This window comes from Argentina anserina, chromosome 6 (genome assembly GCF_933775445.1).
Source record: "Argentina anserina chromosome 6, drPotAnse1.1, whole genome shotgun sequence".
In the NCBI taxonomy this organism is placed as follows: domain Eukaryota; kingdom Viridiplantae; phylum Streptophyta; class Magnoliopsida; order Rosales; family Rosaceae; genus Argentina; species Argentina anserina.
Genome location: NC_065877.1, coordinates 14,392,183 through 14,514,872, shown reverse-complemented (window position 1 = coordinate 14,514,872; position 122,690 = coordinate 14,392,183). Strand labels below are relative to the sequence as shown.

Genomic DNA, 122,690 nt, shown 5'->3' with positions numbered 1-122,690 from the left:
CTTTTCGTAATTGTTTGAGAGTGATAGTGGAGAACGAAAGTTGAAATCAGAAGAGAAAGGGAATAGAGAGTGATTTTTGGCGGTTTTATTCGGAATAGTGTGAAAAAACCGACATTTGTAACCACTGAAGTCAACTACAACTCCAATTCCAACCACCAGAGGTATGCACTCGATCTAAATTTTGTTTGTCTCGTGTTTGGGGTGTTGAGCTAATTTGTATTGATCTGGGGGTTGTAGCAAATGAGGAAGTCGGTCGGAGTGATTTGGAGTGGGAATGATGTTTTATCAAGTGTTCCCGTTTCAAACATGTCGAAGCGCACTGTGAGTTGAGGAGAGGGCCACAGAGTTTTTCGTTTGTAAGCGATGTGGGGTCGTCAAGTAACTCGCTCGGTCTTTTGTTGCAGGTAATCGAAAATGGCAAAAAAAAGAGATAATGAAGAGGTGAGTACGAGCAGTGACGACATGAGGTTTTGGTTCGGCGACTAGAAGGTGGATCCGCCCAGTCAAAGCGCAACGGTGAAAGAGTTGGCTGGTATTCGAAAGATGTACTAAATCCCAGAGAACATAAGTTTGAGGCCGCTGACCTAGAGGGAGTTATTCCACATTCTGCCGGAGGGGGCGTGCTGCATCTCAGAGCATGCTTTGGCCTATGGGTTGGCATTCCCGCTTATGTTCAGTGTGCAGTACATTCTGACATGATTTAATGTCGCGCCATGGCAAGTCACCCCAAACATTTGGATGCAGTTGCTCGACACCATAACCATGTTACGGGCGTTGCGGCAAGGGAAACCATGCTGACAGGAGTTCATGTCCAGCTAGTTGCTGCAGTACTCTTTGAAGAGGGGGAGCCATGGGTGTATGAGAATGGTGCCCTGGGGGAGGAAGTTCGTCCCATTAATCATTGAGCCCCCGAGTAGCACCCCGACTAACTGGCGGGAGCGAGTGTTCATGGTGGAAGACACAATCTTTCAAGTCCCGGGGTCTTTTCAGCCTTTTGGTATGTTGTATCCATGTGTGTGTACTTTTAAGTGAGTATTGTGATTTGATGAATTTTCAGTTGGTAGTACCCGTCAAGACCAGGTTGACTCCATTAATGGAGAATCGCCTGATGAGGTGTATATTTGCTTTCAAGCAGTCGGCGGACATGTCAATTTTCTGGTGGTGTCGGATGGCCGTTTACGAGGCGTACACCATCGTGAAAACGCCTGGTAAATAGGTGAACCTTATTGTATACCTAAATTTGAAATATGGTGTCATTCTGACATGTTTTTTTTTTTTTTTTGCAGCGGTTGCAGTGGAAGCAAAGAAGTTGTAGAGAAAATTTCTCGGGCCGCACAACAAATGTCGGATGAGGACGTGATCTAGGGGATCAAGGAGTGCGTTCGAGTGTGGGGCGCGAAAGACGTGGACGTGGCGCGCCTAAAGGGTTTTACAACCATGCCAGGGAAGTTGGATGAGGAGGGCTTCTTCAGGATATCGCTGCCTGTCACTGAGTACATACTTCTCTTGGCGGAGGTGGGAGCATACTGAGGCGTGAAGCGAAACGTGGGCGATGAGGTCGAGCGACCTGTTACGAGTGCTAAATCTGGAAGACCTAACCTCTCGTAGTCTCGATGTGTCAGCTCAGTGGGACCTACACACAACATGTGTCAAGTCAAAGGGCCAGCGGTGCACCGGCCTTTGACCCTCCGAAACTTAAGTTAGTATCCGGAACATAATTTAAGTTCGAGAGTTAAAGATTTAGGAATACGTTACCTTTTTTAAGTGATCTACGTGAGCCTTTTATAGGTACATTGGGAGAAGTGTTGGGCTCTCCCTTCAATGTGAGTATGTGAACCATTACAAGATGCATTTATTGTTCAGGTGAGCCACCTTGAGCGGCGTCAATGGCGAGATTCAGATTAGAGATGTAGCTACCTTGCTATCTGTCATGACATCCGGCGTTATCAGATTGCTGGTCACCGGTCCGGTAACCAGAATTAAAGGAGATTTGACCGGTAATTATCTTGTTCAGGGGGAGGTGTTAACAATTATGAACAGGGAAGATGAGTCGAAGGATGCATGGACCATCGACAGCCTTCGTCCTGTGGAGCTTAATCCTATACCAGTTGACCCTGTAGGGCAGCCAACCGTATACGAATTCAACGAAGTTACATGGTGTGACGTACCAAACCGTCCGTTATTTGATATTGCTCGAGTAATGTTTCTAGTTCATTTTCCATCGTTTTAAGATGAGCTTAAAATTTTTTAGCTTTCTAATGTTTTGTCAAAAGTCTGTATGGGGAGGTGTACTTAATTTTTTTTTTTGAGAGTAAGATGCAGGAATTATCACACTATCAGGGAAACTATATTTCCATGAACAGAAGCACATTTTTTAGAAAATTCACAAGAAGTAAATGTTTGAATGGTGCAAAGAGTATGCATGCATGTGAGGTAAAAAAAAAAATTCAAATTTGGTGGTTCCACTATAAGTACGTGTGTTTTCAAATATAAGTGTTAATTAATTAATGTTTCTAATAATCTCTTACCATACTCTTTATCTTATCAGATCGATGTTGAACTAAAACAACAACTCAGACGAGGGTTGGCCCCCTTTGGACTCTGATAAAAATCCGGAAGCCAATGCATTCTGGCAATCCAAATATGGAAATACGGGTAGTTATGCTGCTTAGACGTATGCCAACTCCTCTATAATATATAACGAAAACAGTGGAGTTGTGGCAGCAATTGAAGTCTCACGAATTGATGGGTTTGGAAGGTGAATTTAAGCCAAATGAGTATTATCCAACCAATGACATAGAAATCGCCATTCATAAGTACAATGTCAATGCGATATTGAGTTGCGGATCTTATAAGCAGCCCGGTAAATTGCCAGACACGCTACATAAGGTTTGGTTTTGTTTTACAAAACAACATGAACTAGAATTTTTTTTTTGGACAAAGAACATGAACTACAATCTTGCCCGCCCGTCCAGAATATGTGCGACGATAAGATTTATTTTACGAGAATAAGCCTAGAGGAACCCCAATATTAAGGCAACTATTTGCGTATTCGGCCTCAGGGGATAATTGCATCCATATTTACGATGGAAAGAATAAATCCATGCAGTGGCCTAACTAGGTTTAATTTTGAGCAATTATAGAATATAGATTGCCAAGAATGGTGGATAACTCAATGTATTACTACGAATGAATGGCCCCCTATTTTATATCAATGTTTGGTTTATTTTCCACCAAAATTCTATATGCAGCCCAAGCTTGTAAACTTATCATGCATTAAAACAATTAGGGGTGTAAATGAGCCGAGTCGAGCTGATTTTTGATTTTAATCCTTCATGTTCAAGCTCGGGTTGGCTTAACAAAGCTCGAGCTGGACTCGGGTCGGCTCATTTTATTAGACGAGCTTGAACACAAATCGAGGTAGCTTAAATTATAAAAAATTAAAATTTTAAAATTAAGAAATTAAAAGGATAATTCATTATCTGATGTCATAGCATCACACAAAATCCTTTTTATTTATAATAAATTAAAAATAATAAATCAAACTCGTTATTAAACTTAAGTCTTTAATTGATTATTCTATAGAGAAGTCTTTTAGCTTTTTCTAACAAATATTATATTTTAAAAATTATTTCTCATATAAAAATTATTTCTCATATATTATAAAAGTTAATAAGTTAAGCTTAATTAATAAACGAGCCAAGATTTTAGCGAGTTCGAACTAGCTCGTCAGTTAAACGAGTCGAACGAGTCGAACGAGTCGAACGAGTCGAACGAGCCGAATACTTGTTGTTAAAGCTCATCTCATTTTCAAGATCGAACTTAATATTGAGCTCAAACTCGGCTTATTTAATTTTACGAGTCGAGCCGAACGGGCTAAAAACGAGCCGAATACGAGTCGAAAATACGAGCGGCTCGAGCCTACTTACAGCCCTAAAAAAAACAATGCTGAAATGCCATGCATACTAGGTACTCAAGTGATGATAATAAGTACTCACTGGAAACGCCATAACAAGTATAGATCGAGATTGTTAAACCTTTTTTTTTCAGTGAAAGGTTTCAGGGTCTTTCATGAGTTTTCAGTGAATGGTGAACTTATATATCCCCCTTGGAAGGGCTGTTCATGAACACTGACAATAGAGAGATTGTTACGTGACAAAAACTATGAACTTTCCGGATCTGTTGTTCATTTTGAAGCCTTACAAAGTTGTACAATATCACAATTTATTTATATTCAATACATCGATCAGCTGGTAACACCTGATGGATTATTACACACATGCATAGCTTTCCTTCTAGATAGCAAATCAAGTCAATCGCCCTGAGAAACTAGATGCTCACAACTGAAAGATGTTGAAGGGATAAAAGGGTATGTCTATCTATCATCACCTCATCCTCATCAACTTGTTTCATAAAGTGAAGAATGCAAGTTATCCAAGCAGCAGCAGGGTATACAGTTAGAAATTCGAAGATCGATCTATCAATGTGCCACTAATTTACAGAAATCCTATCACTTATTGTAAGGTGCTCCCAGCTGGTGTGGCTAAATTGTGTATTCTAATTGATTAAGTAAACAAATTTGGTTTCAGTTCTCATTCGAATTCAGAGATTCCTCCTAATATTCTCTGAGTAGCATCCGACTCAAAGGAGAATAGTCACTTAAAATTCACGGTGAAAATTAAAGCACCTACCAAACACCAATATTTTTCCTAAGCAATGTGCAAGTGATGACAATAATCTAGCTATGATCCTTCTGTATTAGTAATACCAAACCTGAATATATACCTGATTAAAGTTTGATAATTAAAAAGAAACATATACAACCTTGTCTGAGTATTAATTTCTTTTTTAAAGTTAAATAACACAAAATAAATGAACTATAGTAGAAGAGTTGTAAAATTTGATTGCTGGTTAACCCTGGTTTTTTACAGATCGATCGAAGACCGATCAAATCTCGTCCAATTTTAATATTGAAGAAGTAATGTTTCTGTTTTCCCTAGTTCTTTTTTGTGTTTCTTTATCAAGTTCTTATTTTGATTTTGGTTTCGATTTATTTGTTTTGAAGGTTTCTATCCTTTTAGGAGAGCGAAATTAAAATGTTTTGTTTCTTGAAAAGTCTGGATGTAGTTGTTTTTTTAAGGGTAGGGATTTGAGAGTAGATAGTGTGATATAGAAGCTATATTTGCATGAATTGAAGCTCTGTGATCAAATAAGGTGATTTCAGAAATTCACGAGGAGAGTACATATCTGTATTTTTGAAACCAAAAAAGAGGTGCAAAGAGTGTGAGAGGTCTAATAAAAATGTTATTTCAAATATAAATGTAAATGTTTCTATTAATGTTTTACCGTTTTTATCTTATCAGATAAGTGCTGCCACAACAAGACCATGGCTCCCTTCGGACCCTGATGAACACCCGGATGCCTGTGAGGTTGAAGTCTTGAAAATTGCGACATTATGATCTCCATATATTGGCCTGACCAGAATTTTAAGCACCTAGATTGCCACAATTGAAAAAAATGTCGGATAGGCAGGAATCGCAGGATAGCTCTGTATGCTACGATCGAGTGGAATGCTTGATATATTTTGAACCAAAATTTTATATCAAGGAGTTTCATCCATTTGGCACTATATTTTTATATCCAACTCAATGATATATTACATGCCTGTTACTGGTCTCAGAACTGCAAGCCTGATAGTCTCTCCAAAGTCCAAACTTATGACAACAGGCAATAGGAAGTGACTCAAGTGAGTTAATTCTGACAAATCCGTAGGGTGGAGGCGCGGAGCATACAATAAAGAAAGATGAAGGCAACAAGCATACTTGTTATTTTAAATTTCCCCAGAATAATCACATATTTCCGAATAAACAGAGATTAAAAAAAAAAGAAAAAAAGATGAAGGCACGAAACACATGTAGAAAAAGCAAATGCACAAGATTTCTGGGATAATAGTAGAAGATCAGCATATCAGCAGAAAATATATTAATATTACCAGAAACAATACGAGTGTACGTGCATCCATAGAAAGAACTAAAAGCACAGGGTAAAATTATTTGAAACACAGTAATAAGTGATACAACGGAAAGTATTATTTCCTGCTTAACAAATAAAAAGACAAAGAATTGAAGCAGAAGCGACTGCATATCTTGTTTCATGAAGTGGAGAATGCAATTTTTATAAGCAGCAGGGTACACTTAAGAAGCTCTATCAATGTGATACTTACAAAAATCCTTCCACTTATTGTAGGGTGCTCCCAGCCTGGGAATCCCAGGTGTAATATATAGTTTTTTTCTGGGTTACAGGTGTAATATATAGTTGGGGAAGCTGAATAGCTGATGTGGCTGTGTATTCTAGTTAACTAAGCAAAGTTGGTTTCAGTTCTCATTCGAATCCAAAGATTCCTCCTAATATTCTCTGAGTAGCATCTCCTCAATAATTTGTCAGCCTATGAACATTGCATTAAGCATTTCTGACCTAAGTAACCAACCAGTGCACCCACCTCATCACTGGAGCATATTCATTAGCTTAAGGACATGTAAAGGTGATCTGACTCAAACGAGAATAGTCGATAAAAATGGAGAATTCATGGTGAAAAGCACCTGCCAAACACCAATTCTTCCCTTGCACCAGAGAACATTGCTTGCTCCAAGGTGAATTTGATATGTATAAAAACTTAATGTCAAAGGTGGCTAAAGAGATACCAGAATATAGACGGATAGTGACTTTATATGCCTTTCATTCTTATTTTTGAAGAATAGAGGTAAGAGGAATGGATCAACATTATCTCCCTGTTTTAATGGTAGCATCATGAGCACTTATTGTGTTACTTTGTTGTCCCTAGAGCTGTGGTCCTGTGGATCTCTTCCTGCCTTAGACAAGAAATCATCATGGAGTCCTGCTGCTCGGCCACTTGGCAATTCTCCGAAACTATTATCTGATATTTGATGCAGAAAAACACAGGAGTAAGAGGAAGCTAGTAGCAAAACCAATAAAGGAACTTTTGCAAAGAAACATACTGTAGCAACTACTCAAAATGCAGGAGAGGCAAGTCAGGATACTAGAGGACTATAAAGTTTCGAATTTCAAATACTAAATGATGACAAATGGAGTTTTGGACTAAAATAGCTACCAACCAATACAATGCCACTTACAGAGAAGTGAACACTTGAAAATATATGGAATAAGTTTACTTCTCTGACCTGCAGTGTAGAAATAGTTTTGGTTGTGATAGGAGCACTTTGTGCGACGTTCTTATCATGTTTTTACCTCTATTTTGTACTTTTCTTAGCCCTTATTGTTGTAATATCGAGTCATTGAGTCGTAGTAGGAGTATGAGTTTTTGGCAGCATTGGTTGCATTTTTTTATGTTAAAACAAGTTGAAAACACAAAAATTGTCAAGAGTCCTATTTAGAGTAGGATTCCCCGTTGATCTAGGAAACCTAGTTGAATTAGGAGTCTTTATTATTTGACGTTTCTGTAAGATTTGTGATTTGTCGAGAATCCTATTTGCATTAGGAATCCTTTTTAGACTAGGAAACGTACCATTTGGGAAAGTCATACTTGAACTGAAATTCTTATTCCGTAACTTTCCTAATTGAACTTTCCTATTCTACTACCTTACTTGTTCTAGTAAGTTTCTTTTTTACAAATTAGAAACTTTCTTAATCTAGCTGAGCTCATATATTACATGTGTCTTTTTAAGACAACAATTTTCTAGATTAGGACATAATTTTCGAAACTAATTATCTTTTACTTATGATTTTATTTTCTTATTTTCAGATTGGATTTAAGAGATAATACTATAGGAAAACAAGGAGAAACCATGCACATGGAGTCCTATCATCAACAAGTCATGCAACAATTAAATAGAAGAGATAAAAAAGTGGAGAGAATTAAGAAATGGAGTCTTTGCCGTGGGAAGAAGAAGAGCAGAAGGAAGAAATAAATGTGAAGATTAAGTAAGTGAAAAGAAGAGAGATGGAGCCATGCATATGCAACTTAAAAGCTAGAAGATGATCATTAAAAGAATAAAACATGGCATGATTTAGGGAGATAAAACATGACATTATTATAGGAAGACAGAGGCAAGTTCAAACCGTGCCTACCCTCCCTCTTTCCTCTATATATACATGGCTTCACATCTCAAATAATATCATTTCTCCTTTGCATTCAAGAGCTAAAACTCTAGCAAAATACTACCTCAAACATTTTTCACTAAAAACAGCAAGTCGTTCTCCCCCCTATACAAATTTCATCTCCACCGAAATCACCATTGAAGACACACCTTCAAGGTTCCTACAACGTGTGATTCTCGCAACTCATCTCCGTGACTTTGTTTGTTTTTGATTTTCTACAATTCTTTGTCTATGAAGATTGTAGTATGATGTTTGTGTGTGATTATTGTTTTGTATTTAAATTCAAAATTTTCAGATTGTTTTATTAGATTTTTGGATCTTTGCCGAATTGATGGTTTCCTATCAATATTGAGTTTGTATTTCTATTGTTGTGTTCTAATCATCTTTCTCATACTTTTAGATAATTTTCAGATATGTGCATATGAATTTAGTGCTTGGATGCAGTCTCTAAGATTGTGTTTGAATGCTAGATTCATCAACCATATTAACACAAATCGAATCATGCCCTAAGTAGGTTCGGTTTGTGTTATTAAAAGTGGTAAAATTTCTGGAAATTTGCATGTGAAACCATGGTGGGTGACGCCACACATGAAACATGTCTCCAACAAAGATTTAGTACTTAAATGTAATCTTGTTTGATTTCTACTCTAAGTGTTATTGAATTCGATTGCATGCAAATTTAGATTAGGCCTTAAGTCAATCTAAATGTTAATTGAAATCTTGCATGATTAGATGATCCCATAAGGCTCTAATTGTATTTGTGTCTAAAAAATGTAATTGGTCGAATTAGAATGCATGATAGGTTCGAACTTGTAATTATGTGGTGTAATGGTAAATTTGGTTTAAGTTTGTTAAAGAGAAGTCGATCATGTAAATAATAATTTAAGATTTATTTTCAGTAGTAGTTTTATAATCCAACTTAAATCCCTCATTATTTGTTAACACCTATGAGGCACAGACACGCTAAATAGGCCACGTATCGCGTGTCCGACACGGACACGGACACGCTTGGTTACACACGGACACGCGAGTCGGCTTTCGGACACGCGAAGGACACATTCGGATACGCAATGGACACACCGGTATTCTCTATGGACACGCAATTAAGCTGGACACGTTGGGTATTTTTGTCTTTACAATAGTAAAAAGAGAAGAAAAACCTAAAATGCTAGTCACCCAACCGAACCTCTTCTCTCACAATCTCAGTCTCGTCGTGAAAGCTCTGGTGTGATCAAGAAATCTTCTCCTCTTTGTTCATGATTGATATTTGTCAGGAACCTGGAAGATTAAGTTGTAGATTCCCCATCGGGTATGTTCTCTAACTTCTTCTTCTTCTTCTTAAGATGAATTAAGAACTTACGATGTTCGTGATTTGTGAAGTTGTAAATTTAATTGAGTTATGAGTTTAATTGAGCCATGGATTTATGGGTTTAATTGACTATTCAATGAATATTGATCTAAATGGCTCATTCTTGTCTCTATGCAATCTTCTCTTTCTGGGTTCCACTATAGTTTTTTTGGGCTTACTTTGAATTTGGTAGAGTTTGAAGCTTATTGAACTGTTTTGTGTTTCTTTGGTGGAAATATCAAAACAGCGGCGAAGATGGTGGTGAAGGAGATGAGGTGTGACATTGCTTATATGCTTCAGAAAGGTGAAGACGCCACTGCTCGTATTCAGGTACTTATCTTTTACACATCTAAAATCTAAGTTTAAAGTCTCATACTTTTGTTATAATGGTTAATTGGGAATTGTGTGAATTGGTTTGCAGTTATGCATTGATGCCTCTAGGATTAGAACAATTTCCTAATTCTAGTGAATGTTTGATTGCCAATGTGGACACATTTGTGTTTGTAAATTTGGAAGTTTGAGCGAAAGAGCAAGATGAGTACTTAGTTTAGTGGTGTGAAAGAATTTACATGAGGCTCCGGAGTCCTATCCCTTGTTTAATGATAGGTAGGCTTCATCATTTAGCCCGCGGACCCGAAAAGTCCGCAGAGGCCCGCAACCCCGACGGGCTTTTACCCGGCCCAGCCCGCGAGAAAGCCCGCCAAAACCCACTTCCGTGGGTAGAGGGCCGGGCTTAAATTATAGGTGTGAAACCCGGCCCGGCCCGTGGGCCCGGCCCGCCAAAAGCCCGCAAGGCCCGGCCCGTAAAAGCCCGCCAAATAATAAAATATTATACATACATATTTTATTAGGTTTAGAATAAAACTATTACATTATGAAGCAACTATATTAAGAAAACTTCTTGGGATCGATCGACACCAGTAGATATGATCGGTATATATATTTAGTGACCCTGTAAAATTTTCATCCAATTCGGAACTCGTTTGACCGTCGGAATTTCCGGGAAACCGAAAACAACACTAATATGTCATAATGGAAGACCCATTACCAAAATGCGAACACCAAAGGTCGTTTGCATATCTGAAATCACCTAATTTTTTTCACCGATTGTGTGTGGTCGCACCAAGGAAACCAATTTGGCAAAGCCCCGGTTAAAGAGGATTTTAATATGTCAAAACGTTTTTTTCTTTGTTAACCTACGGTCAAACAATATCCAAAATGGACGAAATTTTTACGGGTTCCCTAAATATATATACCGATCACATCTACTGGTGTCGATCGACCATATTTTGAACTAGAGTTATTGATCGCCGAAGCGTCAACTAATGTATCATACCCTTTATATTAGGTTTATATTAAAACTAACGCATTATGAAGCGACTATATGAAAGAAACTTGTCGGGATCGATCGACACCAGCCAATGTGATTGGTACATATATTTAGTGACCCTGTAAAAATTTCATCCAATTCGGACTTCGTTTTACTGTCGGAATTTTTGGTAAATCGAAAGCACCACTAGTATGCCATAAGGGAGGACCTATTACAAATATGTGAATACTGAAAGCCGTTTGCATATATGAAATCACCTAATTTTTGTTACCTATCGTATGCGGTCGAACTAAAGAAATCTACTTAACAAAGCCCCGGTCAATAAGGTTTCAATATGTCAAAACGCCTCTTTTTTAGTTGACCGTTGGTATGAACGGTCAAACCATGTCCAAAACGGACGAAATTTTTACGGGTTCCCTAAATATATATACCGATCACATCTACTGGTGTCGATCGACCATATTTTGAATTTGAGTTGTCGATCGCCGAAGTGTCCACTAATGTATCCTTATATTAGGTTTATAATAAAACTATCACATTATGAAGCGACTATATGAAGGAAACTTCTCGGAATCGATCGACACCATCAGATATGATCAATATATATATTTAATGATAATTTTAAAATTTCATGCAATTCGGATCTCGTTTAATTGTCGGAATTTCCGGTAAACCAAAAACAACACTAATATGCCCTAAGGGGGGGGACCAATTACCAAGATGCGAATGTGGAAATTTGTTTACATATTTGAAATCACCTAATTTTTGTTACCTATCGTGCGTGGTCGAACTGAATAAATCTAGTTGGCAAAGCCCCGGTCAATGAGGTTTAAATATGTCAAAACGCCTCTTTTTTAGTTGACCGTTGGTACGAACGGTCAAACCATGTCCAAAACGGACGTAATTTTTACTGGTTCTCTAAATATATTTACCGATCACATCTACTGGTGTCGATCGACCATATTTTGAATTTGAGTTGTCGATCGCCGAAGTGTCCACTAATGTATTATAACCTTATATTAGGTTTATAATAAAACTATCACATTATGAAGCGACTATATGAAGGAAACTTCTCGGAATCGATCGACACCATCCGATGTGATCAATATATATATTTAATGATCAGTTTAAAATTTCATTCAATTCGGACCTCGTTTAACCGTCGGAATTTGTTTCAGTTCAATTGTGAGACCATGTGCCCTAGAGGAGTAGACATTCAGATTGTGAAGATGAGAGCATTTCCTTACTCATTGGAGGATCGTGCTCAGAAATGGTTGTTTGAGGTGCCAGCTGGTAGGATTACTTCATGGACAATAATGGTAAACGAGTTTCTATCAAAATACTTTCCATCTTCAAGGGTGACTTACATCAGGAAGCAGATAACAAGAATCAAGCAAGGACCAAATGAGTCATTCTACAATTACTATGTGAGGTTCAAATCTCTTATAGCATCATGCCCAACCCATGGGATTAGAGAAGGTATGTTGCTTCAGTATTTCTATGAAGGATTGCTACAAATGGAGAGAGAGTTTCTAGATTCAGCAGCTGGTGGATCATTTTTAGACAAGAGTAGTGTGGTAGCAAATGATCTATTGGAGAAAAGAGCCATGAACAATCAGAAATTTGGGACATCTGCTAGTTTCACTCGGTAGGTACATGAGACCAACTCGAGTTCAAGGTATGCTCTAGAGGACAAGGTTAATAAGTTGTCCAAGATGATGAGTCATTTCATGAAGACTAGTGGACCTCAAGTTTGTGGAATCTGTACGGATGGGTACCTTACTGACCAGTGTCCTCAAGTTGCTTCTAGTGGAGGGTATGAGGAAGTCAATGCCCTTGGTTATCAAGGAGGTTAGAGGTACAATCCATTTTCAACTACCTACAACCCCTGGCCTACGTGATCATCCAAACTTTCGGTGGTCCAATAATGAGAATGTACTAAGGCCACATCAGAATACTATGCAATTTAGGCCTCGTTCGGTTGGTTTGTTTAGACCACAAGCTCCACTACTCAATGTTCCACCTCCCAACGTAGCTAGCACTCTTAATTATGATGAGATGTTAAAATCTTTAGCTGATGGGCAAAGTCAATTGAATACCGTGACTCAAACTTTGGTGGTGGGTCAACAAGCGAATAGCAAGGACATTGCGGAGCTAAAAACGCATATGGGACATGTAGTAACTTCATGGGCCATTTTTCTGAGCAAGGGAAGTTGCCAAGTGGTATCATACCTAACCCAAGGAATGAGAAAGCCCAAGCTATCATGACAAGGAGTGAGCTCGAGCTAAATGAACGGCCTAGTATTGCTAGGAAGGCCCAAATGGCCCATGTTCTTGAGGAGGGTGACGAGATGACTATGATGAATGACTTGGAGAAAGATCCAGCTACCTCCAAGAGAGTGTGCCGATCCATGAAGCACACAAAGGTACAAATGCTAACTCAAATGAATTAGTTAAAACTAATCATATATCGTATGTAACTTTTCCTTCTAGGTTTGAAAAGAGCAAGAAGGATAAATCTGATGAGAATGTGTTGGAGGTCTTTAGGAAGGTGCAAGTTAACCTTTTATTGTTGGAGTGTATCAAGAAGATCCATAAATATGCGAAATTTCTTAAGGAGCTTTGCACTACAAGAAGACAAATTAGGGAAGAGAAGGTAGTGAAGATGAATGAGACAGTTTTAGCTGTCATCCAAAGGAAGCTACCCCCTAAGATGAAGGATTTGGGAAGTTTCTTTGTCCCATGTAAAATTGGTAACACATTATTTGATAATTTTATGCTTGATCTAGGTGCTTCGATAAATGTCATGTCATATAATGTTTATCAATCACTAGGAATATGACCTTTGAATAATGATAATATGATTATCCAATTAGCAGATATAACAAGTACCCTAAGGGGTATGTTGAGGATGTCCTTATGCATGTCAGTCACTTGATTTTTCCTGCAGATTTTATGTGCTAGACATGGAGGTATCACCCTTGGAGACAACTCCACTGCTTTTGGGGAGACCGTTCATGAGAACTACACAGACATGCATCGATGTTGCAAATGAGAGTTTGACGATGGAATTTGATGGAGATGTTATCAGCTTCAACATTTTTGAGGTAATGAAGTACCCAGTTTCTGACCTTAACTCGTGCTTTTATGTGGATGATTCTATTGCACAGGTTATGTCAAAGACATTGGAAGCATATCAATTAGCTATGGAGCAAGGGGCCGGATGTTACAAGAATGGGGACCGTATCCCAAGAGAGAAGTGGGTTGATTTTGAGCCCACAATTTTCGAAATATTGAATGAGCTTGAAGCTCAACCATACAAAAGGTATCCCTCTTTCTTGTCAATTCTCATTTCCACTAATAAATTGTTACCATCTGTGGTACATGCCCCAAAGTTAGATTTGAAAAAGCTTCCAGATCATTTGAAGTATGTGTAGCTTGGAAAGGATGATACTTTACCAGTTATTGTGTCATCAACATTGAGTAAACAACAAGAAGCTAGATTGATTGATGTGCTTAAGAAGAACAAGACCGCTATTGGATGGACTTTGGCGGATATCAAGGGGATCAGCCCTACAACTTGTGTTCATAGGATACTTTTGGAGAATGGCACCAAGCCTACACGTGATGCTCAGAGGTGATTGCACCCACCAATGATGAAAATCGTGAAAGATAAGGTGATCTATCCTATCTCGGACAATCAGTGGATTTCACAAGTGCAAATTGTGCCTAAGAAGAGTGAGGTGACTGTTGTGAAAAATGAGATGAATGAGTTAGTACCCGAGAGGTTGGTGACCAGTCATAGGATGTGCATTGATTATAGGAAGTTGAATGCTACAACACGCAAGGATCACATGTCTTTGCCATTCATGGACCAGATGTTGGAGAGATTAATTGGACACAAGTTCTATTGTTTTCTAGATGGGTAGAGTGGGTACAACCAGATATGCATTTATTCGAAGGATCAAGAGAATACGACACTTACATGTCCATTTGACACTTTTGCCTATCGACGCAGGCCTTTTGGGTTATGCAACGCACCAGGTACATTTCAACGATGTATGCTTGCTATTTTCTCTGACTTTATCGAAAATATCATTGAGTTCTTTATGGATGATTTTAGTGTTTATGGAAAAGACTTTGATGCATATTTAGATAACTTAGAGTTAATCTTGAGAAGGTGTGTAGAAACTAACCTTATGCTTAATTGGGAAAAATATCATTTCATGGTGAATCAAGGGATAGTTTTGGGACATATTATATCTGCTAAGGGTATTGAGGTAGACTAGGCTAAGGTTGATATTGTGCATCACTTACCCTCTCCAATAACTGTGAGAGAGGTTCGTTCTTTCCTTACTCATGCAGGATTTTATAGGAGATTCATCAAGGATTTTTCCATGGTGGCGAGACCTATGTGTACCCTATTGCAGAAGGAGGTGCCGTTCATATGAGATGATGCATGTGAGAAAACATTTGTGAAATTGAAAGAGTTGTTGACTAGTGCACCCATCATTTGTCCTCCGGATTGGAACCTGCCCTTCGAATTGATGTGCGATGCTTCAAACTATGCAGCTGAGGCAGTGTTGGGCGAAAGAAGAAAACAGAAGCCTACAATGATTTACTATGCGTCTAGGACTCTTAATGAAGCCCAGATAAATTATTCGACTACGGAAAATGAACTTTTGTCTGTAATCTTTACTTTAGAAATATTTTGATCATGTCTTTTGCATTCTAAAGTTATTGTGTATTCTGACCATGTACCCTTAAGATATTTGATGACTAAAAAAGCTGCTAAGCCCAGGTTGATCCGGTGGATACTGTTGATTCAAGAATTTGACCTTGAGATTCGAGATAAGAAGGGAAGTGAGAATGTGGTGGCTGATCATTTGAGTAGGATCGTGTGAGATGAGGAAAGAGAACCACTACGTGAGACTTTCCCAGATGAGAAACTCTTTGGGATGGAGGTAAGTGTGCCTTGGTATGCAGACATTGTCAATTATTTAGTTACTAAGACTTTTCCTAGTACACTTTCGCATGCTAATAATGCTAAATTGAAAAAAAATGGCTAGACATTATATGTGGGATGAACCGTATTTATTGAAACAATGTAGTGATCAACTCATTAGGAGATGTGTCACAGAAAATGAGCATATGTCAATTCTTAACTTTTGTCGTAATGAGTCATGTGTAGGTCATTTTGGGCCTCGTAGAACAGCTTTGAAGGTGTTGGAATATGGATTTTATTGGCCTATTATTTTCAAGGATGCATACATGTTTTGTGTTTCTTGTGATAGGTGTCAACGGACAGCTAAGATTGGTCCGAGAGATCAAATGCCCCTTACTCCTATTATTACTATCGAAATTTTTGATGTGTGGGGTATAGATTTCATGGGCCGTTTCCTTCATCTAGAGGTTTCTTGTATATCTTATTGGCTGTTGATTATGTGTCAAAGTGGGTGGAGGCAAATGCCACCAGGACTAATGATTCAAAAGTCGTTGCAGGTTTCTTGAGAACTAACATATTTTGCAGGTTTGGAGTACCACGTGTTTTGATAAGTGATGGAGGTTCTCATTTCTGCAACCAGACAATTGAGGCATTGCTCAAGAAGTATGGAGTGACCCACAAAGTTTCACCACCATATCATCCTCAGACAAGTGGCATGGCAGAAGTGTTAAACAGAGAAATCAAGGGAATTCTAGAGAAAATTGTAGGTCTAACAAGGAAGGATTGGAGTGATTAGTTGGATGATGCATTATGGGCCTACAAGACCGCGTACAAGACGCCTATTGGGATGTCACCATTCAGATTGGTGTATAAGAAGACATGTCACCTTCCAGTGGAGTTAGAACACAGAGCATGGTAGGCGGTGAAGAAGTTCAACATGAGTTTGGATGAAGCATGTCTACATCGAAAGTTACAGCTCAATGAGCTTGAGAAGATTAGGAATGAGGCTTATGACGCTTCGTGGATTTACAAGGAGAAAACCCGTGCTTACCATGAGGGGCCAGAAAGTTCTGTTATTCCATTCGAGGCTTATGTTGTTTCCAGGGAAACTTCGTTCGAGTTGGGTTGGCCTATTTGTTGTTACTAACGTGTTTGCTCATGGTGCAGTTGAGATTCAAAGTGATACAACATGGAAGGCATTCAAAGTGAATGGGCATCGACTTAAGCCATACTATGAGCCATTTGAGGAGCACACGTATGAGGAGTCAATTGTGAAAGATGCGCTTAAAGGAGAATGAACATGAGAGAGTCTAGGCTGAGAGACTATACAACTCAAGCGCTGCATGGGAGGCAACTCATTTCAACCGTATTTGAGGAGGAGTCGTCTACGGGAGTTTGAATTTTCTAATCCATTCACTCTTATGATTGAATTGTATATGTATTGATATGTGATCTTATTCTATGCTTGTGAATTACATTCTTACTATTGAGCTTACATTGAGGACAATGTAATTTTCTAAGTGTGGGGTAGAGTTGCAAGATCATTGATTGTTTGTTTTTGCTTTGATGTTTGTGTCATGATATTAAAAAAAAATCGGAAAAATGAATGAAAAAAAAATTTGTATTGCTTTATTGAGTCTTAGGATGCTCCTAAAGTCTATGATGATTATGTCTCTAAATGCATAAATGATGGTTTTGCATTTCATACGAATTAAATTGTAAGTTTCATTGATGATGTGGATTTGATATGAACATGTGAGATTTAGATTGAATGTAATATGACATACATGTTTGGTTAGTTTAAGTCCATAACAACCTGTGAGTTTTTGAGCCTATATGTACTTTCTTCATGAGATGTAATATGAAATTTCGTGGTTGTTCATGAACCTCAGTATTCTTTGCATATTCAATAGCTGTGTGCCATAGCTTTTAATGGACTCTAGAATTTACTAGAACTCACTTTTGTGATTGTTGAAACTTTTAAGTCATATAATGCTCTGATTTTGAAAATGACTTATGGATCATTTTTAGGAATACCACCACTTTAGCCAAACAACCATTTATGTGTTCTGTTTGGGACCCCTTATTTGAACCACATTTGAGCCTACATTGAGCATTTTCTTCATCACCTATGTTATTTCCATGCTTAGTATAGTTACCTCTATGTTGTCCTATAGACTTGGCATAATTCCTATTGAGATGATGTTGTAAAGATGCATAAAATAAGTGTGGGGTGGAAGACATTTGAAAAAAAAGAATCAACAAACTTTTAAGCAAGCATTGCCGAGAAAAAAAAAACAAGAAAAAAAAAACAAATGAATGATGAGGAGGTGCATGGAGGAGTCTACGAGTAAGGCTTTTGCGATCACCAACAGCTTGGAATTGAGACTTGGCGAATTTTGGGTCGGGGAGAATCAGGAAATGAAAGCTTTTGGAAACGCAGGTGAATCAGATTAAAGATTTAACATGAAGATAGCAAAGGATTAGAGGATAGATCTCTTCGGGTAGTTCCGGTAGGTTTGCTTCGTCCATTGCGCTATCGCATGCATAGAGAATTTTTGTTTTGAGAATACATGCATAGAGAATTTTGAGAAGCACTTATAAGTGCATTTCTTCATATAGTACCGAATATTGATGCTAGATACCCCAATACTCCATCAAATAGAATTGTTATCCCAATACAACTAGGATATCATGCCGGCATGTATATACTAGCTATACAGCCCTATACAACTAAGATTCTCCGCAAAGATATCCCTTGATTAATGATTACACATTTTACAAAAGAGAAAAATCCTTATTTGGTACCTGAATTATCGTCTGGTGCACTTTTTGGTATCTCAATTTTCAAAACTACCCAAATGATACCCGAACTAAAGATATGTTTTCCTGTATTGTACTTCTTCCCATTCTCCCGTTTGCTTTGCTTACGTGGTGCCACCGTGGACATAAAATGCCAAATATATTTTGGGTAAAGAGTAATTTCACCTAGAAGGTCTGATACTCAACGTGTAAACCCGAGTTGCATATTAAAGAAGTTTTGACTTTCTCTATTCTAGGTCCTATCGTGAGATTCAATTGAGAGAAAAATAGGTTAAAAGTTTAGGTTATGGTTCAATGTGAAGGCTGGCCGGAGAAGACATTCGCATTGAAAAGTTAGATCCATGATGGCAAAATCCAAAGATTAGGAAGAATTATCGGGAGAATTTAGGATTTTGGGTGAACCTAGATCTAACTATAAGGGTCTTGGGCTTTTCATTGTTGTTCTTTTCAAAGTTACTGTGATCTTCTTTTTGTTTTTTTAGATGTATATTACTGTGATCTTTCATGCACGAAATTGATTATTCTAAAAAAGATTTGTTGTTTGTATTGATGAGCTGATGCATCGATGCAGTTGGATGAGTGGGTATTATTGAATGTTGGATTTAGGAAGAATATCTTGGAAGTTTTAGGGTTTATTAATTGGGTCTTTGAAGAAATTGATGTTTATGTTGGTATATGTCTTCATCCAACACTTTTCATTTTAGTAAGAAAGAGATTGGTCTTCATGCTTTGTGTATATACAGATTGTAAGAGGTTGGGTGATAAAACATGTACGGCTAAGTATATGCAATGGTATAAATGTAAAGTGGAAATTGAAAGTTAGAGAAATTAAAGTCATTCTGACAATGGGCATCAATAGCATACGTTTTGTTTTTCGTTTTTTTTTCTTCAGAAAATTAAATTACTTGTTTTTGGCATTTGTAGCATATGTCAGACACTAACACTATATACAAATTTATATATTTAGTTATCAAAGCTTTTAGAACGCACTAAGGCTATTATTAGGTTTGCCTTGTCCTCATGCCATACATGCCATAGTATGTGCGTAGGTATTACAAAAAGAAAGCATATATGGATGCTCATGCTCATGCTCATGCGATAAATCCAGTTCTAGGAATTGAGTATTGGACAATTAGGGAGGTAAAAATTCATCCTCCTCAGTAAAAAGACAACTTGAGAGACCCAAAAAAGCAAGGAGAAAGGAAGAAGTGGAACCAGCAGCTCCATATGCAATTAAAGTTTGCGGAAATACAACGAGACTATCAAGGGGTAAGTATAACTATCACATGCGAAGCTTGTAAACAACCTAGTCACAACTCAAGATCATGCCTCGTTGTAAAAGTTAGAAAGAAAAAAGAGGCAGAAGAATCAAGGGTAAGTGATACTTTCAATAATTATATGATTAAGTAGATAATTTGATATAGATAGCTATGAATATTTTGTTAGAGAGGAGAGATCTCACATCTAAGAAGTGACAAAGAAAATAAAACTTATAAGTGGGTGGATAATAACCAATTGTACCGAGGCCTTTTGTGATTAAAACCCAACACCTGTGAGGTGGTTAAGTTGGGACAATATCGGTACAGTTGGTCCACGGGTCACGCTTGTCGCTGTTTAACATGGTATCAGAGCGGGTCCCTCTCCAGTCGCGCCTCCAATCTTTCGTGGGCCTGAGTTGGGTGTCACTTTGTCATGCCATCGGAGGATTTCCGATTGGATGGCCACTAAGTGTCGTTGGTTACTGGACCTTAGTTTCTTTCATCCCAGTATGTGGGATGTTAATCTGTCACGTGCAGACCTAAAAATTAGGTTGCACGTGAGGGGGCGTGTTAGAGAGGAGAGATCTCACATCTAAGAAGTGACAAAGAAAATAAAACTTATAAGTGGGTGGATAATAACCAATTGTACCGAGGCCTTTTGTGATTAAAACCCAACACCTGTGAGGTGGTTAAGTTGGGACAATATCGGTACAATTGGTCCACGGGTCACGCTTGTCGCTGTTTAACATATTTTCTATGATTTTGGGTGCATTTTCAGCCTCAAATGACAACAATCAAAATGGTGATTACAACAACATGAAAAATATGAATAAAGACAATATTAATGCAAAGGAAAGTAAGGGCCAACAGGTATGTGAAGATCCTTGAAAACCTTTAATTGAATGAAATGTTGTACGTTTTGTGTTTGTTTTGACTTGATATTTTTTTTTATAATCTTCTGGTTGTCAAATTAACACCAAGAAGAAGGGGTCAGACCTCTAAGCCACCTAGTCATGTCCCAAAAATAACATTGAATCATTCATCATACCAACAATCTCTTGCAACTTTCTCACAACAACCAGGATTAAGAACCAATGTTTCACAACCCATTCACTTTCGGGGAAACTCAGATTGCCAAAGCAGCCACCAAAAAAACTAGCATGGAAGAGCTAAAGGTTATCATGCCTTTAGGGAGCATATGTTTTGTGTAGAATTCATTTAAACAATAGATTCATTTCATGTAATGCTCTGTTCTTTTTTTTTTTTTGACATGAATGCTTTGTTCTATGGTTGGTTAGATTATGTTATCCTGTCAAATTATTTGATCATGAATATGAACTTCCTTACTTTGTATTTTGGGGTTGATACAACCATGTCATGAATTATATTTTCTCAATTTATATTCAAAGGTTTCAGCTATATATTCATGAGCTTCCGAATATAGAGAGCGTAACAAAAATGGTGATATGAAATAGTCAATTATACTCTTAACCTTAGTGTGTTTTTGGCGGGAAAAATAGTTTTTAGGAAGGGAATGAGTAAAAGAGCTGAATGTACGTATATGTGCTCGGTGACTTGGTCGATTGTTATGACGAGTTTGCCCCTACAATATGTGCCACATAAACAAAGTAAATGGAAGAATACATGTGTAATAACCCGATTTTTCGGGACGAGTCATTATACTTTTCCTAAGTTATAAGTTTTCGAAAATTTTAAAGTGTGTTCGTTTCTTTTATAAACGTCGGAAATCGACAACGAAAACGTAATCGGAACGTTTAATTCGAAAAACGTTACGTTTCCGAAAGTATTTATCGACTTTTATTTCTGTCGATCGGTTGCGAAAACTTCCTTCACGGAAGTTGTAGAGCTCGTCGATACGAGTTCGAGAGTATGTGACGCGTTCGAAATGGACATCGTACGTAAAAGTTATTCACTTCGGAAGTTAGTTTCCGATTTGGAAACTAGTATAAAAGGAATTTTTCTTGCTAGGGTTCCCATATTGGGAAACCCATTCTTCTCTCTTCTCTCTCACCCCGCCGCTCTCTCTTTCTCTCTCCCTCTCTCGGTTCTCTCTCGCTCTCATCGACCGTGCCCTCCCTGAATCCCTCTCCCTCTCACCAATCCCTCTCCCTCTCACCAATCGCTCTCTCCCTCTCCCTCTCACTGATCACTCTTCCCTCTCCCTCTCACTGTCACTTTCTTCCTCTCCCTCTAACCCGAAACCTCGCTATTCTCCGTCGCCCAAATGCTCCACCGGTGAGACCAAGGCTTGGGACTGCATCACCATCGTCTCTCCTCACCCCTAGTGCCTCCGGTGACAAGATCGGCGATTGAAAACCGCGATAGGCACCGCCGCTTCCCAACTGCAAGGCCGCCGGCACCTCGAGCTCTTCAACGTCGATTTGACAATCCAAAGGTTCGAATCAAGGTGAGGTTTAGCTAGGTTGGTCATTGTGATGTTGTTGATGTAATTGTGGATCGATTTGTGGTGTTTTGGTGGGGGATCGGCGGAGGAGGAGGAGAGGAGATACCGCCGCCTAGAGGCGGCGCGTGAGGAGACTAGGGGTGGCCTAGGGGTAGGCGGAGGCCGTAGGAAGATAGAGGAGGAGGAGGGGGAGGGTTTAGGCACGGCGGTGGCATAACACGCGACTTGGTTGGCGTCAGCGCGTGGGCCCCACGCGCAGCCGGCCGGAGGTGGCGCGTGTGCCACACGTGCCGCCGTGTGAGGCGGCGTGATTAGTTTTGACTGAAAGGGTATTTTGGTAATTTACTGTGTAACGGTAAATGTAAATGTAAATGTAAATTTTATTTACTACGGTAAATGTAATTAATTTTTACCTTCGGTAAATGTAATTATAAATTACTTTCAGTAAATGTAAAAAAAGTAATTTGTAAAAGGGTAATTTAGTAAATTTTATTTACGGAGTTTGTATTTACATTTAAATCGTACGTATACGTACAGAAATACGTATTAATATTTATACGTACAGAAATACGTATTAATATTTATACGTACAGAAATACGTATTATTATTTATACGTACAGAAATACGTATTTAATATTTATCCGTACAGAAATACGTATAAAATATTTATACGTACAGAAATACGTATATAGTATTTATACGTACAGAAATACGTATATAATATTTATACGTACAGAAATACGTATAAATCGTATATTTGTACAGTAACCGTGAAGAGTAACAGTGAACAGTAATTTCGTAAAACCGAAAATTGCTGAACAGTAACCGATTATTACTGTTTCGGCATTTAAAGGTTTACGAAACGATTCTAAATGCTTGTCTTATCTTTTCAAGGTGATCGCTAAATCGAGGAAAGGAAATATCATCGGGAATTGTGAATTACGCTCGAGTCGATAAGGTGAGTAAAATCTCACTGAATTACGAATCTACCCTCGTGGTGATTCAACATTTTTGCAAGTGTGTTTATCAAATGAATTACAACATGTATATAGTTTAGTGGACTACATATATACAGTATAATGGTAATAAGTACATATATATATATATAGTTCATTAAATTACGTACTGTTATTAATTCATTAACAATAGTCATTTCGGTGACGGAAAATTGTACATGAGTATGTGATTTGAATGGTACAATATGATGTGAGAATATTGTACGTAATTCTTCAGGTGTTTATGAAATATGACATGTATAGGATATAGTGGACTATGTATATATCGTATAAATGGTAATAAATACGAATATATATAGTTTGCTATATAATATACTGTTATGATGTTTATTGTGGTGATAACGTGAAAGTTTTAAAACGTAAAATACGATGAGTGATTATTGTACATGATTTTATCACGGAGAATGTTAAAAAAAATTGTGATTTGTCTTCGGACGTGATGTGTGGTACAATATGATGTGTGATTATTGTACGTGACTTTTAACATTGAGATTGTTAAAATGTGAATTGTCTTCGGACCTGATTTTTGGTACAATATGATGTGAGATTATTGTACGTGTTTGGCAAGTCGGAACCTAGCCTTTGGCCGGGCGAAAGTTACGATACAGTTAGAGCTCTAGTCTGTCTGCCTTAGTACTACATGCGAGGTAACGGGTGGTTATCTGCTCATGGGTACTCGGTGTATTTTGGATGTTGGGTAGCGGGTGGCTATCCAATATCAACGGTGTATTACGAGAGGGGTAACAGATGTGTACCAGCGTTCTTGGTACCCGTATTATAAATGCATTGGGTAACCAGAAGGGTTACTTAATTTCCTCATGAACGTTTTATTTCATATTTCTTTGGGTCAACCAGATGGGCTGACGAGTGACTCATGAGAGCATTTATATTTGTTGTTTTATGATCTTTCGTATATTTTGATACGCGAATTATATTTTGATTTTACTCATACGAGCTGTAAAGCTTACCGGGTTTGTGTTTACAATCCCGGTGCACCAATTCGATGGTGTAGTGGATGACTCCGCAGGTGTAGATTTGCGGGAATTGACGGACCGTTCAGAGGACTTGAAGTGATTTACCTCCAGCTTGTGTGAGGATTTTTTTGTGACTATTTTGTGAGAGATTGTGAGGATTATTACATTCCAACTTACGTAATGTAAATTATAAATTTGGGTTGTAATAATTGGTTTTCTGAGTTGTATTGATAACTCAGTGATGATCCGCTGTGCACTTAAATGATTTCGATTTTATTGAGATTATTGTGTTTAACGACTTTAGAATTTTGAGTTTTTAAGCTCGAAATTTTGGGGTCGTTACAACATGGACGGAAGTACTATTAAGGAAAACAAAGTTTTAGTTCGGATACTATTTGGGTAGTTTTAAAAGTTGAGGTACTAAAAATTACATAGACGATAGTTCATGTACAAAATGAGGATTTTTCTCTTTACAAAATACTAGTGGCAGGGGCCACGCGTTGCTTAAGGTTGGGATGTCATATTAGATTTTATTAATTCGTTTGATATGTGAGAAGATTGCAGATAAAATGCAACTTTGTTGCTCCCACTTCATATGGACAAAGAAGCAGATTCGCATTGCCCAGTAGAGCTTTTTATATCTTTCCGACGAAACAAGAGTTTAACATTCACCTTGAGTCAAATTTTGCTAGCTTACAATGTACATTCATATCTGATGTAATTGAGGTTTTATATATACTTCTGAAAATAAGTGTTGACCGATTTTAATTAATTGAATGATTCATACATTCTAGCAAGAAAGCAACGATACCATCCATTTACTCTATTAGCCCGATGTTAATTTGCCTTTGGTGTGGATTGTCGTTGAAGTAAGCAATCACACGTTCTTGAAATTGAGCTCGGCTCTAGAATGAGATAGCCGGATTAGAGTTTAGAGTATTGCAGTGATTCTATATTCTCAATTCCCTTCAGTCCCAATCCAAGTATCATCTTTCATATATGAATCGTATCCATTTTTCATATAAGCTACATGCATTTCTCAGTTATTTGTTATGTTGATAAAACAGTCAAGATTCGCTACTAGATCGCAAGACAGCATCAGAAGTTCTAAAGAACTTGGAAAAAGAAGGTGCCTAACTTGAAAATTTCCACCTGAACGATTGGATTGGTACGTTAAAACTAGTGCATCTTCACCGCTAGCAAATGATAGTTCACTGGAAACAGTGAAGAACCAATGGATCATGGTTGATTATCATAGTTCATTGCCCGTAGGCCATAACGATCAGTCCAGCAAGTTACGATCAGTTCCTCATTCATGAGTGGCAAGACCGTAAATGAATTGAGGATCCCAAACGACGACATGCATCGATCTTGTGATATTAACCTAGCTAGCTTTCAGGTTCTGATCGCGGGCAAAAGTTGTCGAATACATTTTCTTCCACATACATGTAATCCCTCCTGAAAGTAGTTCAGTTTATATATATATATATATATATATATATATATATATATATAGTCCTTATTCAGAGTGAAACTAAATTTCAGAGTGAAGTTCCAATTTTGGCACACTTTTCGGTCAAATATTTTCACCATAAGCGATTCAATATTTAGATATGTTATTCAAGATCATCTCTATAAAGTTTCATCCAATTTGACAATGATTTGAGCTTTCAAAATTGAGATTTACACGAACGGTTCACGTTGAACAGTTTTAATTCATTCATTGATTTAATCTAATTTTAATACCTTAACGATGTCCGAATTAGATGAAATTTTGTAGAGATGATCTTGAATAGCATACCTAAATATTGAATCGCTTATGCTGAAAAAATTTGACCGAAAAATGTGTCAAAATTGGAACTTAACTATGAAATTTCAGAGTGAAGCTTCACTCTGGATAGAGACTATATATATATATATATATATATGTTTAGAAATTTTGAGGGTAAGCGCGCAATATCTCTAAAGGAATATAGTGAGTGAACTCAAGGTATTACAACTTTATCATATAAAAAATGGGAGGGAATCGTCTTTCTCATTTCTCTCAAATTTTCTTGTGCTAAAATCAACTTTGATCTCTAGAGAAAGAACCAAAAGCACATAACGTACGAAGGAGTGAAGGAATATAATTGAATCGAAAGTTTTTTTTTGGGTACAATTTTTTTTTTTAGAGCAACTGTCCATAATTTATTGAATTCAAACTAACAAAAGAGGGGAACAAAGAAGAACATGACCTCATATGTCTGATAAACTCCAACAAAGAGGATAAACAAAAGTTTAATCCGGCATGTGTACACCTACACATGCAAAACCATAGGTATAAAAAACTCCTAATAAATAGCAAACCCTTAGCTAAGAAACCATTAATTAAATGACGAGATGAAACTGGTAACATTGGCAGACAGTTGTGAGATACCAAGAATAGAGAAAATAGACATATTGTGATGATTCTTGTAAGGATGAAAAGAATGCAAAGCAGACTCTTTGAACAATTCCAAAAGATGACGTTGGGCTTCTAACACATTAAAAATCTTACATTCGAAACAATCCAAATGAATCAAATTAGATTACAGGAGACTAGAAACCAAAGTCGACGTTTAGGTTTTGGGAACGCTGAAACACCAACACAATTAAACACTTCATCAAGGGTATTCCAAGGCGAGAATGAATAAGAAAATAGAAGGCAAACTCATTTCCATAAAGCCACAATTTCATAACAATGCAAAAGAAGCTGTGTACCCAATTCCGCATGATTTCCACAAAAGGAGCAACGAGATGGAAGTGAAAAACATCGCCGTTGTAAAACATTATCAGTTAGTAAACGCCCATGAAGAGCCTTCCAAACAACAAGAGTTTTGCGGGGTTGAATTTTTTTACTCCAGATTATTTTACCTCAATCTTTATGCTCACCATGATTTGAGAAGAAAATAAAAGCTTATTTTGCTGTCAAAATTCTTGAGGAGGAGTGCGGCCATAAAAGAGAGTCAGGTGTGTCTGCATCAGGCAGAAAAATACGCTCAATTTTTCTGCTGCTTGAGGGAATGAAGAAATAAAATCTGCTGGGGGAACCCAATGAGAATCAACAATAACATCATTCACCTTAGCATGAAGTGGAATAGAGCAACTTACTCTAACACTAGTAGCAAGAGGCTCACCCAACCAATTATCTTGCCAAAAAGATATCCTCTTACCATCACCAACACTCCAATGTAAAGAATTTAAAAACATTGGCCAAACTTTTTTGAGACCCAACTAGACTGAATATCTCTTGTAAGACTTTATAGGTTGGAAATCATCTTTAAAAAAACGAGATCTAAGCAAAATAGAGGCTGGAGAGGAAGAAGAAAGCATCTCCCAACATATCTTTATTAAAAGAGCACGATTAGCCTTAAATATATCACGTAACCCCAAGTCTCCTTCCTCTTTGGGTTTACAACAGTGACGTCAAGCAACAAGAGGCATGTCTATTTTCAAAGAGTCTCCAGTCCAAAAAAAATTCCTGATCTAAGATTAAAGGTCATGAAGTAAACCAGCTGGCCACTCATAAATCTGAAAACTATAAACCAAAATGTCTTGAATCACTGACTAAATAAGTTGTAGCCTACCCGCTTGCGACAAAAAAGAACATTTCCAAGAGGACAACTTGCATCTTACTCTATCTGCAATAGCTGAAAATACACCATCTTGGAACGTCTTTGGAAATAAAAAATTCTTTTTCAAAAAGGAAAAAAGTTAGTCATCAATTAGTGACGTATAATACAGCAATTACTTGCATAACACACACGCACGTCATCAAGCTCGATTCATATGAGATGAATGGACATAGATCGCATTGATAAGATCAAGTAGTTAATTTGATCTCTTAGTCTATTTGATATTCTCAGTCCAGAACCAAGAACAATCCGAGAGTAACACTCGACTCAAGGTATCAAAATTTTTATCAAAACGGAGAGGATTTAACAAAAAGGAACTAGCTCGTACAAATTACATAGACTAAAAGGTCTAATTATTCCCGACAAAAGAAAAAGGACAGAAGAATAATTTATTCGAAAAACTCTTCAATATATAAAACTACAGAAAAAAAGAAAGAAGCGAGCTAACCACAGCAATTAAGCGAACCATATTGTAACTGCATATAAGGATATAGAGCTTCATTATTACATTCCGGGCTGTCTATAACTATATATATATTTAGATGGTGTTGCTACGTATCACGCCTACAATCAATAGCTAGCGTTTCTCTCCATCTTTCCATCATATATGATATCATAGGAACTTGCAACTGCCCTCAGCTCCCAGTAATACAGTTGCAAGGTTAGCTCCAAACACCAGCAACAGAGAGATATTTCAATTTTTGGTCGGGCCGTTTGGTCATCAAGTATTACCAATTAAGGTATACGTCAATACGTACATGCATGATGGAACTAATTTATTTATTTAATCATTGCTGATAATTCTGCGTGCTATTCGATAGTCATTGTTGGCCTTTCTTATATTACATATTGTGTGAATTGTCCCCTTCAATTGAAGTGGTCGATCAAATAACTTTGATTAAATCTAGCCTTTATATATATAGAAAACTTTTTAGGTGCCGATGTCGTCGCACCGTGTGGATTCTAGTGACCAGCAGCGCAGAAAGTGCCGGCCGCATTCCGGTGCTCCGGTCTGTGCCGGCCGGAACTGTAGTGCTGGTCCATGACAGTTGGAATTTGAAATTTTCTAAAATCTGCCTAGAAATTTGAAATTTTTGAAAATTTCAAGATTCCGGCTGCCGTAGACCGGCACTGCAGTTGCGGTCAACACAGACAAGAGCACTGGGAAGAGGAGTGTGGCCGACACCTTCCGCACCGTTGTCTCATGGTGCCGGTCGCCAGAATTGCCAAATCCGTACGGTGCGGACATGCGCACTTGAAAACGGATTATATATATATATATATATATATTGATTATTATCCCATGCCATATGTACAAAATTATATCAATTAAGCTCTTCTGCTGGCTGCTGCTTACTTAAATTGCCTACGTACAGTATAGTAGAGTTGAGTGTGTTCTGAGTATACAGAATTAGATACAGACTGGTGCAGGTTGAAAGAAATCAGAAATGGATCAGCTTCAGCATTTCAGTCACGACCATCCATTGATGTTCAAGGAAGAGGAGCAGAAGAATAAAGATGGTGCAGCACTAGTTTGCTCTGCGTGTGGGAAGCCGGTGCATGGTCCTAGCTACAGTTGCAACCAGTGTTCTGAATCATACATTCTCCACAAGTCATGCGCGGAGCTCCCCCGTGAGATACAATACCCGATACACCCGAAACATCCACTTGTTCTTCTCCCAGATCAAAATTATCGTTGCGATGATTGTCGCGAATTCCGTTCTCACGTATTCTCTTACAGATGTGAGCAATGTGACTATGGTATTGACCTCCAATGTGCTCATTCCGATCCGAGCAACAAAACATGGTTGGAACACTTCAGTCATGAGCATACACTGATCCTTATAACACGATCAGGAGGTCTACCAGTTGTTTGTCAAGGGTGCCAGGCGAAAGTAGATACGGCTTACTCACCTGAACGACTATATCGTTGTAGCCGCATTCTTTGCCGCTACTATCTGCATAAGTCATGTGCCGAGATGCCTCCTGAGTTTCATCACCCGATGCACACCAAACACCCGCTTATTCTCAACAGAGATGAGGCAAAGCATCACCTTTGTGAAGCGTGTAACCAAGATTGCAGTGGGAAATTTACTTACAGTTGCTCTCAGTGTTTCTTCAACCTTGACCCAAAGTGTACTATCAACTGGACAGACTTTAAACATTTCAGTCACATCCATCCACTGAAATTGAAGGAAGCGGAGCAGAAATGTGAAGATGGTGCAGTAGCAGCAGCAGGTCCACCAGTTGCATGCTCTGCGTGTGGGGATCCAGTGGTTGATCCTAGCTACAGTTGCAACCAGTGTCCCCAATTCATTCTCCACAAGTCATGTGCTGAGCTCCCGCGCGAACTGCATCATCCAATACACAACAAACATCCACTGGTTCTTCTCCCAGATAGAAATTACAGATGTGATATTTGCCGCAAATCCCATTCCGGCAAGTTCTCTTACAAATGTAAGCCATGTGACTTTGACGTTGACCTCCAATGTGCTTCTGTTATAAACAATATAAAATACTTGCAACACTTCAGCCATGAGCATGCACTGATCTTTGTGGAAGATCCAGAAAACCGAGAGGGGAATTCACCAGTTGGTTGTAAAGGCTGTGGAGAGCGAGTACTTGGTCCAAGCTATTGTTGCAGCCGGTTTCTCTGCCATTACACTCTTCATAACTCATGTGTGGAGCTGCCCCTTGAGTTTCATCACCCGATGCATACCAAACACCCACTTATTCTCAACAGTGGTAGAGCAAAACACCTTTGTGATGCTTGTAACCAAGATTGCAGCGACAAATTCACTTACAGTTGCTCTCAGTGTTTTTTCAACCTCGACCCTAAGTGCACTTTCAATTGGACAGACTTTAAACATTTCAGTCACATCCATCCACTGAAATTGAAGGAAGCGGAGCAGAAATATGAAGATGGTGCAGCAGCAGTAGCAGGTCCACCGGTTGTATGCTCTGCGTGTGGGGATCTACTGCTTGGTCCTAGCTACAGTTGCAACCATTGTCCTGAATTCATTCTCCACAAGCCATGTGCCGAGCTCCCGCGCGAACTGCATCATCCAATACACAAGAAACATCCACTGGTTCTTCTCCCAGATAGATATTACAGTTGTGATATTTGCCGCAAAGCCCACTCCGGCAAATTCTCTTACAAATGCGAGCCATGTGACTTTGATGTTGACCTCCAATGTGCTCCTGTTATAAGCAATATAAAGTACTTACAACACTTCAGCCATGAGCATGCACTGATCTTTGTGGAAGATCCAGAAAAACGAGAGGGGAAATCACTGGTTGTTTGTAAAGGGTGTGGAGAGCGAGTACTCGGTCCAAGCTATTGCTGCAGCCGGTTTCTCTGCCACTACACTCTCCATAAGTCATGTGTGGAGCTGCCCAATGAGATGCACCATCCGATACACCGCAAACATCCACTTATGCTTCTCTCAGGTAGATACTACAGATGCGATATTTGTCGTCGATCTCATTCCAACTTATTCTCTTACAGATGTGAAGATTGTGACTTCGACCTTGACCTCCAATGTGCTTCCAATTTAAGCAATATAAAATGCTTGGAACACTTCAGTCACGAGCATGAACTGATCTTTATGGAAGAGCCCAAAAGAAAAGACGAGGGTTCACCAGTTGTCTGTGATGGATGCCTTGAGCAAGTGTTTGGTCCGAGTTACTGTTGCAGCCGTTATCGTTGTTACTATACTCTCCATGAGTCTTGTACAAAGCTCCCCTCTGAGTTTCGTCACTCAATGCATACCCAACATCCACTTATTTTACACAAAGATAGTGGACGAGGAAACCGGTGTGATGCATGTAACCAAGATTGCAGCGGCAAGTTCACTTACAGCTGTTTCCAGTGTGATTTCAAGCTTGACAAAAACTGTACCATGAATTGGACTGGTTTTAAACATTTTAGTCACGAGCATCCATTATTGTTGGAGAGAGAGCCAAAAGAGAGATGTACTGGTCCGCTATTCTGCGACGGCTGCCAAGACCCAATACTTGGCCCTACTTACACATGCATCAATACCTTTCGACGTCGCAGATGCGGCTTCAATCTCCATCAAAAATGTGCAGAGCTGCCCCATAAAATTGAGCACCCGATGCACAATAAACACCCACTTTTTCTTCTGAACATTCTACCGGACATCAAGGTACGCCGCATTTGTAATGTTTGCAATGAACCTTGCAGATTCCTGTATAGCTGTTCCAACTGTGACTTTAACCTTGACCTCAAGTGTGCCTCAAATTGGCAAAATATTATTGCAAATGACTCTCACGAGCATCAGTTCACAGTTCTCCGGAAGAAAATGTCTGATCTCCGCGTTAATTGTGACGTTTGTGGTGAGTTTTGGACTGGCACGGTCTACTACATGTGCTCCATTTGCCAGCTCTTGGTCCATAAGGAATGTGCTTCATTACCACACGACATCAAAAAACCTGACCACCAGCACCAATTGAAGCTGACCTGGTTCCTTGAAAATATGTACCCCAACAATCTGTCATGCAAAGTGTGCTCCATAAGCATTGATAAATGTCGCGCTGCTTATTGTTGCGGTGAATGCAGCAGTTATGTTGCTCATGTTGCATGTACAACAGCTGATTACTCTCGAGAAGAAAGTTTCTGGGACATTGCCCTGAATGATGATGAGTCTGATAATGCTCCAGAGATCAAACACTTCAGTCACCAACATTTATTAGCTGATAATGATCCTTGTAAGGAAGTTAAAGATGAGCACAAATCAATCACCTGTGAGGGATGCATCCGCCCCATAACTGCCACCAAAGAATCCTTTTACTGCTGCACCGAACAAGAAGAGTTGTGTTCCTTCTTTCTCCACAAGGTATGTGCTCAATTACCTAAAAAGATACTTCTCCCTCTACTTCACCAACACCAGTTCACACTCCTCTCAAGGGCACCTTATATTGGTGGTGTTTTCACCTGTTATATGTGTGGTACTTTGAACCAAGGCTTCACATATACTTGCGAGGAATGTGCCTTATCAAAAGGCGAAACTGTTTTCTACCTCGATCTTCAGTGCGTTGCTTACTGGGACAACAAGGCTCTCAAACATGATTCTCATCTGCACCGCCTCTTCCTCGACACAGAATGGGACAAGGATGCCCGTTGCAACAGCTGTGGGTGTAATATATATTTCTGCTTTAGTTGTAAGAGATGTGAATTTCATCTTTGTATTCCATGTGTTAGATTACCTCTAACTGGTAGGCACCGATACGACGATCATCCTCTCAAGCTCACATATGCCAGTGTCGAATGCAACCTGGGTTACTATTGTCAAATATGCGAAGGAACACGAGATCCAAAACAATGGTTCTACCGCTGCGACAATTGTGACTTTGATTGCCATACTCATTGCATTCTGGGGAGGTTTCCACGAGTGAAGTTAGGGAGCACTTGCAAGCACGATGATCATGGTCAACACCTCGTCACCCTTGTTGATAAGGCAAGGAGCCCCATTCGGTTCGATAAGAGAGAAAATATTCTTCCCTGCGAGAAATGCAGGCAACCTTGTATAGGATTGGTGTTTGAATGTGGAGAGTGCAATATAAATCTCCACCGAGAAGGATATTGCCAGTTAACAGAACTGGAGAGTTCTGCCAATTAAGTCTTTAAAGAAGAGATAAGTCCAATGATTCCAAAGTTCGTCTGTGTTTTATCACGACATCCAATTTGTGTTGCTTTTCATCTGTAATTTTTAGTATTCTTTTTAATGTTTATCACTAGTGAGTTGTGCTAGTACAAAAACTTTGTGTAATATTGTTTGGACTGAAAGCTTATGTAATAACGTAATGATATATGGCATCTACCTTCATTTGTATGTGTTGTGAAAATGATTGTTACAATTCTACTAATTTTGAACAAAGCAATGAACATGTAAAGAGAAGTGATGCAACATAGTTCAATTTAATTCAATTTCGGAATTCATATAGTCGTATATATAATTATAAAGTACCCCAGGTAAAAACTTAATCATTGATTTAATTCAGTTTTCTGGGCACGCAAAAATCACGAGTTTCTAAGTATTGATGCTATTGATATTTGGCTTATGGATCATAATCCTATAAAAATTCAAAATATTCACCATCTTAGGAAGATCTTAGCTTACACTATTTTGAGTATTTTTCATCTGTAACAGAATATAAGTGAATATCAAGAAGAGTCAAGGTACAAATATTTCATGAAAACAAAAAGGTGATTATATTCTCTTTCTCTGGGAAAAACCAAACTTCACTCTACAGAATGAAAGAGAATGAAAAAGAACAAAAGGCAGAAGAGGAGCAAATGAAAGTAATGAAAAGGAACATTACTTCTCCATCACCTAAATTTGTGTTACAGTAATAGGTAAATAACAATTACTTAGTATTGCATAACTTGCATTACAGAATATTGTTGGTCTACGGAAATTAAAAATTGTCTCAAGTCTCCACAGAAGAGGTAGGTGGGTAACTGTCTCTAAATATTAAACAACTCATTATGATACAGTACGTTTGTGATTGTGTTTCTAACCTTTTATTTTCCTTTTTATTACTATTCTATATCATTATATTTGTTACAGTTTTGTGTGTACAGTTTGGAGTAACACGTTATTAAGATATCTGTGCGTGTTATAAAGTATAAACTGATTACTTCCAGCATCAGGTTTTCATAGTTAGATGTATGTATGTATACAGATTACTAACAGTGGGGGAACCAGGAACCACCATTGGGTTTGGCGAGTTTTTAAGGCAAATATATATATATATATAGAAAAAGATTAATTAAAGAAATTGCATATGAAATTTGTTGTAACTAAAGAAGAAAAGGAAGAAAAATAAATAAACTTAGAGATAAACCCAATATTAGAGCCCATTTTTGAAATTAAACCCACACCCAAATGTTTTTTCAATCTACACCCAAATTCTTTTATAAAAGTCTATTTTACCCTTTTGATCATTTTAGTTTGCTTAATCTTAGCATCTATTTATGAATTTTCATTTTACATGTCAAATTCAAATACTCCGATAATTTTTCATTACATTATATTATTGAAAAATTTAATTTCAAATTTTCCTTGATAAAAACTGTTTTATATAGCTAATATCAAAGTTTTAGAACACAAACACTAGTCCAACTTTTGTAGATCCTATGAGAGAATTTCAAGTTAGTTTGTTGTGTATTTATATCATTTGTTCGTTTCAATTTTTGAATTTACCAATAAAGTACGTATGTTGTTATCCATACAGTATGTATGTATATGTTTTCTAAAAACAAATTCCGTATTATTGTACATGAACTTTGTATGACAATAAACCTTTGTTCTAGGTTTCAACTTTTCATTTTTTTCACTCTCTACTGATACCTAATAGATAGAAGCATGCATATCAGTATAAATTGCATATTCAACCTATGAAAGAGATCTTTGGAACGATAGATACCTAACAAATAGGTTGATATAAAAGTTCCTAGAAAATATGTAAACATCCATATAGATATATACCTAATTATTAGGTTGTAATTAAAAATAAAAAACCTACTAGATAAGGGAAAAAACTTATATATATACCTGAAACGTAGGTTGCATTGTTGTTGATATGAAATCCACCTATGAAATAAAATATTTAAATAATTCAAAAAAATGGAAAGTTTGTGAAATGATAATAATTTAGTGTATAATGAAGAAAAAAAAACTAGATGAGTTTCTTTTAAAAGAGCTTTTAAAAATTGGGTGTATTGTGAAATACCCAAAAAAAACAATAGAAAAAAATATAGATGGTCTAGTCCGTATAAGATATACTAATTGAAGATTGTGGAAAATTGTGATATAAAAAGAGAATCAAAACTAAGGAGAAAATAACTGGGTAGGACAAAGGAAAACAGAAAACAGGAAGAAAAAAGAAAGAGTTCGGACTAGAAAAAAAAAAGGTAGTTAGAAGGGTCAGATGTGTGATTCGAATCTAGGAAGTTGGCGGGGCTTTGAATTAATCAGCTTGGCCATAGCCAATTGAACAATCTCAAGTAGAGTGCAAAGATTCACATCTAGTAAAATATTAAGCTCAATTTCGTCGGGACTAAAGCCCTACCAGCCTGCAACGTGGTACCGCCCCGTATAACTTGCAGATCAGAACACATACACCTGAACTCTAAAAGAAGAAACAAACACACAGAACAACATGTTCCGAGTCTTCTGACTCATAACTGAAACACTCGGTGCATTAGTGCATGTGGGGCTGATTTAAAAAGTTGTATACATACACGCTCTCAGATATACATAATAAGGGACCATAAATCATGGCTGCAGAAATGAAACAAGAAAATGCATGTAGTCATGTACTGATTATCTACTAACCAATTTCAAACACAAATCAAAATATATATTATAGGAGATGTGGTAGAAGAATCATATGCATCAAAGAATATTTTGAATCACGTTTACCAAGAAAATTTCATTCATGATTCTAGAATCAGCACCATGATACCGAACAGTTAGCATTGAACTTAAATATGTAAACCAGATCATAACTCACCTGATTTTGTTGGGTATTTGAGGCTTTGAGTATCCTTGATTACAAACTGCAGTTACTTCCAATACCGAAACACCTCTGTTCACACGTTGGTAACACTTTATTAGTGTCTGATAATATTCAATTATAACAATTCACATATCAAGGACTGTTAAGAAAGAAAAAGCACTCAAGAGTGACATCTATAAGTGCCTGCTTCATTTTTTTCAGCAGCCCACATAAAAGCTTACAGGTGCATATTGCTGCTTGATTTTGGATAAATATGGATCCCTATTATAAATTTCTCCTACACTAATTAGAAAGTTAGTCAAGCATATGCTCACATTCATAAATATGTAATTAAGCCAAGAAAAAACATATGCCCGCTTTTGGGAAAGAAAAATCGAGTAAACAATCTAGACAAATTGAATTTCATGTAATGTTGAGCAAGTTAAGACAAAAACATGTCTGGCAACTATACACTAATACATCAAACATAATGATTCCAAAACTTATTACCGAGGAAAGGAACTCAAAAATTACTGGAAGAAAAGAGAACAGAACATATGGCAAAGGAACTTAAAGGGATGACAGGTGAACCGGAAAGGCCTATCTTATGGTTTTAAATTAGCCTCATTGATGGAAATGAACGTGGCCAAGTATGAGAATAGCTATATTGAATTCATTTGCACTGAACACCTGCTTCAGCAGCTCGGTGAGGCTTTTTTTCCGCTTACTCCCACTTTGGCGGAATCCAACAGACTTCGTAGGATCATCATGGCTTGCCTTCATTTCGATGGTTCTCTTCTTGGATGCAGTTTGTTGGCATAGGCTTATACCCGCCATAATTAACACAATTATCAGCGCATTAAGACTAATAAATAGCTCAGTCTTACAATACTAACAGCGAGTTAGCCGCACTAGCTATGCAATGGGCCTCCCCGCGGCCCAAACTGACTACGGACGCACCCTCACGCGCATCTCAAAGAATACTCCAGAGAACACCTTAATCGGATCTCGTCCCACACCGGAAGATAGGTAAATGATCAACTTCAACTCAACAATAAAAGGTCAAACCCTTGACCTCATAAGGTAAGTATACTACATCCTCTACTGTTACTCTGCATAAATTACCATCAGCCTAACTTGAGCGTCGGAGAGTTGAAGACCACGCCACCGTAGTCTCTACTTTGACGACGTGTGTCACTTATGACAGGAAAGAGTCAAGGAATACGGCGTATCTCACCTGCAAGAAATACAGCGTATCACATCAGTATTATCACTACGTTAACATTGGCGCTGTCTGTGGGAAACCGCGACAAAAAGTCACCAAAAATCACATGCAGCACTTAGTAAAGCAACTACACTTCGACATGGGTACTGTCAATCCCTCCCCCTCTACTCCGGCAGACGGTCATATCGAAGACATCACAGACCTTAGCCTCAACCACTCCTACCTTCCGCCAACGACCCTATCATCCTCACCCCTACACCCGAAACGGTCGTCAGCACTAACGCGACTCCGGATCCGGCGACCGCCGCAAGAATGGAAAACATGGCCAAAGACCTAGTCGAGTGCCAGCAGCGCGAAGCACTTGAGCGCGAGAAGACAGCAGCTCTGCAAGCCGAGCTCGACAGGATGCGAGCGCAGCTCGAGCGGGCTGAACGCAGTCATCAATACGGCGAATCACAACGCGAAGGCAGCGCGCAAACGAAAGGACGGGAACAAGTTCACTTGAGCATCAGCTTGACTCCCTCCGAATTCGCCAAGAAGCGGCCACCATCACCACGGCGTATTCGCAACCGTGAGGAAGGGAGCACGAGCGTCACCTCCCGCTCTAGACCCCACACCACTGCTCACAACACAGATCCCACCCTAGCTCTGATACTACAGTGACTAACCGCAATAGAACAACGGGATGCCAATCCACGGTGCCAACCAGTGTTCGCAGCCAGGTCGGGCCTCTTCACCACGCGAATAATGAACACCGTGCGCCCTTCTCAATCCAAGAGCCCAAAAAATTACGCCGTACACAGGCGAAAGCGATCAATTCCGGCACATTGATAACTTCAAAAAAGTTACTGCCAGTAGAGAATTTGACGACGCCACACTCTACCACCTGTTTAGCGAAACACTAGATGGGGATGCTATGAATTGGTTCTTCGAACAACCGGCAAACTCCATGGATTCTTTCGCGCAGTTGACAACGGCATTTCTCAATCGGTTCATCCTCATGGCCGGGGCCGCACACACAACTGATGGTCTATTTCAAGTAAAGCAAGAAAGTAGGGAGACGTTGGGCGCCTTTGTCATGCGATGGCAAACAGCAGCATCTAAATGTTGAAACCTAAACAAAATGCGCCTTGGCCGCATTCAAGGAATGACTGCGGTTAGAAAACTTCCTGTTCCATATCAACGTGGACCCTCGAATGCGTGACGCCACATATGATGACATCATGACTAAGACAGTACGATATACTCATGCAGAATACGTCACATACGGGAAAAAGCGAACCCCTGTACCATCAAACAAGAGCACTGTGCCGTAGGCATCTGTGCACACAAACACCATCCCCTTCCAACGCGAGCTCTTCCCTAGCACAAAAGACCATGGCAAAGGAAGGAAAAGAGAGTGGCATCAGGCCAATCACCACGATGCACGCAACCACGATTGACACAGAGGCCGGGACAAGAACAGGAGACTTGGCGGTGAGCGTCGCGACAACAGAGATGCTCGCCAAGTTAACGCGATGAGACGCCGTAGTGACCACACACCGCCTAGAGAAGAAACCCTAGAGGACTTTTCTCATAAGCAGCAGGGGACGTTGAGGAAACCAGCAAGGCCACTACGCCCTCAAACCGAAGCAGAAACTGGTAAGTGGTGCAGGTTTCATGAAAATGGAAGCCACAACACGAATGATTGCCGAACCCTCCGCACACTAAGAGCCAATGGCGACACAGGGGTTTGCCCGACGCAGGAAATGGCACAGTAGAACGTGGTTGCCGTAGTAGAGAACCTGCGCCGTATCAACGTAATAGAGGGAGGAGCCCCGATGACAAATATGTCCAACCAAGCAAAAAAACGCTTTGGCCGCAGTAACCACCCAAGGCAGGTGTACGATATCACAGGAGGAAACGCCAAGCGACAGAAGGAAGGATGGAAGCAGATCACTTTCACCGAGGAGGAGGAAATTGGCATTTCCTTACCCAATGACGACGCCTTCCTCATCGACGCATTCTTGGGTGGACAGTGGGACATAGGGAAGATGATTATTGATACGGGATCCGCAGTCAACGTCTTATTTAAGGGATGCTACGAGAAGATGGAGCGTAGTGGCAAGAAGTTAGTGCAGGACCACGAACCGTTGATCAGCTTCGCTGGCGACGTAACCCAACCTCTAGGCTCAGACTATATGACGGTACGCATTGGGACCGCACCATGCACAGTTTGCGTCGAAGCTGAGTTCATCGTCATTGACGCATACAGTTCCTACAACGGGATCATCAGTCGGCCTACACTCAACCGGATACGAACTTTCATCGCTGGATACATGATACTCATCAAATTCCCAACTCCGCACGGAACATGACAGGTCTGGGGTTCACAATCCGTAGCAAAAGATTGCCAAACACGCGCGATTAGACGCACGCGCAACCGACACGAAATCTTGGCAATACATGCCGTAGAGAATTTGACCGACAAGGTTGTCGACGCACGAGACGGTGAAACACCGAAAAGTAAGAACAAGCAAAAGGCTACGCCATACGAAGCCAAAACACTGGCGAATCCCGAATCTTCCTTGAAAATCATCACACCGTTCCTGCACCACCCGAAGCGCAAGATCAAAGTCGGCCCAACTCTTAGTCCCACAATTGAGAGGGACTTAACAAGCTTCTTGGGTGACAACATGGAAGTCTTTGCATGGTCCTATGAGGATATGCCCGGCATTTCGCCCGACATCATCATGCATGAGCCGCACATCAAACCTTCCGCACACCCAATTAAACAAAAGCGTCGAAGCTTTGACAACGAAAAAAGCATGACAATACGCCAGGAAGTTGACAAATTGAAAGGCATGAAGTTCGTTCGGGAAGTCCAGTACCCTGAGTGGATTTCAAACTGTGTCATGGTCCGTAAAGCTAATGGAAAATGGCGAATGTATGTGGATTACAAGAACGTAAACAAGGCATGTCCCAAAGACAATTTCCCCTACCTAGAATCGACCAGCTAATCGATGCAACGGCAGGTCATGAGTTGCTAAGCATGATGGACGCCTACTCTGGGTACAATCAGATACGCATGAACCCGGCGGATCAGGAAGCTACGACCTTCGTTATTGATAGAGGCTTGAACCGTTATAACGTCATGCCCTTCGGGTTAAAGAATGCAGGTGCTACGTATGTGCGTTGCGTCACACAAATGTTTAACCAGCACATTGGTCGGGAAATTGAGGTATACATCGATGACATGTTGGCCAAGAGTATAAAGGCCAAAGACCACGTAGCAAATCTCCGAACCATCTTCAATGTGCTCAAAAAATACAAGATGCGATTGAACCCGGAAAAATGTTTTTTCGGCATAACAACAAGTAAGTTCCTGGGCTACATCGTCAGTCAACGTGGCATAGAGGCAAACCCGGAAAAGATACAAGCCATCCTGGATATGGCGCAGCCGGTACTTAAGAAGGATGTCGAAGCCCTTCAAGGCAGACTCGTGGCATTATCCTGATTCATCTCGAGACTGACCGACAAGTATGAGTCATTCTTCAAACTGTTAAGACGCTCCAAGAGCAAACTGATCGAATGGACACCTGACTGCCAAGAAGCCTTTCAAGGATTAAAAGACTACCTCGCTGCAGTACCATTACTGTCGACCCCACAGCTAGGAGAACCTCTGTACCTTTACCTCGCAGTATCTACAACCGCGGTCAGTAGTGCTTTAGTTCGCCGCGATGGAACTAAAGAATTGCCAGTCTTCTACGCAGGCAGGGCCATGAACGGCCCAGAGACAAGATACCAAACATTGGAACAGTTAGCCATTGCGCTCATCGTAGCAGCTAGACGACTGCGCCACTATTTCCAAGCTCACAGCATCCACGTACTTACAAACCAACCTCTCAAACAAGTACTACAGCATCCAGAACACTTCGGGCGACTCAGCAAGTGAGCTATTGAACTGACAGAATTCGACATCGAATACAAGCCACGACCCGCCATAAAGGGACAAGTTGTAGCTGATTTTATTGTAGAAATGATCCCCCGAGATACGGCGGAAATGGCACCAGATAACATCATAAACCCCACCAGAATTTCGCCATGGAACTTGCACGTAGACGGTTCCAGCTGCGCCAAATCTAACGGAGCGGGGATCATCTTGAGCGGACCGGGGGGACTCGAGCTCAAGTATGCTCTCAAATTGAACTTTGCTGCCTCCAACAATGTAGCGGAGTACGAGGCATTAATCGCAGGACTACAGTTGGCCCTCAGCACTGGTGCCACCAGTATCAACGTATATAGCGACTCTTAGCTCGTAGTCAATCAAATCACCGGGTCCTTCACTGCCAAAGATGAGCAATTAGCAGCCTACCTGGCATACGCCACAACGCTGTTGAAACGATTTGAATTCTACCACATAACTCAAATACCGAGGGCCAGTAACGCAAGGGTGGACTCCTTAGCAAGACTCGCCACGGCGCAACCACACCAATGCCATAAAGATACCAGGGTTGAAACTCTCCACCATCCCTCCATCTACTAGACTTTACAACATATATGCCAGATAGAGCGCGACCAAGACTCATGGATGGATGAGATCATAGCATTCAAGCGTAACGGCAAGCTACCGACGACAAGGACGCGGTAAGGCAACTAAAGAGACGCGCTGTGAGATACTATTTGCGGAACAGCACGCCCTACCGCCAAGTTCTGCTGAACACCGGTCTGAGATGCGTTACAACCGAAGAAGGCAGGCAAATCTTGCATGAAATCCACAGTGGCGATTGCAGCAACCACTACGGAAGCCGCACACTAGCTGGTAAAACTCTGCGAACGGGATATTATTGGCCAACACTAGCCACCGACGCATAAGAGCTTGCCAGATCTTGCCATAAATGTCAAATTCACGGACCCATACCACGCCAACCCTCAGAACCGTTATCCTACATAGTCAGCCCGTGGATCAACTGCCTCTGGAGAATGGATCTGATAGGCCCGCTTCCCGTCAGGAAATGCCAATTCAAGTGGGTAATTGTGTGCATCGATTATCATTCCAAATGGATCGAGGCTACGCCCGTGACCGCCATTACAACCGAGAAGGTCCAAAACTTCCTGCAATGCAACATCTTCTACCACCACGGTACGTCGAAGTCTATCATCACATATAACATCACACAATTCAACAACGACCACCTCATCACATGGTGTAGAGAAAGAGGGACTAAGCTCAAATTCGCATCCGTGGCGCACCCCAAAACTAACGGGCAAATAGAAGCCGCCAACAAATTGATCAAGGGCCTCCTTAGTAAAAAACCGGATGAAGCCAAAGGGCTTTGGCCCGAAAAACTCGACGAAGTACTATAGGCAATCCGTACCCCACCAATAGAAGCCACTGGCGAGACTCCTTTCTGCCTAATGTACGGCACGGAAGCAGTCATTCCCATCGAAGTAATCCAGCTAACACAACGGGTTTCGCTGTTTGACCCCGACACCAATTCGGAAAATATGCAACTTGATAAAGATCTCTTGGAAGAGAAACGCATCGCAGCGCACCGTCACAACATTCTAAACAAACAGCGCGTGGCACGTTTCTTTAACTCCAGAGTTAAGAGCAGGACACTTCAGCTAGGTGACTGGGTCCTAAAGAAGGTCCAAACAAAGGTCACTGGGCTACGCCCGAGATGGGACGGACCATACAAAGTTATCGAAGTCGTGGCACCAAACACGTACTGCCCAGAGGACAAGTACGGAGAGAGACTAGCCCACCTTTGGAACATGGAACAGCTTAAGTACTACTACAAGTAGGGGTCCGCGCGTAGCGCAACACATATGGACTTGGACTGTTTAAGTACTTATGACACACTGCCAAAGCTATCTTTGTACAAAACGGCTACGACCAAGCTATCAATGAAATGAGGAATTTTTCAAACCATTGATCCCTACTACGCCAATACACTAGCGTACTACGGCAATTAAATTCCTTCGACAAACTATTTCATTGTGCGCACAACAAAGATAGTATTAAGCTTGTAGCCACAAGTATACAATAACAATCACATAACGTTGCTGCGGCAATAACATAGAAGAAATCACTCGACGGATTCAAAATAGCTTCTATTCATTAAAGATAGCAAGTTCGGCACAACGGCCATTACAAAAGGGAAAACTAAAAAAATACAAGGAAATGGAAAGCATATGCTAAAGCACTACGGGAACGAGGGATGCTCTTTAGTTACGATGCCTTTATACACCCCATCCTACTCCTCCCTCGCAGCTCGATACGCTGCATTCCTCAGGCCGCATCACTGGTACCCGCAGCATCTAGTTCCGCCGCTTGCCCCGATTCGCCTTGCGGCAGTTGTGCATCCTGATGCTCTGAGAATGAGGAGTAGGAGAAGGGGTCTCTGGATTAGAATTAGACATGTCATTATCACAAGATAAACCATAAGAAGAAGAGTCAAAAAATTTCTTACCATCTTCCCTCTGCACTTCGGCTTCCGCAGCAGAAGAAGGCTGTGAGAAAGGCAGTCTCACCTCGTGCGGCATCGGCGGCGCCTCTAGGCCTTTCTCCCTTAGCCGACCTTCGTAGTGCGCGGGATCCAGCATTTCCAGCTCCTAGAACTGCGTGATCATATCACCAACGACAGTGACATAGTACCCTTCCAGGTACTTGGTCATTTCCGCGGATGATTTGAACGCGGCTACTGCGTTAGCTGCAGCTTCCTCCGCTACGCGGGCCTTTTCCATCTCCACTTCCTCCTTCACCCGTCTGACAAGCTCCACGGCCTCGACAAGGGCAGACTGCGCCGCATCTCTCTCTGAGGCCATCTACTGTGCCAGCGACTAGGCCACCTCTCGACGAGCAACCTTCTGCCGAAGATCCGCCTGGAGGTTCGCCGCGTTCTCTAACTTGGCCCGGGCATTGGCCAAATCATTTTCCAAACACAAGACCCTTGCCTCGCGGTTGCTATCCCGCTCAGTCACTTCAGCGAGAAGCCGCTTAGCTTCGAGGGCATCCCGCTCTGCGTCGAGCAAGTTAAAAGCCATCTTTGCTGCCCTCGTTGCAGCAGGATCGAGCGGGCTTCACAGTTCAAGACCGGACCCTTCAGGCCGCCGCAGTCCTCCGAGCCCGGCACGCTGACTGAACAAGACCAGCTTCTCTAATTCTGGGGCTCCCAGTTGGCTCAATTGACTACGGTCCAGCGCCGACAGATCCTCGTAGACCCAAGAGTCTGTAAAAGTGATAAGCGCCATCTGCGTAGTCCTTTGTCTCTTAGGCGGCGGAGCTTCTACCATAATATCCTCCACGTCTTCGGGAGCAGCAGAGGACTTCGCTTTCCTTGAAGAGGCGCCCGCCCTCTGCACCTTCTTCCTCTTCCCGGCCTCTTGGGACTCCGTCGGATTAGCCAACTGCGGATTGGCATCGATGCGGCCTACTCCTTCCGCATCACTCCGGCGCGGCAACCCTTGCTCATTCGGCAGGCTCGTATGAGAGGGAACAAGCAGGTCCACGACCTGTGGGGAATCCTCGACCCACTTCGCGGGTGCATTCACTTTCTTAGTATACGCCGCCACTTTCTTTGACATCACGCGTCGCAACATTGTTACAGCTAGCACTTCGGTGTCCGGTGTTACGTAGGGATCTTCTTGCTGCAGAAACCTCGCGTAGCAGATACGCTCCGACTTCTCTAAGTTCCTATTCACCGAGAGCATCATAGCTATACACAGAGCAACAGATCAGTAGGTCATAAACAAAGAAAATACAGAAACTAAGAGCGTAGCGCTTTTACTTACGATGGCGACGAAGTAGTTCTTGCTCGAACAAAAGATACGGGTTCGTCAATACCTTCAAATCATGGATTAGGTCCTCACCTTGACACATCCAAAGGTATGTCACACGATTCACACGATCGACCTCTCGCTCCGACAGCACCAACCTCCTTCCCGCTGCGCAAAAAAAAAAGTCAGCAAGCAGTTATTCCGTAGCAAAAAATTTAGTAAAACGTTAAGACCTACAGTTAATGGCTTGAAACCACGAGGGAATATGCTTCTCTGGGAGATACTATACCCCGTTAATACGCCCGTATTCCCATTCCCTCTCTATTACGAAGCTATTTTTCCTCCAGTTAGCTTCCGAGGAGGGCCAGTTCTCCAAGACTTGGAACTCACTACGCTCGTCTCACCTAACGAACCGTGCAGTCCCTATGTTACCATTCCACTGGTTATAATCTATTTTGAAGAAATGGAGTACCTCTGCCGCAGTAGGTAACCAACATCCCGAGAGGTGGAAGAGCGAGCAGAGGCCGAGAATGACTCGCCACATGTTGTAGCTGACTTGACCAAAGGCCAAGCCGAACTCTACTACAAAACACTGCAGGCGCGGATCCAACGGAAACTCTACCCCGAGCCGTAGTACGGAAGGACTAACCAGCGCGTATCCATCAGGCAGCATCGAGCCAAACTCATCAAGCCCAATTGCCCGAGCAACGATCGTGGCAGGCAACTTGAACTCCTCCACGTAGCCATCCACCGTGGCGGAGTCAGCCCCATGCGGTTCCTCTACCTCTGACCTCTGCACTCCGCCGTCTAGCCAACGCCTTACAGACGCTGGACTCAGTGTTGGGCCCGAAGTACTAGTCCCCGAGGCGCTCGCAATACGCTCACGTACGCCTTGGTCTTGGCTCGGAGCGAGATTCATCTCACTTTCTCCAACCTCCTCATGTCTTGACTCCATGGTGCCTGACGATTCACTTGTTTCCCAATTCGCTAGCACCCTTGCAAAGACAAAAGCACGATCTTCACAGCGCGAGTAGTTTCCACCGCTTCGCCGCACTAAGTTCAAATAGTTGGCCTCCAATTCACTCGTCCACGACTCAGAGGATGACGACGCGAACCAACTTCCCTCTGCAGGCGCGGAATCGCTGTCAGTTAGTATATTTATCCTAGGCATTACGTCGCAGCAAGCAACACCGAAGTCAAAGACGAACAACCTAAAACTAGAAGTCAGAAAGTTAATTAGATCTATCCTACAAACCTCGCAAGAAAGAGTATGAAGAACATGAAGAACACGAAGAACATGGAGAACACGAAGAACACCAAACCCAGTTACCGGCCAAAACTCATCAACTACGCCCGCACAAACACCCCACCTAGCCGAAAAACACCCATCCAAAGATCAAACAGACCCAAAACCTACCAATTTAACGGAAAAACCCAAACCCAAAACCATTGTTTTACCCTATAACCACAAAACCACCATTAAACAACCAAAACCACAAGACATATATAGGAGATTCTGATCAGAAACATACCTCAAAAGTCGATTTACACGAAGATCCCGATAAGCTTCCGTCCAAAGCTTGAAGAACAGGAGAAGAGAGCAAAGGAGAGAACGAGAGAGTTTTCAAAATTCAAAAACTTGGAACTGTCGATAATGGCGGCCCTTCTACCCCTTTCATCCTTTTATAGTAAACCTCTTACCACATCTCGTCCGCTGATTTCTCAAAAGCACTCCTTAACTGTCAGATCCAGAAAACCGTTACTCACATCTTAGCCGTCGACCCAAGAGACATCGCTCCAGATCTCGCCACGTGGCATGAGTTACTGAGGCAACGTTTCGGTTACACACGCATTAACTGCATGCAATAACTGTCTTCTCGGATAACGTCGCCTCCCACGAAATTGAATTGTTCACGGCACGTCCGCCCAATGCATGCACGACATGTGCTGCCCACAGCGCGAATTGCGCTGCTCTCAGCCTACAACACTACGCTCAAAGATAGCGATAAAAGACGTCCTACGCATAAGAATTTACTACGCTATGACGGACGCACTACGCTCAAAGAGACATCGCTCCAGATCTCGCCACGTGGCATGAGTTACCGAGGCAACGTTTCGGTTACACACGCATTAACTGCATGTAATAACTGTCTTCTCGGATAACGTCACCTCCCACGAAATTGAATCGTTCACGGCACGTCCGCCCAATGCATGCACGACACGTGCTGCCCACGGCGCGAATTGCGCTGCTCTCAGCCTACAACACTACGCTCAAAGATAGAGATAAAAGACGTCCTACGCATAAGAATTTACTATGCTATGACGGACGCACTACGCTCAAAGATAGCGATAAAAGACGTCCTACGCGTAAGAATTTACTATGCTATGACGGACGCACTACGCTCAAAGAGAGCGATAAAAGACGTCCTATGCGTAAGAATTTACTACGCTATGACGGCCGCTCAAAAATAGCGATCAAACGTACTACGCATAAAGATTTACTCTGCTACAACGGAAACACTGAGACCAACCAACACCCAAAAAGGTTCGACACGGCCCATTACACCATCACCAACTCCGCATTCCTTAACCAGGGAGTGGGGGGACTACGAGAGGGTATGTGGGACCCACCGCTGATTATGGCAAAATGCTTAAATATTAACTCCTCAGGCAAGAAATTACCTCCCTAGACTGGGAACTTGGGGGGACTTGTTAGCATAGGCTTATGCCCGCCATAATCAGCACAACTATCAGCGCATTAAGGCTAATAAATAGCCCAGTCTTACAATACTAACAGCGAGTCAGCCGCACTAGCTATGCAATGGGCCTCCCCGCAGCCCAAACTGACTACGGACGCGCCCTCACACGCATCTCAAAAAAGACTCCAGAGAACACCTTAATCGGACCTCGTCCCACACCGGAAGATAGGTAAATGATCTACCTCAACTCAACAATAAAAGGTCAAACCCTTAACCTCATAAGGTAAGTACACTACATCCTCTACTGTTACTCTGCATAAATTACCATCAGCCTAACTTGAGCGTCGGAGAGTTGAAGACCACGCCACCGTGGTCTCTACTTTGACGACGTGTGTCACTTGTGACAGGAAAGAGTCAAGGAATACGGCGTATCTCACATGCAAGGAATACAGCGTATCACATCAGTATTATCACTACGTTAACACAGTTCGTATTTTCATTGACATGAGAAGACCTCTTCCTTTTTGTGTCATTCTCTATACTAGAGTGATTTTTAACATCATCTCGAGAAATGAGAATTTTCTCATCCTTGTCTTGAATTTTCTGAGTTTTTACTTCTCCAATATCATCCTTTAATTGCTTTTGTGGTCTTCATCTTCTCCTGTTTGGTGGAATTTTATGCCCTTCAATGCTTCCAGGCTTACGAGCAATAATTTCGTTTTGTTTCTTCCCTTCTACTCTACCTCTAACCATGGTGAACAGATGTTCTGATAGTTTTTCAAAAACCTAAAGTAACTTCTGCAAAAGAAACAAATGACTTCAGAAGTAAGAATTGATTAGCTGAATGAAAAATGAAATATTTGTGCAAAGAAATACAAAACATATATAGTAGAACTAAAAAAAACGACCAGCAAAGTTAATGATGTATAACCAATATAAGGCATATCGACAAGCACAAAGCTCTCAAAGCAAATGTACATCAGGCCAATGATGTAAGAATGAGCCAAAAGCACCAGTTTAGCAATATCTGAAAACTCTAAGGAACAGTGCAAGTCCTGGACTTTAATATGCAATACAAGAAGTCAAGAACTATAAACAAAACCAACTGAAAAAGATAAAGGCAATTACCCAAAATACAAATTCCTCACTCAAATTGATTTTTGCGGAACTCAATTGAGAAGAATTGCAAATACAGGTTCAATTCCTGGACCTCTAAAGTTTTCATTTACAAAAAAGTATGCGGCTCAAGTGCTTATCCATAGCAACAGAGTCTATTACAAAGTGGCTGTGCTGACTCAATTACCCCATGCATTGATCAAATCAGTACAAAGAATTGGAAATTTGAATCGCCAGAAACACCACAAGTCAAAGTGAAACAAATTGGTATAACTATCCCATACCAGCTGTACACAATTTTCCAACTAATGATCTGAAGAATAAGAAAGACGAACCCTTTGGCAACTACAAATCCAAAGAAAAACCATTATGGCTTCACTTTCACAATCCAAATCTATATTACCAAGTTTAGCTGATCAAAGCATGAAAGATTGAAATTTAACAACCAAAAGGATAAATGTCAATCTTAAGATCATTGATATTTTCATTGATGAGCTAATTCAACCAAACTCTCATTGAAGTAAGCACTTCGATTTTTCAGGTCTCAGACAGTAAGAGATGCAACCACACAAGTACTTTAAAATATCCTCCAACCATTTAGTTTCAGTGTTTCACAAAACATAAAGGCATCAATATGAGAAAACAAAGCGTTACAAAGAATATGTGCAATGTAAGGAAGAGAGCAGCAAAACGAAACTGAAGCTGACCTTGAAGCAAATATGCACTTTCTGCATCTCATTGACAAATCCCATTTCTCACCATCTGATTAGACCAATCAATAAACCAACAGAAACCCAAGGAACCAACTGTGACTGTTTCTGTAAAACTGGTTTCCAACAGTGTGAAGTAACAGAGGTCAAAGAAAACAAATTGAAAAGTGAAAACTATGATCTGATAAGAAAGGATAAAGAAGAAGATCAGGAAATGATGGGATTAAAGAGAAACGTTAGCACAAAGATTGGGACCTCTAGAGCTTCAACAAAACAAAGACCTCTGAAGTCTTTGAGATCTTTAGCTGAAAGAGAGAAACCACTTGGAGGAAAGGGAGGAAAACTGGAAAGGAACTGTGGGTCGGAAATAAAAGTGTTTATATGAAACAGTAGATTAAATTCGAGATAACGGTAATTTTATTGATAAATATATGATTTTATATATATACATTACATCAAATATCCTGATGAATCAGAGATAAGATAATAATCTTTAACTAGTTAAGTTAAACTAATTAGGACAAGATATACCAAGAATGCATAAGAGATGATTCTCTTACAACACTCCTATTTGTATAGGGATCCTAATTAATGTGACATAGTTCAATACTATTGTCTGGATAAAAACTTTGTCAAATAAAACAAAAATCTCTTGGGTAAAATTAAAAACTATGGTCGAATGAGAAAAAAAAAAGATAACGCACTAACTACAAAATGGTCAACGCATGTGACGTAGACTCCCCTTAATGTCTACAAAACTGCTCTCTCTAATCTTTAACTCAATAGCCAATGTGTCTTACATGCTTCACAAATGTAAATTAGAGGTGGCAAATGGGCCCAAAAACCCAAGCCCAACCCGAACCCGGCCCGTTAAAAATCAGCCAGACATGGCATAACCCGTTATTGTAATGGGTCGAGCTGGGCCAAGACATTTTACTTCGATCCCAGGCCAAGGCATAACTGTAGTAGAACTTAATCCACTAGCATTTCCAAAGCGGACAATATCGTGTTACGGTGGAGCTGGTCCCGGGATGTGATAGTTTTTGCTTCGATTTAGTTTTGCTTCAATTCTCTGTTTCTACTTTGATCATTGTTATATATATGAATTCGTGAAGTTTAGATTTGATATGATCATGATTTTGCTTTTGTTGTGTGTTTTTTTGCTTCGATTTTACCAATTAGGTGCTCATTTTTGCTTTGATTTACTTTGACTCTGTATTTTAATTTGATTAGTGTGATTTTTGTGAAATAGATGCCAAATTTCTTGTTTTTGGTTGTTTAATTTTTTTTGTATTGATGTTCAGTAACTTTGGAGACTAAATATACAAGTTTGCTTAGTTTTATATAGTTAAAGGCATTGTTATTGAGGTTCAATATCTCTAGAGTGCAGTGGCACGTTGCCGTAGCGGTGCAGCGGCCCGCTGCATATTTATTAAAAGCATATACATATACATATAGAGCCATTTTTAGATGCGGAGGTCTGTACCACTGTTTTGGTACGGATTTCCATTTTTGCACTAATTTTCGGTCGAATTACCTCATCTCTACCGTCTAATATCTATATAATATTGTGTATATCATCTCTGCAAAATTTCAACCAATTTGGTGATCGCTAAGGCTCTCAAAATTTCGTTTTTCTGTTTAAAATATGAACAGTTCATGTGTGACAGAATTTAGTCCGTCCATTTGTGTTTCGATTTTGAGGACCTTAACGATCACCCAATTGACTAAAAATTTGCAGAGATGATCTACACAACATTATCTAGATACTAGACAGTGGAGATGTAGAAATTTTACTAAAAAGTGGTTCAAAATGGAAATCCGCACCAAAACCATTGGTGCGGACCTCCTTATTTGAGAAAATCTGTATATATATATACACACACAAGTGAGCGTAACGTTAACCTATGGTATCTTTACATGTAAAATCCTACAAATAAGCAACTGAAAATCTTTTCCAACATTAGTGGTATTCAATTGCATAGCATCTGTTTTATTGTTGTTGAATATCATTTTGGTCACTTGTGTATAGTGTTTCTGATGTTCAGTATCTCTGTCTGCAATGTATATGTGCTAGGTTTTTGGGATGAGATAGACTTTATGGGGGATTTTAGGCCAGATGAGCCTAAAATTAGTAAAATGTGTATGTCTAGGCAGTGGAGAGACTACATCAAGAGTGTGGATAAAAAATTCATCGTCGTCGCAGATGAATTTTGAAGAAAGAAATGTCTTTATGCAATTGAAGTGGGGTTCATGTTTATGTCTCACTGCTGCTATTTGATCGTACTTCAAATGTGGAGGAACTTCTGGTTCTCTGCTTTTCATTTTATTTGTATTTATTTTGCTACTGAGGTTCAGTATATTTGTAATTGAGGTTATTTAGGGCATTTTTTAGGTGGAAGTCTACTGAGATACATTTTCTTTGATTCATTTTATTTTGTTTCATTTGCTACCGAGATGCATTTTCTTTGTTACATTTATTGTATTCAATTTCAATGGTATTGTGCTCATGGTTTTTTTGTTGTTGTCTTGTGTATGGGTAGCGGCACACTACAAATAAATAGAAAAATAGGAAGTTAAATAAGCATTTGGTTTACATAACCCCGTTGATTTTTCGAAAATGGTTGTGTAACACAAACTAACTCCCAATTCAAAAAAACCACAGTTTGATACCACGCGAAGACATTTTGAAAACGAATGGCGCTAAACAACTAACAAATGCATGTCTCGACACAATGTCATCCATATAATTCCATGTTAATAGCTAATCACCATTAATTCCTAATATCACTGAACATCAGTTACAATAATATATTTCACTCAAAGTCACAAACATACTTCATTTACATCAAATCCCAAATTCCCAAATTCCCAAATTACATTAGGTCACCATATAACTTGTTCATAATTTCTATATTCTGCTTGCTCTCTTCTTCTTGGTTTCTTCATGCACTTCCTCCACAACTTCAGCTGTCTTCCTTTTCTTTGTCATCTGCGTATAAGATATGTATATAAATGAGTGTTTTCTTAAAGATTCTAACACTCAGTACAGTTATAAATCGCAGCATTATAACGCTTATGACCCTAAATAACAACATAAATTCATCATTTTAAGGGAGAAACACATATAATGCAAAACAACACATCTGATGTACCATTCATGCATTTTTATTTCATACTAAATCATTGAAACATAAGCATTTACTCATTTGTGCTTGTATGCTAGTGAAGGTCAATTACTCATTATGTTACTGAGGTTCAGTAGCAAGAGAATACAAACCTCATTGGTGACATTGTATCATCAAATTCTCATCACAAAACCAATTATAGTCTCGGCAACATAAAACTACTCAATTGGTCAATAAATTCATCACATCCTGAAAGACCTGGACCATCAATCAACAAAATTGGTACCTACATGTTAGTCGTTCACCTAATCAATTTATTTGTACTAAACCTCAATAACAATATATATGTTCTAATTTTGTGATTAATGTTCAATGGATTAGCTTGCTGCAAACTCTCTCTATAAAATTTAATCTACCTCCCTTATTGAATGTCAGTAACTTTAGAAGTATTCATATACTTGCCCATCTTATACATAGATAAACGCAAAAATGATCAACTATTCATAATGATACTAAATTTCAATAACATTAACCTATGGTATCCCCTACAAATAAGCAACTGAAAATCCTTTCCAACATTACTGATATTCAATTAGCAATAGTAATATTAAACCTCAATAACTTTTCTGTTTTTTTTTTCATGAAATGATACAATACAAGTCAACAATAAAAATCAAGCACATATAACGCCACTGAACCTCAATAACAATACTAAAACACTAATATTGAGGCATAATAAGATAAGTATCTCACATTCACAAAAGAAAATACAATACCCTCAACAACATATGTACATTCATGAGTGAAATACACAAACTATATACTTATATCAGAGATTGACTATGCTCTTAACAATTGAATATATCTGAAAGACACAAATCCACAAATTGAAATACATTAATCAAGTTTATAACTCAAATCCAACAACCAAATATATACATTAAGTAATTTGTAACATCAACTCAACATCTCTCTCTTAATTACCACATAATGCATCAAAGCAAAAGTCATTATTGACATCCGGAGATACTACTAAGGTTCAATAACCACTTATACTACTGAGATTCAGTAGTAAATAATGTATAATTATCACATTTTCACAATTTCACAACCAATATAGTAAAACATTGCTACTAATGAAAATAACAAATGATACTACTGAGATTAGTAGCAAATAATGATCAAGTACAGTTTTAGAGTTTCACATCCTACAAAAAAAATGCTACTAAGGCTCATTAGCAAGTAAAGTTACTGAGATTCAATAGCAAAAATGATGCATGTCATGATTGCAGTCCATAAGTCACTTCCTACATAGCAAACAATGTTATTGACCCTCAATAATAAGTAAAACTATTGAGATTCAGTAGCAGACCAGACAAAAATAACAATATTGTGGTTCAGTAGAAAACCATTGAACTACTAATCTTAAGTAGAAAACTATCAAACAAAGAAAACCCCATAAATTAAAATTTCACAATCACCATTGACCTACTTGCCTGGACAATTCTAATAATAACATTAAAATCAGCAAACATCATATTAACTCACCCTTATATCCACTGCAATCAAGCTCATTATACATAAAGCTATTACACCCAAATTATAAACTATTCCCATAACTCTTTCCAACTAACCAAACATGATAACAAAGGCTCAATAGTAAGTAACAATATTGAGACTCAATAGCAAAAAATGATATATATAATAGTCAAATTTCACAGTGAAATACTATTGGGGCTTAATAGCAAGTAATATTACTGATATACAGTAGCAAAATAGACATCAAAATTGATAGCACTATCGTATGTAATGTAGCAAAACCCATGCATTAAACTACATCAAAGAAAACCTATGAATCAAAATTTCACATAATTTCCTTAATAAACAATTTCACACAATGTGAGACAATCAAAACAATTCACAGCTCATAAAGCAATGATATAGAAGCTCAATAGCAAGCATCATTACTCATTCCAATGGCAAATAATGAGATACAGTCTAATAAATTTCACAGTCTATGTAGTAATAGTGACACTGAACCTCAATAACTTTTCAAATTTTTTTGACATGATACAATATGAGTCAAATAATGAAAATCATGCATGTATAATGCCACTAAGCCTCAATAACAACATTAAACTAGGGGTGTTAATCGGTGTGAATGGTGCGGTTTATAGGTGATACCGAACACCAAACCGTTCTATTTATTCGGTTTGGTTCGGTTTGGTTTTTCACTTTTAAAAAAAAAAACCAATTGTGTTCGGTTTGGTTCGGTTTGGTTTTTCTCTGGTTTATATCGGTTTTTCTTTCGGTTATTTTGTAAAAACAATCGGAGTTTCTTTCCTTGTCTATCTACTTGATTCTTAACGAAATAAAAAGAACATGCGGACAGATTTGCAAAATTCTATTTCAAGATATAGTTGCTTCACAAATGCATACAATTGCAAAAAGCCACTAAACAAGTTATACCACATTAGTAGGCATGTTGTGGTTCCAATGTCTAAAATTCAAAATATTAAATTTTGACCGTCAGATGTGATCAGCATATTTAAATACGGATATGGTAAAAAATTCATCTAATTTTGATAAAATTTGGGTCTCGATCGATGTGGTCAACATTAACTTAATTTCATCTAATTAAGTGTGAATTCGTTCTTACCCCCTCCTTCTTGACTAGTTTTGGTGGATTCTTTCACGCACACACTCTCACATATATGTGATGTAGCAGCTCGTGTAAAATTTTTAAAAATTTTACCTTCCAGGGATAGGGCTACCCATAGGCCCATAGGGGATAATAAGCGTAAAAAGGGTTGACCGCCTTGATCGGGACACAAACGTTATCGAAAATATGTGATTTTTTTACCACAACAATATTTCACTATACGTAACGCATCATGCGGACAGATTTGCAAAATTCTATTTATAATATATAGTTGCTTCACAAATGCATACATTTACAAAAAGCCACTAAACAAGTTATACCACATTAGTAAGCATGTTGTGGTTCCAATGTCTAAAATTCAAAATATTAAATTTTGACCGTCAGATGTGATCAGCATATTTAAATAAGGATATGGTAAAAAATTCATCTAATTTTGATAAATATTTGGGTCTCGATCGATGTGGTCAACATTAACTTAATTTCATATAATTAAGTGAATTTGTTCTTAACCCCTCCTTCTTGACTAGTTTTAGTGGATTTTTTCATGCACGCACTCTCACATATATGTGATGTAGCAACTCGTGTAAAATTTTCAAAATTTTTACGTTCCAGGGATAAGGCAACCCATAGGGGATAATAAGCGTAAAAAGGGTTGACCGCCTCGATCGGGACACAAACGTTATCGAAAATATGTGATTTTTTTTACCATAACCATATTTCACTATACGTAACGCATCATGCAGACAGATTTGTAAAATTCTATTTATAAGATATAGTTGCTTCACAACTGCATATATCTGCAAAAAAACCGCTAAACAAGTTATACCACATTAGTAGACATGTTGTGGTTCCAATATCTAAAATTCAAATTATTAAATTTCGACCGTCAGATGTGATCAGCATATATAAATACAGATATGGTAAAAAATTCACCGAATTTTGATAAAGTTTGAGTCTCGATCGATAACATATTTAATTATGTATATTAAATATATCTATAAATAATATAATTTCTTTATAATATATATATATATATTCGGTTTTTCGGTTCGGTTTCGGTTTTCAAACATCCCAAACCAAAACCACACCAAATCTTTCGGTTTGGTGCGGTTTTTTTGCGGTTTGGTGCGGTTTTTTTTTTCTTCGGTTTTTTTCGGTTATGGTTCGGTTATTTTTCGGTTTTCGGTTTTCAATTAACACTCCTACATTAAACCACGAATCAAAGGCAAAACAATCGAAATTAAGTACAACTAGTGCTACTGACCTTCAGATTTCGATACTTCGATCTGCTTCGCCGCGCTTCCAAAGCCACCAAACCTCAGATCTTAGTCTCCGTCGTGTTCCTCCTTGCACCAAGGCCATTGAACCTCAGAAATCAGCCTCTCCCGCCCTCCGCCGCGCCTCCAAGGCCACTGAACCTTAGATCTCAGCCTCCGCCGTGCTCCGCCCTCGTCGAGGCCATTGAACATGAGAAATCAACCTTCCCCGCCCTCTTTCGCGCCTCCAACTAAGTTTTTGTGGGACGCTACAGACTCCTTTTGTTGATGTTAGAGAAGAATAGAAATCTCACAAATTGATCGTATATAACGCGCGTGTGTGTTTAATGGATTGATCTCCCATGATTGATGATGTATTCGCTTATGCTCTTATTCCGTTGTAAAGCATCAACAATGAGCAACTTGACCGAAGTGGAAAGAATCAATACAGGTTGAACTAGACTTGTTATGTTGGTCGTTGTTCGTAAGTGTAATGAGAAAGATGAAGTCATGCGATATATGTAGGACTTATGGCGCAAACATTGTCTCATTATCCTAGTATTGACTACGATGAGTTATATTCTCTCGTTATGGACATAATTGTTTCCACTACTTGATCAGTAGTAGTGTCTATGAAAACTGATTTGCAGCATATGATAGTGGTCATAGAATATCTGTAAAGGGATCTTGACGTAGATATGAGAGTGCCCGAGGGACTTTAAATGCCTCCAGACCACGGAGAGCTTATGTAATCAGATTGCGACGTTCAAGAGAACGTAGTACAATCGGTTGCAAGAACTCATACCCATATGTGTTCATATGAAAACTAATTCTTGATTCTCTATTCCGTCTAAGTATAAATGATGAAGAGATTCAATGAGCTATACATTCATATATGTAAGTGTTGTTGGGACACTATTGCTTTCATTATGACGTGATTAACTCTGCGCCTATGCATTGTCATTGGACTTGCATTGCTCCTTTGACATGGGTTTAGTTCTACACTTAGTGAACAACATAAATCCTATCCACACCAACGCCGCCAGCAGCTCCAGTAACATCAACGTAAGCCTTGGTGTAATAGTCGACACCGATAGCGTAAAGGATACGTACGGTTCCGTCTCAGACAAAAATCAGTCATTCATTGGTCAATTCCCTCAATCCTTTGTGAAAGACACATTGAATGTGACAAATCAGAATCTGTCCAGTTTCGTAGGTCAACTTCAACGAGACCTATAGGACATCTCGCTCAATGAAATATTTTGAAATCGGTACCGTTGGAAAGGCCTATGTGTCTACTTTCCAAGGACACCAACCATTTGTTCATAGCTGTCATATTGAGTGAGTTATGGTCGTTTTAGCAAAGTATGACAGTTCTGTCTGGAAATTTGCAAGTCAGTCAACTTCGACAGAGCACTATGAACTGCTCCGATCGGATTAGGTTGTGAACCTTATGTCACTGGAAATACACGAGTGTCTACTTTCCAGAACATTTTACGGTTCGCTGATACCTATTTTGACGAAGAAGTTATGGCCGTTTAAGTTAGTGAAGGTCATTCTAGTCGAGAATCTGATTTTCATTGCAAACTCTTATTTTGAGTTGTTATGCAATCTTGTTTCCTAAGATCTAAGTTTGACTAAGTATAGCATGTATGATCTAAGGATGTGTGGCTAGATTAATGATTAATCTTTAGCCCAAGACTACGTTTGAAAAGCATGTAATGAACGTTGTATATGTTGTTCTTTGTACTCCATGATTATGGCACTAATCAGGGGGAGTTGTTTCGTAGACTTCAGGGGGAGTTGTTTCGTAGACTTCAGGGGGAGTCTAGCTCACATGATGCTATCAAATGTAGACGGTGTGTTGTGCTCTTTTTCCCTTCGATCAAGCTTTTATTTTTACCCAAGAGGTTTTTATTTTGCTTGACAAGGTTTTTACCGAGGCAACGATGTGTGCACCATGCAACCTAGGTATGCGACACAAGGGGGAGTGTTCCGGGAAAATTACTATTATACCCTTGTGTGTGTCTTAGCCTAATAGGTTTCCTGTTAGGAGATAGATTAGCATCTCCGTAATAGATTAGGACTCTGAATCCTACGAGATTGTGGTTTTGTAATGCCTATATATAGGCCCCCATATCATTCAATAATACACAATTATTTCATCATGAAACAATTTGTTTATAATAATGAAATATAAAAGTAGAATTGGAAAGATATTAATAGATAGTAGAATGATTTGATATCTAATAATGATATATTTATTATGGGCATTTTCAGAAAATTATGGAGGTCTAAATAGGGATGGCAATTGGCAGGGTAGAGTGAGGGGAAAGAAATACCATACCCATTTTCATTACATCCCCGTACCCGCTCCAATTCCCATTATAAAATAATGGGTATTCCCCGTATTCATCCCCGTTGGGGATAAAGTTTCTATACCCGCCCTAATACCCGTTAACGATATTTTGTTATATTATATGAAAATTCAAATGAAATATAGAAAAAAACATGAAATCTAAAATGAAAACAAAATATCATGATAAAATTAGTTTTTTTTTCTACATTAATCCAACTTAAATTCAAAATAGAACAATAACTGTAAGAAAATATTTTTATTTACATAAATATTTATTTTTTAATTAATATTAAAATATATTGTCGAATACCCTACCTGATGGGTAATATTGTCATCCCTAGGTCTAAATAACATTTTAGGTATTTATAAAAGTAAAATGTAGGTTTACAAAGTGAAGATGTCCAAATACCGTTTTTAGAAGTATGAATAGAAATTTATTTAGTAAAAAACGAGAAAGAAGCGGTTACGAGAGAAATTGAGTAAATTGACTCGTAACAGCCGAATGGTTAGTTGAATGTGTACCCCAATTTTGGTTCCAACCTTGAAGTTCTAGGTGTAGCATTTCACAATCGCCGAGAGATTATCATTCGTATCTAGCCAATTTGTCGTAATGGAGCTTAAGTTCGATCCACACCGACTCTAAGGTAGTTAAACCTTGAACTAGTAGTGAGAATGCTCGAGGGTCAAAGTTTACATAGGAATTTATCATTTTCTTATCACTGAGTTCGGGTAACCTAAAGGCTTCCTAGACTCAGAACTTTGTCCCTTGAGGCACGAAACTGTCAAAGTATATCGAAAGCCTAACGCTTGGTTAAACACTACTGTACATGTCGAAGTAAGAAACTGTAATTAGACTTGATTAGATTCATTTATATGTTTGATCATAAGCCCGACGCCTTTTTAAACCTCTCCTTTCACTCAGTACTCTTCTACATTACCATGTAGCTTTGTTGCTTCTGTGATCACAACAAGAACACCCTACTGTTGGTGTTATGGTAACAGCAGAAACAAAGAGTGCTTATTTTGGAGTTGGAAAGCACCATTTTGAGCTTAAACCGATCCCAGTGAGTTCTCTCCACGGTCGAAATCTCAGTCATAATTTTGACCTTGAATCAAATTGGGTCGCAAGGCCATATTAATTAGCCGCTGCCATGGATTGTTCTTAATCCAACAGGATGTTATGCACCAAAATATAGATGGCAGAACTGGCAAAAAGATATGAATGTTTAAATTTGTTGCATAGGCAATATAATAGGAGGAACAAGAAGGTTATTATATTGCTCGTCATCCATACTGAGATGTCAATTAACCTGAAACAAAGTTTTAGCAACAGCCAGAGCTGAAGAGCACATGAGTAAGGTCATTGTCTTACCTTTTTCATCTGCTTCACATCAATTTCCAGAAATACAAAGGCGCTGCTGAACTGTAATTCTAAGAATCCATATTAGGCAAAAACCTTTGTGCGAAAAGTGAAAACACTTATCGGTGAATTTCTGGTTAAACCAGATAACAGTCATGCTATGATACATAAGTCAATCATGTATTTGTGGTAAGGAGAAAACTATCATTTTCACTGTAAAAGTGACTCTTCTATATATACAATAATACGAACGATTTGGTGTTAACTGAAGTTCGCTTCTATGTCATCTTGCCTGTTAACCAAATATTGTCATGTTTTGAAACTAGAAAATGTAGGTTTAGTCCCAAACTTCAAAAAGCAGCAACGCAAAGATTTAACAGAAGAAGCAACAAATATTTTAGCAACTGGATTCAATTTCGTTCTTCAAATCGTCCCAAATTTGAGGACCGTCAGGATGACGATGTACATAGGTCTTTATAAAATAACTCTCAGAGCAAGATATTAGAGTGCTCAAGGAAAGCCCAGCATTGGCCATTCCTTGATCTTTAAGCCAATTGAACATGCGTACCCTAAGCTTCACCCTTTCCATTTTATGGGATAGATAACTTCTGGCGGTCAACAAGGATGATATGGGGTAACCCAATTCATTTACAAGACAGTCGATCTTCATAGCAATCACATCTGTTGTCTGGTTAAGAATTTGAGGGGTTGATTGAATCAGTTCACAGACATCCTTCTGATCCAAACCAGCTTTTACAATACAATCAAATCTTTCCTGAAGCTCCACTCCGTTGCCTCGACATGCCTTCAGCGCTGCTTTCATTTTTGTTGAGTTCTCCAAAAATCCTATCTCTAATAAGAACTTAGTTTTCTGAGCCCTTGATCTAACTTCATATTCGGAATCTGGAAATGACTCAAGCTTTTTACCCAAAACCCAATTCTTTAATTCTTCTGGGTTCTCCTGGATGTATTGAGACAGCCGTTTCTTCCCAACATTCAGAGTACCAAGTAAGCTGCTAGTTTTTTTCAAAGAGCAAGAACCCAATAGCAGGGGGTGAGAATGCACAATCTTCGCAATCTCTGCAGCCTCCATGTCAATCTCATCCAGGAACAAAATGCACCGTCTCAAATTTGCAACAAATTTCGCTACTGGAATCTGTGGAAATTGTAGAAACATTGAATGTAACTCTCTCTTCGTAAATCCAAATTTGTGTAACAACCCAATCAGTGACACTGTTGTTGCCCCTGAATTTTCAAATAAAATATCTGGGTTGTGGCCAAGTAGCTTGCCCAACTGGACATCACTGCAACCTATCTCACTGAACAAACTAAAAAGTTCAAGCACCCGGCTCCAATGATAAGTGTTATCCTCCCATAAATTCCCCTCAATACTATCGGTCTCGAATCCAATGCTCTTCGATTTTGCCAATACCGATAGAAATGCTGCATTGACATCCCCAACCAAAAGATAAGGACTACCAACAACATAGCGGACCAAAGCAGATCGACCAAGACCTAGTCCTTCATAAGCTTGAAGTTTTGATGCCAAAACCTGATAATCAAATCGAAAGACCTCTCTTGCTTCCCTGTAAATCTTTCCTATCTTATTCGGAGGAATCCCATAATTAGATAGAACAATATAATTATGAAGCAACAATTCATCATCAGTCAAATACATCAAATTGCGCGGAAGAAGAGAAATACACTCGGAAGGTTCAAAACCCAAGCTCTCAAAGAATGGTTCAAATTCATTAATAGGGTGGTATTGCAAGAATCGAGCCATGGACCTCCTAATCCCTCTCTCACAATCAACCCTTTTGTAAAGCTTGTTTAGAAAATGTGGGCAGTTTTTGCTAATATTCTCAGCATCAGTAAACTGTAACCCTCTAGTACTATGCAAATACTCCAACAATGCAGCTTGGATTTCTACTTTAATGTAATGCTGAGTTCGAGTAGCTTTTCTGCCCCTAGAAGTCGGAGTTTTAACTGAAACTTCCTGGTTTTCAGTTTCAGGGGCCATGTTTGTGCTGTAAAGTCTAGGGATTTGATCATTGGGGAAATCCCCAAATGGCTGAAATAGGGTTCTTGGTAATCTAAGGTGATTTTCATGCAAAATAGAAGAAACCCAATTGGGAATAGAAGCTATCCTGAGTTTTGGCAAATGGGTCATGACTAGTTAGGAGTAGTTAATCTAAAAGGGCAAAGATTCAGTGGAAGTGAAACTGAGTATTTGAAGTCTCTGGATGGGATGTTACCTTCTGGGATTGAAGAGCCGAAGACACATAGCAAGAGTTGGAGTTCCGGGTGAAGTCGTTTCTCAGAGTGGCTGCCTCCTTTTGAAAGAGAACGTTTGGCAGTTCAGTCTGCTTGCTACAAAAGGGTTTTACAACACATTCATTCTATTAGGGTTTAACATTTTGTTAAATAAAGTAATTAAAAAGTTACTTTTACTAAGGAGTGAAAGTTACACGATATTTCTACCGTATACGACAATGTGGTAAAGCCTATGTAGTCCTAAGTCACCTAACAATCAATATTAATACGATAATATTAATATTCAACAGAAATCTATGTTCAACTTACATGATAATATTAATTTACTTTAAATTCCAATATTTACCAGGCTAGAGTATCGAAACCAAACCGAACACGTAATAATAACATTATGTTCGGTTTCAAGCAAAAATTGCATGTTTGTTATGACGAAACCAGACCAATCGGGATCGGCTCCGACTCAATGATAACTGGTTTTTCGGATAAATCAATTTTAGTGCAAAGTGACAATTACAACGAAATTCACTGAGGGTTTGGCATTTTACCTTCAGAAATGACATTACCAAACACAGGTCGAAGAATGGCTATTAGCATAGATTGTACATTCTTCCGAAAGTCGAGCTAGCTTTCTCACGGAGCTGCTCAATTCTACCCCGAATCATCATTTTAAAGAAAGCGTCTGTACTTGTTGCTCAATGTCATAAACCTCTGAAAGCATTTAGATTGGTTAAATCCTCAGAATAGATTCAGATTTTCGTTCCACAAAAGTTCAGAAAAGTGAAATTTGAACTAAGAACTCGTCAATTGCCTTGCATCCACATTCACCATTAGCTATTATGCAGAGGGGTCAGCAGAAATCCACCCTACCCTGCAGCTCAAGCATGAGGCAAACATGTTCATCTTCTGTTTTCAAAGCAGTTTCCTAAGTAGAAATTTTTCGGGATATTGATGTGTTATTGAAATATAGCATTACACATTCTGTGTGTAAAACTGAGATGGTCATTCAACTCGGGATTTGTTGAACTAAGTTGGTGTTAGTTCTTGCATTTACTCTGTTTCTAGTTATTCTTGTGTGCCATACCACCAATTGTTATCCTCAAAAGAGGTCAGCATGTCTGAGAAAAAGAAACAAGCAAGTGCAGTACCTACTTGAAAAATTGGAACCATCAGCAATGCAATTATGCAGAACCACAGAAGAAGTGCAAAAATAATTATATCATTAAGAATACAATTTACTCTTCAATTCATGCCAAACCTGAGGACCACAAGGATGATGAATTACATATTGCGAAATAAATTGTTTCTCCACCATTGCAACAACAGTGCTCAAGGCAAGGGTAGGGGATATTGTTCCTTGATCACTGAGCCAATTGTACATGAATACTCTAAGCTTGACCCTTTGAGTTGTATAGGATAGATAAGAAGGGAAGTTCACCAAAGTTGATACAGGATAGCCCAGATGATTCACAAGTACATCAATCTTCATCTGTAACACAGTCCTTTGCTGGTTTAGAATTTGAGGAGATACTTTAATCATTTCACAGACATCCTGACGACTTAAACCAGCATTCACTATACAGTCAAATCTGTCCTGAAGTTCCCTCCCCTTGCCTCGAAATAGCTTTAGTGCTACGTTCATTTTGTTTGATTTCTCTACAAATCCTACATCAAACAAGAATTTAATTCTCTTTTCTTTTGAGTCCTCTTCCGAGTCTGGAAGTGGCTCAACTCTTCTACCTAGAACCCATTTCTTCAACACTTCCGGGTTCTCCTGTATGTACCTACACAGACGCTTTTTCCCAATATTCAAGCAAGAAAGTAAGCTGTTAGTGCTCTTCAGAGCACATGAACCCAGTAGCACGGAGTGTGAACAAACAATCTTTTCAATCTCTGCAACCTCCATCTCAATCTCATTTAGGACCAAAACACATTTCCTCAAATTCAGAACAAATTGCACGATCCGAATTTGTGGAAACTGCAGAAACATTGAACATATTTGGCTCCTTGTGGATCCAAACTTCAATAAGAACCCAATTAATGAAAGTGTCGTTCTTCCTGAACTCTCAAATAAAATATCTGGATGCTGGCCAAGAAGTTCAACCAACTCCTCATTGCTGCAACCCACCTCATCAAATAACCTTAGAACTTCAAGCATTTGGCTCCAATTATAAGAATTATCTTCTGATAAATTCATTTCAATCCAATGGGTCTCCAATCCCAAACTCTTCAACTTTACAAGTACCCTGACAAATGGCAAATTTACATCCCCAACTAAGATACAAGGGCTGCAAACAATAAACTTAACTAAATTAAATTGGCTGAGACCTACTTCTTCATAAGCTTGAAGTTTGGATAATAAAACCTCAAGATCATATTGAAACACTTCTTTTGCTTCTTTATAAATTTTTCCCATCTTATTGCGCGCAACCCCATAGGTACACAAAACAGAGTAATTGTGAAGCAACAAAACATCATCGGCCAAGAACATCAAATTACGTGGAAGCTGGGGGATATACTCTGAAGGTTTCAAGCCCAAGCTCTCAAGGAAAGGCTCAAATTCATTAATGGGGTGGTACCTCAAATATCGAGAAATCAACCCCCCTATCTCCTTATCAATTTTACCATCAACACTTCTTAAAAGCTTATCAAGAAACTGAGGTGAGTTTTTACTCATATTCTCAGCATCCAGGAACTGTAAGCCCCTAGTATAATGCAGATACTCCAACAATGCAGCCTGGGCTTCTTTTAACATAGCTCTAGAAATCGAAGTTGTTTCTAACTTTTCGGTGTTTTCAACTTCAAAACTTGTTTTAGTACTATAAAGCCAAATGGTATGGGAACTGGGGAAAGACCCAAATGGCTGAAGTGGGGTTCTTGAATATCTAAGGTGTTTGTGAGCAATATCTGAAGAAACCCATTTGAGAATAGATGAATTTCTGAGTTTATGCAAATGGATCATGACCAGTTCTAATGTTCTATGAGATAAGCTGATCCCAGAATTGATATTCAGTTAAACCTAGAAGGCATTCGGATGAATCTATATGAACATGAACTGAGACTTGGGGCGAATATGTTACCTTATGAAATTGATGGACACAACTACGGCTGAACAAGAGTTCAAGCTTCCTCTGCGAATTTCCTAGTATCTTTTGCTGATTGAGTGGCAGCCCCTGTTTTGGTTGACGCTCTTCACTCCTCACTAGGTTCTATCCTTCACAAACTTCAGGGGTTTGTAACTCTCAAGTCTTGGACTTTTTTGAGGGTGGTCAAACAAAACCTTTGTCATATTCATTATTTATATGAATTATAATAAAAGTATTATAGAAATCAGAAAAGAAATTTGCACTCTTTTTTCTTTTGAAGAAACGCCGAGATAAATGTAACGACTTCGATGTCCAGACGACCAGACTAGTATGAATTGGAGAAATCTATGCAATTGTAGTAATGTTATCGCACATTGTTCATTGTTGTGTCTAGAGATGTCAAATATGTAGATGAGTCCAAGGATGAGGCCATCAACGAATAAGCACATTTGCACGAGCTTGCTTCAGTTGCCTGAGGTTTATTATTTCAGTATATCGGTCTCCTTTTGTGACACTACTGTTTCTCTCGTCATATGTTGTATGAAGCCGGCAAGTTTAACGGTGATGAAGCCTTGTAGTTGATCAGGCAAATGTCGACTACTGCTCCAGCTCTTGTTAAACCGGATTTCACTCATTTCAGTGTTGAGGCTGTGCTGAGTCTGGAAGGCAATCTAATGAGACGGGTGGGAAATCAAAACTTACATATAATACCAGAAGCATTACAATTCATAAATAAAGTTTGTGTTTTTCCTTTACCATGATGCGCTTAAAAGACAGCAATCCACAAGATGAGATCCCAATATATCGAACATTCCAAAAGGGCACTGTTCTTGCTGCACTTCGCCTTTCCACTTGGAACAAAATCAGAAGCCTGCAGCAGATACCCTCGACTAGAGGTCTAGTCTATTCACAACCTTGAAGATTTAGGGTCAGTAAGCTTTTTAAAGAAATTTAAACCAAGCGATTTAGTTCTGTCAATTTGTATCAGACATGAAACACTTGTGCAGGTTCTTCTTTGCCCCTTCGCCAGCTTGGTATCTCTTTCCATAAGTAGATATGTAAAATGCTGGAAAGCATTTATCCTAACTATTCATGCCTTGCTCATTCGCCTGAAAATTCGCTTATGCAGCTACATCAAATTAGCGCCATCTATAACCCAGAAATGCAAGCTGCAATTCTAGAGATATTTCCAGGACTATAAACACAAGCTACTGTATTCAAACAGAAAGTGACAGAAAATATTTCTAGCTACAAAGAAGATGCTGTAATGATAACTGATCTCGTTGTTTTAACTCTTAGGTGCTATATCACCTTCAGATAGCAAATCCTCAGTAAATCAGTAAGAAAAACAAGCCTAAAAGCAGCTGTTATGATAAACTGATTTCATTGTTTTAATTTTTAGATGCTATATCACCTTCAACTAGCTAATCCTCAATAAATAAGTTCAAAAAACAAAAAATAGCACTAATAGCATTAACAGACAACAGTGTAAAATCTTGAAAGTGGGGGGCAATGACTTTTTTTTTCTCACCCTGAATCAATTATATTCTTCAAATCCTGCCAAACTTCAGGACCACCAGGATGATGATTTACAAACTTCCTTAGAAAACATGAATCTGAGGGATAAAAAATAAGGCTCAAGGCAGTACCAGAATCTACTGCCCCTTGACTTTTGAGCCAATTGTACACGAGTACCCTGTGCCGGATCCTTTTTATTCCACAAGAAAGATATCTTGGGAAGCCCAGCAAACTTGATAAGGGATAACACAAATGATTGACAAGGAGATCAATTTTCATTTCGATAAGTTTCTTTGACTGACAAAGAGCTGGAGGCCATCTTTTAATCATTTTACAGACTTCATCGCGATCTAAACCAGCTTCAACAATGCAATCAAATCTTTCCAGAAGCTCCCATCCACTGCCCTTAAACTGATTTACAGCTTCTGTTATTTTGCCAGGGTTCTCTAAAAATCCTATATCTTTTAATAACTTCAACTTGGGTGTCTTTGATCTGAGGCTCTCTTCCAGCTCTAATGGCCTAAGGGTTTTCCTAAGTACCCAATTCTTCATTTCTTGCGGGTTCTCCTGAATGTATCTAGACAGCTCCTTCTTGCCGATTTTTAAGTTAACAAGTAAGGTGTTGGTACTTTTCAACGCAATGGAACCGAGTAGCAGCGGTTGAGAATGCACAATCTTCCCTATCTCTGTAAACCCCATGCTGATTTCATTCAGGATCAAAAAGCATCTCCTTATATTTGAAACAAATCTCGTTACTTCAATTTGCGGGAACTGCAGAAATAATGAACATATCTGGCTCTTTGTGCATCCAAATTTTAGAAGTATTCCAATTAGTAAAAAAGTTCTTTCCCCTGAAGCCTCAAACACAATATCTGGATGCTGGCCAAGTAATGCACCCAACTGCTTGTTACTACAACAAATGTCACTAAGAAGACTCAGAACTCCACGGATCCGTCCCCAATTATAAGATTCCGATTCTGACAAGTTCCCCTGAACCCAACTGGTTTCAAACCCAAGACTCCTTAATATTTTCAACACCTCAACAAATGCCTCATCTACATCCCCAACTAACAAACAAGGACGGGCAACAATAAAACTGACTATAGCATGTCTACTGAGACCCAGTTCTTCAAAAACTTGAAGTTTCGATCGCAAAACCTCAAAATCATACCGAAAAATTTCCGTGGCTTCCTTGTATATCTTCCCTATCCAATTACGCTCAACCCCATACTGACATAACACAGCATAATTGTGAAGCAACAACTTCTCATCGACCAAGAACATCGAATAATGTGGAAGGAAATGAAAATACTCAGAAGGTTCCAACCCCAAACTCTCAAAGAAAGGCTCGAATTCATCAAGAGGGTGGTAAAGCAAGTAATGGGCAATCGTCTGTCGGATTTCCTTCTCATTACCAACGCATTTCAAAAGCTTATTGAGAAAATGCGGCGAGTTTTTGCTCATATTCTCAGCATCCGCAAAGTGCAAGCCTCTATTACAATACAAATAGTCTAACAATGCAGCTTGCGCTTCTCGCCGAACAGCACGAGACACTCTACCAGCATTTCTGCCGTTTTGAGTTAAAGGGGTCTTTTTAGTTGTGTAAAACCTAGGGGGTTGGGCATTTGGGAAAGACCCAATTGACCTAGCTGGATGTCCTAATACTCTAGAGAGGCTTGAAGAAACCCACTTGAGAACGGATGGTGTTCCCAGCTTGTGTAAATGAGTCATGCTCAGATAGATTGATGAGATTTTACGCATTAGTGATCATCAGAAGAGAAACTAAAAAGGGGTGAAGCTGAATGGGAATGAATCTGAAATGTTTAGGGATGGAAGACATTACCTTGGATTGCGATTCATGTCAGAGAAAATCAGCACCATTTTCACAATGGATGGATGCTTTCAACTGATTCAGTTTTGGGAAGTCTCAACATAAAGAGATTACCCTGCATTTTCGGGTCGGGTACGAGCCCACTGTATGGGACGGTGCCCATTAGTAATTCGCTTCGTTTTTATTCTTATTTGTTACAAGACGGACCTAAAAACTTGGCAGAAGAAAAAGATAGCCCTGAATTCGCAAATCAGCAAACATGGATCAGCAAGGGCATGCCTTCCACAGTCAGGAGGAAGCAAATTGCCCAAGGCCGATGTGCCTCAGTTCTACCAGAAAAAAGATAAGCATCAAGTTACACAACAGCCTAGTAAGACCAGCTTGATCATTCATATTTTGCATTATCTGAAAATGTGGCTAAGCTTGACATTCTCAAGTTTAGTCCTAACTGCAGCCCAACCAGAGAGTCAAGAACCAAGAGGAATATTGCAGACATAAGCTGAGCATCTCCAGTGGATATATCTTTTGGTTTTGTCAAATTCAAGATATAACATGTTATATTGACAATGTCAATTTTGATATAATTTCACGATAAAATCAACATGAAACAAACATTCAACAAAAAGATACATGGCATCTAGCACGGTGCTTTGAATTGAAATATTAAGGTACACACAAATCTTAACAAACTGTCCAGATCACTTCATTACTTGGGGTACCATCTTGAAAGTCGGATTCACATATGACATTACTTCATGTATTTATGCAGAAACTTGCGGTGAAAGTCATTTCTCACTGTGTCATTGATGAAGCGCTTGGGAGTTTTAGTTTCACCACGAGCCTGATTTTTGAACACCACATCATCATCCCACCTGTGCCCAAAACAAAATTGCATAGTGAGTAGAGCATAAAACTGCACACTGAGTAGAGCATAATGAGAAAGTTACCAAATTCTAACTTGATTACAGATATAATCAGGTCAATATCTTTACTAACCTTCTTTTCACACTGAAAGAAGAGGCGGTTATTGGATTATTTAGCAATGGGTTTCCCTTGAGAAGCTCTGCTTCCTTGACTTTAAGATCTTCTGCCAACTGTTGTTCTTCCTGAGAAAGCATAGAGTATATTTGTTAGGCATAGAGAAACACCAAAGCTTCGTAATCTGAATGTCATATGTAATAATAAAAAAACTCGCCTTTCGGCGCTTCTCCTCCGCTCTTTCCCTCTTTATTTGTTCAAGCTCGGCCAAAAGAGCTTCTGTGTCATCCTCATCATCATCGTCATCTTCATCACTATAAGGACAAACAATTATATTAGCAGATCTACGTAGCAATAGAACTTCAAATGAAAAAAAAAGGCCGACCAACAAATGAAACAGTGATGAAGGTGTAAGACCTTTTAAGGTACAGAAATCAATTTTGGAACCTTAACAAAAGCAAAAGGTTGCAACAGTAGACACAAAATTATGACCACAAACTCCTAGCAATTACTGGAAAGCAGTACCAACAGAACACTCATCTAGTTGGAAGGTGCGTAATTAACCAACAGCGCTTTCTTAATCTAAATTTCAAAACTCATCATTCTATTGTGGAAAATTCTGATGAATTAATATCATAGCCAAGAATTCACAGGGTAACATGTGTGAAGTCTGATTCAGACATCTTGTGATACTGACCTGTCATCATCACTTTTGACTTCCACATCAGAATCATCCGCATCTACGTTTCGTGGTACAATTCGATCTTCAGCATCCCTTCGTGTCCCTAATTAATAACAATTTAGTTTAATTAAACCAAAGAATTACTTGCAGGAATTTTTGCATTAAAATATGACTATGGAGCTGGGATACGCACCTTCCAACAAAAGCTGGCTTCCTCTCTTACTGCGATCTCTGTCATCTGCACAATGCACATAACGGTTAGAAACCATGACAAATAACATCACATCCACATAGAATTAAACTGACAACCAACACAGATTAAAGGGGTTAAATCAAAATCCATAAATTCCAAAAAAAAGAAAAAAAAAAGGGAAAGGCAAGATATCATACAGTTATACTTATCCTTTGATGAAAAATGCCTCCTCTCACGGTCTTCCAGCTCCTCCCGGAGGTCTCTCTTGTGAAGTTCTTCCTCGGTGTCCTGGCCCTCCCTCCTGTTCATACATACCATCAAAAAAGAAAGGTTTAAAACCCAGCATCCAAGCACAGCTTATTCGCATAATAGTTAAGAAACAAACTTAAGCCAGTATGGTCTGTCATCAATATTAACAATGGTACAAAGAATTATAGGTAAGAACAAGACTAACCTGGGTTTTAGAGTTGTATGGGATGCAATGTCCCTGGACGAATACTTCTGGGATGGGCCAAAAATCCGAGTACCACCTTGTTCATTACCACCTTTTGCAGGAGCCCATGTGGGTCGAGCTGCAGTCGTCATCTCTTCTCACTACTTTTTAAAGATATCGTCAGCCAATTCATGAACATAAAATCAATAGATCCGTATAATTCTTACGGATACTCTAAGAGGTTACTTCATCATTGTCTTTCCTGAATTCTTTAGCAAACAATACAGCTAGGTAGGAATTAACCATACAGACATGAATGTGTGCATTCAATAATATAGAAATTCAAGTCTTTTTTACCTCCATATATCCTTTTATCTGCGATGTAAAACCCTAAATCAAAATGACTTCTTGTTACTCATGAATTTAACGGAGCTGATTAACAGAAGAAGAAGCCGCAGTAATATAGGCGTTGGCCAAATTTCAGATTCAGAAGAACGATTACAAGCCTCGAATTCTAACCTAGAATTTCAATTCGTCTCATACGTTTCTAAAGAAGAACAAGTATAGAAATTAGACTGAGACAGAGAGATGGGAAAGGGATAACTTACCGGCGGTGATTGACACGACGAACGGCGCCGGAGATAGCGTTGAGGAGGAGAGAAGCTTAGGGTAGGTCGGTTTGATTTGGGGCCGATTCGATTTGATCTAGTCGGAGAGGAGATATATAATTTGTCGTTGCTAGATATATAAACTCCGCAGGTTGGGTTTCCGGGTCGGTTTGTAAAATGAGTGGCCCATTCTGATTTAATTGACCTATCAGGACTCGTGTCATCTCCAATTAGACCAAGAGATCCTAATCATCATAAACAGTTAAACACAATAAATGAGATTGAAAACCTTACTCACCAGTTGATTGAAAATTCATCCATTCAATAACAGAGGAAAGTAAAAGGGTTCGATTGTTGGCGGAGGCATTACACACCTTTTTGTTTCTAACTAGGCAAAAAATGAGACGGAGTTGGGGCATTGAGGACATTAGTGTGGCCAGGGCACCCGGTTTCTGGACTACCGGGTTGGAACTATTTCACATGGGTCCCGTCAGAGATTAGTCCAATGCCGAAGGAATTACCTTCGGCTGTGGGGATACCCTGATGCACGGTTTCTGAACTGACCCTCTGCTTCGGTATGCAACGGTGTACCACCGTTGAGCATTTGAAGGTTTTCCTCCGTTGAGTTTGTTTCGAGCCCCAAATAGAAATTGTCTTAGAACTGGAAATAAAAAATAAAAAATAAAAAAGGGTATAGCCACACACCGCAAGCTTTGTGTTCATGGCTTGGCTTGGAATAGTGGTATTGTTCATTGTCAAACTTGTTACATTTGACTTAGAACCCCGATTTTGTTGAATAAAGTTGTGTGTGATCAGTAGGCTGTGTTGTGTTGTTGCGATGGAATATTGATTGTGGGGGAAATGGTATGTGATTTGCAGGTGTTTAGAATATGGAGAAATTGAGGAATGATCTCTTATATATGTCAAAGCAAGTGGGAAATCACGGGAACATGGTTCTGTACTTACAACCATATAGAGTCGACTCACATTGCGCTCAGAGCCCCTAGCAAGTTAATTGATCGATGTAAGCATTGGCCTCCTTCCAAGTCTAGTTCAATTTGGTATTTCACTGAATGCGCATATGTGTTGAAATTCTGGGTCTATTTTTGCACTCTTTTACCATTTACACAAAGTAAGATTGAAATAAATTTTGAGTTTGGTATTTCACTGAGTTTCGTTATTATATTTTCTCTCTACTCAGTGTTATTTTTCTACTTTTCTAGATGTATAACATGATCTTCTGAGGGAAACAAAAGAAATATATTGACATCATATATTACAACATATTGGCAATCCTGTTGATCAGTGGTTGAGGAAACATCTTTTGATTGTTACTGTTAGGACTTTTTTTTCCGATAACAAGAGTCACCATGTTTGGTAGAACTCGATCGGCTGTTTAGCAGGAGAAAAGCTAAACGGAATACGGCAACCAGGCATAATCACAACGAACAGAAACCAAGTTCAGATGTAAATTCTGGAATATAATCTACTGAAAGATGTACATAGTTCGCACATATTAACTGAATAACTGACTTGTCATCGAAAAAAAACTGAATAACTGACTACTGAGGCATGCAGTTGTGTATCTACGAAGTGATGAAACTGATACAATTGATCTGATGTTGGAAGGTGATCGATCAATCACCTCTCAAGAATTATCTCCTTTTACAACCAATTCAATATTTAGTTTCTCAGCATCATTGAATAGAGCAAAACTTGAGGAGCATGAAAGCATGAGAAAATGTTGGTAAGTGATTGTTAATTTGTTACCAAAACCGCCACCCAAACAACTTTATGTGAATATGACAAAAATCATTCTGCAGCATCTATTCTATCAGCCAACATACACATGAGATTTTCGTATCGTCTTCTAGTGTAGTTTCTGCTAGTTTTTCTTTCTTCACCTTGTAGAAGCATCTAAAGGGTTCTTGATTCTGTGAAGCTTTGTTGCAGCCACATGACCTAAGGATGTGCTTTCTGGGCTAACTTATCTTGGATGGACAGTGGGAACTCCCAGAACCTTCAGTACTGGAAACTTGAACTTCATTATTTGATGGACCAACTTCATGGCATCTAAAATCCAGGTTTGAAGTCTTTAACAAGCTATCACTTGTTTTTTGCTGCAGGTCAAACATTTTCTTGAGCTGCTCCCCTTGTTTTTCAATGCGCAACTGTAAACTTCGCTGAATCTGTTCATCAGAAGTGAACATATGAATTTACTGTAAGTTATAATAGAGATAGTTGGAGTGTGGTTTTGATAACCAAAGTATGAGACGCACATAATATTGTTTCTAAATTGTATAGAAATCAAATATCATTGGCACCAACGAAATTAATTTTCAAGAATTTACCTCCAGTTGTTCGTGAAGTTGCTTCTGGGCATCTAGTTGTAGTTGCAGTGCCTCCTTGATTTGAAATCCACTGCCAGAAAAATTCACATCATAGGTATGTAAGAGATTGGTGTACAAAGGAGTTAGAGAGAAAAGATAGGTTTTCCTAGAATGTATGTTATTTGATAAACTAAAACTAATGTATGTTATTTGATAAACTAAAACTAAAATAAAAAACAAGGGTAAACAGATGGCTTACGTTTTCACGTCAAGCTGAGGTTCGGCATTCACATGAGCTCTTTTTTCAGATCTTCCTGCAATAGAAGAATACTCAGAACAGAATATGGTGAAGCTAATAATGCAATCTAGGACAAACTTCAAGAAAAATAAAAAGTTTGTAATTGAAAATCATGTAACACATGTTTTACATTCTTAGGTGTGTAAACATTGCACCCCAGCCGAAGCTTCTGACAATTTATGTGAGAGAGAAGGATAAATATTTATGAGTTAAGTCTCACATCAGAATGTGGCAACAACGGTGAGGGGTTTTAATATTTTTCTGATATATCTGGTGTCTTAAACCATTTTAATGTTGGTGTTTGAAGACTTCTTTAGGTGACATTCCCTATAACCAAGGGCAGAGCTTTGAATTCTGATTGAAACAAGTACTAAATTGGATAACAGTAACCAAGATTTACCTTCTGCTGAGTCTGGCAAATATTTTGCGATTCGATATTTCTACAAGGAGAGAACACATAAAAACAATTAAGGAAAAAAATTGATCTAACCAAGAGAAAGAAATATAGGAAAACAAAAGCACAAATTGGAGAAGTGCATATACCTGCAAATGACTTTTGATATGAAAGATGGTTAATCCCTCCAATCCCATCATCTTCAGTATTGCCTTAGGTGTTGCTTCTATAGGTTATTGATCACCAGATAAATCAACACGCATGAATCTTTCATTTAAAACATAATGCAACAGATTATATTGAGTTACTTACTGTCAGCACCCCCAAGGCGATTTACACACTCAACAAACTTCTCATGAAGATCTTGGTTCCATCGTATACGTGTCTTACTCGAGAGCGATGGACTAATTGAAGGAGAATCACCATAGGTTGCAGATGCAGATCCTGAGGAAGTTCTTGGAGACTGCTTTGCTTGCTGAGAAAAGAAGCTCGCTTGCGCAACCGGAGTAGTACTGAATACATTACAATAGCCCTGTGCAGAAGAAACTAGTCCGTAACTACAAATAAATTGAACATCATATTGAAATGGTGGAACAAATGAAAAGTGAATGCACAAATGCTACTGCAAAATCCGATTCTAGATAAAAAATATACATACTTGTTCCAGATTGTCTTTGAAAGCAAGTGAAAAGGGTCTCTTAACTGAGGCAGTAGTATTTTGTTGATGCAGAAAGAACTTACTGCCTGACAAATAGTTGCATGGGATTTGATTAGACTTCTCAGAGGATTTATAAGATGGAGAGCCCTTGGTTTGGGATTTTACAATTGATTGCAAGGTATTTCTGATGTCCTCTGATGATTCCATTTGAAAACTTTCTTCATAAGATTGGCTAGAAGGGAACTGTTGAGGATATGAATTTTCACCATCTTGAGACTCATAGTGTGAAGGAAATCCCATGAATCTTTCCGTTGCAAAGAAAGCCGAAGCCGGAGATTCAAATCGACTCATAATGCTACTTGGTACATTTTCAGTCCCAAGATTTTGAAGCTGTGACACTCCCTGATCCATGGTGGGTTGCTGAACCCAAACTCCCATGTCCCAAGGCTGTTGTTGCAGACCCAAGAGCTGATGAGTAGAATGGCTACCAAGTTCAAAGTTAGGATCATTAATTAGTCCATGGTTGTGATGATGAATTCTTTTCTGGCAATCGATCTTCTGCTCGTTCATTAACAAAGAACAGGAACTGAAATTACAATACACCAACACACCAGCAAGAACAGCAAGTTGGACAAGCACCTGTGCCCAATATCCTCCAACATCTGAAAATCCTATATCAATCTTTCAGCAGCTAATTCATCAAACATCAAAAATGAAAATAAAATGCAATCGACAGGGAGGAGACCAAAGAGAAGATCAGAAAGATTTATGGCACACAATTCTTCTTACATATTCCATAAGACTTCCTCTCTAACTCTTGACTATATATGTGGACAGTAGTATGTACCATGCAGTAACCTTTTAATTAGAGTACAAAGTGTGAGGATTCAACAATGCTATTATTGATGAAAACAAAGTAACAAAACATTAAGAAGAAACAATCCCTCCATATAAAACAATGAACACACAAACGTGTCCCAATGGAGACATAGTAGCATCATATACAGCTTACTGTGTCTCCATCACAAAGAGAATTAATAACTTAATCTCCAACATCAATTGGATAATGGGTTATTGAATGATTCCCAATATGTTTCTGTTTATTTCTAATTGTTGTAATTATTGGATGTGGAATAATACTATGGCGGCATCTCTGTCCTAATTAAGAATAGTAGATACTAGAATAAATTCACAGAACAGATATCTGTGGTTATTCCTATATTTGATACGGATGGAAGTCACTTTTTAGCCACCGAAAACGGAAAATTAAACATACAGTGCAATAGGCTTGAAACTGCATAACGTAAAGACCAATTTGGAAATCACAAGAAGAGCTTCATGTATTGTCATATTTATCTAGAGACATGACAGAATTTTGCAACGGGAATAAAACGTGTTCAAAAATTAATTTCAGAGTGAATAAGAAGATTCAATCGTAACCAAGAGCTACCTAGAGTGGTTTGCCAACTAGTCGACTGTACAAAGAAAGGTCGCTATTAGTTACACAGTTTATTCGAAGTTTCTTTTAGAGGGGAATGGATTGTGTTCAAGTTGGCGAGAAGCCAATTCGATTATTTTATCAGTTATCTTGATGGAGTGAAGCCTCCGCTACAAGATTTTAACGCTAGGTCAAGTTCATAAAATCTCGAAAATGAGCAGAAAATAAAGTAACACAACTTGGGCCTAGTTTTTTTTTTTTTTTAGAAAACAACTTTGAGCATAGTTTGGTACACATCCACTTCTAAAAAATCAACTTTTAGGTCGACTTTTAAAATTACCACCAACATGCCTAGGTCGCCGGAAATCTACAAAGAATCCAACCATGATCACAGTAGCATCACCATCCGGGCCTCCACCTCCAAATCGAAGCAACCAGTATTGTGATAACACAGATCAGCCATCTCGCTGCCCCTAAACAACATTGTCATCGCGAGACTACTTAGCAACGTCAACCGACTTGAGCCTAGAGCGAAGAAGGAGGAGAAGAAAGAGATGGCGCAAACCAACAACGAGATAGCGCAAACCATCCCTGTGTCAAACTCCAGTTGAGGCTAACGTCCCCAAAAGAACTACTTCCCCACCATTCCAAACGCCGCCACCACAGGAAAGTAGGGCGAGAGAGAAGGAGGCGAGCCCTTTAGAAGGCAAAAGTTAGTTATTATTAACTTGCCGGTCTTGTAGTTTCATTTTTGGATTTCATGTTTTTTGAATCAATAGCGTTGGTTTTCATACATTTACAATAGCTTCTATTACCATATATTACTGGATAAACTGCATATAATATATAATTTGCTTATGTACGTACCATTATTATCAAGAGAAAATAAATATGAGGAAATCGAATGTGTCGACATAGTGTTGACTAGAATTGACATTGTTAGAAAGCGAAATCGCATAGGTGGATTCCTTGCTATCATGAATGTTTCATCTCTTGACTGGTTCTAACTAAGGTGTACATTAGTTTAGTACATGAGCGATATGCAAGGATGAGTCGATCAAAAAATTTGTTTTTGCCGGCCCTCTGAACCCTAGCCTTTTGCACCTTAATTATCGTAAGTGCTCATTCAAAAATGATCTCTGATGTTTATGAATTAACCGTAAGAAAATAAGAAGAGCCATTTTGTGATGTTGAAAATGTCTACAGTTAACAATCCAATTTGATGGACTCCAATCTGTGATCGTAGTTGATCGAGTTAGTTATACAGCTTCATGTGAATCTTGTCTTTTATACTTCGATCAGCTTTTAGTTTTCATGTTCCGAACTATTTCCTCAAGTGCGCGCATGCATGTGTAGATTATTAATGATAATAAGGGATAATGACCGAATGCCCAAATTTAAGGCGAAACTTTGACCAATTCAATTATGTTTGTCTGTTTCTATATTTGCATACAAAATTACATTAGTGTCCTTTTTTAATCAACTTAATCTCTGCAAATCTCTTCCTCACAAGCGGTCTCTCTCTCTCTCTCTCTCTCTCTCTCTCTCTCTCTCTCTGCGACGACACCAGGCGACGGATTTCGATTTGCGTCGACACCGTCTACCTCGAAGACGCCGACGATGTTGATCTGTGTCAACAACGCGTCTGCCTCGACAGCGCCAACGATTCTGATCTGAGCCAAAAAATAACCCGATCCTCGAGTGGAGGAAGATCCATGCGGCAGTGAGGCCGATAAGAGTGAGGAGAGTGAAGGGATGGGAGATGAGCGAGTAGGTGAGCACGGCGCGAATACAATGACGCAGTTAACGCGGCGTTCTTCCTCTTGCGCGAGCTCGCTTCAGAGAAGGAGATTGGCCGGGACAAAGCGGTACGGTCGATGAACTCCGATAGGCAAGCGCGTTGCAAAAGAGGCCGGAGAAGTGCGTGAGGATGGAGTAGAATGACAGCAACGGAAATGAGACCAATACTATGGGAGGTCTGATTAAACCTTCCTTCAGCGTAATAGGTCATGCTTGTTCACATAAACTTGCAGCTGGAATTTTTGGTTATGTGATAACCTTCCTTCGTTCTGTGATAAATTTTGGAGTTTGGCTCTTAGTTCTATTCAATCATCAAAATAGGGCGATAGAGAGAGACGTCGTATCTTTCCATTTCTAAACATGGTGAGAACTTCTTCATCTAAAAATAGGGAGAAAAGTAGAGAAAACCCCAAAATTAGAGACCTCTTTTAAGATAATTCCAAACACGATCAAGTATGATTGTACGAGAATAAATCGGAGAAGAACTGTAACTAAACTGAATAATATGTGAGCATATATATATATGCATTACATAGACAAATTTTTGAAGGATCTGAATTCCTAATCTAATACATAGATGGAAATCTATATCTTATAAGAAATCTAATCAAGCTAAGACGGTAAGACACACACAAAGGTAGAATAGTAATTCTCTCGGAACACTCCTCCTTGTGTCGGATGCCTAGGTTGCATGACGCACAATGTTGCCTCGGTAAAAACATTGTCAAGCAAAACAAAAGCCTCGTGGGTAAAAAAAACTTCATCAAAGGAGAAAAAGAGCACAACGCACCAATTACTGAGAATCTTAACATGTGATGTAAACTCCCCCTGATATCTACGAAACTCTAAAGTTCTAACAAACGACACATACAATACTCTTCACATGCTTCACAAAAGTAGATTTAAGCAAATACTTAGTGAACAAATCCGTAACATTGGATTCTGAACTCACTTGATTAATTTGAACATTCAAGAACTTTTGCCGTTAAACATTGCAGAAGAACTTAGGCGAGATATGCTTGGTGTTGTCTCACTTGATGAACCATAACTTAGTCTACTCTATGCAAGTGGCATTATCTTCATAAATGCACGTAGGTTAATCAGTTCTGAAGACTAATCCACAAGAATTATGAATATGACGAACAAGTAACCGAAACCAAACACATTCTTTAACTATTCATGGAGAACAATGATCTCTGCATGATTCGAAAAGTAGCAATAAGAGATTGTTCAGTGGATCCTTAAGATATCGTCGTATTTTCAACGGTAACACATAACCGGTTTGAAAATGAGTCTTATGAGGGTCAGAGGGGTGCCCTACATCAGCATAACCAACTAGGAGGTTGTTAATTTGGAGCCTTTGCAATGGAGGACTGAGCAAGATGGGACCATTCCTTGCTCTCAACACTGTGGCCTACCGCCACACCGTGTCTACCAGCAGCGGCTCCGCCGCATACGATGGTGCTGCTAGTGGCGCCGACGTGAAGTGAGACAGCAATGGTTTTCCTTTTGTTTTAAGGGTAAAACGATCTCATGTCAAGGGAACATTTCAAGTACCGAAACAAATACTTGATATCATTCCAATGTCAACGTAGCGTAGACGCGGAGCTAAATCTAGCTAATAAGTTCACTGCGCAAGATATGTCTGATCTAGTACATTGAGCTAGATAGAATAGTACCCCAATTGCACTAAGGTATGGATTCAGGACCAAGAATCTCTTCATCAACATCTTTAGGACGGAATAGATCTTTCTTGATATCTAGACTTCGGACAGCCATATGAGTAGACAATGGATTGCATAGATCCATAGTGAAACGTTGAAGCATTTTATGCCCGTAGTTCGACTAGTGTACAAGAATGTTGTCGGCCATGTGCACGAGCTCAAGGCCGAGACAAAATTTCTTCTTCCCTAGGCCATTCGTCTCAAATTCCGACTTTAAATGAGCCTTGGTCTCTTCAATTTCATCAAAATTACCAATTATATTCATGTTATCAACGTCAATCGTAACGATGAGGAATCCGGAATTTGTCTTTCGTATGAACACACATGAATATAGTTCATCAATAATGTAACCCCTTCCAATCAAGTATTTATGCAACACCAAGTCTAATTTGCCCTTTAGACACAAGAAAGCTAAAACTTAGCATCTATTCATTTGAATTTGAATTTTTAACTGAATTTAAATCTTATTAACTCTATTTCAAGAAATTTTGTCCCTTCATTTATCTTAATTTGGAATAGGCGGACGAACTCCACTTGATAGTTTTTTTTCGATAATGAACTCCAATTGAGAGTTGAGATTGAGAACCTAATACCTTGTTGCATTATGTCTTTATCTGCAGAGAATTCAACTCTCTCTCTCTCTCTATATATATATATATATATATATATATCCAGGCAGTCCCTATCCAGAGTGAAGCTTCACTCTGAAATTACAGAGTGAAGTTCCAATTTTGGCACACTTTTCGGTCAAATTTTTTCACCATAAGCAATTCAATATTTAGGTATGATATTCAAGATCATCTATACAAAATTTCATCTGATTCGGATATCGTTAAGGTATTGAAATTATATTAAATCAATGAATGAATTAAAATTGTTCAACGTGAACCGTTCATGTAAATCCCAATTTTGAAAGCTCAAACCATTGTCAAATTGGATGAAATTTTGTAGAGATGATCTTGAATAGCATACCTAAATATTGAATCACTTATGGTGAAAAAATTTGACCGAAAAGTGTGCCAAAATTGGAACTTCACTCTCTAATTTCAAAGTGAAGCTTCACTCTGGATAAAAACTGTATATCCAGGTATCTCTATCTTAATAATAATATGCATGCATGTTCTCTTCCATTATAATTCTCCTCTTTTTCTCTTTTTGTTTATACATATTATATATTCTTCCAGGGGTACATGATGGATCTGCAGTACAATTAAGCTTACTGCATGTGTTGGAAGGAATACTTGAGCTTCTCAATAAAATTCGAGACTTAAGACAAAATCGTGTCCTGTTGGTTTATGGCGATCGATGATAAAGTTCAGGGGTAGCTGTATGCTTGCAAACTCCAGCCTCTTGACAAAGATTTAATTATATCGGCAAAAACCTTAAACTAATATTAAGGACTTCTTCTCTGCTCTATCTGAAAGATAGCTACTCGATCGGTCTTCCACATGAGCAAATACAGGTCTGATTCTCCAATGCTGGCTTCCATTTTTCGCTCTTTCCTTATTTGGAAAAATTAATATTATGATCCTATGGAAAAAAATCAGATAATGTAAAAAATCAGCTACTAGCTATCGATTCTTGGCGTCCTTTGATCAACTCTCTTTGAACAAGTAGAATGACAATTAAAATCATCGTTCTTTACTAATTAATAAGTAATTATTACAAATAGATCGATAGACATTCAAGAATATAATATAAGAAACGATTGTACACCAGCAAGCACCACGTCTTGTATTATAGAACGACATAGCCACAATAACAAAATGCAAATAGCTGACAAGCTGTTACAGCTTAATTTGTTTTCATTAAAAAGAGCTGGTACAGCTTAGTTTACTACTAGTAAAGCTGGGTACGTTGGATCGATGAATTGTCGACCCTTGCGAACTTGCAGGACACATCCTCATATACAATATATGGCTTCATTCCCACGCGGCAATGCTTAATTAAGCTGAGTTATTATGATTTTAAATTCTTAAATAATTTGATTAAGGTGTTTGTTGAATCAATTTATTATCTAAATTCATGAATTTTAATGTAATTTTTAGATAAATTTTGAAAATTACAAAATGAATCTTTTAAAAGCAGTTGCTAATTAAATTTACAAACATATATTTTAAAAAAAAAATCACCTCAGGCCAAACTGGCCCTTAGTCTCTTTCAATTCAGAAGGCATTAGGGTATTGACGTATTGTTTTGCTGGCTCATATATCCATTACAAAAAGGCCTCAAGCAACTAACCTTCAATAGGTTTTGAATAAAGGTAGACCATTTAAAAAAAAAATCTGTACCAAATCTGCAGCTTCTCAAAATACACAGTGTCGTCCAGCTGTCGTAAGTAAAGGCCAAAAATACAAGTGTCGGCCCAAGTCGCTCCCCAATACAATTTTAGAATAGACTAAAACTTCATGGGCCGTTATGATAAGCCTAGTAAAGATTTGGTTAATCTCAAGTCTCAATAAGGTTAATTGGTGAAGGCAAAAATTACTAAATAAGGACATTTACAAATCACAATTTTCTTCTCTGGAGAAAATAGAAAAGCCTACATACTTAATCCTTCATAGCAAAAAATGAATATTTGTACTTTCATTTCAGACTTTCAGTTCTGAGTTTCTTATTTCAGTTCTGAATTTCTTAATCAATTGTTTGCAGATTGATCATTACATCCAGGGAGGGTTATGGCATATTTTGATTAGTTTATCTATTAATATTTCATGTGTGATGTGATAGAAATACTGCATTATAGAGAACTTCATTCGTACTTTCCTACACATACTTAGCAAAATTCGCACTAGTTCTCCTGTTCTACTCCTTAATTCGATCTACATAATGAAGCTTCCCACTCCCAGCAGATTTGACTGAATTATATACGTAACAACCATCAGAGCCATTTCCGTGGTATTTTCTATTGGAAAATGGTCTAATAACCATTTTAAAACTAAATTTTCCACTTGTAATTAGTTTAAAAAAATATGGATTTGAGTTCTCTATAATGAGGACTATAAGATCATATGTTCATTTGTATAATTTGGTTAGTGGGTGAATGAGAAATTGTTACCCATGGCTACTTAAAATGTGAGAAAATGTATTTTGTCTCACATTGAAAAAGAGAAGTGTTAGAAATGATTTATATGAAATTCATTGGTTATTGATTGTAAAGTGTATAAGTCTTTTTATACCCCCTTGCGCACGTGCAGAGGAGGGGATGCAAATTCTCTTTCGCAAGGGAAACGCGTGTATGCCCACGCGAATCTCTTTTTTGGACTTTTCACCTTCTCTGAAAACGGTGTGTTACGGAGAAGATTGTAACATATATTGATTTATTGCTTTGTAACCTATGTGTGATACAATGCCTATTGATTTCCTATAACAACCATCGAATTCATTGCTGGTAAAATCATCCTAAACACAATCATATCTTCTCTATTTAAGTTTCTTAGCTCTTCTATGGTGATAGAGAGTTCTAGCTAGCAGTGCAGTTTCTAGAATTGTTAAACATCTTAAGGGCAGTGTGTGATACACACGTCTCGATGACTTCTTTCGTTCTTCACTTGTTCGGTATTTGGTTGAGTTTATTATTGAATTACTATATTGTTCTTCGTTATTAGAATTTTAAGTTTATTTTCTGTTTTATAATTATTTTATAATTTAGTTTATATTTAATTATATTGAGAAGTTTTAAATGCACATCTAATTTCTCTTAATACACATTCACTTTTTAATACACTACTAATTCAAAATTTCATGTCAATTCTTCTTTAAATGCACACCCCAAAATACCAAAATTACTCTTTATCTATATAGCATGAAATATTTTATTATTTAGTATAATTATCATTTAAATAATTTTTTTTTCAAATATTTCACGTTTTTTGCTAGACACATTCAACATCATATATGAACTTATTATTCATCTTTTTCAAATCTTTCACGTATTCTGCTAGATTCATCTTGCTCATATAGAATAAAGCAAGGCATAATAACATGATCTCTGCCTTCTAAGAGTAATTCAATGATCCAAATTAAGTTCTCAATCATATTTAATAGAGAATCCCAAATTACAAAACAATGAACTAGTTAAGTACAAAAATATCAACACTAATGGTTTACAGTTACTCTATCAAGTACTCATAGAAAACAACTAATATGAGAAGATATAACTCATACCTCAATAGAAGGATTCATGTAATTATCTGAATACTATTGTAGAACGAGAATATGAAAACAAATAAGAGTGCAGACACGTATACAAATAAAATGTAATTTATTGATAATCAAGCGCGGGTTTACAATCTTTGTGAACTCCTCTGATTCTATCTCCATATGTGATTTGGCTTAAGGGTGACATGCACTTGATCTTGAGAATTTGAGCTTGGATTTGGATTTGGATTTGATGGAAAACGAGCGATTTGGTAACTTGATGATTCTTCGTGGACTTGAGTTTGGATTTGGATTTGATGAAGAACGAGCGATTTGGTAGCTTGATGATTCTTCGTGGACTTGGGAGACTTCGAGATTTCTCGAGAGTGATATTGCTCTCTTCCTCTCCAATGTCAAAAAAATCCCCCTCTCTTTACGTTGAAAGAGGTATTTATAGTGTCAAGAATATTCTATTTTATAGAATATTTTAATGACATTAAAATAATAATATTTTTTAATTGTATAATTAAATCAATATGTATTATCTGTTAATTTAAAATTAGTTATGAGAATAACTAAAAACATATTCAAATAATTGATTTAATTATAACCGTAAAGAAATTTATTAATTTAATCAAATGTCCGATTACCATTTCGATCGTCAATGACGTTCAATTTCCAATTAAAATCGGAATCACGTAGCTTTGATTACGATCATCCGTTTATGTGTTGACGCGAATTTTATTCAGGTCCGTACTGACTTTGTTGATTTTTGGGCCACGTGTGCAATTTTGTCGGGTTTTTGGTCAATTTAATCATTTAATGAAGATGATTTACTGCATTAAATTTCTTGTGTCTACAACTACAAACTCCATTTAACACTTGTGGAGAAGGGATATACAGTACATAACAAAGACGATTAGATATCAATTAGTTTTTCTTTTTCTTTTCCTCTTTTCCTATAATAATGTATATTATGGCCATTTAACTTACTTAAATCATATTTCTATGAAAGATAAAATAATTGTGTGTGTATTAAGAGATTTATGATGTGTATTTAAAACCTCTCATATGCAATATCACCACATTTTTCTAGGGGTATTTCATTATACACCCAATTTTGAAACCTCATTTTAAACTAAATCCACTCCAAAAAAATTGGCAATTAGGCTAAACTATTAGGTTTTGTTTTAAGAAAAATTGCACAAATTGGCACAATTTAAATATGCTAAACATAAGTCAACTATCAAAATTAATGTCATCATTAAATACTTTAATTGTAGATCTTTTTATTGATCCATTTTTAATTGCAATTTTCATCAAAATTTTCATGATTGCCAAAATGATAGAATTTTCCCAATTGAAATATTTTAATAGATTTTATTTTTTGATAATCTAAACTTTATATTGTAAAGGTAATGTTTTTATCTTACTTGCCTAATCAAAAGTTGATTTAATTTCTACTTTTTCTTCACCTATATATTAGGATTATTTTTCATATGAACATCTTTCTTAGGTATATATATATATATTCTATCATTCCGAGTTAACTATGTACATTTGCTTGAAAGTCTTTATACAATGATTATTCAATAAAGTACATTATCATTAGATTTTTTTTCTTTGTATGATACCTGAATAATTTTTTTTTTTGAAGATTTCTTTGTTCTCTAGGTTAGGTTACTATACTATATCTATAATTGAAGAAAATAACACCTTACATTGTAGGTAAATTCAATCATCACTTACATATTAGTTATTTTGTAGGTAAAGCTAGTATGTGGTAGTTAAGATGGTTTTATCGTGCGATTGATATGAATCATATGACAATAGACCCAATAAGAGAAAAATAAATCAAAGAATAAAAGACATACTTTATAAGTATACATTTTTGTTATACGTAGACAAATACCACATGTGAGTCTAGAAAGTAAAAACATAATCTCAAAAAGCATTATGCCAATTTCATGATCTAATCACTAACCCTTTTATTTTCAAAACTCTTGTTCTCCATAGACACATGAATGAAGTATTGTATGCATGTTTGCCTCCTATTATTTCTTATAAGCAAGACAGACATAAACCATAATTGGATTTTATATAGAAAATGAATATGAAAGGACAGACATTGAAATATATACTCAAACCAATAATCACCTGAATTTAATGGTGTAATCAATTATGGTAAAAATAAAAATAAATTAATATTTTAGCATCATATTTTAAATTCAAATGGATGATAACAAGGAAATAGTGAATTTCAATTATAGTCAATAACTATATTCAGGGAAGACTTTCTCATGTTAGAATGACAACATAGTCAGTTAAAATTACATATTAGGTGTAAATTAAATAAAGAGTAAATTCCTCCTATAATACATGATGTTTGGCTATTTGGACAATTTGGTACCTAAATTTCTCAAATTTAGGCCATTTTGGTACTTATGTCAATTTTGACCATATTTTCAGGGTTATTTCCGTCATCCTATCTTTACTTTACTTCATATTTTCATAATACCTCCAAATTGCCTCTAAATTATCACTAAAATTTTGATAACTCATCCACTTAGTATCTGTAATGATTTACGTATATAAGTTTTCATAATGTAGCTATCAATCTAAATTAATTTAATTATAAGTTATTTAAAAATATATATTTTCATAAAAAAATACAATTGCAGAAAATAATTAGGATACAATAAGTATATTAAGAAAAAACATTTATTTTCGATATATGCGGAATAGATGCTAAGTGGAGTAGATATATCAATTTAATGACCTCCAAAGAGAGGCATTTATAGGAAGAAATGAAGAAAAATATGAATTTAATGAGTTTAGGGGTAGAATGACGAAACTAACCCTAAAATATGATCAAAATTGATAGAGGTACCAAAATGACTTACAAATGAGAACTTCAGGTACCAAATTGTTCATTTTCATACATCAGGTACTAAATTGTCCAAGTAGTCATACTTTAGACACCATAGGAGGAATTAACCCTTAAATAAAGTTATCGTGTGAGTTTAGTTTAAAGAGAGTGCTCTATTACTGTGCTGATCTCTAATTTTCATGCATAGCAAGCAATCAAGATTTAACATTAAACCGACAAGACTGGAGGAGGAGAATGCAAACTTTGGAACTCTGATTCCACCGTCATCAACTCAGTATAAACGATCCATATGTGGAAAACTTGTATGGAAAAACTTATGTATGTCACTGGCTTGCTGATGAACACACCAGTGTCACTGACCACACTAATAACACATTTCCTGTGCATGAAGAAAAAATTAAAATCCATGGGCGAAAGCGATGTGGGATTTTGATCGTATCATGAGAGCTTTGCGTTTAACCTACCGCAATGTGCAACTGATTGTTGGGGTGAAATCATTTCGGCATGTACAATGAATTATGTATTTTACTTTCTTGTGCAATGCGCAGTTGCATTTCCGAATGCGTGTAGTATACTAACCTTTAGTATCATCATCATAGAGCTAAATGCGTGTATATATCACATTTCGCCTATTGGAGAAGTAAAGTAGTTCAAGGATCCAGCTTCTCAGCGCACAAGCTTGTTCTGAAAGTATCTGCTCTTAGTGATGACCTCTGCACAAGCTGGTCTTTGAGTGTAGCCAGCTAGCTAGAGACAGCTAACCATGCCAAAACAATACCTTTTACTTAGCACTAATTAAGGAATTCGAGTATAGGATTTAGTTTTTAGCTAGCAGAGTTTATATTGGAAAGATGATTGACCAGAAATCTGATACGTTGTAGTTATACTTTACAAGGCCGTGATCATTAACAAGTAAAATTCATAAATTAAAGAAGAGGATCTGATCCGATCCTGAGACCGTATTCAATTCCTTTTGTTCATATACACCCAAGTCCAAATAGGTTATATGCACATCTATATTTTTTGTGAGATTTTAACACTACCACAGTATATAGTCATTAAGTAAACTAAAATTTGAAAATAGTATGATCAGAATATTAGTCAAGAACGTCTAAGCGCAAGTGTTTATTTACTGTTCAATTTCAAGTAAGGAGGCAACTCTGGTAAAAGGGCTTAGGAAATAGGAATATAAAAAGCTCAAAAGCTGGAGATGCATCCCGTCATGTTCACTGGGCCACCTCCTGCATAAAATTTCAAATTGCAGGTAAACACACATATATAGCTGATTGTTTTGTCCAAATATATCGACTTTATTACGCGACTTAGATCGATTTTATTGACTAAAGATGAAAGGGACAACTATAGTAGCTAGGTGGTTCACTTGGGATCTCACCGGATGTTCTTTTTTGGTTTGATGATCTCACCAGAAGTTGAATTCTAAGGTAAATATGTACACAGTGTAGAACTGAACGTTGATATTTGCTGTTGTTTATCATGTATCTTAATTTAGAGCTACAGCTAGAAATTTGGTTACTATGGGCGCATTGTACCAAAGTAGCTTCGAGTCTGGAAGCAGATAAGAACACAAATAAAAGAGGAGACACAAGAACTGCTGAGAAACATAGAAAGCTGAAATGTTGAATTACATGGGACTTTCATTGATGGAGACAAGTGATTCTGTGAGAATATAATAAAGGAGAGGTGATGTATACCAATCTTCCAGTGTGATTGAATGTGATCTTTTTGGTACTAAAGTTAGAGGAGGGCTGAAACCTCCCCTTACTGTACCTACTGCATCGTTTGCTTTATTGTTTCTTCTCTTTATTTGTTGATGTTTCTTCAGATTCTCATGCACCTGCTTCTGTCAGGAGAAGCACAGTTCAATCTTGCCTTGTATTTCTTGATGACTCATTGAAAGCATTTGATTTGAAAATCAAGAGTGAAAGTAAATTTTATAACTAAGTAATGAATCTGGTGATGGAGCTAGCACATAGTATTCCACTATTCCCCATACTATATGTGTTACCAGTTGCAAATAATTGATAATGAAAGCTAGATAATTAATATGCAGGTGACATGTATGATATTTGTACATCTTGCATTATTCAAATCCTAATATATTTAATAGTCATGAAAAATAACAAGATGCTTTGTTAAGTTGTTCCTTCAATTTGTGTATTGAGTTGTTCATGTATTGCAAAGTATTGTATCACTTTGAGAATTTATAGTATGCTTTCACATTGAAGATTCATGTGGTAACCAAAAAACAGTTATCATCAGTTAAGGAAACCCCCATATTAAGCTTTTATGAGAGAAATATTCACATAAAATCATAAAAATGTGTGTCAAAATCTCTCATCCGAACAGCCTAAATCTTTCCGTAATAACGGTAATTGACTTTATAAACTTAACAAGATATATTTGTATGTGTGGGAACTAGCTACAACTATACAATACATATGTAATTCTTATTAAATAAGATGCTCATGTCTTTTCATCTCTATCGAATTTTTCTAATTTGATGTGTGTTTTCTACATGCATCAAGTAATAACAATATAGAGGTGGATATATGACAGAGGCCAGACTTTGATCATCAAGTATTAAGTTCAAAGTTTGGCATGGACTTTTTACCTGCCCAGAAAATAATTGGAACACGTACGGTCGACACTGAAAAGGATTAGCCGCATGAAAGATGATCACCTTGGTTTGTTCACTTCAGTATAGTTGATTATATACCATGGTTAGTTAAACAGTTACCTACTTTACCAATTATATATACGTAACGTGCCTCACATGCATATAATATACGATCAAATTAATTAATTTCCGGTAGATAAATATAGATAGTTTCTTTCCAGCTGTGCACAAGACCAGGGTCAAAACCCAGCACTTGCATAGAAATTGTGTATAAACTTGTCTCTTAATTTCATCGATCACAAGCAAATCAATATATTGTCATATGTTTTTGTCTTGAATTTTTTCCATTTAACAAATGCAAGTGACATTTGTACATTCATGTACACATCATTTCTGCAAGTTACTGGAAATTGAGGAGCAATAAGATAGTGTATATGCTATAGCTGACTAGTAATATTATTGTTTCCTGTATCGATCACCAAGCTATTGGGAACTAACGGAGTACTGACCTTGACAAGAATGACATGTTTTTAGCTTCAGACTCTCCGATTAATTACGGGTAACTTCTCGAATTGTATAAGTTTCATCATCTTATTTGGATCTAGCTTATTACATAGTCAAATGTATTTAATATAGCTGCTCCCCTAGTCCGCAAGAAACCTTGTATTATTGTGGTCATTTTGTTTTTCTCAATTAAAACGTTGGAGGATAAAGTTAAACTTGGATAGATAAGCTTCACCCCATGCCAGTACTATATATATATATAGCCCTTCTTGGCTGCGGAGGTCCGCACTAAGATTTTAGTGCGGATTTCCATCTTTTTACCACTTTTTGATCAAATTTTCTCATCTCCACCATCTAGTATCTAGATAATATTGTATAGATCATCTCTGAAATATTTCAGCCAATTTGATAATCGTTAAGGCCCTCAAAATTGCGTTTTTCTGTTAAAAATATGAACGGTTCATGTTCGACAGAATTCGGTCCGTCCATTTGTTATTCGATTTTGAGGGCCTTAACGATTACAAAATTGGCTGAAATTTTGCAGAGATGATCTACACAATATTATCTAGATACTAGACGGTGGAGATGAGAAAATTCGATCAAAAAGTAGTAAAAAGATGGAAATCCGCACCAAAATCATTAGTGCGGACCTCCGCATTTGAGAAAATCCGTATGTATATATATATATATATATATATATATATATATATATATATATATATATATATATATCGATCTCCATCTGTAGTAAGTCAATGCTAGCTTGTATTGATATCTACAGTGCGTCAACAACAAACATACGAACATTTTTTTCTTGGATTTCATGGTTTAATTAATTAGTTTAATTGTTACATCAAGGTGTGGGTACGGTTTTATTGAGACCATATATTCAACATCGAGCTAAGTCTGCAATATCTTGATCAAGTTGTTACCCTTTTTTTTTTTCTGATAGTTGCCACTTGGATTTTTTATGGAGTGATCAAAGCTTATTATATTTACATGTGGTAAAAGAGATAATTAATGTCAATCTCTCTCTCTGTCGACGTCCCAATTTTTTTTTTTCGAATAAGGGATGTGAGTTAGCATTTCAATTCTCCTAAAAATAACATCAACGAAAAATGCTGGAAACACCAATAGGCGTGATTTCAGACGACTACCTAGACTAGTAAACACTATTTGCTTCACAAAATCCTCACAAATTTTCTTTTAGACCGATAGAGTATATATATAAGTTTAGAACTTTACATGTTTCCTATGAGATTGATATTCAAAAATTTATTTTCATACATATATATTTAACCCCCAATTAAGAGCGCTGGACCATTGTCTAATAATTTTTTTTTCATATATATTAATCTAGAGAATCTCCATTTTCTTCATACAACTAAATAGAACTAAGGGATTACAAAAGTTTTAATTAAAGTGTGGATCATAGACAAGAATTGTATATTTCCCTCCCCTCTAGTATTTCTAATTGATCAAAGAATCCATGATAAGTAAAAATTTTGATAAGTTAATTTGTTACTATCTAAAATAAGTGGAAGTCATGCGTGTTGTCGCACCTTGTTATTTGATTAGATCTTGCTGTATCAAAAAGCTAAACCTGTGGCCGGCCGGAGAATGGAAAAATCACAGTTTCGGACAAGTCCCGGGTACATTTTCATATTAGTAAGTTTGTAATTTCGGCGAAGCTTAAGCCATAATAGTCGTTCTCGACCATAAACTCCCTTGGTCTCGGGATCTTGGCGCCAGCATAAACGTCACACCACGTCCTCACTCCTCCCCAAAAACCAACCCCAACTTAACGTATAATTACATCAACTGCCACTATTTCAAATCAACTTACCGCGGCCTTCGAACTCAAAACAGCTTTCAAATTCCCATAAAAAGCGAAAGTGCCATTTTGGTCACAAAAGCTGGATGGCATTTCTTCAAATAATCCAAAGGTCAAGGGGCAAGCTTGTAATCAAATTCCGTTATATATCGAAATTTCAATAGGGCCACTCGGGGCAAGCTTGTAGTCACACACACTCTGCAACTCAAAAAAAAAAAAAAAATGGATGGGCCCTCCAATTTAAGAACCCTCCCTCCTCTCCAAGTTTTCTCCACCGTAACCCCGCCACAGTCGTCTTCTTCCTTCAGCTCCATGACCAAGCTCAAAACCCTAATCCGCACCCTCATCATCTCCCACGTCTGCCGTGCTATTCGGTACCTCAACAAAGCCAAATCCAAAACCATATCCTTCTTCGTTCTTGTCGTCAAGGTCAGCCAGCCAATGCAACTTATTTACCCTACAAAGAATAGCAAGAACAAGAAGAAGAACAAGATCTTCTTCGGCTCATTCCGCTTGCACTACAACTGGTGCTCCTCCACCCATGTCCTACCGGTGCCGGCTCGCGTCTACGATGGTCTCACCTCCACAAGCCATTTGTACTACGACTCGAATTGGAACTCAATAGTTTCAACCGAGGAGCAATGTGGCGGTCATGGGCATCAGGTTAGCGGCGAGTCGCAGCTTTCGGGGTATCTTCAATGGCTTGAGGAGAACAAGGTGAATGAAAAATCCATGGAGACTGAGACGGATGAAAATGAGATCGATAAGCTGGCCGATTTGTTCATCGCGAGCTGTCACGAGAAGTTCATGTTGGAGAAGCAGGAGTCTTACAGGAGATTCCAGGAAATGCTTGCCAGAAGCGCTTGATCGAGATCCAACGATTAGTTGTTCAGTGTCTGTGTGGGATCAAATTTCTCTTTACCTTTCTCATTCTTCTATGAAAACATGTTTCGAGACTTCGAGTGAGGAAAGTGTACTGATTGGTTGGATTGAGTAATTCTTTTCTCTTTTGTTTCTTCTTTAGTTGTGTAGTTACTTGATTAGCTTGTGTCTTTTTGAAAATGGTGGGGTGTGGAGAAATATTGTACATGATGATGAAGGGTACTTTCTGGGTATTTGTGGAATTTTTCTATTTTCAAATGGTGATGGACATTGTTAATGTGTTCTTAGCAATTCTGATATTTGCATCGCTAGAATTATGCTTTTAAAGTTGTGTATTCCACACAAGTTGCATGATCTACTCACTGATCACAAAAGAATGATGAAAGAAGTAAATTTATGTGAAAGTATTATATGATATGATCTTCAGGGAAGATGACATACTATACAATTTAACCGTTAATAGTGTTTAGTAAAAATAAAAGTAGATCTAAGATAGGAATTGTTATGTGTCATATACCTGAATTACATAGAAGGTTCCAATCAATATACTAAGCTAGATAGGAAGCTAGCTAAGTAGTTAACAGTACTTAATTAAGGATAATGCTAGAGTTTAATATAGGGCAGCAGCAATATCTGATGTGCAGATTTTTCTGTGAAAAGTTCTTCTGCAGAAAAAAAAAAAAAAAGCAAATTATATACTACCAAATTTCCTATAAACCTATAAATTTTATGAATTAACATCCTTTTTATTACTGAATCATTATCTTGTTTAAAATTTTGGGGACAAGTTATCAAGTATCTGGAAAGATATTATGGTGATTAGGTATGCCAGTACTCTTTTTGTCAAAGGCCGGTACCAAGAAATAAAACATGCATAATTTTATTTTAACCTTACCTACTTGAAATAATTTGACTGTCCCTTTTCCAGACATCTGAGTTTTGTTTTATTCCTATTAAACAAAACTTAAGACCTATATTATAACCTCATGACTAATCTGGTTAGTTTCGTAATCATCTTCTAAAATGATTGTACGAGAGAAAAGAAAAAGGAGTGACTGGGTCAAGAAGCTTGTATACAGTGCTAGTAGTCAGGTACCCATCTCTCTCTCTCTCTCTCTCTCTCAATGTGTCACTTGTGTGCCTAATTATCTGTCAGCAGCCATAAGCGCGCAGTTGCTGGATCCCAGCTTCATGTTCGTTTTTCGTTCATCTTTGAAGTCAGTGTCGATAAGTTATTGTGTACATATATAATAAACGTGCATATGATCAGGAAGCAAGATATTAAGAAACTTAAATGGAAGAGAAGTGATTCTAAAGATATTACACACACACATTTTAGGGAAAAGACAATATATATGCCATTAGGATCGGAATTGAAAATAGCAATTGGCACTACCTAGTGGCTTTTTTTAAGGTTATACCGGTTCCGTTATACATGCATTATAGTACGTACGTGTTATACTCACGTCTTAGTTCAAGGAAACTAGCTATAGCTGGTACCTTACTTAGGTCATCGAGGCTAGGGTTTTCCTTCGTTATGATTTCTATTTAGTTTGGTAAAGAACTTAAAGTGCATGAATTATTAAGAGCATCTTTTTCGAGATCATGAAGATATGTGTGAAACTTCTGCGTACTCGACTTGTGTATGTGTATAACCGCGATTTGAATAATATTTGTGAAAATAATTTTTCAAGGACGACCTAATTTAGAGATATATAAATATTAGTTCTGATCGATCATCGTTAATTAGCTTACGAGCCAAGATATTGGAAGCTCTTACTTCTCTTAGAAAGATGGTGTTATAAATTGTCATCTGATTGGCCGTTGAAAGAATTGAATGGCTTTATGAATGAAGAGATCGAGTACTTATAATCTTCTGATTTAATTCAGATTGAACTATCGCAATCATTCAAAATAGAAATTTGTTAATTAACAAACTCAAACGTATGTGAATTTCAACATAACCTGAAGGATTTGAGTTTCCCCTGCACATTTACAATTCTCTCTTTAGATTAATTTTCAACATTGTCATCAGAAAAATAGATAACAAATTGATGGAGACGCTACAATCAAGAAGATAGCTTAAGTAATTAACGAGATCGGCCAAGAAGACAAAAATTTATGGAACAGAGAAAAACAGCCATGCACAATATTTAACGTATACGTACACACCCTACATGAATATTAGAATTATAAGAAATTAGTTGAGGCTTGTTTATAAGCATATATAGTAAATATAGATCTTCGTATATAAGTACGTACAAAGCTCGTGAGAGAGAGAGAGAGAGAGAGAGAGAGAGGCACAAATCGGATCAGGTAACAAATTTGGAAGCTTGGGCAAATTAACACTATCGATAAGTACATATAGATAGATATGACATATTGCCTCGAGGAGTTTGTGACATGTTTAATTTGGGCAAACTGGCATATATGCGAACTTCTTCTTCTATGTCAAAAAAGTATTTCTAATTAAATATTTCATTGTTTTCTAATCATTGTTAATCTTGTGAATCAAACAATCCTAATTAATTAATTAACCAATTAATGTAGTTTCATCTCTGAATCACATTTAGCTTTTACATGGAACTGATCCGATGTAATCGATACCACACTTTTTAGGGTATGATCATAATTGGTTACTTGATTACTAAACTTTGTACGTAGAGTTCTTAGCTTTGATATCATCATTGAGTGTACGGATGAATCTAGAGTAAACTAGTGTTGCAAAGTTGAATCGCACAAAGTTGCTTGCGAGGTAGTCAAATCAGAAAATATTTTGGCGCCACAATTAATATATATGGTGTCAAATTTAACGTTATAATTCTATATAACATGCAACATCATTATGTCACGTCAGTAATTAAAATATCACAAAATTTCATTTTTTTAAATAAAAAGACAATCATATATTTGTAAATAATTTAACTTTTTATCTTTCCCTTATTAAAGATGATTTCAATAAAAAAGAATAAGAAGAATGATTTCAAAATAATTAAGGAATAATTCATTACAAAAAAAAATCTTATAAAAAAGTTTCATCTAATTGAATTAGTCAATTATCTTTGAATTTTTCTTCTAAAAAAATTATCTTTGATTGCGTATCATCTCAATTAAGAACTAAGCAAAAAAAAAAAACTCATTCTCCAGTCACTAAATATGTCAAAAAAAATTTCAAATTTATTTCATGACTTTTTTAATTTTTAAAGTTTAGTTACATTTACAAATTTATAATCATTAATATATTAATGAATACGATTACCATATATTCTCTATTGAATTATTATTTAGATTATAAAAATATTTAAAAAAATCTCTAATAAAATTATTTAGGAGACACACGCGTCTATATTAAAATTGGATGAATTGTATTTTTTTAATATTTTTTTGTACACACATTGATATATATATATATATAAAAGCATATTTTCGTAAATATTAAAATTTTAATAATATTTTAAAATCATTATCATGATTATCTTTTCATTTTGAAAATGATATTTATTAATTATTTTAATTATTTACGTAACAAAATAACTATGCATTACACATATAATTATGACATCAAATCTGACGTGATATTGTGCACCCTAACAATGCTCTACTCCAATATTTCATCATTAGCGATTGATTGATTCATCGAGGCGATCTCATGCAACCATCGACCACATGCACATGACGACAAGAGCCAATATATGACTTCATACTTAACTAATCAGTACCTATTTACCTACATCTCCATTAAAATTCACAAATAATTATATAAATCAGATAACGTTAATTAATCAACTATAGTCATGAAGCTGCAAATTAATAATTTAATTTAATTAATTAGTCGATCTATAGTATCATATGAGTTTGGATCGATAAGCACTTATCCATGCACACTGCAGAAGCATGTGAAGCCTGAAACCGCGCCTTCGAACATTCAAAAGAAGTTGATTTTTGGCTTCCGGTTCACGTCTTAACTGACACAAATGTATCCATCATCGGTAAAAGTGACGAGATTCTTACTCATCGATCATAAGAAATGAGACAATAATTTGGAATTAAGCTTGCTTTACTTGTAATTAGATACATTGTGAGAAACTGAAGCCTCGAGGAATATGTTGGAACTACTAAACAACGTTTCCCAATTCTACTCTCTACGTGACTACGTCATTGCTAATTTGCTATTAGACCATGCATCTCCGGGATCTTAGTATGCAAAAAACGTTACCGGTGGTTGGTGCTATATATAATAATAGTATCATGATCTTAGACTAGCCTAATTCATTTTGATCGCATTTGTATCGGACTACATTTATTTTGATTGTAAATGACTTAATAAGTATATTGGATAACTAAAGTTCGAATTTCACCACAAACATTCTTGTTTTTTTTTTAAAAATTATCTTGATTGTTAGGCCGGCCAGAGTTATATATCCCTCTGCTCAAAGTGTCGAACAGTGAACGAGGATTTTTTACAAGCTTGTGTCTTTGACCAGAAAATTAGATAAGCAAAAGGCTTTGCTAATTTTGTTGCCTATATTCCTGGCTAGAATGAGTAGATTCCATTATTAGAAGTTAGAGCAAGAAAGAGAGACAGAAACTTGCCTTAATTAAAATATTTCCTATGTGCATATTCATAATTAATCTTTTATATATAAATCTATTGATAAAACTGAATCTGGGTAATATGTCAGCTGGTTTTATGTTCGCGGCAAGTGGATTGATAACATTTAGCTAGGCTTCTAGCTTGCATGCGTTGAAGAACTGCTTAATTATAATTAGCTGGAAACTAATTGGAATATAGCTACGTAATTATTATTAGTTTGCAACAAGATACCAATATTAAGATACTAAACAGAGCTTAATTAAAGCGGTGTTAAGAAATTAATTAATATATGATCATAGATTGATAATTAAGCAGCTAATTGAACTAGTTGAGATGCATGCATTACTGTTGAGTACTAATCAGTACGTAGTGGACGTAAACATGGCCAAAGACAGTAGTCAATCAAGCTCGGATTGCTTATTTTTGTTTTGTAGAAAGATTGCTGATTATTATTTAAAGGCTCACTCTTATAAAAGGTGGCTAGCAGTAGCAGCTAAGCGTATCAATATTGATGCTTCCTTTATAAATATATTCTCCTGTGTTTTTCTTTATTCCAAAACATCTTTGCTTGCTTTCACATTTGTGCATACCAGAGGAAATTAACTTTGCAGGACCATTTTGGTTCTTCTGGTCTCCTGCATTCTTATAAATGGACTAACTTTACATAAAAGTAAATTAATTCCTGGAACTTCCAAAGGGATATTATTCTCTTTTTTATATATATTGGATAGGATTAGTTATTACTTTATTAGTAGACTTAGTACACACTCAAGCTTACATTAATAGCAGTGTTAACACCTCTCCCTAACGGGACATTTCCGGGCGAAATCTCCTCATATTCCGGTCGTCAAACCGGCAGGAGGAGACCCAACCCGGTTAGATGCCAGCTGACATGACCTGCCATATAATCTCCGGCTCAGGCGCTGTCGTCAGCACTATTTAAAGTAGCTCTCAAGAACAGTAAATGCCCAATGCTTAGACATGTTCTCCCACATCAAGAATATGAAATTGCACTTATCTCAATGCGCCCATTAAGGCTGCCAGAAATCTCCTAAAAACTGTAACGTATTATAAGTCATGAACTCCCAAACTTGAATTCCGCACCGGATACAAATTTAAGCTCCGGATGGTGCACCACTGACTCATAGTAACCGCTGGCCCTTTGACTTGATATTTGGTGAGTGCAGGTCCCACTGAGTTGATACATTGGAATATAGGCTACAATACACAAGGTCCCCCGGATTCAGCACCCGTAACATTTGGCGCTAGAAGGAGGGTCTTTGCCAGCACGACTCTTCCAATTTTACAATGGTCACCCTAAACGATTTTACTTGATTGTCATAGGTAGTGTTGCTTAAGTCCAAGGACTCTGTCTTCTATGCTTTTACAACATTCCATAATCTTATTTGCACTCAATACAATGCTCATGTTAAGGTCTTTCAATCTGATAACAGGGTGAGCTTGTCAGTCATTCTTTCCGAGAGTATTTTCAACACCATGGTATAATTCATCAGACTTCATGTCCAAAAACCCTTGAGCAAAATGGAGTGTCAGAGCAAAAAATTTGCCATCTCTTAAACATGGCTTGATCTCTCCTCTTGAGTGCAAACATGCCTAAGTATCTTTGGGAAGAGGCTGTATGATGTGCATCTCATCTAATCAATCGTTTTCCATCAACTCCTTTTCAAGGTCATGTTCCTTTTGAAGTCTTATCTAAATATGTTTCCATTCCATCATCCAACACTCTTCCTGCTCGGGTCTTTGGTTAGTTTAGAGGTGTGAAACCCGGCCCGGCCCGCCAAAATCCGGCAAGGCCCGGCCCATAAAAGCCCTTCAAATAAAAAAAATAGTATTCATACATATTCTATTAGTTTTAGAATAAAACTATTGCATTATGATGCAACTATATGAAGAAAACTTCTGGGGATCGATCGACACTAGCCGATATGATCGGTATATATATTCAGTGACCCTGTAAAAATTTCATCCAATTCGGACTTCGTCTGACCGTCGAAATTTTGGGTAAACCGAAAACAACACTAATATGTGTAAGTGAGGACCCATTACTAAAATCCGTTTGCATATCTAAAATCACCTAATTTTTGTCACCAATCGTGTGCGATCGCTCCAAGGAAACCCATTTGGCAAAGCTCCGGTCAATGAGGGGTTTTAATATGTCAAAACGGCTCTTTTTTAGTTAACCGTATGTACGGACGGTCAAACCATGTCCAAAACGGATGAAATCTATACGGGTTCCCTAAATATATATACCGATTACTTTTGTTGTTGTCGATCGACCATATTTCGAACAGGAGTTGTCGATCGCCGAAGTGTCTACTAATGTATCATAACCTTTATATTCGGTTTATAATAAAACTATCGCATTATGAAGCGACTATATGAATGAAACTTCTCGGGATCGATCAACACCATCCGATGTGATCGATATATATATTTGGTGATGCTATAAAAATTTCGTCTAATTCGGACCTCGTTTGCCCGTCGAAATTTCGGATAAACTGAAAACAACACTAATATGCTCTAAGACATGACCCATTACCAAGATGCGAACGCCAAAAGCCGTTTGCATATCTAAAATCACCTAATTTTTGTCACCAATCGTGCGTGGTTGCACTGAGAAAACCTATTTGGCAAACCCCGGTCAATGGGAGTTTTAATATGTCAAAACGGCTCTTTTTTAGTTGACCGTAGGTACGGAGGTCAAACCATGTCCAAAACGGAGGAAATTTATACAGGGTCCCTAAATATATATACTGATGACATCTGTTGGTGTCGATCGACCATATTTCGAACTGGAGTTGTCGATCGTCGAAGTGTCTACTAATGTATCATAACCTTTATATTTGGTTTATAATAAAACTATTGTATTATGAAGCGACTATATGAAACTTCTCGGGATTGATCAACATCATCCTATGTGATCGGTATATATATTTGTGATACTATAAAAATTTCATCCAATTAGGACCTTGTTTGACCGTGGAATTTTTGGTAAACTAAAAACACCACTAATATGCCATAAGGGAAGACTCATTACCAAAATGGGAACACCGAAAGCTGTTTGCATATCTGAAATCACCAAAATTTTCTCACTGATCATGCGCGGTCACTCTAAGGAAACCCATTTGGCAAAGCCCCGGTCAATGGGGGTTTTAATGTTCAAAACGCCTCTTTTTTGGTTTATTGTTGGTAGGGACGGTCAAACCATGTTCAAAACGGACGACATTTTTACGGTTTCCTAAATATATATACCGATCACATCTATTGGTATTGATCGACCATATTTCGAATTGGAGTTGTCGATCGCCGAAGTGTCTACTAATGTATCATAACCTTTATATTAGGTTTATAATAAAACAATTGCATTATAAAACGACTATATGAGAGAAACTGCTTGGGATCAATCAACACCATTCGATGTGATCGGTATATATATTTAGTAATCCTATAAAAATTGCATCCAATTCGGAGCTCATTTAACCGTCGGAATTTCCAGTATACCAAAAACACCACTAATATGCTTTATGGGAAGACCTATTACCAAGATGCGAACACTGAAAGTCGTTTGTATATCTGAAATCACCTAATTTTTGTCATGATCGTGCGTGGTCGCACCAAGGAAACCCATTTGGCAAAGCCCCGGTCAATGGAGATTTTAATATGTCAAAAAACCTCTTTTTTAGTTAACCGTATGTACGGACGATCAAACCATGTCCAAAACGGATGAAATTTTTACGGGTTCCCTAAATATTTATACTGATCACATCTGCTGGTGTCGATCGACCATATTTTGAAAATAGAATATACTCCACTTAGCATCTACTTCGTATATATCGAAAATAAATTTTTTTCTTAATATACTTATTGTATCCTAATTATTTTATGTAAAGGAAATAAATTGCCTTTATGCAATTGTAATTTTTTATTAAAATATATATATTTTTAAATTACTTATAATTAAAATTAATTTAGTTTGATAGCTACATTATGAAAACTTATACACGTAAATCATTACATATATTAAGTGGATGAGTTATCAAAAATTTAGTGATAATTTAGAGGCAATTTGGAGGTATTATGAAAAAATGAAGTAAAATAGAGATAGGATGACGGAAATAACCCTGAAAATATGGTCAAAATTGACATAAGTACCAAAATGACCTAAATTTGAGAACTTTAGGTACCAAATTGTCCGTTTTCATACATCAGGTACCAAATTGTCCACGTAGCCAAACATCAGGTACCATAGGAGGAATTTACCCTTTTATTGTTCCAAATCTTTAAATAAGAGTGTTATTTTTTTTCTAATACAAGCCCACAAAACCCGGTCCGGCCCACTTTAGGTGGCGCGGGCTTGAATCTCTATATTTGTGAAAATACTCGGCCCGTCCCGTTGACGAGCCCTAAGCCATGGCATCAACAGTCATATTGCTTTCCATGAAAATATGGAGGATTTTCACATGATTCATCTTCGCATCAAACAATTACAGTACAGTTTTCTTCTTTTGTTAAGGTTATATATATATATATATAGTCTATATCCAGAGTGAAGTTTCTATTTTTGCACACTTTTCGGTCCAATTTTTTCACCATAAGTGATTCAATATTTAGGTATGCTATTCAAGATCATCTATACAAAATTTCATCCAATTTGACAATGATTTGAGATTTCAAAATTGAGATTTACACGAACGGTTCACGTTGAACAATTTTAATTCATTCATTGATTTAATCTAATTTCAATACCTTAACGATGTCCGAATTAGATGAAATTTTGTTGAGATGATCTTGAATAGCATACCTAAATATTGACTCACTTATGGTGAAAAAAATTGACCGAAAAGTGTGCCAAAATTGGAACTACAATAGGAGGTAAGTGACGATCGCTAGAGTCTATATAATGCAGGAAGATGAAGTGTTATATAATCTTTTTCGTATAAGAATGAAGTAATGAAAATAAAAGGAAATGTATTCAAAATGGATGTTATTAATAGTGATTTTATTTTTGAAAGTAGTTAAAAAATATTTTATAGTTGAATAAGTAGAGGTTGAAAACAAATAAAGTAGAAAAGTTAATTGGAATTAGATATTTTATATTTTAAGTCCACATTCATTTTGAGTGGATATATTATAAAGATCCAATATGAACACAAGGTTGAGGTTAGTTTTGTTGGCTGAGCCCTTAAGGAAATAAGGGAAAGAGCATGGTTCGAATCTCCTCACTTGCAAAATGATTTTGAGCTATATTTTGGTGAAAGGAGGGGCCGCCACATGGATAAGCAACACGTGGGCCAGAACTGATATCGCGATAATTCGAAAAATGTCGACAATTTCGTGCGAAATTAACTTGGTAGGCTAAAGATATATCCTCATATGAAAAAAAACGAAAATATTGCCGATTTTTCGACGATATTTTCGATTTTTCAGACCTTGCATGGAAGAGATGTTGGAAGCTATTAACATAATTGAAATAGTCGTCATCTCTATAATGTCTTGAACTAACTTGATCAATTAATCTCCAATGTAGTTTAATTCAACCATTAATTCATTACATTTGAAATTTATTGAGAAACTAACTACTACTGTGGTTTTTGATGAGTAAAATTCGAAATTTTAAAATTTTTCAAAACATATGCAATATGGTACTAAAATGAAAGCCATGACATAAGAAACAACTTTATATATTGGCTCACCTCAAAATTGCCGGTGGTTTGACCGGAAAACTTAAATTTTCCGGTAAAAAACTAAAAAAATGAGGAGAGAGAAATTTGTTAAATCTAGGAGTGACATTTGGTAATTTTCACGAAAATAAGGGTATTTTAGATATTTTTGCATTAATTAATTAATCAGTTTTGTTGTACTTATTCTTTGGGTTTGATCTTATGTCCTAATTTGTATAAGAAATATGAAAAATGAGTTTTTAGTTAATTCAAATGTTGTCTGTACCAATAAGTAATTTCCATAGTTTTATTTTTACTTAAGGTAACTTAGTAAGGACCTAATTCGATGGCGATGATTAACGTAACAATTAGATACGATACGATCTGATCAATGTTGGGTTTAATTCTCGTCCGGTATGTGAACTGAGAACTTGTATAATTTAGAAATGTGTCGGTAATAAAATAAAAATAGTTTGTCGATACTATTACAAGTGGCTTTAATATTCTTAAAATATGCTTATATATCGCAAAATAATTAAAGTTAGACTATATCAGATTTTTTGATAATTTAACAATAAATGGTCAACATATGGTCGACCAAGAGGACTTAGTCAACAAAAAGTCAACATTTGACTTTCATGGTCAAATTTAGAATAAATCAATCGAGTCGACTTATGATCGAAACCAAATTTAGTGTTGACTCTTATGATATTTAGATTCAGAGTTAATACTATGACGCATTACAAGTTGGAGTTGCAACAGTAGCAATCCTTTGGAAATGCACATCATTAGGCTTAGGTCTTAAACAACTAGTGAATGAATAATTATTTTAAAATATATGCACGCTGTTACAGAAGAATGTAATACATATCATCTTTATTTATTGATAAATAGACCTTATATATAGGCATTACAGTGAGTATCATGTATATTCATGAATTATATAGAGGAAAATTCACCAACAGTCCCTGAACTCATGTGGTAAGGACAGTTTGATCCCTGATCTTTAAAAAGGATCAAAGAGATCCCTGAACTCTTCTTCTGATATCAATAAGGTACTTCTGTTAAAACTTTTGGAATATTCCGTTAAAATATTCTTTTTGTCATTTTGTTATTTGTTAGTTGAGAATTTATTTATTTGAGTTGATCTAATCGAAGATTAAACCTTTCGAGTTAATCTGCAACTTTGTTATGGCCTTTTTCTCTATATAGATAATCTAGAAATTCAATTAGGCTAGGTCTTAACGGATCAATATCTGCTACTCCAATCTCCTTTTGGAGATGAATATGTTCGTCGTATAGGATATTTAATATTCTACTAACGTATTCTATGGAGTGTTAGCTTTCTTGAATATGTTTTGAATGAAAGCACAGTTGCCACTTATCAGTAGCTTTTTCAGTACAAAAAGACTGGTAATTTTAGGTCTGACTTCTTTTTTATTGGATAAAAGGAGCCAATTTTGTGACATAAGCCTGATCTTCACTTGTTTCTGAGCGAAACAAGCTCTGATACCAGCTATGGCGAATCTAACTGATGCTAAAGAACTTCGATATTTTCTTGGGATGCGTAGATTCTACGCTGTATTCTGTAGATAATATCCCAATAATTTTTGGTATTTCTTGGAAGGTTCTTTCTATTTTTTATTAGTTTTTTATATTTTTCTTTTTCTTGTTGCAGTTCTTTTAAAGACAGTTTAGCAAACACTAAAAGTATAAGTCTAGAAGCTATGATAATTGCTATGATGATAAAATAACGGTTTACCTTTGAGTATAGAGGGTAGATTTAAAGATTAGTAAACTGCTTAGAAAAATAAATTTTAAGAATTAGGTCCATCATGATCTGTCAAAATTTTAACAAAATGACAAAATTAACAGAAAAAAAATATTTTAACGGAATATTCTAAAAGTTTTAACAGAAGTACCTTATTGATATCAGAATAAGAGTTCAAGGATCTTTTTGATCTTTTTTAAAGGTCAGAGATCAAACTGTCCTTACCACATGAGTTCAGGGACTGTTAGTGAATTTTTCTCAATTATATATCATTCCTTATATAGACTAACATATACTAATTAGGACAAGATACACCGGAAGATTACAGACATTAATTCTCCTACAACATTCCCCCTTGTATCGCGATCCTAATGTGTCATGGTGCATAACTGTTGCTTCGGTAAAAACTTTGCCAAGTAAAAAAAAAACCTCTTTGGTAAAATAAAAAACTTGGTCGAAGCGAAAAAAGAACACAATGCACCAACTACAATTGAAGATAACATGTGGTGTAGACTCCCCTTGAAGTTTACAAAACGACTCCCCATGATCGGTAACTCAATCTTATAGTTTAGATAAATAGTGTATACGAATGCTCTTCACATTCTTCAAAAGTAGCAAATGGTTAATGATTTGAATATCAAATCTCGACAAACATTCTTAAATCAGACATGTACACTTATCTGTGCATGGATCAAAAGAAAGAGAATTGTATAACAACTCAAAATAAGAGTTTACAATGAAAAACAAATTTGCACGTGATATGACATTCACACACTTAAACAATCAAAACTTATTTGATACAATAGGTATGGATGAACCGTAAACAGTTTTGGAATGTAGATACCCGTGGATTTCCAGTGATATATGGTACACAACCTAGCTCATTCTGACCTGATCACAAAGTTCGGTCGAAGTTGACTCAGCTGCAGTTTCTGGACAGATACGTCATATTTTATTAAAACAGCTATAACTCACTCAATATAAGAGACATTGCCAAATTTTGGTGTCCCTGGAAAGTAGACACATAAAGCTTTCCAATAATACCAAATTCACCATTTTCCAACAAGTGAGCTGCCCTTTAGGTCCCGTGGAATTTGACATACGAATTTGGACAAATTCTGACCTCGCTTCATTAAAGTGTCTTTTGTGTTGGGATTTAGGATTTGATGTCATAAACATGCTGTGATCAAGCATTGACATGTGTGTGGGCGCACTCAGCCATCATTTTGGCCTAATGAGTGTAAACCGAATGAGGTGACGAGTCAAGTATATGATAACAAGTACATGCATACACATATCGTACTTAAATGGAGAGTTTCATCTCTTAATACTTATCATCGCTCATACGGCAGAAACATGTCTTCTCTTGACTTCAACTGATTCATGGAATAATTATAGGGATCGGTTTAACATCCTTACTGCCTTTAGGCAACCGATGAATAACATCATCAATAACGGTCATCACTTTCGAGACCTAGTATTCTCAAGATCGTTTCATTCCTAAGGTACAGCTGCATGCAATATTGCATATCCCCAGACAGTTATTGGCTATGTAGCATAGATACGGACACGAGTGTCCATATTGGATACAATTCGATACGTGGACATGGTATATGAAATTTTGTTGGACAAAGATACGTTTTGGACATGTTAATTAAATATTATTTTAAATATTTTGTTATACTTTATAAAGTCACTTCGTGTTTTGTATTTTAGGAAATTGCTTTTCTGGAATTATAATCACTCTAATTAATCAATATGAGCCATCAAATCTCACTATCTAAGCCCTTTTCTTTTGGTGGGTAGGTGCACACATTAAAACTTCCTCTTCTTTTTCACGTGACACCCCACATTTCTTTCTTTTTTCTCTTTCTTTTCTAAGTTTTCTTTCTCTTCCCTTTTCTCTTACTCTTTCTTCTTTTCTTCCTCAACACACAACAGATCTCTCCCTACTTCGAACCGCCTCCACGCCATCCTAGCAATTCGCATCAGCCCAAAAATCTTCCTATAACTTTCCCCTACCAAACCCAATTTACAAATCATAATTGCATTTCTTTCTGAAACAGATCGGAGAGGAGAACTAAACCCGATTTCAAGTTTATCTGATCAATTCTCTACGTCTCCATTTCATATTCAAGAAATCTCCCGAAAGAGGGACAACGCAGAGAAGATGAATGTGAGATGAATCTCATAATGATGAAGTGTCGGCTGGCTTAGGTTTCAAGATAAATCTAAGAATTTGCGTGTCCATTTCTAGACACCCGTGTCCAACTCGTATCTAAGTTCCAGTACGCATATTGAGGCGTATCATTTCCGTGTCCGTGTCGGACACACAATACGTGAGCATGGAGGCGTGTCCATGCTACATAGGTTATGGGTAAACTACTTACGCGTAACGAGGGCTCTAGCTATAAGCTTTAACTGCTTAATTGTTGCTCATGCTCATCTATTCATGCAGATTGAACATGGGGTTACGGGGATGTCCAATCCCGAATATGCAAAAAAAAAGTCTTTGAAGTGAATTCTCATGCATTGTCAGGGTGGTGAGCCCTGAGTTTTGAGTAAGGATTTTCAAAAAGCAGCATTTGGCTCTTAGTTCATCAAGAGTCCATCACACTTCATTTTACTATCCCTACCTTAATCAAGTTATCGCACTCCGTGGTGTAGAGGCACTTGAATTAGGTTAAAACCAATCCATTTAGGATCTTTATCTATATCTCTAAACTTAGTCCTAACATAGATGATATGTGACCACAAGCTACAAATTCAGTTGTTTTGGAAACCACCTAATTGACAAGGTATTATGGGAACAAACCGTCTCATATTTGATTCCAGGGTGTTTTGCTAGAGAGTTTGTACCATAAGGTGAGTCTAAACTCTTCTCTTTTTCACTACACCTAACAAAGGTATAACCGAAAGGATTTATATTTGCGGTGTTGGCATTACCTGACTATTGACCTATCTCTTTGTTAAAACTGGATCCTACGGCTTTCCAAGAGGTTGTGGCGGCTACATGGGTCGATTATCACCATCAATTCCAGCAGAATAGCACTTTCCATGTAGGCTAATCTACAATGTTGGAATTTTACTTCAACATAGTATGTATAGTTCGATATCAAACTTATTACACATCGTCATTCTTCGAGATCTCTCATTTGGATTAGTATTGACATTGAGGCATCCCCCCATGATAACCATCATCCAAGAAAGCAGACGAGTGAGTATCATTGATCATAGATCAAGTTGTGCCATACCTCACATTCAGCAAGTATTGACGAACCAAGTGGTCTCTCTACACTTTCCTTAGAGCCACGGCCTAGTGACACCATCTACCACATTTGTGAAGTCACCACGTCACCACGTCACCAACAAAGAGTGACCACTTGTGTCGCGCGGTTCACCATGTTCCAAGTTTCCAAATGGGCTCACATTTTGTGAGTAAGTAGCCTTGGATGTTAGGAATCAGTGGCAACAAGTATCACCCCAATAGCCCCACCGAAAGGTAGGTGAATCGGTCTTCACAATGACAAGTCCACAATTTGTAAATCCTGAAAAATTTAGGATTTTTCAACTTTTGTCATTGTTTTTGGTGCTCCATAACATCTAAGTGTATGGTTTATGATACATGTATCACCACAATATATTTTATCCTCAAAGTGAATCATGATAAGCCAATTTCGGCTTCAAATTTATGTCTCATTCTCTTTAGCGTAGGAGGGTGTATGTCACTCCTAAATGTTGCTAAAGAATATGCTTGAGAGATTGAGCATAGTCAATGAAGGATCATAGAGGAGGCTTATGCACTTGTTAACGCATATATTACATCTCAATTACCTTGGAAGAATATTATTGATCCGAAATATCTTTGCTCAAAAGAATAACATAAACGAGTCATCGATTCATTATTCTGAATTATAGTATCGTGAAAGAATACAATTCACATTATTTCAACTCATGAGATGCGCTACATCATTAGAAGCGATACATAAGAACTCTTTCACAATGAGTTTGTAAGGGATAAATGATGTTGGCACAATGATTGTCTTCAAGTACTTATCGTCTCACCAATTTATATATATGGTATCGTTGTGAATTCATCAATGTAGACAACTACTATGATAAAAACCATTTCATAGGTTCAATTACTTTATTGATGCATAATTACATGTGACTTTAATCATAATGCCATAAAGCATTTAAACTTGAGCATGTAAACCGCTCATGATTCTATATGATGATCTAGTTATCGTAGTCACAAATGATTAAAAACTAAATCCATTCATACATTTTCATTTAGTTATGTACTCAACATCTCTTTAACATATTCATAAACAAGAATATAGAGACAAATAGTCTTATGTTAAAATATAAATATCACAAAATAAAGCTCGGCAAGTGCATTGATATAGTCCCGAACGGCCACTTAACATGACTTAAGGGTTTTCGACCCTCAAATGTAATTCACGAGTGATTTTGACATGCAAATATCATGCATATACACCATAGATCCAAATACAAGGATCGGTGTTGCCTAGGCATACCTAAAAGGGTTTTTGGTGTCAAAAACAAAAATATAGCCAAAAAGGCTAGGAGTTCGTGAGGAGGCCATGCGGGGGAGGCTGCGGAGGTCGTGTGGGGGGCGGTGTAGGGACTGCGGGGGGCTTCGCAAGGGGGCTGTAGGGCTGCTGCACGGGGCTGCCAATTGCCCTTGGCTCGGCCAATATTTGATGCCATTAGGGGTAAAACCGGGCGGTGGACGGAACATCTTGGCAATACCGCCAAGTCCGTAGCTCGCGAATCTGTTATAGTTTACCACTCCCCTAATCTTGTACTAGCGGTAGTTCAATTCGAACTTTGTGAACACATCACCATATTTTATAACAGTGGAATGTAGAGTGCATTACATGACATGTAACACTACAAATCATCACCCAAACAAGGTGGAAACATGTCATAACAAGACATCAATCTTATGCCACAATTAAAACTGTGGACTTATGTAGGTAGTGTCATGTAGTATGTAATGCGTTCCATTGCATTAACATATTGTTTTTGCTAATGAAACCATAAATGTATCGAGACATTCTCGTATGTTCGTTTATTTGAACTACATGAGAATTTTATAACCAAAAATTGGATTGAGATCTTGACTATGAAATCAATTCAAAGTGTAACGACTAAGTAATTATAGTCACACTTGTGCGGTAAATACATTCACACAAAAACTTGGGAAAATACATGGATTTGCAGTCATTCAGACTATTCACCGAAGTATTTATGCTTCATTATTTTCTTTTAATAACCGCAATGTATAATTGCTTTTGTAATCCATGATAGTGAGAAGATATTCTCACGTTCTTCCATATAATGAGTGTCTTCTTTTAAGAACTTCTCATTTCTTGCTCTTGTATATTTTGACCATAATGTTTATGTATTTCAATGAAACGGTACCAAAGGAAATTAATCCGGACTAGGTGCTTAAACATATCCAACATGAAAATGTCAAATTTCAGGCGCATGTTGTACAAGAGAGAAGAATAATTATGTATCAATATACGACACAACTTCCAAGTACTGAATTGGAGGCCAAGTCCCAAATTATGGTAACTCAATTCAATAAACCGTGACAAATTCCGTCACAGTGGTATAAGTGGCAATTATAGTCACAAACCGGTGGTATAAGCGACAATTGTAGTTGCAAACCAATGTTTGTCCCATTTTTTTCAAACTTGTAGCTACATAAAACAGCTACGAATGGTAACAGCGGCACTCCCAGCCACTCCAAAAACTCGGTACCAGGAGAATCATATCCATGTATACCACCCGAGAAGCGAAAGAATCGGGTTGAAAATGAAAGGGAAGTTGAAAGTCCCTGATGAAAGACAAAATTCAGAGGAATTGAAATTGCTTGAAAGCAGCAACATTAATTTAAAACATACTTGTTTTTTTTCCAAATAAACAGCGTAATAGTGTTGCTCTTACTTGATTTCCAAGATCATGCTTGAATCCACGAATGCGTCGCGAAGTGACTCTCGCCATTCGATTTCGTATCACCATGTGATAAATTTCACCAAAATGAAAACATATGGTTAGTTTAAATTCATCACATAGGAAATCAGTAAAAATAAAAATGAAATTACTAAAGTGACAATAGGGTAAAAAACCTTTTTACCGGGGAACAAATTACCATTCCCCATTTACCAATTTACTGATTTACCGAAAGATGTAAAAACCTCTTCAACCAAGTCGGGTCAAGCCGGAGAAGGACGACTGGGTTGGAGCCTAAGCATCCTAGTCGAGCTTGTTGCTGCTGCGTCGGCGAGGCTCGATGGACGAAGGTTCTAGACGGGGCAAGAGGAGCGCAGCGGCAATTGGAGGATGCGGGCTCGAGCTAGGTGTTGGGCTGCGTCGAGGATCCGTCGACGGGGCTGGAGCCCAGGCGGTGCTCGCGGAGGGTCCTCGATTTCTGGAAAGCAGGGTGACATCATCTCTGGTTCGTGCAGCCACCAGTACTGGGCCTGACGAAGATCAAAGCTAGGAGGAGCTGCGGTAGCTTCGGGGTCAATCTCGATCCTTCTCGGCGGCGTTGAAGCTTGAGACTTCAGACGCGCACCGATATGGTCTGGTCGCCGGGGCTAGACGCTGTAGCGTTGACAATGGGTTCTGGGTCGTCGGCGCGGGGCGAGGCAGGTGGCGACGCAAAGGCAAATCAGAGAAGAGACGGGGGTGCCCAAAGTAATTTTCTAGGTGCCCTAGGTGAAATTCATATTTATGTTTTTTTTTTCAACATAAAATTTTCTTCATCTTCCATCAAAAAATTTTCATGGCAGAATGAATTTTACCGTCTTCTTGTGCCGAATTATTTTCATGACAGAATGAATTTTTTTTCCCGAAAATTAGGGTTCTAGACCTAGAAACTTAGAGTTAGAACTACGTGTTGATAACGTGTTACAGAATAATGTAATACGCATCATCTTTATTCATTGATAAGGAGACCTTATATATAGGCATTACATTGAGTATCATGTAGAGTTATGTATTATATATAGGACACGCATAATTATTGAATTATTTATTCTTTTGAGAATTATGTTGTGATTTTCGAATATTTATTTTGAAAATGAGATTTATAAAAAATTGTGTTTTATTTTAGAAGTTATTTCAGAAATGTGATTTCTGGGAAAATATGGTTATTTATTTTATTGAGAATTTACCGGAATGAGATTTCCAAGAAGTATTCAAATTTGATTATTCTAAATTGCTTAATATCAGTTATATATTTTTTATTTAGATTAGCGGGGCTAGTCTATTTGCTACACTTATTCTTATTTATTTTACTTGATTTAATTTGAATTATTTTCCAAGGCATGTCATGTCCTTGATTATTTTGTGATGTCATACACATTGAGAAAATGATGATAGCTTGTATATTTCCACTTTATGGTGTCGGTGACTATTCCCAAGTAGTGCACCCAAGCCCTTTCCGCCTGGGAGGTGATGTGATATGCCGGCAATATCATGAAAATCCGGTCCCAATTCGTTAATGATGTGACGGTATTGGGAGTATGGGAGTACATCTATTTTGCCCAGGGGCATAATGTATGGCTTTGAGATATTAGATCGACTAGCCCCTATTTCCTATGATTTGAGATATTTATTTTGGCTAGCGGGACTATTCTATTTATTATAATTATTCCCTAATAATTATTTTGACTAGAAGGGACTAGTCTGATTGCATGAGAATATTTATTGTTATTAAAAAAAATTAATAACACATGCATGCATTGGATTTTCTTAAAATAAAAATATGGAAGTATGTTAAATTATTTATTTTATTTAATATTTGATTTCGTCCACTCACTCTAACGTGCTTATTTTTAAAATACTTTCCCATGAGCCATTCGTTTTCAACCACCCAGTTTGCAGGAAATATTTGATGAGGTCAAAGATACCAAAAGATGAGGCCAAGTCAACTTTCGAACTTCCACCTGTTTAATTGTGAGATTTTTAGTTATTGCTCTGATAACTTTGAGTTGTAAATCAAATTTGCATTCTTGAATTGTGGTTGTGGAGCTAGTATATGGACTGGGAGCACGAAGGCTTCAAGCGTTGTGGTTGGCTGATTGTTTTTAGAATTGTGTCATTGTGTGCAGGTATGATTGGATACTTTCAAGAGATAATATTGAAAATTTTTAGTATACCTCTTAAGATAGTGGTCCCACACGATTTACCCTAAGTAATAAGATAATATTTGGAGCGGGTCATGTCAACCGAAGTAATCATAGTCCAAGATTGTGATCAAATGGAGTGAAGATAGGGTCATGGGGTAATTCGTTTGGTATTTATGTGATTTGCTTTATCGAATACGTAATTTGGCCACAACATGATTCAATTTGATGAGATTTCCTCTAAAAGTAATACTTGCCAAGTTTTTATTTTTATTTTTTATCAATTTCAAATAATTGAACATGTTGTTAGGCCTCATTACTTAACCTGCGGTGGCCAACAAGCCCGATGCGCTTTTACCTGGCTCGGCCTGCAAGAAAGCCCGCCAAAGCCTGCTTCCGTGAGTATAGGGCCGGACTTAATTTAAAGGTGTGAAACTCGGCCCAGCCAGCCGAAAACTCGCCAACTCGTCCCGTAAAAGCCCGCCAATTATAAATTATGTCTTTTTTGGTAATAATTATGCATAAAATATTATATATGTTAATAATACTATATTTAAAATTTTATATTTTTTTATATTATAACTTTATACTAGATTTAAAATAAAATTATAGCATTATGAAGCAAATATATGAAGTAAACTTCTTGGGATTAATAGACACTTGCTAATGTTATCGGTACTAATATTTAGAGACCATGTTAAAACTTCATTTAATTCAGACCTCGTCTCATTGTTAGAATTTCCGGTAAACCGAAAACACCACTAATATACCCTAAGGGAGGATCCATTACCACGATGCGAACGTTGAAAGTCGTTTGCATATCTGAAATCATCTGATTTTTGTCACCGATCGTGCGCTGTCACACGAAGGAAACTCATTTAGCAAATCCCTGGTCAATATGGTTTTAATATGTCAAAATGCTTCCTTTTTTATTGATCGTAGGTACAGGGTCCCTAAATATAAATATCGATCACATCTGCTGGTGTCGATCGACTGTATTTAGAACCGGAGTTATCGATTGTTGAAGTGTCCACACATGTATTATAACATTTATACTAAGTTTAAAATAAAACTATCGCATTATGAAGTGACTATATGTGTCACATCTCGGGACCGTTTCAGGGCCCGAAAACATAGTAGTAACCGCCGTGAATCCGAATTAGCAAATAACCAACACGTCGGATCGACATGTTGACCACTTACTAACCCGAACCCACAAGGCTGAAATGGAAGAATTAAATAGCTTGAACAATGTAGATGGAAAGGAGTTAACAACTTACAAACAAACAACTCATTTGATAATTTACGGAAGGTGGCATGAGACTTAAGGATGTAAGAAAATAGAATTGAAGTCTCAGAAACAAGGATGTAACCCAATAGATTATCTTATAACATTTTGGAGATCAAAGAAAACAATTATACCATCGAGCAAACAAATGACTCCTCGGATGTGAACTCAATTAATAAACCATGAACGTTGAACAAGGAATGTTATGTGCTGCCACGTCTAACTTCTAGATCGGTTCCTCTAAGTTCGAACTAAGGTACATGAAAATGTAAGTGAGCGAGAGTGTCCATTTAACACAATACCTTAAAGTAAGATATAATGCGCAATGTAGAATGATAACAGGGCATTGCCCTTTCGGAGGTTTACGGTTATCGACACCAAGAGTGTCCCTATTTCTAAGTTCCCATTCACTCTGAAGTCTACTAAGGAAATATAATATATGAATGAAATCTAACCTTAGTAAAATAGTAAATATGAATTATGTAAATCGTAAGGCATTGACATATGCGAAAATATAGGCATATAGCACAAGATATAAAAACAAATATAGCATTACACGATGTGGAAAAGACTGACCCGGAAGAGAGTGGCTCACCCTAACGGGCAGCTCCCCTTACCTAATTCTACAGCATCGAAGTCCACGTCTCGTATTTCAATCCATGTGCTCCAAAAGCGATGAAGTCTTGAATTTCCTTAAACGACTCGAATACGAAAATATGACAATTATTATGGTCAAATTTTCCTTGTCCTGGCCAAGGTTGACTTGGTGTTGACCAAGTCATTCCTAGTATGACCGGGAATTAAAAGCCGAGAAACTCGATAATTATCAAACTTAATGTCCGTGACGGGAGGGTTATTAACATATTTCTGACACATTTCTAAATTAACACTTTCTCAATTTCTGAACCGGACGGAAATTAGAACTAACGTTTAATCGTAACATGATGTTACGTTATTTGTCGTCATATTTTAAAGTTAGGTTTTACTAAAAATATCTCAAGGTTAAAACTAAAACAGTAAAAATAATTTATAAAACCGTAAAAAGGTTATTTAGGTAAAACAGTTAACAGTAAAAACGACAACAATAAAAGGAAAACAGTAAAAATGTAATTTATGTTAAGGGCAAAAGGGTCTTTCACATCGACAGTAAAAGTGATAAGGTTAATTTGAAAAAGTAAAAACCCAGAAATTTACCCTAGTGATAAGGGTCTTTTCTCCGACGATGAATCCGGCTACCAAGCCGAGCCGAAACAACAACAACAATGCAAAACTAAGCTCCTAGTTGCCTAATAAGTCCAAATTGATGCAACAGAAGCAAAAGACGATGGATCTCTACTTCTTTTGTCCAAATCTGCACCCTACTTCCCACTCCAAGCTTGTTGCTGCCATCACAACTTGCACCAAAATTCTCCTAGGTCTTCAAATCGTTCTGAAACCGATAGAGAAAGGATTGTCATAAATGATGGTGTATCGGCAAGAAGATAGGGAAAAGGGAAGAGGAAGTTTAGAGTTCAAGCAATAAAATTGAGGGTAGAAACGAATTGGGTATAAAGACTTGAAGCTAACTTACCCAAATATAGGCCAAGAAGCTTGCCGGAAATCTTGAATCACTGATCGGATTCCATGGAAGCTCACTATTGCTACAGTGGTTTTGGACCGAGATGATGATTGATGAACATGGTTTGATGGAGAAGGAGGAGGAGAGCACAAATTAGTGGATGCATGGAGCTGGGTCTCGCCAGACGGTAGTGGAGAGAGGCGAAGAAAATGATAGCTCGGTGGTTCGGTCTCGGTGAAGCAGAGGAGAGAGATAGCTGCTCTCTATGTAAGTGTGTCTCGCACCAGAAGAAAATCAAGGAGTTGGCTTGATGGAAAGAAGAAGAGAGTGACAGTGGTCTCGGTGTGAGGTGGAGGTAGAGAGTAGAGAAAGAGGTGAGGGAGAGATATGTGTCGAGTGTGTGAGGGAGAAGAAGAATGAGGTGAGTGATTTGGCTCGGTGGAGAAATAAGGGAGAAAAGAGAAATTGGGCTTGAGTTGGGCCCGAGTCATGGGTTAGACTATTAGAGAAAAGACTTGGGCTTTCTTAAAAGCATAGAAACCTTAAACCCAAACTGATTTTAAGTTAGTAAAAAAAATGATTTTCAGATAAACAATTTCAAATCGTAGGATCCTTGTAAATTAGTAGGAAATAAATCGAGTAACGGAAAAATATTACGAAAATATTTCCGCGCTCATGGTGACGTGTAGTCTAACATCAAAGTGTTAAACCACTAATCTGACATTTCAAAAAAATGTCGAGACGTTGAGTCCTAAGTGTCGGAAAAATACAGGATATTACAATATGAATGAAATTTCTTAGGATTAATCGACACCATCCGATATGGTTGGTACTTATATTTAGTGACCTTGTAAAAATTTCATCCAATTTAGACCTCGTTTAACTGTCGGAAAGTCCGATAAACAAAAAAACCACTAATATGCCATAAGGGAAGACCGATTGCCAAGATGTGACACTGAAAGCCATTTATATATCTGAAATCACCTAATTTTTATCACCAATCGTGCGCGGTTTGCATCAAGGAAACACCTTTGGCAAAATCCAGTCAATGGGGGTTTTAATATGTCAAAACGCCTATTTTTTTGTTGACCATAGGTATGGACGGTCAAACCATATTCAAAATGGACGAAAATTTTACGAGTTCTCATAATACATATACCGATCACATCTACCGGTGTCGATCGACCATATTTCGAACTGGAGTTGTCGATCGCCGAAGTGTCAGTAATGTATCATAACCTTATATATTAGGTTTATAATAAAACTATCGTATTATGAAGCGACTATATGAAGGAAACTTTTCGGAATTGATCCACATCATCCGATGTGATCGGTATATATATTTAGTGATCATTTTTAAATTTCATCAAATTCGGATCTCGTTTAATAATCGGAATTTCCGGTAAACAAAAAACACCATTAATATGTCATAAGGGATGACTCACACCAAGATGTGAATGACCGGCCTGTCACTTATTTAAATGTACTAAAGCTCGATCCGGTTCGTTAACGAGACATACCTGTTGTACATCAATAGCATAGTTCGGATAACGGATGTTGTATCGCATATTCGCATCTACACTATTACAATCTAGTAATGCTCACCAAGTTGTCTTTTCCTCAAAGTGATGCCCCCATCTCAATGAATTAGTTTTTTCTATTCCTATTCAAACAATGTTTCTCCCCACATTCACTCTTTGTCTTTTGATACATCCACTCGATCTCTTGATCTTCTGATTTGGATGATTGGATCTTAAGGTATTCTATATATGCATGTCACCTGAAACCTACATCAGTTAAAGTTTGAATTTAAAATTAAATATATATTTTTTACCTGAAAGTATAACTTATAATGACTGATATCGATGATTATATCGCAAGAGATATATTAACCATTATCTCCGGTATTTTTTTAAAGGTCCTCAGATTAAGAGAATATCCTTAGTGGAGCTCCTTCTCCTCAAGCGTCATATCATCAACATAGGAAACACTAGCAAGACGAGATAATCGGTGAGGCACGCCATTTGCTTCCCCAAACACTAGTAACCGAAGCGGCAAGAAAACTATATATCAAGATAACACTTACAGTCTTAAACCACTCAACCGACATCAGAGCAATCTCCAGTAACACTAGTGTGTTGCTGTCTATTTTAAATATCATGTGCTCCCAACATTGATGGATAAACAAGAGATGCCCAACCCTACAAGCTTCTACGTCGACATGCAATGCAGAAGTTATAAACTCAATCGGACAAACCAATGCAGCTCTACACACATCAACATGATCGCTACCCACCACTCCAATACCAACTCCTGTTAGTAAGAATCATCCACGGTTATGTTGAGACGTCCAGTAGAGGACATTACTGACTGGGTAGGGGTTCGCTGAGAGTTCTTCACTTTACAAGGATTCGCACAACGAAACTCCTCAGAGGAATGAGAAGTCCACGAGGCCATGAAAGTAAGGTAATAATGCATGTTCTCATGTTTTAATGGTAAAATACATATTGAAACTTATTGTATTGGTTGAATAGCAAGTTCCACTAGGACTTACGTCTCATTTATTTAATTACAACGTTTCGAGAATTTTTTTTATGCTACCGTAATATCACGTGATAATGCATAATGATACTATTTACCTATTATATTTCAACACGTGGATTTATTACACCAAAATTATAATTTAAAATATTTTTATTATTTGTGAAATGACCTTCATGGGTATTGATGATTTATGGTTTAAGGCTTAGGGTATAGGGTTTAGGGTATATGGTTTATGGTATATGGTATATGGTATATGGTATATGGTTTAGGGTTTAGGATTTAGGGTTTAGGGTTTTAGAAAGAAATTTAAAATAGTCTTTAACAAAATAGCTAAAAATATAATTTTTCTGATTAAATCTTACGTATCAAAATATGATTGGAGGGGTAGACCACTAAGTATTGACACGTGGTGCTACGGTAGCACAGAAAAATTTCTCCAAGATTTCTCTTCAAACAATAACACAAGGGGGCCAAGAAGTGGAAACATTTATGTTTTCTTCCTATAATCATCGATCATTTCATAACTATAATTATATAGCATGGTATGAATGACTGGGGTTCCATGCCCCTTCAGGCCCTTTACTAGCTCCGCATTCTTCTGCCAAACCATTCTAGAAATTAAACACCCTCAGATAACTATACTTAATTAGTACTTTTTAACTATGCTATATGGCGGATAAATTAATGTATGTATCTTTCTGGTGCTTAAACTCCTTAAAGGGCAATAATTTCTATCTAGCTGATGATTGGTTTTGTTCTACATCTTCCCATGTGTACTTGTAAACTTTCTGGGCTGTAAAGACAAGTTCATAGCTAAGAGAAGCATCCGGACACTATTTGACACCGTACTAGTTGACAATGCAACGTGCACTCTCTCACTTTTCATCTGTTTTGTGACAAAATGGTTACCTAGGCCCTAGCATGAGACATACGAACAGGAATGAATAATGGTGATTGGTATATACATATATATTGACTACTTAAGCCACGAGACAACGCGCCAACAAACTTTGCATTAGTTTAAATCTCAACTAAATGAATTATGTGGCTACTACTGGCTTTAATTTTCTTCGGATTAACTCGATGCTAATTTGATTAATTCATGCTAATAACTCAAAAAGCCCCATATCTAATACGAACTGATCACCAGAAAAGGGCAACACTGATTTACATATATTCCCTGATTTCTACGGCGTATATTAACATATATATCAATACGTAGACCAGGTTTTCATCAAAAAAAATACGTAGACCAGGTTTCGATAATGATATATACTAACTATATATGCTGCTTCATTTTCTTTCTTGAATTGAGAAGAAATTAATTAAAACATATATAGTAATAAGAGAGTAATGTATTTGAAGGATCCAATAGGGGCAGAGGAGAAAGCTCCTAGGATTCCTTAAAAACATATATATGAGTAAGAGATGGGGAGGTATATAGTTTATGATGAGCAATCGAAAAACAGATCGAAAGAAAAATTAAAAAAAATTACAGAAACTGGAGTAGGTTACCTTCATATGGCTGTACCCGCAGTAAAGTTATAAGTGAAAATTATACATCTCATTCGAGTTACTATCTACGAATACTATGAACGTCCTCTTGGACAGTTTACCTAGCTTGCGAAGTTAGAACACTAGAATTAATGAAACTTCATGCATATATAGAACTCCAACAAAACAAACATAAATTTTCAAAAATAACTGGACCATATATGCCAAAAAGCCTATGATACAAAAAAGTTTATGCTGCATTGATCTCTTCTGAATCCTTCTTATTGAGATCTAGCTACCGATTACTTGTTTTGAGTAGGATTTGCAACACTTGGCGGTGCCTTCCTCAAACTAGACTCCACAGCTTTCTTGGGCTGATCTTTCTTGGCTCCGGTACATAGTGTAGTACCAGTACTGCTTGCCGAAACAGAAGAGGCATGTGAAACATTTAACATCATCCTTCTTGAGAAACTTCTTTCTATGCTGGGTGATACATGGATGATCTGTCCTTCATGAGAGATAGCAAAAGATGAGCATAGAAGGATCTCGATTAGTAACGTAAGAGCAAAGAGAGCAACCAAAGTAGTTCTGAAACTAAAGAACTTCATAATTGTTGCTGCTGGCGTTGGTTCGACCAAAGACTAGCTAAATTGGAAGTGTTGGTGTAGTTTTAAGCAGTGAGCGTGGGAGTAGGTTTATATGGAAACTTGAAAAGAGCATGCAACATGCCTACTTCACGTGGTGTGCCAAAAGTTTGAGTGATAGTATATTGTGGGAGATGGAGAAAACTCTATGCAATCCATGCTCTTGTGGTTTAATTTGACCGAAAGCTACTATGAGTAAGCAATCATCAACACACACAGCTGGCTATATGAGAATAGTCCAATAGAATGTATAGAAGTTAGAATTGATCGAGCATATAAACAATTTTCAACGCATCTCATTCTATTTGTTAAAAGAGATGATCTAATTAGTAGATACTCGAGACCTAATAAAACTAGAGACGAAGTTATGGTTGAGGTAGAAGAAAGCCTAATTACATATAAGTTCCCTACGAGTCTGTAGTTAATATGTTTGTCCATTACTCAAAGGCAGTTATCTATTGATGGACAGTAATCACAGTATTGCCATCTCCCCCAAATTGTGGCTAAGTTCAGCCAATTGGCGATTTCGGTATTCCTCTAGACGTACATCTTTCTTTTTCGATGATGTTCCTTCAAATAGTTTGCTAATTAGCAAATGTACGTGAATGATATATAACAATATTTACAAAAAGTTTATAGTTAGTAAACCAAAGCCAGGCCAAACTCGAGGACAAGGACCAATTTGCTCCATCTTAGTCGGAGTTGAGAATACCAAAACCTAGGGTTTCTGGTGCAAGTGGTGCTAGGCTTCGGTCTCATGCTGCGGGATCCTAAGTGCGTCGATGACGTGCAAGGGTGGGTTAGGAGCGGGGGATCAAGCTCTGTGCAGGTGGGAGATCTCCATCAGCTGTAGATTTCGCGATCAGAAAGCGACGAGTAGAGGCGTAGTAACTCTGGGAAGGTTTGTGTGTTCGGGTTGTGCCGTGGCGTTTGCAGACTTGGTTTTGTTCTTGGATCAGAATCGGGGTGTGTGATATATTCGTCCAACCTCAAATCCCTAGCGAAGGCGTTTCAATCGCTCTTGGAAGGGGTTGTGTTGAGCTTCATTCTCATCCTCACTATGGCACCAAAGCTAGGCTAGCCACCAGACTGAGGTGGTGGAGGAA

At 37.7% G+C, this 122,690-nt stretch overlaps 7 protein-coding genes across 11 annotated transcripts; 2 read left to right on the top strand and 5 right to left on the bottom strand.

Annotated features, from left to right (window-relative positions):
- The first annotated feature begins 28,539 nt into the window (after positions 1-28,539).
- LOC126800003 (uncharacterized) lies at positions 28,540-34,452 on the top strand. Its single transcript, XM_050527271.1, has 2 exons — positions 28,540-28,650; positions 29,342-34,452. The coding sequence occupies exon 2, from the start codon at positions 29,359-29,361 to the stop codon at positions 33,550-33,552; it is 4,194 nt and encodes a 1,397-aa protein (XP_050383228.1). The 5' UTR covers positions 28,540-28,650; positions 29,342-29,358; the 3' UTR covers positions 33,553-34,452.
- Positions 34,453-60,839: 26,387 nt separating this feature from the next.
- Positions 60,840-63,031, bottom strand: LOC126800008 (transcription termination factor MTEF18, mitochondrial-like). Its single transcript, XM_050527278.1, has one exon. It carries the CDS (start codon positions 62,880-62,882, stop codon positions 61,110-61,112), a length of 1,773 nt encoding a protein of 590 aa, XP_050383235.1. The 5' UTR covers positions 62,883-63,031; the 3' UTR covers positions 60,840-61,109.
- A 1,174-nt stretch (positions 63,032-64,205) lies between these two features.
- Positions 64,206-66,173, bottom strand: LOC126800010 (transcription termination factor MTEF18, mitochondrial-like). Its single transcript, XM_050527280.1, has one exon. It carries the CDS (start codon positions 65,943-65,945, stop codon positions 64,206-64,208), a length of 1,740 nt encoding a protein of 579 aa, XP_050383237.1. The 5' UTR covers positions 65,946-66,173.
- A 373-nt stretch (positions 66,174-66,546) lies between these two features.
- LOC126800009 (transcription termination factor MTEF18, mitochondrial-like) lies at positions 66,547-69,466 on the bottom strand. The gene is made up of 2 exons (XM_050527279.1): positions 66,826-69,466; positions 66,547-66,728 (listed from the first exon to the last, which is right to left on the bottom strand). The coding sequence occupies exon 1, from the start codon at positions 69,346-69,348 to the stop codon at positions 67,597-67,599; it is 1,752 nt and encodes a 583-aa protein (XP_050383236.1). The 5' UTR covers positions 69,349-69,466; the 3' UTR covers positions 66,547-66,728; positions 66,826-67,596.
- Positions 69,467-69,908: 442 nt separating this feature from the next.
- On the bottom strand, positions 69,909-72,435 carry LOC126800033 (uncharacterized). 2 transcript variants are annotated; one of them, XM_050527321.1, is made up of 8 exons: positions 72,313-72,435; positions 71,726-71,865; positions 71,469-71,572; positions 71,272-71,316; positions 71,094-71,181; positions 70,614-70,710; positions 70,415-70,524; positions 69,909-70,290 (listed from the first exon to the last, which is right to left on the bottom strand). In XM_050527321.1, the coding sequence occupies exons 2-8, from the start codon at positions 71,854-71,856 to the stop codon at positions 70,167-70,169; spliced, it is 699 nt and encodes a 232-aa protein (XP_050383278.1). In that variant the 5' UTR covers positions 71,857-71,865; positions 72,313-72,435; the 3' UTR covers positions 69,909-70,166. The 2 variants fall into 2 exon arrangements, with proteins under 2 accessions (XP_050383278.1, XP_050383277.1); XM_050527320.1 differs by having other exon boundaries at positions 70,415-70,710; positions 71,726-71,868; positions 72,313-72,409.
- Positions 72,436-73,804: 1,369 nt separating this feature from the next.
- On the bottom strand, positions 73,805-77,043 carry LOC126800014 (myb family transcription factor PHL5). Of its 4 annotated transcripts, none has more exons than XM_050527289.1 (9): positions 76,782-77,041; positions 76,604-76,663; positions 75,993-76,476; positions 75,647-75,866; positions 75,484-75,560; positions 75,341-75,380; positions 74,902-74,956; positions 74,664-74,733; positions 73,805-74,501 (listed from the first exon to the last, which is right to left on the bottom strand). In XM_050527289.1, coding segments are annotated over exons 1-9 (1,215 nt in total). In that variant the 5' UTR covers positions 76,784-77,041; the 3' UTR covers positions 73,805-74,294. The 4 variants fall into 4 exon arrangements, with proteins under 4 accessions (XP_050383246.1, XP_050383247.1, XP_050383244.1 ...); XM_050527290.1 differs by having other exon boundaries at positions 76,632-76,654; positions 76,782-76,805; XM_050527287.1 differs by having other exon boundaries at positions 75,993-76,654; positions 76,782-77,043.
- A 16,099-nt stretch (positions 77,044-93,142) lies between these two features.
- On the top strand, positions 93,143-94,127 carry LOC126800032 (uncharacterized). The gene has a single exon (XM_050527319.1). It carries the CDS (start codon positions 93,183-93,185, stop codon positions 93,825-93,827), a length of 645 nt encoding a protein of 214 aa, XP_050383276.1. The 5' UTR covers positions 93,143-93,182; the 3' UTR covers positions 93,828-94,127.
- The last annotated feature ends 28,563 nt before the right edge of the window (positions 94,128-122,690 follow it).

Excerpts from the sequence above, each read along its gene's own strand:
- LOC126800008 (XM_050527278.1), bottom strand. The coding sequence starts at position 62,882 with ATGACCCATTTGCCAAAACTCAGGATAGCTTCTATTCCCAATTGGGTT.
- LOC126800003 (XM_050527271.1), top strand. The coding sequence starts at position 29,359 with ATGGATCAGCTTCAGCATTTCAGTCACGACCATCCATTGATGTTCAAG.
- LOC126800032 (XM_050527319.1), top strand. The coding sequence starts at position 93,183 with ATGGATGGGCCCTCCAATTTAAGAACCCTCCCTCCTCTCCAAGTTTTC.
- LOC126800014 (XM_050527287.1), bottom strand. The coding sequence starts at position 76,842 with ATGGTACATACTACTGTCCACATATATAGTCAAGAGTTAGAGAGGAAG. Across the intron at positions 75,381-75,483 it reads ATATCAAAAGTCATTTGCAG|AAATATCGAATCGCAAAATA; the intron begins GTATATGCACTT and ends CTCTCCTTGTAG. Across the intron at positions 74,957-75,340 it reads TTTGCCAGACTCAGCAGAAG|GAAGATCTGAAAAAAGAGCT; the intron begins GTAAATCTTGGT and ends CTTCTATTGCAG.
- LOC126800009 (XM_050527279.1), bottom strand. The coding sequence starts at position 69,348 with ATGCGTAAAATCTCATCAATCTATCTGAGCATGACTCATTTACACAAG.
- LOC126800010 (XM_050527280.1), bottom strand. The coding sequence starts at position 65,945 with ATGATCCATTTGCATAAACTCAGAAATTCATCTATTCTCAAATGGGTT.
- LOC126800033 (XM_050527321.1), bottom strand. The coding sequence starts at position 71,856 with ATGACGACTGCAGCTCGACCCACATGGGCTCCTGCAAAAGGTGGTAAT. Across the intron at positions 71,317-71,468 it reads ATCAAAGGATAAGTATAACT|ATGACAGAGATCGCAGTAAG; the intron begins GTATGATATCTT and ends TGCATTGTGCAG. Across the intron at positions 70,711-71,093 it reads GTCAAAAGTGATGATGACAG|TGATGAAGATGACGATGATG; the intron begins GTCAGTATCACA and ends TTGTCCTTATAG.